Source organism: Pinus tabuliformis, chromosome 9, assembly GCF_031772625.1.
Source record: "Pinus tabuliformis cultivar Carrire ecotype Pingquan chromosome 9, CPIR1, whole genome shotgun sequence".
Classification (NCBI taxonomy): Eukaryota; Viridiplantae; Streptophyta; class Pinopsida; order Pinales; family Pinaceae; genus Pinus; species Pinus tabuliformis.
This window is the reverse complement of record NC_142307.1, coordinates 97,080,287-97,224,465: the sequence shown is the minus strand read 5'-3', so window position 1 is coordinate 97,224,465 and position 144,179 is coordinate 97,080,287.

Below are 144,179 nucleotides of genomic sequence, written 5' to 3'. Positions count from 1 at the left end.
TATGATACTCCACTTTATAAAGTTAAAGTGACATCCAACTTGCCTAGGAAATATCATCCTTTCTCCTTCTTTAATAAAGTCTCCTTAGGCAAATTTAAGTCCCCTTGTTAATTATTTCCAAAATTGCAGAACTCCTAAGTGATTTTGCATGCACAAAATTTGGGAACATTACAGTCCTCCCCGCCAAAAATTGCTTGTCCTCAAGCAATTGGAACTGTATTCCCGGATCCCACACATACCTGGGAAACTCTAGTTGTAAATGATCCAGAATCTGCATATCTATGCCAGGATCCCAAATCCACCTGTTGAATGCCTTCGTACAACTGAACCCCATCTGCTCAGTAATTTCTTGTATTGATGAACCCACTCTGCCTGCTGGAGTAGTTGTTCTATCAACCTTCATGGAAGTATCTGCAAATGGAAGGCTGGCCAGTTTCAAATGGCCCTTCTGTTCAACCATCAACATGTTAGGCGAAACACCCCTGTTACCTTCTGCATCTCTCTGGTTTTTTATGATGCTATGCTCAATGGTGTCTTTGATCTTTAAATCTTTAGCGCTTTGAGTGATGTAACCAATATCTCCATGGTTCCTATGTTCAAATTCCTTGTTTTCATCTGTCAGTAAAGTGTCAACTCCTTGATGCACCAAAGAATTATTGTCCTTTTTAGGTTTCAAACGACTGTGCCTATCAGGAGTACTGATTACCAAAGCACTGCCTTGAGTTTCCTTTTTCACCAAAGAGTCTATTGATGCTAGCCGAATCAAAACATGGTTTTGAGGCCGTGTGTTCAAGTACCATGCAAACTGTCTTTTTAAGCTGGCAGAAACGATGGCTAAGGCACCCAACAATGATCTTTCCAATTGTTCCATCTCATCTACATCCATTTCTACTGTTGTGATAAAAATATTTGTATCTCTCGTATAGTAGTGCCTCAGAATGTTTGATGCATCTTTAAAGCCCAAAAGCTTCAGGCCCTTCTCAGGCTTGAATTTGGGTGCTTCTTCTTCTGCAGTGGAAATAGGAGCCATTTGTGGTCCATACTGAAAACCCCTGATCCTTTGATTTGAAGGAATTTTCTTGTCAGGGTCTTCCCTACCTTGGTACGCAACATCCAGCTTGACTTCTCGTGTTGCATTTCGACCATTTGGAGGTGCCATGTCTGAATATCTCTTTAAAGGAGGGATACTTTCTTTCATTGTCTTCCTATAAACCCACACTTGAATTCTCATCCTAGGAGTCAGCTCCAAGTTACCTCTAAATACAATTACTTGAAAAATGTTCCTGGCTTCCATAGCACCCAATAGTGAGGTTGAACTTTCAACAACTATCACTTCTGCTTGTGCTTACTTCAAAAATCTGTTTAAAAGGGAAAGATCTTCACAGAATAACTTTGATTTAGTTCTTCTAGGCATCCTCTGTCGGAAAATTGCAATGTCAAGTTGGATATCATGCTCTTCCATCTGGTTAGCAGTTATGTATACCTGGTCCTCTTTTGTTCCTTCTTCAGGTTCTTTGATCAAGGATTGAGCACTTGTAATTAAACAAAGATGTTTATTTCCTACACTCTTTCTTCCAAGTTCCTTTATCGGCAAGTCTACTCCAACTACTATGACATCCAAAAAATCACTTGGAACCATTCCTCTTGCTAGCCTGGTCAAGGCTTCAAGAAAATCCTCATCAGCAACCTTAATAGGTCGGACATCAACCACACTCTCATAGCCACCAACTTCCCTCTGCAGATCATTGTCAGCTTCTAGCTCCGATTTAAGACCTGACGTTCTTTTATTGGAATTATACCCTGTAGGGTGTAATGCTTCATCTGCCATTTTTTCCATGTCTGCTAAAATATTTAAAGACTTGCTTTGGAAGGCCCTGTGAAAACCCCAGTGAATATACTCATGATGTTTTTCTTCAGATAGATTTTTGAATTGTATTTCATTGGCAAACTCATCACCTAAGGTTGATTCATAAAACTCCTGTACCATGCCAACCTCCTCATTCTTTCCTCAATCAAACACAGTGTCTGTCCAAATTCCTTTCTGCCTCTCTTCTGCTGCATATGATAGAAGTGGTTCATTTGTAAATAAAAGAATATGATCCATGAGGCTTCCCATGATATGCTGAGGCCCAATATTATAGACATCAGTAGACAATAATTTATTTACTGCTAGGCCAATTCTGCCATTGTCTATCTTTCCAATTCTGCTCATGTCACCACCAACATTACAAGAATTGGAAAAAGCCTCTTTCATAGTTTTGTCCTTCTTTAATCTTTGGGCAAGTGTCTTGTCATTCTGCAGTGGAATAGCAATAATTTCTTCGACAATGATGGAGCAATCTTCAACGTTAGTGACATTGATTAGCTTCTAATCTAGGCCGTTGAATGTGAACGAGGAGATTATTTAAGGAGGCTCGAGGGCCATTTCGAAAGACACACAGAGAGAGTTCAGAGAATTGATTTGATGAAACAGAGCAATTGTTGAGGGATTTTCGATATTGATCTTTTGCAGTGAGGGGCAGGGATAGTTGGGTTGGAGTATCTTCTCCATGACCTAGGATCAACAACAGAGAGGTAGAGAGACACTAGGAGGAGGCAGCGCAGACCCAGGAGGGGTTGACGCTGGGCTAGAAGGGCCCATGCAGAGTTGATGCAAAGCCAGAAGGGCTCACGCAGAAGCAGCGTAGACCTAGGAGGGGTTGACATTAGGACAAAAGGGCCCATGCAGAGCTGACGCAAAGTCAGAAGGGCTCATGCAGAGCTGACGCAAAGTGAGAAGGGCTCACACAGAAGTAGCACAGTCTTCTAGTGCAGAAATCCAAAATGTGTTGGGGAGCTGAGATTTCTGAGCCAGGAGGGCTAGAAACTGCTCCAGAGGGCAAATGTTTCCTAGTTGGGCTAACGTAGAGCCTGTTGAGGTTGACGCACGGCCAACACAGAGATAGCCGGGGACAGTTGGTTCGATTTCCGGAACAAACAGAATTTCCGGTTAGAGTGAGGTAATCTCACTAAGTTTTTATGCTAGTTTATTTTCCCTGTAACTGGATTGCCAGAAAGGCATCCAGAGTTGTATTAAAAAACTACTACTTAATAATATAAAACCCTTAGCGCTGCTGCAAGGGTTTTCCCGCATTGGGTTTTTCCAGGGACATTTGTCCAAAAAGTACTGTCACTTGTGCATCTTTCTCTATTTGTTCTGTTCTTGTTTTGGGCAAATTAATTAATTAAGTGAAGGCTGCAGTTGTATTAGCTTCGATATTTGCTGTAGGAAGCAGTAAATAATTTGTTTAAGTAATTAACAAATAGGAGAAGTTTAATCAATTCCTGCAATAGTAGATTCGAGTGGGATTCTCGAATTTTCACATGGTATCAGAGCATTGCAGGTGAAGCAAGAAAGAATAGTACCAGAGACCCAACGCTGAGCAAAAGAGGGAGTTCGAAAAAGTTGCAGGAGGCAGCAGTTCGAAACCCCAAAGGGTTTGCGCAGTTCTAGCTAGACGGCTGAAATTTCGAGGCAGTCTCTCTCCGAGTGAGTCGACGGAGAGAAGGGTTTCCAGATCTAGTTTTTACCGGGGTAGAGGGAGCAACGCAAAAGCCTCAGCGTGAGGAGAGCTAGTGGGATGCAGTGTTTTCTGCAGGCCATTTTGCTGGGCAGAAATACGTCAGAGGAGAAGGAAGGAGCATAGTTGAGGGAATTTCTTCCTCAGAGAATTTATAGACAAGGAATTAAAATTCTCATGAACTGAGCAGCAACAAGGGGCAACAATTTTACTAGCTCCAGCAGGGAGTGCGTAGGCTAGCCCAGCAGCAATGCAAAGGAGAGAGGAGGTCATTCGACTTTCTATTTGTGGCAGAAATGGCAACCAGTGGCTTGAGGGATCAGGACAGGTTGGATGGGGCATCCAACTACATCATCTGGAAGGCAAGAATGTCGTTCCTTCTAGATGAGCATGCCCTCAAGACATACGTCGACAGTGTGGTGGTTGTCCTTGCAGATGCATATCCATTGAAGAAATACAAGGTTGAGATGGCGAAGGCAAAAAGAATGATCCTCGACGGAGTGAAGGATCATGTGGTTTGTCACATCACTAACAGAGGGACTGCTAAGGAGATGTGGGACGCATTGTCTACGTTATATTAGGGATATTTCTAGCAGCGGAAGATGAACCTTGGACAAAAGCTCAGATCTGCTCAGATGCAAAAGGGAGGGTGTGTGGATCCATTCCTCACGAAGCTTCAGGAGACCCGTGTTGAATTGTCTGCGGTGGGGCATACACTTCAAGATTTAGAGTTGGTTAGACTAGCTCTCAATTCTATCTCAGAGGAGTGGCAAGTCTTTGTCCAGAGTATCATGGGTAGAGCAACTTTGCCAAATTGGGATGATATGTGGGCAACTCTAAAGCAAGAGGAGCTGAGGAGAGACTTAGTTAAGGTTAAACTTGACGGAAGCAGCAACAGTGGGTCGAAGCCCAAGGAGGAGGAGAATGCAACCCTTGCATTGAAGGGACAATAGGAGTAGCAGAGACATAAGAAGGACGTCTCGAAGATCAAGTGTTTCAGGTGTGGTGAGATGGGTCACTATGCTACATAGTGTCCTCTCAAGAAGAAGGACAAAGATGAGAAACACGATCTGAAGGCTACGCCCGCAAAAATCGAAGAGGAGTTCGCCATGATATCCTAGATACTTCCAGGAGGGAGGTGGGCTGATTTGGAGTTGTAGTTCAAAAGAGATACAGATGGGCAGGATCCTTGAGGACCCCAAGTCTTGGATCAATTCCTTGCTACGGGAGCCCAGATTAGAGGTTGCAAGATGGACTAGTGTTGGATGATGTCGAGGAGTGTCGGAGAGACAATCGCAGTGGTTAGGAGCGCCAGAGTCTGAGCAGCGTAGAACAGAGTTGGCAGCAGTGCAGATGGCACAGAGCAGAGGTTAGCAACAATGCAATAGATTCAGAGAGGCAACACAGAGACTAGCAGTAGTCAGTATCCAACATTCACGTGGTATCATACTGAACAGTTAGTTTAGTAATTTGGGATGTTTTTCTGTTACTGATGTTGTAGCAGCAACAATTTGTAGTGCAGTAGCAGTTGGCAGTGGCAGTGCCAACAATAGCACGGATGCAGAAATTCAGAGGGAGTTGCAGTACAGATGCAAAAATTCAGAGGGAGTTGTAGTACAGATGCAGTGTTGACAGTGGCAGGGTCAGCAGCAGTACCAATGCATCATTTGCACAGAGGTTGGTGAACAACATGTCAGACATCAACAGCGTAGAGGGAGATGTTACAAAACAATGTGATGCTTCAGTTGGAGGCATTACTAGAGCACATTCCTCACAAAGAGGGAGTGTTGATTTCTGGTAGCATCGAATGTGCTCCAAGTCTCAAATTTTGCAGGGAGTCTTGGGCACATGTATTCCAAAGAATGCAGAAAGGGTTTTGGGAAATTCCACCCAGAAACACTTTTATCAAAATAATTAATTATTTTTAATGGGACTTTAAGTTTAAACTTAGGAAAATAAAATAATTAATGGGTATTAATCTAACTGTGGGTGTAACTTCTAGAAGAAGACGACGATCAAGCATAAATGATATTAGTCATTGATTAGCTTCTAATCTGGGCCGTTGAATGTCAACGAGGAGATTACTTAAGGAGGCTTGAGGGTCATTTGGAAAGACACACAAAGAGAGTTTAGAAAATCGATTTTCTGAAGTAGAGCAACTGTCGGGAGATTTTTGATAGTGAGCTTTTGCAGTGAGGGGCAGGGATAGTTGGGTTGGAGTATTTTATCCAAGACCCAGGATCAACAACAGAGAGGTAGAGAGACACCAGGAGGATACAGTGTAGACCCAGGAGGGGTTGAAATTGGGTCATAAGGGCCCACGCAGAGCTGACACAGAGCCAGAAGGGCTCACGCAGAAGCATCACATTCTTCCAGTGTAGAAATCCGAAATCTATCGGGGAGCTGATATTTTTGAGCCGGGAGGGCTGGAAATTGCTCCAGAGGGAAAACATTTCCTAGTTGGGCTGATGCAGAGCCTGTTGAGGCTGACACAGGGCCAATACAGAGATAGCTGGGGACAGTTGGTTTAGTTACTGGAATAGCGCGAATTGTCAGGTAGAGTGAGGTAATCTCACTAAGTTTTTCTGCCAATTTATTTTCTCTATAATTGGATTGCCAGAAGGGCATCCAGAGTTGTATTCAGAAACTACTGCTTAATAATATAAAACCCTCAGCACTGTTGCACTGGTTTTCCCACGTTGGGTTTTTCCGGGGACATTTGTCCAAAAGAACTGTCACTTGTGCATCTTTCTCTATTTGTTATGTTCTTGTTTTGGGCAAATTAATTAATTAAGTGAAGGCTGCAGTTGTATTAGCTTCGATATTTGTTGTAGGAAGTAGTAAATAATTTGTTTAAGTAATTAACAAATAGTAGAAGTTTAATCAGTTGTTGCAGTAGTAGATTTGGGTGGGATTCTCGAATTTTCACAATGGGGACTAATACACACACAGTAAGGATAATCTCTGGGTCTGGTTCAAATCAGCCCAACAAGCATGTCCCTAGGTGTATTGCGTTTACCCAGCTCTGTTTATGAAATGTAGTCTTCTTAAAATCCAAAAATCGTGGTCTCTTTGGATGTGGATTAGACCAGGTTGAGAGTAAAATACTTGGCCCCTTATTTGTGCAGACAACCTATCCTCCCTTATCAACGTTTGGACCAGAGTTTGTGGCATAAACTCGTCCCAAAAAACTTCAGCATATAGTGGTGCCTTGGCTACTCAAATGACCCAAAAAATCGTATTCTTTAGCAGTATGAAGTATGGGTACTAAATCGACCTATTCAAATGAGCTTGAAGTTGTGGTTCTCCATGGGTTCTCTCAACCTGTCAAACAAACAAATCTGGTTCTTTCTCCAGCCTGTCGACAAAGTAGGAAATACAGTATAAGGATATAAAACAATTGATAAAGCTTGAGTACCTCAATATTTCTTAGGAAATTCGTTCTCCATTGAAGCTCTACGGTGAAATCTGAGTGATTTCACTCTCAGACTAAGGGGTATTGTCAGAACGCCGGAGTCTGCTATGGCAGCTAGGGCTCCAAAGCCCTTGGCTTCCTCTTCCAACTCTCTCCAAGAGTTCTCTCTTCAAACTCCCATGATGTTTGAAAGAAGTAGAGTCGCCTCAATTCTCTTCTTTAACGAGTTTAGGATTGTCTTTTCATCTTCGCCTCCCCTTTTGTATTCTCATTTTCACCTTCCCTTTTCTCTCTTTATTAATTTTTTTCTTCTTTTTATTAAATTCACTTTTATAAAGTCACTTTATGATACTCCACTTTATAAAATTAAAATGGCATCCAACTTTCCTAGGAAATACCATCCTTTCTCCTTCTTTAATAAAGTCTCCTTAGGCAAATTTAAGTCCCCTTGTTAATTATTTCCAAAATTGCAGAACTCCCAAGTGATTTTGCATGCACAAATTTTGGGAACATTACATTTTATTTGGTTGAAAACTGTTTTGCTCCAAACCTTAACTTGGGATTGCCTGTGGGAGCTGGGGCTTCGACCTCTTTGGGTGCTGGCAGTGATAATGGCTGGATGGGTGTATATGTGTCACATTTCATGTGGACTTAGCCTGGCCATCAAGTCACTTTTAGAGTGATTTGTTGGCTTGGAATTAATTCTGACTTTTGTTACTTCTCTTCTGTCGCAGTTTCTGTCTGCTTTAGACAAACTCATTGGGGAGGTTCAAGTTGTAGGGTCAGTCTGCTTTCTACAAAATAACTGGGGAGTTTCAATTTGCTTTGAGAGAATACAAGTTAACACAACAAATTAACCGCATGAGCTGAGAACGGGATGTTCTCCGGGGTTGTCTCTATAAGATGCCTTGACCATAACATGCTCATGCCACTTTCATATTCATAACTTGTGTAAGTGTATTGTATCTTATAGTGAATAAATATCCTAACTTTTTCTAAGAAGATAATAAAGAATTTGGTTATTTGCTGATGGAGTTGGTTGATCAGCCTTCAGTTATTTACTTCATAATAAAGATACTACAAAATAACATTTCAATTCATATCCAAATTTTTAAATAGTATAAGTACAAAGCTATTTAGTGTGTTTTTAAGCAATCAATCATGTTCTATAACATAGGACACATCTGAATATTTAACCATATAAATAAGAGATCACAAGTTTTACATTATAAATACATGGGTTGATTTGTGATATTCTGGTAGTGGATAAATGTCTACCAGCACCAGCTAAGATTTGATTCCAAATGCTTTCTCAGCTCATCCACAGGGATATTCTTAGATTCTAAGTGCTTTCCTAGCTCATCCCCCATGAAAAGTCTTGAAGTAACGTGCTTCAAGAGTTTTAGTTCTTCATTAAGTTTTTTGTTTCATCAAGTTGAAATCGTCCACAACGCGTCCTATAATTCCTGCTTCCACCACCTTCTTCTTTCTCTCCTCCATTACTTGGCCAACTTAATGCAGCATCATGCGAAATCAACAATGGAAGGGACTGCTAAATTCCGATGAAAACTCTCAACCGCTACTTATACCATTCAGGCACAATGGAAAAGACGAAGAGGGAAGAAAGTGCTTGTACTATTCTGGCACTACGGAAAAGATGGAAAGAGAAAAAGTGCTTGCGATATGCCGTTTGTAATGGATTCTTGAAAGCAAGAGGAGCCGAGTTTTAAGAGGTTACGAATAATATTTACGGAAATTTTACGTTGGTTTCTTTATTCTCAGGCTGGTCGACGACATTCAGTTAGATTTTCATTTTTTAAACGATTAGAGTATGTTATGTTTTAGTATTTTTATCAATAAGTTTAATAATTAGAATTAATTTTTATTATTTATGTGGAATTATAATTCCGATTATAAAAAATAATGATTAATGTTTATCAAAATTTTCTATGGTTTATGTTAGTTGAATTTTTTAACATTTTTTTTTTATTAGAATTTTGATTCCAAGTGCTTTTCGACTTATTCACACATGGATATCTAACACAATTAGATGCAAAAATAGAATATCTGCCTTAATGTCTGTCTCACAAATAACAAGAAGCTAAATGATTTTGTTATGGAGAAGTTTCGTAAAAAGGTATGGGAAAAAGAGTTGCGTAGAAAAAAGAAATATTACATTGAGGAATTCAACCCTACGTGTAATCTATAACAAAATGAGTTCATTGGAGTTCATTCGAGTTAGCATTTCGTGGAGGGAAAATGTTTGTATTTCTCAATTCAGGACCAAGTCACATCAACTTCGGTGTGAAAAGCTTGGGAAGAATGGGTGTGTACATTTTGCACGTTTGGGGCTATGGAATCGAAAAAACATTTCATTTTGGAATGTGATGCATTCAAAGACATCAGAGAAAGGTATGAGAACATGTTAGCATCAGTTTCTTGGCATTGTCTTTTTATCGAGGGGATTGGAGAACATGTTAGCATCAGTTTCTTGGCATTGTCTTTTTATCGAGGGGATTGTTGGAAGGTTGGGCTAGCGCATGATCAATTTGAATCGGAAAATGATTGAATTGCAAAAAGCGAAAAACAGGGAACTAATGGTCTCATTGATTATTTTTAGTCGCGTGGGCCTTAAAATATCATTTCATTTCATTTCCCCCACGACAAGTCTTGAAGTAACGTGCTTCAAGAGTTTTAGTTCATTAAGTTTTTTGTTTCATCAAGTTTAAGAAAAGGAGGATCTTCCATTTAAAACAAAACGCTGACTCATTTCATTTATATGAATTTATAGTTTCAAAGGATTTATTAGAAACAATAATGTAAACTATCACATGAAAAAAGTGCCATTACATTTAGTATAAATTTTTGAAGGTTGAACACTAATTTAGAATTTTGATTGGTGATTCATAGGATTTCTCTCTAGGATGTCTTGGAATTGGTTGACTTTTTTATTATGCATAGGCTAGACTCGTTTATTATTAATGCTCATTCTCATTGAAACTCGTCATGGTTGTCACACGTATTTTTATTGAAACTTAGCAAGTTTGTTTTTTGTTTTGTTTTTTTTTTTTTTTTTAATTGTTTCTGAGGAAAAAGACTAAAATGGAATTTTATTAAGGAGAAAATACCAGTTACATTTGTCTGTCATTTTACAGTTTTTCGGATCCAAAAAAAACTAACAAGAGTCATAATGTCTCATGATACATGTTCATGGTACCAACCCACATACATATGGATAGTTCATCTAGAAAAAAAAACAAAATAGAGGAAAAAAACAGCCGCAAGGATCAATATGATCATCAACAAAAAGAGTCTATGTATGATCTGAAATATAACTGTCCAATAAACCAACTATGGAAGGGCAGTGCGCGCCTCCTCCCTGACCACTCCATTAGAAAGTAAGGAAACTAACATATATCCTTCCTCATATTGTAATCCTCTTTTTGACAGGGAGTTGGCCATCCCGTTCGATTCCCTAAATATATGCGCAATGTCAAAGCTCAGAAAGGTCTTTATGAGAGCATATGTATGTTCCCACCAACCCTTGAGATCTGGAGGGTCAAAAGTTGTGTTGCCCAAAATACCATCAATGATGGTCTTTGAATCTCCATAGACGTGTGCATTGGATCTACCTTTCATTTGTAAACCAAAAAAGACCCCAAAGTGTCACCATCTTTGCCTTGAAGTTTGTGCCAAATCCCCCAAACTAACACAAATACTAGTAAGATTTACCATTAACGCGTAGCCAAGTACGACAACTGCATCTCCCCAGTTGTGCAACACCATTGAAAATCCCTACCGATAAGTTTATCTGAGGGGGTAGATATCTCCCCGACAGGTCCTTGGTAATCATCATTTGAGGTTCCATATTTTCTAGCCAAGCCAAAATTTTAGAGCATGTCGTATAAGCACTAAAAGGGATTCCCTGAAAGATGAGATGATTTCGGGCCTTCTAGAATTCCTAGATTACATACAACGGGATATACTTGTGTATACCATGTCCATCCAAGCCCCACCTGAAACATTGCTCAATAAAAATGAAATTCTTGAAAGTAATCTTGAAAGAGGATAAAGTCATCTACCAAACCTGAATAGTGGCATTGCAGAACAAAAAAATATGCACATTTGTTTCCATATCAACACCACATGAGGGACAACACCCAAGGCCCTGAAGACCATGCTTACACAAATTATACCATGTTAAAAGTTTGTTTTTCCACACCAGCCAGTAGAACAAAGTGATTTTCAAAGGGGCATGCATTTTCCATATAGTCATGAACCACAACACAGTTGATTCCTGTGTAAGGTGTTGATTTGGGGTAGCAACAGATGTGCTCTAGCCATGAAAATTGGTGGAGAGGCTAAAACACATGAGATCTCCAAGACACAGCAATGGTTTGGGCAGATTCTAATCGGTTTGGGAGATATTAAATTAATTAATATTTTTAATGGAGTTCCTAAGTCTAAACTTAGGAAAAATAAAATATTAATAGTTATTAATATAAAACTAGGTTAAAAGGTTCCAAAAGTCATGGATCAAGCCAAGTCTAATCTTAGCCGTTGATTAGAGATGTAATCTCGGTCGTTGAAGGACTAACGGGAAAAGTATAAGAGGAGGCTTAAGGGTTAGTTGGAAGATACACTAGAGTGATCAGTTTACTAGAGCGGGGTTTGCTAAGTAAAGTTGAATCAGTGACCATTTTCAGTGAGGGTAGTGACTACTGGGCAAAGAGGCAGAGATAGTGCTGAGAGACCAGCGCAGAGGCAACGAGGCAGACACAAAAGCCAAAGCAGGACATGCAGAGCCCAGCAGAGACAACACAGAGCTAGAAGGGCCTACGTCATCCACGCAGAGGGCAGTAGGAGTGACACAAAGGGCCGTAGAGGCTACGCAGTGCCTTAGAGGGCCGACACAGAAGGTTCTGAGGTTGACCCAGAGGCCAGGAGGGCCGACGCAGTGCTTTAGTTGTGTTGGAGAGGGTTTCGTGGGGTAGATTTTCTGAATATCTACTTTTGAATAGAGAGGTATTACTGCCGGTTATTTTTCTTTGTTGGGTGAGCCAATTTGACGCCCAGTTGTACTCAAGGACGTACTGCATAATATATAACCCTCAGAATTGCTGCACTAGTTTTTGCAACTTGGGTTTTTCCGGGCACGAGTTGTCCAAAAGTAATAGTGTCACTTGTGTGTTTGCTATTTCTTTCAGTTGTTGATATGTAGATGGTTGAGATTGTATTGTGTTTATTTCGATGTTTATATGTTTAAATAACTTGTTTGTAATTAACAAGTAGGAGAAATGAACCAGAAGAATACAGATAAAATTTCTAATGGTTAGACTTAGAAATATGAACAATTGTTTCCATATCAACACCACATAAGGGACAATACCCAGGGCCCTGAAAACCATGCTTACACAAATTATCACATGTTAAAATTTTGTTTTTCCACACCAACCAGCAGAACAAAGTGATTTTCAAAGGAGCATGCATTTTCCATATAGTCATGAACCACAACAGAGTTGATTCCCGTGTAAGGTGGATAAGATGTTTATAATTCTCTGCAACCACCACAACTCCTTTTCGAAGAGGCCCATCCCATGAAAGGAAGTCAACTTTCTCATTTCTGCATAGACCAACACTTTTTAGTGCTTTGACATAGTTATTCCAATCCACAACCATATGCCTTGTCAATATGATGTGTGCTGCCTCTTTCCATGTCAGATGGACACTGTTCCAACAATTGATACCCTGGTCGAGAAGAAGAATGCCTCTCTGGTGAAGTGCCATGATCATGGCTTCAAAAATATTAATGGAGTTTGAAACACTCACAATCTTGTCCCGTCCAGTAATCAACAGATTTCCTTTTCCAAAAGTCCATTTCACCCGACTCAAGAACCATGTCTTGATCTTTTGGAAGCTCACCCAGATGTACGATCCCCTCTTGATTTCGATTCCATCCATCTTGATCCAGTGCATGTTATACCTACACATCTAATATTTTGTAGATATGATCTGCCCCCAAATGCCACCCCCAAATAACGCCCACCTGAGAGACTTCATTAACATGGACCAACCAAAAACTTGTTGGGTTGTGTTATATTCTTTCCACGACTAACCTACGTAGTTAAACGGGGGGTTAGAGGGGGGCGGTAGCCCCCCTTCGTTGCGCCGATTGCGCAGCGGGGGGGTGGCAGCCCCCCCTGTCCGGGGGGTTTGAGGGGGGCGGGTAGCCCCCCTCTACGGGGTCCGGGGCAGTGCCCCGGGAAAATTTTTTTTTGGACCCTATATTAGGTTGGGCGAACCTACCTATGGTTTTGTGCATGATTTTCGCACATGGTATTGGACGCGATGGTTTTTCGGTCCATGGTATTGGATGCTTCGGCATGTATAAATATGTATTGTAACATTGAAAGGAATATAATGAAAAATCAAGCTGGTAGTCCCGGTTTTTGGGATCCAGGGAAAAATATCTGTGCATATGTGTTTTATGGGTTATGCTCTCGCATTGTTTATTTTCTTTGTTTAAGAATTCATATGCAGGTAATTTCTGTACAGGGTTAAAACCTACATTTGGTATCGGAGCTGTTTTGGCTTTAAGGGGACGCCTTTGTTGCTGAGGGGTTTCGCTCGGGCCTGTGGTAGACCCTGTTTAGTGGGAGATCTGCGAGATCGATTCTGGTGGTGAAAGAAGATGGCGAGCAGTGGAAAGATCGAGATTGAGAAGTTCAATGGTCAGAGTTTTGAGTTGTGGAAACTCAAGATGGAGGATCTGTTGGTCGATAAAGATCAGTGGATCGCGGTAGATCCGGGTACTAAACCATCGGGAGTGACCGATGAAGAATGGAAGAAATTGGATCGGAAGGCAAAGAGCACAATACGATTGTGTGTCTCAGATTCAGTATTGCTGAATGTATCAGGGGAAGCTACGGCAAAGGCTTTGTGGGTCAAGTTAGGGACTTTGTACCAATCTAAGTCTCTGGTGAATAATCTGTTCCTGCGGAAAAAGCTGTATAACCTGAGGATTAAAGATGGAGACTCGGTGACAAAGCATCTGAATGCGTTTAATACTGTGGTAAGTCAATTATTATCTGTTGATATTAAAATTTCAGATGAAGATAAGTGCATCAGTCTATTGTGTTCTCTACCAGATTCGTGGGATAGTCTGGTTATTGCAATAGGTAGCAATGCAATTGCTTTGCAGTTTGATGAAATAGTCTCAGCCTTGCTGACGGAGGAGATGAGACGGAAGAATATGGACAACCAAAATGGTGATGCCTTGTCTGTACGAGGACGGTCCCAGAACAGAAACGAAAATAAGTCATCGAGTGGGAGATCTAAATCTAGAGGGAGATCTAAATCTCCAGGAAAACCTACAAAGGTGGTGTGCTGGAAATGCGGAAAGGAAGGGCACTTCAGAAGGGATTGTAAATCTAAAGCTCCTGATAAAGGAAAGGGATCTGATGATGCTCCTTCTGTAGAGGCGAAAACCACCTCAGATGAAGGTGGGTATGTGTACTTGGCTTCTTCAAGTACACATGTAGATCATGAGGCATGGTTGATTGACTCAGGTGCATCCTTTCACTTCACTCCCCATAGAGAGTGGTTCTGCGAGTATGAGAAATACGATGGTGGTGATGTCTTCTTAGGAGATGATAGGAAGGCTAGAATCATTGGTCGGGGAAAAGTAAAGTTGAAGTTGCAAGGTGGAAGGGTTAGAACACTTCCGGGTGTTCTACATATTCCTGCATTGGCCAGAAATCTAATTTCTGTAAGCAAGTTGGATGATGCAGGTGTAAAGACGGTGTTCGAGAAAGATACCTGCAAGATGGTTCAAGGAGCACTGATATTAATGCGGGGAGTTCGGATTGGAACTCTGTACAAGCTGCAAGGTAGCACTGTTGTTGATGGGTGTAATAGTTCTATGGTTCCTGAAAATGGAGTAGAAAATCTAGTGGTCTCTGGAGAGAAGACCATGTTGTGGCATCAAAGGCTTGGACATATTGGAGAGAAGGGCCTTCGAATACTTCATGGTAAAGGTATGGTAGAAGGTATGAATGATAGCTCTCTTGATTTTGATTTCTGTGAAAATTGTGTGTATGGGAAGCAGAATCGAGTGAGTTTCCCCTCTGGTGGTAAGAGGACGAAACAGATATTAGAGCTTGTGCACAGTGATGTGTTTGGACCTGTGAAGGTTCCATCACTGGGTAAGTCTGTGTACTATGTATCATTCATAGATGATTTCTCAAGGAATACATGGATATATTTCCTTAAGAAGAAATCTGAAGTCTTTGACAGGTTTAAATAATTTAAGGCTCTGGTGGAAAATCAGACAGAGAAGAAGATAAAGGTGCTGAGGACAGATAATGGTGGAGAATTTTGCAGCAAGGAATTTGAAGAATTTTGTAAGAAGTGTGGTATAGCACAGCAGAAGACTACTCCATATACACCTCAGCAAAATGGAGTCGCAGAAAGAATGAACAAGACGTTGATGGAAAGGGCAAGAAGCATGCTCAGTGGTGCTGGGTTAGGACAGGAATTATAGGCAGAGGCGGTGGATACTGCACGTTACCTGATCAACAGATCACCCTCATCAGCGTTGGAGGATAAGACTCCACAAGAAGTATGGACTGGTAAGAAACCCTCTCTTTCACATCTGAGGGTATTTGGATGTGATGCATATGTACATGTTCCAAAGGAGAAACGAACCAAGTTGGATAGTAAATATGAAAAGTGCATCTTTATTGGGTATAAGGATGGTTTAAAGGGTTATAAGCTTTGGAACCCAATCACACGGAAGGTTGTGTACAGCCGAGATGTGGTGTTCAGAGAGGTAAAAGATGTTATTCAACATGAAGTCCAACCAAAGGAACCTGAGAAGATAGAGTTTGAGCCAAAGGAGGAAGAATCAGACTCTGCAGCAGAGGAGGAATCAGAAGATGAAGAGCCACAAACTCCGGCTGTGAGAAGATCAGGTCGAGAAAGAAGGCAGCCAGAAAGGTATAATCCATCTGCTTTCAGTTCAAATTTTGCTTTGTCTGTTACTGATGATGATCCCAGAACTGTGAAGGAAGCAGTGGATTCAGAGGATGGAAAACTCTGGAAAGAGGCCATGGTTGATGAAATGGCATCTTTGCACAAAAATGAGGCTTGGGATCTGGTAGAGTTGCCGGATGGAAGGAAACCCATTGGCAGCAAATGGGTGTTCAAGAAGAAGACTAATGCAGAAGGAAAGGTGGAGAAATACAAAGCTCGGTTGGTAGCAAAAGGTTATTCCCAGGTGCCGGGAATTGATTTTGGTGATATTTTTTCTCCTGTTGCCAAGGTAGCTTCTATTAGATTACTTTTATCTGTTGCTGCTGCTTTTGATTTTGAGGTAGAACAGATGGATGTGAAGACATCATTTCTTCACGGGGATTTGGAAGAGGAAATCTACATGAGGCAACCTGAAGGCTTTGCGGTGAAGGGTAAGAAAGAACTGGTATGCAAGTTAAAGAAGTCTCTGTATGGGTTAAAACAGTCACCAAGGATGTGGTATCAGAAATTTGATACATTTATACGGGGACTTGGCTTCACCAGAAGCAAAGCAGATCATTGTGTGTATTTTAAATTAATTGGTGACCGTGTTATTTATCTGGTCTTGTATGTGGATGATATGTTGTTGGTTGGAAATGACAAAGAAATTATCCAGGATTTGAAGACCCATTTGTCCTCCAAATTTGACATGAAAGATCTTGGTGCTGCAAACTATATTTTGGGCATGGAAATTAAAAGAGATCGGGCAAAGAGGAAGCTCTGGTTAAACCAGAGGAAGTATGTCGAGACAATACTGCAGAGGTTTAATATGCAGGATAGTAAACCGGTGAAGGTTCCTATTCCTGTAGGTGTGAGGTTATCTGTTGAACAGTGTCCCAAGACACAAGAAGAGGAAGAGGACATGTCCCGTGTTCCATATGCAAGTGCAGTCGGTAGCCTGATGTATGCAATGGTCTGTACTAGACCAGACATTGCACATGCAGTGGGAGTATTGAGCAGGTTTATGTCAAAACCTGGGAAGGAGCACTGGACAGCAGTGAAGCGGGTTTTCAGGTATTTGCGTGGCACTAGTGATTATGGTTTGTGCTACCAAGGAAGACCAGGATTGGACAGAGTGTTAGATATTCATGGTTTTGTTGATGCAGACTGGGCTGGAGATCTGGATCAGAGAAGATCTACAAGTGGGTATGTGTTTAACCTATTTGGAGGTGCAGTCAGTTGGATGAGTAAGAAACAATCTGTAGTGGCACTATCAACTACAGAGGCAGAATACATGGCAGCCACTCATGCAAGCAAGGAAGCAGTTTGGTTGCAGAGGTTGTGTTCAAGTATGGGGTTAGTACAGGGAGCTATAAGAATAGACTGTGACAGCCAAAGTGCAATTTTCTTGGCAAAGAACCCTGCTTATCATTCAAAGACAAAGCACATTGATGTTCAGTATCACTTTGTGAGGGATATGATAGAAGACAAAAAGGTGTTGCTGGTAAAGGTGGACACTTTGAAGAATACTGCAGATGCATTGACAAAATCTGTGAGCTCTGAGAAGTTCTCTTGGTGTAGAGAAACAATGGGTGTTTCAGGGCTGAAAAAATGACTAAGCTCTCCTGTGGCCCCCTGTGGAAAGAAAACAACAAGTGGGAGATTTTTGGGTTGTGTTATATTCTTTCCACGACTAACCTTCATAGTTAAACGGGGGGTTAGAGGGGGGCGGGTAGCCCCCCTCTACGGGGTCCGGGGCAGCGCCCCGGGAAATTTTTTTTTTGGACCCTATATTAGGTTGGGCGAACCTACCTATGGTTTTGTGCATGATTTTCGCACATGGTATTGGACGCGATGGTTTTTCGGTCCATGGTATTGGATGCTTCGGCATGTATAAATATGTATTGTAACATTGAAAGGAATATAATGAAAAATCAAGCTGGTAGTCCCGGTTTTTGGGATCCAGGGAAAAATATCTGTGCATATGTGTTTTATGGGTTATGCTCTCGCATTGTTTATTTTATTTGTTTAAGAATTTGTATGCAAGTAATTTCTGTACAGGGTTAAAACCTACAAAACTTGGGTATTCAATATCCCCCAACCATCGAGTTCTTTAGGCCTGGATATAGTATATCACGCGATTAAATGATATTTGTGATCTCCATTTGTGCCAGACCATAAGAAGTGTGCTAAACAAGAACAAATTTTAGATATAATATGTACCAAAATAACAAATAAGTGCATCCAATAAATGACCAGTTGTTGAAGAGCATATAGGATCAACGTGAAGCTCCCACCCAAAGAGAGCCAATGATGTGTCCAAATCATAAGCTTCTTATCAAACTTTGAAAGTAGTCATGTCCAGTCCTCCGAACGGTAGTTTGTCAGCTTCAATCAAAACCCCAAGTAGGTAAAGCCATCTTGTACAGGCTTAATAGCCACCCCAAATATCTCAGCAATATAATTGATATCAGTCTGATTTCCAGTAGAGTAAATGAGAAAGGATTTGTGTCCATTTGAAAAGAGTCCCAAAGCCTCACCAAGACATGAAATATATAGTGAAGCACCTCCCACTGTGCCCGAGCAATCATCCCAAATGTAAGGATATTGTCAACAAAGAAAAGATGTGTAATACTAACCTCTGGATCCATATGTAGTCCCTTAAACGTCCCCAACGCCTTTGCCCAGTTTATCTTCCTACTGATGTCGTCCATAACTAGTATGAAGAGCAGTGGTGATAATGAACATCCTTGCCGAAGACCTTTGCCTGATCGAAAAAATTCAGTGGGAAATCCATTAATTAGGATAGCAAGCCAAACATTTCTCACACATGCTATGATCCATTCCATTATGTATGTCGAGCCCAATCTTCAGTATAATGATCCTAAGAAAATTCCAATCCACGCAATCTTATTCTCTTTACAAGTCAATCTTCATTACCACTGCTTCCAGTTTTTGAGTCTGGATGGAGTGAATGCACTCCTAAGCAATAGATTGCATCATGTATAGATCTATTGTGTTGTGTATGTACTTGGGTGATATCCCGCGTGGCTGGGACGACGCATTATTTGCCTCCCCACCCAGGGTCGACCCACGGAATACATGTTGCGCTGTTGTCAATTGACATAGCTATTGTAATATCATCGGACTATTGTATATATTGTAAATATTGTGTTATGGGGTTAATATAATGCTTCCCAAGAGGGTCTTACCCCGACTCATTTTATAAAATAGATCTATTGTGGAGAAAACCAAACTGTTCCCTGGATATATGAACAAAGAGAGTGCCTTTGATCCGTTTAGCAATGACCTTCGAAATAAGTTTGTATATGATATTGCACAATGAGATTAGCCTAAAATCTGAGGAAGTGTCTGGTGAGGTGACCTTCAGTATGAGGGCAATGAAAGTAGATTTAATAGAAAAGGAAATGAACCTCCTGTTCTGGGATTCCTCAACCAAATCCATCAATTCTTACCTCATAAGCTCAAAAGAATGCAAAAATATTTCCACAGTCCATCCATTAGGACTTGGGCACTTGTCCCTAGCAAAGGATTTCAAAACCAAGTGAATTTCATCAAAGGAAACTAGTCTTCATTTGCTTCCTGATCAAACATCCTCAGATATTCCTCAACTCCCCATAGGTGATTTTCAATGAGGGTCGCGCCTTTCGCCGAAAAGAGATCATGGAAAAATAGAACTGCCTCTTTTTTAATCTCTATCGGAGAATCTATAGTTTCCATCCGCTTCCTTTATTCTCCAAATAGTATTGATATTATTCCTATGACCGGAAAATCGATGAAATAATTTAGTATTATGATCCCTCGCGTGGATCCAAATTGCCTTGGTTTTTAGTCTCCATGTATTTTCTTGTATCAACAATATGCACCTTTTCCTATCTTCCAAGAACTTCAACCTATCTAATGTGTGCTGAGAGGGTGGTCCCGCCGAGAGACTATCTCAACCCTCGATCTTAAATTACCAAGAATTTTGAACAAGTTCCGATGTACCATGAATCAATCAAGTCGCTTCCCAATATTTTCATGGCCACTTCTTCCATTATGCCAAGTAGGTTGAATAGGAACAGGGAAAATGTCCATCATATGGTTGTCATCAAATATTGAGATGAGTCGGTTTGAAAGAGGGTCACCATGATTCTTCAACCCCTAATGCTCATCCCTGGATAATATCGCGTTATAATCCACTTGTAATGATCAATGATCCAATCTTTAGAAGATATGAAGCCTCCACCCTATCCCAAAAACATTGTCTGCCTTCATATGGTAAGTATATGTTCCATATGTGGATCTTCTCTCCCATAACCCGGATATGTCGAGAGAGTAAAATGCCCGCAAAGAACTTATGAGCCTTCAGATCTACCAGTATGGGTCCCAGAGTGCCACAAAGCCCCCTGACAAACCATATGAGTCGATTGCAACCATGCACCAATTAGGACAGACCGATCTAAAATATGATAAAGATCTTATAGAATCTACCATTGTTTCCTGAATGAGAACAATAGAGGGCCAAATAGAGAGGACTAGGTGGCGCAAAGACAACATTTTGGCTGCGTCCCCCAATCCACACATATTTAAAGATAAAATGGACATCATGGCTCAACCTGAAAGGGAACACATGCTCTAAGGGCCCCAAATGAAGATGATTCAAGGATAGAAACATCAAACATTCCAACACAGTACGGAAATAGGTATTTTCTAGATGATTTGTGTACACTAAGGGCAAAGAGGTCCATCACCAGATTGAGCATTAAAAAACCAAGGTCATTGTCCATTGAGTTGTGAGGGGACAAGGGAGGCAATGGTTTCAATGAAGGAGGAAGGGAGGGCAAATGAGAATCGAAAGATCGAGGATCAACAACAACCAACTTTTCCAATTAAGGGATGACATAGGGACCCGTGACAAGGGGTTAGACGTAGCATCCAAGAGTGTAATGGGACGAGAGGTCGTGCTAATGTCAGGTGAAATGGAAAGCCCTGCCAAAGGCACATTTGAGCACACAATATATGGATTTTGGGGCCTCCCTGACAAGAGTCTGACTTATTTATGTGCAAAGAAATAAGAGATTCAAAAGGAAGAGAAACATGATTATTACTAAGTAAAGAGGTCTCATCAGAGGATGTGGAGGTACCTTTATCAGTCTCCAACTGAGGCCGAGATGATCTCGAAGCACATTCATAAGAAGGCTGAAGTTCGTCCCAGCGCGGAACACCATTCCCATGAAAATGCCTAGGGCACATCTCCAATAAATGGCTTGTGTGATGGCATAACAAACAATGAAATGACATGCCTGAATAGTCGATCATATGGTTGATACGCAGAGTGTCCCATTCCAAATCAATGCTCTCCAGCTGGCCCCATGTATAATCCACCTCAACCAATATCCAGCACACCCTCTTGTCACGAGTGCCCAAAACCTGGGGATCCATGTACACAAAACGTCCCACCACATTCTTGATCTCGACCAGAGCGTGCCTGGTCCAAAACAACAGCGGCAAACTAGGGAGTTTTACACAAATGTAGTTATTTTTTGGAGTGTCAAGGAGCGGGTTAAAATCGACGTACCATCTATTAAATTGCAGGAAAATTTGACCCTAAACCCATGGGATCAATAATATACTCTTTGAATCCTCCTTATGCTAGAAGTGAAAACTATACCATTGGTTTAATAATCTACTCACTTTTGGGGTGTATCCTAGGATAGGCATCCACTGAGCTAATACACACCCAACCATGTCCATGTCCATGTCCATGTCTTGTGTACCTGCGAAGAACCACCGCTCGACCAATGCCCGTTTCTGTAAACTTACCACTCGATCCCACAAGACATCATGTCCAAAACTCAACAATTAAGGTTCCACATTGTACTTGACATTTTTGTTCTGCCTTCTACAACGATTTGAAGGTTCAGGACACTAATGTCGATATCGGGTATCCACCTCAAGAGAGGGACATGCAAGTGGACTCAACTCTGACTGTAACGTGTGTTCACCATGCATAGTGGGTGAGTCAACTCCCCAAGAATGGGCCCATTTCCCATTATTTAGTTCCCTGTCCAGCGTGGCATGCACAAATTCCTCTTGAGCGGATATGTCCACATCAAGTGATATAATAAATCCCTCCATCCACTGCCACCAAGGATGACAATTTGTAGTGTCACAAGGATGTAGGTACCTACACCCTCAACAGTCAAAGAAAATCCAACACCACACCTGCACAACCATCCATATGATGCGAGGTTAATACATCAAGGACTATTACAATGAGCATATATTTTCAATGGTTGAACAATTAATTTGTTATTTTTGTTGTTGATGAATTGATAATGCATCTTGGAATTTTTTTTTTTGTTTTTATACATTTTATGGTTTGTGATAACATTATTATGTTCTTTTAAACTTTATGAAAAATTGATTTTGATCCAAGGATTTGATAAAGATAGCTCTATGGAGAGGAACAAGAACATACTCACACCATGCTTTTTATGGCTTTTCATCAATATTGGCCATGGTTCAATAGATATCACTATGGAGAGGTACAAGAACATACAACATATTTGTTATGGCTTTTTATCAATACTTTATCATTATTGAGACTGAGCAACATTGCTATAATTTGGTAAAAGTAGTGCAAGAGTAGTGCATCCAACCATTGAAAAAAATGAACTTGCCATTGACTTATTTTTTAAATTATTAGAATCATTATATGTTATATATATTTTTATTATTGATATGAAGAAAAGGAAAAACCTTGCATTGTATTATGAGTTATATGTATTTATCAATGTGGATAGAAAATGTTAATTTTCCTTTTTTTTAAGTAGAAAAAAGAATAAAGATAGAAGCAAAATAAATAGATTTTATAAAAAATCATAGCTTTTTATTTGGAAATAACTTTTTGGGAAACTCTAAGGGTCTTCCCTTGGTCCAAGGATGATACTCGATGTAAGTGGGTGGTGTAAACTAGGTGCACCTAACCCTGTGATAATAGAATTGGGGACCTACACAATGCGCCAAATTATTACCAATATCCTTGATCCAGGTGGATATTGGTGGCCACCTGCCAAATCCACCTGGACCCCCACCATTGTCTTTCTCAGCATTTTCAGTTTCCTTAATTGTAGCACAACTTACTATTTTTAGCAGTTTTTCGTGTCCTGGACTTCCGGAGCCGTTTTGAGGCCCTAAACGACGTTTTTTGGGGAATCCAGGGGCAACACGAGTCCATGGAATGGACTGTGTTGCCCGTTCCAACAATGATAGTGCTCGGGTAGATCTTTCTAATGAGCTATTGTACGCGTCAAACGGAGATCATATGCCAAAGTTACGACCCTGGGAAGTTGATGTACCAACTTACCCCCAAACGGGGCCCACGGTTTGGCGTTTCATCTCCTAGGGTTAGGTTTTGGAATGTTAAGGGTTTCCATTGTTTCTCAACAATAAATAGGCCTTCGAGCCTCATTGGAACACAGTTCAGAGGCATGTAGCCATCACATCTCTTCTCAGAGATAAGCTACCATCGCCCTAGCTAGTTCATTTCCATTTCTGTTTGTAAGCATATTTCAGTATTTTCCATTAATGAAATGAAGTATTATTTCCGCCGCATCTTTGTGTATATGGTTATCTCTGTAATTTGTTGTGTTCCTGTTTAAATCCGAATCAGTGGTATCAGAGCGGTCTGCTTTTTCTCTGTTTTTCTTTGCATGTCCCCAACAAGGTCGGGATATAAGGAGTTAGGGCTTGAACTGGTTGAACCTTTGCAAGACCAGCCTCGCAAATCCCGACGGCCTCCCATGGCGGACGAGAAGAAAGACGAGGGGGCAGGAGATCCCTTCAAAATCTTGCTCGAAGAAGCGCTCGAGCGACAACAGAACGCGATGATGGACAGCTTTGCGCAGATCCTTCAGCGGCTACCCGGAAGCGGCGCATCGGCTTCCAGCAACTCCTCTGGAAATGCCACACCCTTTAAGGTACAAGTTAATTTTGAAATCCCCATATTCGAGGGTCAGATAGACGCCGATGCCATAGATAAATGGTTAAATCTGCTAGAGGGTTACTTTTCTGTTCATGAATTTTCGAGTCGGGAAAAGATTGTTTTTGCTCTTCTCAAAGCAGCCCCCCATGTCAAGGACTGGTGGGAAACCTACTGCGAGCAGAAGGATGAAAGTACTGGCTCACTATTTTCAGTCGCACCCACCTGGGATTCGTTCTGGGATGCCATCAAGGAGCAGTACTACCCTGTCGGAAGCTATGAGGATGAATACATAAAGTGGACCACACTGCGACAGGGAAGGGACCAAGACGTGCCGGAGTTCACCAATCTTTTCCATACCCTTCGCACAAAGTTGGGTATCAAGGATTCGGAGCAACATTTGATACTCAAATACCGTGGCTGCCTGCACAAGTACATCCAAGAAGAAATACAGTTCCTAAACATCCCCTCGCTCGACGCAGCATACCGGTATTCCGTCAAGGTCGAGCAGAAGTTTAAACAAAAGAAGCGAGACTTTGGATCTGCGAATCCAAAGCAGGGGAAAGGTGCCCCTAAACCACAGAACAAAGGACAAAGCCAAGGCGGGACAGCCCAAGACAACCAGCCGAAGCTGCAAGCAAAGAGCAACGCCGCGAAGCCGAGAAAGGACACTGGAAAATGGTGCGAGTTCCATAAGAGCTCCACTCACAACACAAGTGAGTGTCGGGCCAAGCAGTCACTGGTGGCTGAGCTAAAGGTTTCAGAATCAGATGCATGTTCCGACTCTGAGTCAGAACCCGATAAGGGGTATGAAAAAGGGAAGCAGATCATTGATGCGGATCCCAGCGCCACTGTTGCTACCGCAAAGATCCAGAAAAATGAACCCGAAGATCCAGAGGAGGAGGAGCGTCTCTTCCACTCCCAGATGTGGGTAAAGGGCTCCCCGATACAGTTCATTGTTGATAGCGGGAGTCAAAAGAACCTCATTTCGCCAGAGGTTTTGAAGCGGTTGGGCTTACCGACCACAACACATCCACAACCATACACCATTGGGTGGCTTCACCAAGGGCGAGATCTCCGCGTGAGACAGCAGTGTCGCCTTCCATACAACATCAAGCCCTTCACGGATGAGGTATTGTGTGACATTGCTCCCCTCGAAGTTTGTGATGTATTACTAGGACAACCATACTTGTGGAAGCGACATGCTGTGTATGAATCAAGGCCCCGTGCTATTATTATTACATTGGGAAATAAGTTGTTCAGGATACCAGAGGTAGCACCACCTGCCGCCATCTCTTTGATTACTGCAAAACAATGCAGTAAGATCATTTCCAAAACCAGGAAATTTGTTTTCCTGATGATACGCCCTCAAGGGAAGAAGAAGACAGTGGCCGCGGCCTCCAAACGGGGTCCCTCTGCACGGCAGCTACAGATGGACAAGATTGTGGAGGAGTACGAAGACATCTTCACCTCCCCGGCAGGGGTTCCTCTGCACTGTCAAGTCAAGCACTCCATCGATCTGACCCCAGGTGCGCCGCTACCCAATGGACCAATTTATCGGCGCTCCGTTCTGGAGAACAATGAAATCAAGAGGTAGATTCAGGAGCTCCTGCAGAAAGGTCACATCCGTCCGAGTTCTTCGCCCTGTGGGAGCCCGATAGTGTTGGTACAGAAGAAGGATGGGACGTGGAGACTCTGTATTGACTATCGGGCACTGAACAAGATCACTGTCCGTAATAGGTACCCGATCCCGCGGATTGATGACCTCCTAGACCAACTAAAGGGGGCGAAATATTTCAGCAAGATCGATCTGAAGTCAGGCTATCACCAGGTACCAACTGAACCCTCAGATGTGTGGAAGACTGCCTTCAAATCCAAGGAGGGCCTCTTCGAATGGTTGGTCATGCCTTTCGGATTGACGAATGCTCCTGCAACCTTTATGAGGCTAATGGATGACATCTTGCGGCCATTCACCAACTCCTTTGTAGTAGTATACTTGGATGACATTCTGATCTTCAGCCAGAGTTGGGAAGAGCACCTCCACCACATCCGACAGGTTCTCCAAACACTGCGGCAACACAAGCTATGTGCAAATTTGGAGAAATGCACTTTTGGCATGACCGAGGTTCAGTATCTGGGATACATCATTGATGAACAGGGGGTGCATGTCAATCCAGCCAAGGTCCAAGTCATTCGGGATTGGCCCTCTCCAACCACTCTAACAGAGCTCCGCAGCTTTCTAGGTCTTGCCAACTTCTACCGCAGGTTTGTGTTGGGATTTTCTCATATTTCTTGGCCCTTGAGTCAAGTCACCAAGGGCGGGGCGAAAGCAAAATTCTTTTGGTTTGAATCTCAATAGAAGGCATTCAGGGAGTTGAAGGATCGCCTCTACACGGCACCAGTGCTCGCGTTACCAGATTTACAACAACCATTTGAGGTCGAGACAGATGCCTCTAGCTATGCTATTGGGGCAGTCCTTACTCAACATGGACATCCAGTGGCATATCACAGTGAAACACTTTCAGACACGGTCCGGAAGTACCCCACTTATGATAAAGAGATGTATTCCATTGTACAGGCCTGCCGACAATGGAAGCATTACATTTTGGGGAAGGAAACAGTCATCCACACAGACCACCGACCTCTGCAGTTCATACAGACCCAAGGGAAGTTGCAGAATGATCGCCATCAGAAGTGGTCTACATACCTGCAACAGTTTCACTTGAATATCAAGTATAAAAAGGGCAGCACCAATAATGTTGCAGATTGCCTCAGTCGACCACCGATCATGGCGCTAACCACCGTGCTCAACTCTTGCGGGCACGAGACTTCTGATTGGCCACTTCTCTACAAAAGCGACCCAGAATTCGGCCACACATACCAGACACTCTTGGAGGGTCGGCAGGTTGCAGATTTTCACCTCCAGGATGGCCTATTGTGCCACCTCGATCACCTTTGTGTTCCTTCAAGCGAGCGTGCCAAGATGATTTGGGAAGCACACTACAGTCGGGCTGCTGGGCATTTCGGGGTCGAGAAAACAGTGGCAGTACTGCAAAACTATTTCTATTGGCCGAATCTTCGACAGGATGTTGGGAAGTACATCCGATCATGTACTGCCTGTGCCATTGCCAAACCGACCATTAAGAAGCAAGGCCTCTATACCCCGTTGCCTACCCCTAGTCGACCTTGGGAATCCATCTCCATGGATTACATGTCCGGCCTTCCTTCCACTAAGCATGGAAATGACTGTGTTTTTGTGGTCGTCGACAGGTTCTCAAAGATGGCCATTATGATGGCCTGCAAGAAGAATATCACAGCAGAAGCCACTGCTAAACTTTTCTTTGAACGAGTGTGGGTGCACTTTGGGATCCCACAGTCTATCATCTCAGATCGAGACAGTCGGTTTCTCAGCACCTTTTGGTCCAGTCTCTGGTCAATGCTAGACACCAAACTCACGAAGTCCACAGCCTTCCATCCTCAAACTGATGGCCAGACAGAGGTTGTCAATAGGATGATTGTGCACATTCTGCGCATGTATAACTCAAAGCATCCACGCACATGGGACGAGAGCCTCCCCTACGTTCAGCACAGCTACAACCAAGCTCTTCATAGCTCCACTGGCCATAGCCCTTTTCAGGTGGGTTTGGGATTCCAGCCACTATGTCCCATTGATGTGGCCATGCCACTTGCAGTTACTCACATGAATTCAGCTCATGTCCAGTCCGAAACAGATAAGGCCACCAGCTTCATTGAGCGCATCCAACATATTCGCCAGCAGGTCCATGACATTCTTGAGAAATCAAATGCCAAGTACAAGCAGCGACATGATCAACATCGGGTGCCACACAAGTTTCAGGTGGGCGACAAAGTCTGGTTGCATTTGCAAAAGGAACGCCTTGCTGGAGCCTATCGGAAATTGAGACCACTCCGATATGGTCCTTACACCATAACTAAGGCTATGGGAGACAATGCATTTGAGCTCAGCATTCCCCCATTCCTTGGCCTGCACCCAGTATTCAATGTGGACCGCCTTCGGCCATACTTTCCACCATTGCTAGACACATCCGACATTGTAGAACAGCTCAAACCCACAGAATTAAATCCAGATTGCATGGAACAAGCTGCAACTGATCGGATCATGGACACACAGATCAAGAACACTCGCCAACAGAATATCCAATTGTATCGAGTTGTCAAAGCGGGCCAACTCCTTCAGCAGGGCAAGTGGCTCACCAGGGAACAAGTTCAGCAGAAGTTTCCTCATCTCATGGAGGAGCTCAACGCAATGGGGACCATTGCTTCCTAAGGGGGGAGGAATGATCCAGGTGGATATTGGTGGCCACCTGCCAAATCCACCTGGACCCCCACCATTGTCTTTCTCAGCATTTTCAGTTTCCTTAATTGTAGCACAACTTACTATTTTTAGCAGTTTTTCGTGTCCTGAACTTCCGAAGCCGTTTTGAGGCCCTAAACGACGTTTTGATAGTGCTCGAGTAGATCTTTCTAATGAGCTATTGTACGCGTCAAACGAAGATCATATGCCAAAGTTACGACCCCGGGAAGTTGATGTACCAACTTACCCCCAAACGGGGCCCACGGTTTGGCGTTTCATCTCCTAGGGTTAGGTTTTGGAATGTTAAGGATTTCCATTGTTTCTCAACAATAAATAGGCCTTCGAGCCTCATTGTAACACAGTTCAGAGGCATGTAGCCATCACATCTCTTCTCAGAGATAAGCTACCATCGCCCTAGCTAGTTCATTTCCATTTCTGTTTGTAAGCATATTTCAGTATTTTCCATTAATGAAATGAAGTATTATTTCCGCGGCATCTTTGTGTATATGGTTATCTCTGTAATTTGTTGCGTTCCTGTTTAAATCCGGATCAATCCTAGAAACTATGGCACTATGGCACTAATTGATTGAGCTAACTTAAAGGCCAAATGTTTGGAACACTTTGTCCCTCTCAATCACTTAAGTGAGAATGAGATTGTCAACGCCATATAAATTGAGGGGCATATCCTTAGCATGTACCTCATATGTGTTTTTGGATGAAAGATCCACTTACTTTATCGTCAGAACATATTTAAACATGGACGGGCAAGAGCAAAACACTCTTGTGCAATAAAATGTTCTTTATTATGACAAAATAAATACCAAAATATAAGCAATCTTAAGAATTTCATTAGGAAAATAAACTCCAAGGTGTTTAAGCCTCTTACATTTATTTTAACAATGTAAATATTTTAGTATGAATATTTCCACAGTGAATAACTTGATGTAGATGAAGATGTTGAGAATCATGATTGATGTTAGACCAAAACCGGTAGGTGTTAGTCAACGATTGCATCGCCAAAGATAAGGATCCATGAGACGCAGTTAGTCCATGTCACGAAACACACAGGGACGGTTGGTTTATCCAATGTCCAACAATATCCCCCCCAACGCGAGCCGGGTGTGTATAGAATTCGTGACCTATGCTCTGATACCACTTGTTGGGAATCACAATTGTCGTTAAACCAAAGCTCGCAGGTGTTAGTCAACGATCGCATCGTCAGAGATAAGGATCCACGAGAGGTAGTTAATCCATGTCATGAAACACATGGGGAGCATTGGTTTATCCAGTGTCCAACAAAAGCCTTTGGGTAAACTAAATGTTGTGATTGTTATGCCTGAAATTTCGGGTGAACACTTTGCCCATCTTCAGGGACATTAAGCTTTCTTGAAAATATTTAATAGACATGGTTTAACTTGTGATGCATTTCTTTCTTCAAAAGTGATACACTAATGCATTAATACTAATGGATACATGAGCATTTTGTGATTTTGCACACTAATGGTATTCGTAAAGCATTGGTGGTTTAAACAAGATCAAAAGCATTGAACTAACGAACTAGAGCATCATAATGCATCACCCTTGGACATGAATAGATGCATTCTTAATTACACAAGAGGCACCGATGCATCAAAATATATAAGAAAGATTGGTGTGCCAAAATAAACATGATGCATAGGGGTGCCTAGGGTTTCTAGCAACACATGCTCTTTTCTGTTAGACATTGTGTTGATTAATGTGGCATAAGTCAATGGAAGCACTATTGCACTTCAAGCTCATCAATGCTTCGATGCATATTACAGACAACATAACACCAGTATGCATCATTGACATAAGCACATCAGGGCACACTATTAACAACAAATGTGGGCAAGATGCAATTTTTATGGAGATTTCTTTAAGCTGTGTGCTACCTTGATGTATTGGTTGAAGTGTGGTTGCATATTCATTAGTTACATATTTTTTCTACTTTTTGTTGTTCGATCATCTCTTGACACATTGCAATTATTTGTATCTCTGACCATTTCTTTGTACACTTTTTGGAACATTCTTATAGTTTCATTCTCCAAATCGTCATGTTCATCATTTTTTTTTTGCCATAATTGTTGTGCAAAAATATGTTGGTTATTTTTTTCAGATCACTAAATAACAATAGGAGGACAGAAATACAAGTAAATTTTTTTTTGTTTTTTTTTTCATCATTGCTCTGAGAGGCGCTTTACAACTTAGTATAAGGGAGATATTTATAGCTTTATATAAGGGAATGTTGTAGTACAAATCCACATCCATCTTAACTTTGGATCTATGCCAAGATGGACCATATCAGTTTTCACTCTAAAAAGAGCTTTGCACCTGAGGAGATTTGATTCCTCTCCGGGGTTGGTAGATTTGGAGTTAAGATGGATCTATGGATCTATGCCAAGATGGATCAAATCACTTTTCACTCTAAAAAGAGGTTTGCACCTGAGGAGATTTGATTCCTCGCCGGGGTTGGTAGATCTGGAGTTAAGATGGGTCTATGGATCTACGTTGGTTTAAAATATTCTTTCATTCAACATATCATATATATATATATATATATATATATATACTCTTGGAAAGTCCATGGGTTTCCAAAAACCTCATAAATTGACTCTTTTATCTCAATTTTATTTTAATTATTTATTTTAAACCTTTTTTATTGTAATTTATTTACCTTATATAAAATTAAGGTATTCATCCTACTTATTTAAAAAAAAGCAATAATTATAAATTGGAAAAAAAAATTAAGTCACTAAATTATTTTAAATTTTCCAGTGGTCAACAAAAATAATATTTTAAGTCATTTAATTCTTTTAAATGTTTAGTCGTCAACAAAAATAATACTACTTTTAATTTTCTTTTTAATTGTGTGTACTTTTCCTAATAGAATCATTTACTGGTTAACTAACATTTCTTTTGGATATATCAAATTAAATATTATTTTACCTACAATTTAATGAAATCTATTTATTTTATTGAAATAAATAAAATATTAATAATTAAACTTTAAAATTACGAAAAATAACAAAACTAATTTAGCCGAATAACCATAGTGGAGAAGATAACAAGACCAACTGAGCCAAATAACCATAGTGGGGGAGCCATAGTGGGGAAGATAACAAGACCAACTGAGCCAAATAACCATAGTGGGGGTTGCATTGTAGCAATTGCAATTTTTATACTAAATGTATGGTATGTTTCATGAGATAGAAGAATATAAATGAATTATAACGTTGCAGGTCATAGGTAACGAATTCCCTAATATCATTATTAAAATCTCTAAATCTCTAAATTAACCCGCATTTAAGAATTAGCACTAAATCAACCGCGATCAGAGGATTATAGAGGAAATATTTTTTTTTTCTTTCAAGCGAGCTCCTTAAGAAATGACTAAATTCCATTGCCCCTCTTATACAATTGTACATAACTTTTGATGCTTCATATTGTAACTTATATTTAACATCCAGTTTTCCACCCACACATAGAACCACAATTTAATTGCCTAACAAAAAATCACCAGTATAACAAATCATTTTTAAAATATTTACTAAATTAAATGAATTAACAATAATATATGAAAATTTATTACAATTTACATGTAAAACACATAAAAATACATCAATTTATACAAATCTATAGAGCTCAACTGCAATAAACAAAGGAATTAAATTAAGCAAAGACTCAATGGAGGGTTTCAAATGGCCTCTAAAGGAGTGTGTTATACGAGAAAGTTCTTTGAGCAAGAATGTTGTTTAAATCTTTTAATTATCTTTTATGGAGATTATATGTAAATTTAGTATACGAGAAAGTTCTTTGAGCAAGAATGTTGTTTAAATTTTTTAATTATCTTTTATGGAGATTATATGTAAATTTAGTATTGAAAAGAGTAATTTTGTATTTTGCAAAAATTGAATTTTTTTACAAATAATTATTTATATATCAACAAAAATAATATATATATATTCTTACATAAGGATTTGATGGACAAAATCATGGGTTGCTAAAACTTGGAGTCCAAAAATCAAAAGAGAATGATTATTTTACCAAAATCTTATTAAAATTATTAATTTTGAAAATTTAATTTAATTTTAATTTTGTTTTTATATAATTTGACCAAATCAAAATGTTTATGTGAGAGGACATTAGCCACACAATTGAAATATAATGATAACAAAGATAATGTTGAATCAATTTAAAAAATGATAAAAAGATATAAGAAATAAGTAAAAATTATAAATTGATTCAATTTAATTAGTTATATTGTAATTTTGTTTTTATTAATAAAATTACCAAAAATAACCATAATATTTGATAATCATATTTAAATTTAATTAATAAATATATGAAATCTTAATACCGACAATAAACACCTTTTTCTACATTCACTTATTTATATAATATTAAAAAATAAATTAAATATCATAAACATATTTTGTAATTATATATATTATTAAATTTTTAATAAAAATAAAATAAAAATATTTATAAATATGTTTCTCTACGGAAATGATTGCAACACTAATTCTGAAATAGTTGATGGCTGAGATACACGGGGAGAGGAGGTAGCCACCATATAAGGTAGGAGCAACCACACTTTGTCATATTCTCATATTTTAAGTGTTGAGATTTTCTGTTTTGGTGGATGTAGCCTAGATTAGTTAGGTGAACCACGTTAAAATCTTTGTGTTATGGTTTTGTGATTTTGTATACGCTGTGTATATATGTTTATTTTTATTTCTGCTGCGTATTGTTTGGTGTAACATTAAGTTGGTTTTGCAATAATTGTTTTGTTTATATGCATTTCACAAATTCGAGGGTGTGTGCAGATTTTGAAACTGCCCAAAATGTCGAAGTGTTTTGAGTAATCGGTGACCTTGGGTGGATCGATGAAATTTGAGACCAAGTTGCTCAGAGCTCCTGCTATTTCTCCCACTACTAATGCTTCTTTTCGATGAAAGCAGCCACGATGTCCATGAGGATATGGAGGAATCAATTTCAAAATTCGTTATCAAATGTTGCGAATTTGACGTGCTCACCTTGAATGGAAAGGGGACTGGACTTGTCAGTGTTGCGTTCTAACGGTTAGACACATTTCTGCCTTTTCCCTTTGTAAATGTTGGGCTCATGTTCGTTTAAAACTGGTTTGTATTTGTTTTTTTAATTTACGAAAATTAAGTGTTATAGATATTTTAAAGTGTTGAATTTATTCATATCTTTAAATAATTAAGTTTCCGTATTAGTATATTTTAATAAAAAATAAAATATATTAATAAATTAAAAAAATACAAATATTTTAAGTGTGCCAAAAAAATGATATATATGAATAGAAAAGAGAGTAGATTTTTCTTTACTAAAAAAGAAAAAATGATAAGTATGAATGGAAAACAGAAAATTGAATGAATGAATGAAATTTTAATATCCACAAGATTAGAAATAGTTTATGGGACCACCAACTTTCTTGTTTTTTGCTTTTTGCAATCCAATCTTTTTATTACTTAAATGAATGATGAGTTGACCCAATTTTCTAACAATCTTCTCATTGAAAAGACAATGCCAAGGAACTGATGTTAACATACTGCTGTAACTGTTTTGAAAGCATCACATTCCAAAATGAAATGTTTTTCAATTCCACTGTCCCGGAAGTGCAAAAAGTACACACCCATTCTTCCCAAGCTTCTTTAGGTCTTTTCCACCAACCCGCACAAAACTTGATGCGAGTTAGTTCTTAAATGAGTAATAAGAATTTTTGCTCTCCATGGAATACTAGCTCCAATATACAAAAAAATAAACTTAAAAAAAAAAAAAACAAATAATTTGAGTTGGCTCTGGTTGAATAATACAAGTAAATGGAATTCATAAACATGCTTCAACTTATCCTCAACCTTTTTTCGCTTAAACTTATTTTCAACATTTTCTTTTAATCCCTCGACAGTTTGAAGAATTTTTTCTACCATTTTTATTTTGCACTTGTTTAAATCTTCAAGCTGCAATGTTGGTTGAAGCTTTGACACCAAGAGATGGAAACTCGAAAGACTCTCACATAGAGAGTCACATGAATGAAAATGAGAAAATGCCTTAGGGGATCAATTGTCTGGGAATAACGATTCCCAAAATTTACATAAGTTATGTCTTGGAGCTAATCCAGAAGCAATACTTTTATCTGGTTGCTGCAACCGTATAATACGTTTCATAGACTTTGTACAAGCTCACGAAGGATTATATAAGTTCACTCTTTCTGTTTTATGTTACAGAAATTACTTGGCTACTTGATATTGTTAAATTTCAAAGATGTCATGACCTGGTTGTTTTGCCTTGAATTCATCTCAAACCAAAATCCTAGAGCTATTGTTGATGGGATGAGTTGTTTTGCCTTGAATTCATCTCAAACCAAAATCCTAGAGCTATTGTTGATGGGATGGGTAACTGAGACTTTTAGTCTTCTTGAAAGGTGTAAGCTTGTGGGAAAAAATATTTCTGCATTTTGGAGAAAGCTTGCAACATGGAAGGACAAATATGAACTCTGCCTCTAAATTGCTCCGTTGAAGGTCACAACAACATAATCGTCTCCTCGTAAGCACACCATTTCTGCATTTTGTAGAAAGCTTGCGGAAGCACAAATATGAACTCTGCCTCTAAATTGCTCCGTTGAAGGTCACACCATAATGTCAGTCTCCTCCTAAACACACCTAGCCATAAGCATCTGCCATATGTCGAGCATGTTTTGATAAATAAAGCTATAGTTGGGAGTATTAACTTCTAAAACCACAAAGTTAACCAAAACGTTTATATGTGATTAAATTTTTAGAATTCTCAATTACATTATTATATATCGATGATAATATTTTTATAACTAGTTTAGATTCATCTTAATTCTGGATCTACCAAATCAAACTTTTTGAGATGCAAACTTTTTTAAAGTAAAAAAAAAGATTTGATCACTCTCTTCACTTGGTAGATCCCAAGTTAAGATAGATCTAGACTGGTTTAATGATTAATTATAATTGTAACCATAAATATATTTATTAATTTTATGTTTTTTATTTTGTTTTAACTCCAATCAAAATAAAATTTACAACATCTCTACTATACTAGGATCAAATGTTTATTTACTAACTTCAAATATAAATATTTTTTTTTAAAAGTAGATGGTGAGGGGAAATCTTGGATAAAATATAATATTATTGTATTATATTTTACCCAATATTTATTACTACCTCCACCCAATAAAATGTGGCCAAGTGTGGGGGAATAATTAAAATGCAATATTATTACATTTTATTGAATATTTCCCCTCACCCTTACTAATTTCCAACCTAGTAAAAAGTGGATGGAAGTAGGCAACAATATTAAATAAAGTAATAAGTACATTTTACCTAATATTTCCCCATCTCACTTTCATAGTTAAGCTTATTCATTTCTAAACTTACCATCGCAGATCTATCAAAGCTCTATTTCTATAGCACATTATTACACATAAATTAATATTACCGATATTATATTAAAGTGATTATCAAGAAAGCCATTAGAATGAAGAAGCAACTATTATATCAAGGAAGCCATTAGAATCAAAAGCAACTATTATTTTGTATGATGCCAATGAATCAACTATGTAAAATTGGAGGATAGCTCTCAGCCAAGGGAAGGACAATCCTTGCACGATGTTTGTTGTATTCTCTAGTCTCAGGTCTCCTGCTAATGCATACAATCGAAGCTCTTGGTAATGGGAAAGACAATCCTTGCAAGATGTTTGATGTACTCTCTCGTCTCAGACCTCTTACTAATTCATACAATCGAAGCTCTTGATCGGGAACACATTTTGTATTCATCCATTCAACAATAGAAATAAAACATACAAAAAGACATAGGGCCACCGAACAGATCCATACAATAAAACATACAAAAAGACCTAGCATATCCATACAAATTCCTATCCTGATCAAATACACATTATGTATTCATCTATTCAATAATAGAAACAAAACATACAAAAAGACATAACAAAAAGACCTAGAATATCCATACAGATTCCTATCTGATCGAGTACACATTATGTATTCATCCATTCAACAATAGAAACAAAACATACAAAAAGACATAGGGCCACCGAACATATCCATAGAACAAAACATACAAAAAGACCTAGCATATCCATACAAATTCCTATCGCAAAATTCCATAAAGAAGTTTTACCTTTACAATATACATGGATTCAACACCATCATTTTCTGGAGCTAATTATGTATCTAAATATAACATCAAACTAAGATGGACCTAGGCTAGTTTAATTTCTCCGTTAAATAGGTTATATTAGGTTATATTCCAAGTGAATATCATGGATTAACACCATGGGTCATTTTTTATTTATTTTTATTTAATCTTGATAGGGTTATTTTTATTTTATTTTCACCGAGTTAAAATGTTTACATTAAGTTACATTTTGTTATTTTTATTTATATTTTGATTGAGTCAAATTTTTTACATTACATTATGTTATGTTACACATCTCTAGCATACCTAGAGAGCACCTCTCAGGAAATAAAAAGTGAGTACTTTCATTAGAAAAATAAAAATATTATATTATAATTTAAAATAAAAATATTATATTCAAAATCTAGAGTTCAATAGTTTATTTTATTAATTTTTAATTTTATTTTTATTTTTATGTTTATGTAATTTTTCTCGACATGAGAGCGACTCTTAGCCCAACAAGAACCCATATATTGGCCCTAAAAGATATCATATATCTAGCATTGGGAATTATTTGTAAGCTTTCACGTATTCTTTAGAAAGTAAGTTTAATTGCATTGTAAAAGGGTGTATTTTTGTTAGATGCTAACATCCTTCATTTGTTGAGCTTGAATCATTATGAAAATGGCTTGAATTGATGAAGTAGCGGAGCTACTAAATACTATGATATTCTCTATTGTCGATAATATGGTCACAATCAACTAAACAATTCTTACTCATGTCCTAACATGTTTATAATATATGCAAGACAAAATACAATTTCTTTAGCTTAACTCACAACTCCAGCGAGGTGAATTACAATAAAAGAATCAACACTATGAAGTAGTCCTTGTTTAGAACAATTGTCTAATTGAACTGAGAATGATTAGGAGCTAGCACATAATCAAATCAATGAAACCACTTCAAAAGCAAATTCAAATGAAGATGAAGTTCTACTTGCACTTTCCAAGACCATCATCAAACCTCGAGAAGTAAACACCAACGACAAGCACATAACCAATGTTAGATTTGAAAAGGAAGTAACATTCACATTTCACCAATGCTTGTGGTTATCTTTAAACCACCATCTCCACCATTTGCTCTATTTGTCATCATATTTAAAATACCATTTGAGAGCACTTCAATTTTTCAAAAGGCATCAACTTTGAGCAAAATTAGGAAATGTTCCTAGAATTGTTGAGCCTTCGAGCTTATTTCCACAATCTTTGGTCATGTTTACACCAACATCTACATTAGATAGAATTTTCGGCCATCCTTAAACCACCATTTATTAGAAGACTTCGGTTGATTTTAGCCATTTAGTTTGTGTTAATCCTAAAACCACTAGATTCAGAAAGGTACATGTAGCTGTTGATAATTGTCCACTTCTAGATTTCAGCCCTCTTGTTGGACTCATATACATCCCTTTGGATTAAGAGAGAAATGTTGGAAACCTAATACTTAGGTATTATGGTAAATTGTATAATTTATTTGAGAGATAATGTGAAGAATCTAAAGAATATGTGAAGATTCATTGAGAGTCCAAGAGATCTTAGAAGATGGGATCAAAGGTCATTAAACAATGTATTTATATGTATATTATTAATGAGAAATGCAACTCATGCTTATCTCTAATTCTCATGATCCCAACACTATTGGATACCAATGTGTGTTATCCCATAACATGTGGTAGATCTACTTCATTGATGGTCAGTATGTGACTTATTTTCAGTAGGAATAATGCCTAGGATAACTTGTAATAGGTGGTTGATTTGTTCCAATTGATGCCAGTGTTTGAAGTGGATGATGCTTGTGATATGCATGCTTAATCATTCTATTTTTTTTGTTTATTTTCAGAGCTTGAAAGGGTTGTTCTTTCTATGATAGAATGATGATTGTTGATTGATCTATTTTGATTGGTTTGTGACTTAAGAGTTCTCAAGATTGAACACCTTGCTTAATTTCAATCATTGTTATATATGGTGTTAGCATTTTGTGTTATCTCTTAAGGATATTATTGGTGTACATATGAGATTTTGGTCATGGATTTGATATCATGTGCGATAAGCTATTGGAAATTCCTAATAGGTCATCTCGTGCATTTGTAAATTATACTCGATTAATGATATTTCATGTTGCATTCTTCTATTGTATTGGAGGGTCTTGCATTCAAGGTGGTGGTGTAAGACCTTACATGCACATAGGTGCAACATGGAGATGTTACACAATAATATTTAAGTGCTCAATAAAATTTAACGTTTTGTATGAAAATGAATATGAATATGATAACTTTTACAATGAGGGGGAGCTCGGCTTAAATATAGCCTTGAGTGTCTTTTTACAAAGAGCCATGACTTTTTAATGCATGACCTCTTATAGTTAATATTTATTATAATTAATTCTATTATTATCATTTTATTATGTGTTTTGTACATACATTTCCTACCTCTTTAAAGAATGCCTTTTCCTCAAAGCAATAACAAATGATTTTATCTTTTCCTTACATTGTTTCATCTTGAATACGGGTTTGTTTGAGATTATCTAGGCAACTTGTTTGTGGTAGATATGAGGGATTTGCAAGACCTCTTTATAGAAGATTTTGGCTTGCGGAGCCATATAACTTATAGTTCCTTTTCTACCATTTGTACGCCATAAGTTGTTCTGGGAGAATTTTGGTGTAGGCTTTTAATTGCATTAAACATTATGCTCCTAATGTAAATCCATTCCATGAAGAGGTAGTGTAGTATCCACTTTTTAGTTTGAAATTTTGTATATGTATAAAAAATTTATGGCTTCATCATGTCCCTTCGATTGGTTAACCATCAATACTTGTAAACATGAGATCCTTCATAGGGTACATGAATAAATTTAGTTGCAAGACTAATGTCCATGAAATTGTGGGTGCTCCCAAAATCTACTAATATCGTAATTTTTTTTCCTTTTATGCTACATTTGAACTTTAGGGTATCTGGTTTCCCTTTTTCCATAATTCTTAGACTGTTGTGGATAATACCATTCTTCCTCAAATGAGGTGGAATATGTCATACTATAGGTAGTCTAATGCCTTCTCAGAATAATTCCTCTAACGTATTTACTTCACAAGTTTGCTTTATGCAGGGGATTAATGCCAATGACACCATTGGTGAGTCTTCATCTTCATTAATGTACATCATGTCTTCTTCTGCTACAACCTACATTTCCTTCCCATTTATAATTTTGCAGTAATATGTGTGAATGGTTGCACATTTATGGCCCTTGTCCCACTTTTTACTGCACCTACAACAATTGTTTTCTTTCTTTTCCGTTTCCTTGGAGTTGTTACTCAAGGAGTCAAATTATTTTTTGGCTTCATATCTATAAGATTTTTGGGCCAAGCATTTGTGTCCCAATGTCCACTTGTCCACATGTCTCCATAGAACCTACAATCACTTTCCTTTCAGTATGAATAAGTCTTATCAAATTTTGGTAGTACTATTTAAACTTTTTCTCTGCAACTTTTTCCTTACATATTTAATCTTCCATAGTTGTAATATTATGTAGCTTTATATCATTCTGGATGTGTGGTATAAACTCTGGTGATGTAATATTTAGCTAAACATCATGTTGACAATACAAGTACTCTTGTAGCTAGTGCTTTCCATTCACATGTAAAATATTCCACATTTCCTTTTTGTTGAAGCTTAATGAGTTTTGTGAAAAATTCCTTCTATGATACCTTGGATGTTGAGAAATCAATATGCTTGTAGATTATAGTAGATTTCTCTTACTTGATAATTACTTGCGAATGTTGTTGGATTTTCGTTACTTATATTATATTCTCTTCATCAAGAAATTACCAAAATATTAAAAACATGAAGATCACAAGAGACAAAGAACACAAATATATAGGCTCCAAGCCAGGGAAAAACCCCACATGGGGGAAAACCTAAACAAATCCTCTTCTTATAGAATTATACCCAAAAACCAAGACCAAGATTGGCACAAAATCCCTAAGTCAACCCTCCTTCAAGTCTTTCTCAACCAATTCAAAGTCTACAAAGTCAATGCTCTCAAAATTTGGTCAAACTATGAAATTTTTGGACCTGCAATAACCCTAAAGTTTTGGCCCTATAGCAACTCTAAAATTTCACACGTGTGAACAGAATTAGGGCATAAATCTCAAATTTTCTCTCTTTTGACCTTCGCTCTCTATCCTTTGACTTTCGCTAGTTTTTCCTTCTCTTCTTAGCACATAAATCTATGTGATGAGTTGGTGATGAATGAGGTCGAATTGCACTGTATTTATAAAAGTCCAGGTGGTCGAATAGTTCACTCTAGGTCGACTTGTATAGGAGGGTTGACTTGGTCTTGTGGATGACAAAATTGACTTTTTGACTCAAATAAAATGATTTTTCTTTTTCTTACAAAAAGTCCAAATGGGACTTTGACTGAATAATATTTCTAACTCGTGAAATTTTTTCTTTTGACTCAAATAACCCTACAAGCATGAAGAACATGCTTTGACTAGAAAATAAAATAATAATAATGAATGTAATAAATGAATATAATAAATATTTCAATAGTACATTTGAGTTACATTATGAAGACCAACACTAGTTACATTTTTCAACACTCCCTCTTAACTAGGGAGGTATTCATAATGACACAACGTGATACTCTCAAATTGAAATATTCTCATAAGAAGGGATTCAAATTAATAAGCATCATAAACATCATAAACATCATTGTCAAACATAGCAAGGCCTTGACTAACAAGCTCTATCTCTCCACTAGATCAGAGCACAATGCTGGAAGGCATACATTTGGACACCATCACTACCTCTCAAGGCACATACCCCATCCAAATGTTCACCAGGTATGTCCTTACAGGACTATTCTTATCTTGGATATCACCCATCCTCAAAGAATATCGGTCCTCAGGACTACTCTTATCTTGGATACCCTATCCTCAAAGAGTATCAGTCCTCAGGACTACTCCTATCTTGGATACATTTCCTCAAGAAGTATCGGTCCCATATGCTTATCCAATCCACCATTCTCCCTACTAGTGCCTTCACTAGGTTTAGGACTATTAGTCCTGGCCATATTGCATAACATATGGATAATATTGTGTCCATCCTTACTCCCTCTCAACCATGGAGGAAATCCTCACTCCCTCTCAAACAGGGAGTAATAACCACAAGATAGAGCTTGTCTTCAAAGGTACTCATCAAAGCATCGGCTACATGTTCTACTGTGGATATTTGTTGTAGTTGCTTGGCTCTCATCTGCATCAAACTTTCGAATCATAAGACACATTGACCTTCTTGATTCTCTAACAATATTTATGCAACATGTCAACATGTAGTTCATCAAACATCTTACAGAGCCAAACTTATGATCACACAAGCCTTCACATATTCTTGCTTCGTAACAGGGTATTGCTTCCATGTTTTTCCAAGAAATTATATCATCTTCCAATAATCATCAGTGGTATGTCTATCAACAATAGTATTTTTCAAACCAATCAATGTAGAACCAATCATATTTCCTTCTTTGCATCTGAGGAGGTTGAACTTCTTCTTGATCAATATCAAATCCAATATATCACACTATAGTGTACACAATTTTGTTGTATATTCTTCCTGGAAGCCATACCATATCCCAAGCATTATGAATATCATTATCATAGTTGCCAAATCAATCAAAGTGACCTCTAGTCATGATGTAGGATTTTTCATGCCAATTTTTGTTGTTAGCTCCTTCTGAGGTCAACATAACTTCCTTCATATATAAGCTCTGCCAATGATATGTTCAACTGTTATACCAAGGCTAGTGATGTTGTCATAAAACTGTCGATCAACCATCAAGGAGAATTTTAATGACTTGACTTTCCTTCCAACTTTCTATGAGAGATGTGGCTTGAAAAAAAAATATATTATGTTCTGTTATTGACTTTTTAACCCACTGTATCATATTTTTCCTTCAACTCCCTCTAAAGATGTGAGTCCTTTTTTAGATGTCTAATGAAGAACCTTTTTTAAGATAGGCATACTTCTTTTCACGTTGTCATTCATTCGACTTCTTTTTGAACGAACAACCACTTTAACCTTCTTTGAAGATGATGTCCATGAATGATGAGGTTTCTTCTTTGTGATGAGATAAGATTCATTTATGCTTCCATGTTGCTTCTAGACTGCTTCCATGTTGCTTCCATGTTCTTCTAGTAGAATAGACTTTTGCCCTGTTACTTTGATTCTTCCATTCATATGTTTGAAACAAAATATCATGTTGTAGAAACTTCTATAATGCTACATAATGACCTTGACTCTACTATTGTTTTGCTTCTATTGTAAATCTTGTAATCCTTGCTTGCTAGATGACTGCTTCAAAATCTTCATGATGAAACTAATTGCTTTGGTGATTGTAGAATGCTTGTGACTATGGAATGATGTGTAGACAACTTTTGATGACCCAAACTCTTCTATTTTGGCTAGCTAGATGATATGATGACTACTTTCAACTCTTTGTGAAGATATGCAACTCAAGTGTCCCTTATAGGACTCCATGTAGACTCTATTTCTTCCAAAGCTATATGCTTCTTCAAAATTTAATTTTCATGACACTATAATTTGTGAATCCCACAACTCTTCTGAAGACATGTAACTACAATTGCTACTCTAACTACCATCTTCTAATAAAAGTGAAAACGAAATGCTTGCAAACCTGGTAATAGTCAAATCCTTCAATAATAGAGGTCCTTGTTATCTTCAATCTTCAGTTTCTTCTCGGCTTCTTTATTTTCAACAACATGAGCTTCACTTCTTTCTTTTCTTTTGTTATTCTTCTTGTTTTTAGGATCTTTGGGACAATCTCTTTTATAATGTCCATATTAATTGCAAGCATAACATTGTATTTTAGAAATATCTTGGTTTCCACATGGTTGTATCTACGACGAGGTTCAAATCTTCAAAATCTTCCAAACTTCTTTGATCTAATAGCAAAAGCTTGAGAATTTTTATTATTGGGTTTGGTGTCAACCTTGGCCTTCAACCTTGCTTCTTCTAGAACATGTTGTGCCCAATGTTCTTCAAGTGTTGGAGTTTCTTTTCTTGCATAGATGCTACTTACAAAACAACTCTAATCTAGAGGTAGGGTATTGAGTATGAAAGTAATTAATTCTAAATCTGATATGACTTATCCAAGTCCTTGAAGTTGATCCTTCAAATTGAATTTTCATAAGATATGAATCCACATCTTCATCTTTAGATAACCTTGCTCTATAAAGTTGATTCCTTAGAGATATTCTCTGACCTGTAGTACTAACGGAATAAATTTCACCAATTTTTCATAGACTCCTTTGGATGTGGACAAATCTGAAACAAAGGGGATGAGATGATCCTTGATAGACTCAAATAGGATTCTTTGAGCCCTAATCTCTCCCTTATTGTATTTGGCCACTTCTTGAGCCTTACTTTGATCTGGAGCTGGAACTTTATCCAAAACGAAATCCATAACTTCATTTTCTATGAGAACCAAATCAATTCTTTTCTTCCAAGCCTTGAAATTAGAAGCTCCATTGAGCTTGTTGCCTTCCTTATAGATAGATCCCATTAGACTAGGAGTTTGAGACATAGAATGTAGTAAAGTACTTACTTGTCAAAGGAGAGTAGGTTGATATAAGATTCCTTCCAAGAATGTTGATGATGCTTCCCAGATTCTCCAAAGATGTTCTTGAGTAATGGCTTTTATAGAGATGTCTTCAAGCTACTATGATGACTTCTTCAATGATGAATGATGAATGATGAATAAGCAAGAGCTTGTTTTTTTTTAAGAGTCATCAATGATACCTTCAAGAGAGAGGGAGAGATGATAATCCTTATGTCTCCTTTTCGCCCTCAAGTATCGCTGTTGCAAATAGTGCCCTATAGAAAGTGAGAAGTATCTTCAAATGTGCCAACAAAATTGATCCATAATTTTAAAACTCTGACTCCGACTCCGACTCGGCCGAGGATCAACTCCGACTCCGACTCGGCCGAGGATCAACTCCGACTCCAACTCCGAAACGGTAATGACTCGGCCAGCTCGATTTCAATGACTCAGTCGTTGTAAAAAATACATTAAATATTTATTTTTTTTATAAAAAACATAATTTTAAAGATTTTAAACATAATTTTAGAGATTTTCATTCATTTTTCCAAACACACAGCATTATAATATAGATGGAAGAAAACATATGATCAAAGTAGGCTCATGAACCAATCCATTATATCAAAATGGTACCCAATGGAAGTACATAGTCAACTGTCATACATGATGAAAGACTCAAAACAAAAAACACATAACCAAGGAGGCTAGAAATGGCCTCTACAACAAAAGTAAACTGTGACCAGACTCCAGTACTAGTACTACAGCTACTGGCTAGTAGCTACTGCCAGAGGAGCCAAGATCATGTCGATCAATCTCTGGATCATCATCAGAGTCAGACAAGGGGTCCATGGCTCCTCATCATTATCATCATCTCCAACTGCAGCTGTAGAAGTGGTACCACTAGCAGGCTGTGCAACTGCAGCAGATGCAAGCTGAGATAGAGTAGATATGCAGTTGTGCTTCTGTCGTGGCTGAGCAGAGGAAGCACCTACAACTGGAGTCCTTGTTGGCTGTGAGACTGAGGCTGGTGGATTGGGATCTGCATTCAACTGAACAGCATGTTCAAGTTCAATTGATGTCTCGATATCTAAATCTAAATCAAGATCCTCATCAAGATCAAACTCTGCTGGACGACTCTCCACTACCCAATCTGATGTTGGATCAATGTCTTCCAACACAATGGGATCTGAATCAGGTTTTTTGTTCAGCAAATGGTTTCGTCTGAGCCATAAGTTGTATTGGACATAAACTAGATCATTTAACCGTTTTTTATCCAAACGGTTTCTCTTCTTTGTGTTACTTGGGAGCAGGACCGAAAATGGGAGCGGGAGTGACATTTTTAGAAGCGCCTGGTTTGGGAGTGAATCCCAGAGGAGTTCGACAACCAATGTCATTAACATCAAGGTACATAGAGGGATTGGTGCTCTTGATTAAATACGAGTTCCATACCCTAATACATGACAAAATTCAATGGAAACATTGCAATCCTCCAATCCTGAAATCCTGAAAAACTGATAAGTCTGCTGGATTTTGAATGAAATCTAAAATTCTACTTTCTCCATATGAAATCCAATGAGGCCGAAACCACTCTCAAACATCCTGAGTCATTTCATGGTAATGTTAAAAATTTAAGTAAAAGGATGAAAATGAAGATTAAGGAGAATGTCACTTTTACTTTAAGAATTTAACATTACCATGAAATTTGAATAGCATATCAATAGTAGAGAGCATTTGAGTGTGTTAAATAGGGTTTGGGAGGGGGAATGGACCCCAAATGACATTTAGCAAATTCATATAACACCTTGGAGTCCAAACCAATCAGAAATCACCTTAAAAATCCATTAAAAAAATATTAAATTGTTATTTAATGTGTTCTAGGCCGGCTTTTTGTGACTTGGCCGAGTCATAACGGAAACGGCTGAGTTGGTCGAGTCAGCCAAACGTACCGTTTCAAAGGCCGAGTCATGGCTGAGGGTATCGGCTCGGATCAACTCGGCCATTTCGGTATCAAAACGGCCGTTTTTTAAAACAATGAATTGATCTTCAAGTTGCCCTTCATTCAACTTAACTTTAATACCATGTTGAGAAATCAATGCTTGTAGATTAGAGTAGATTTCTCTTACTTGATAATTACTTGTGAATGTTGTTGGTTTTTGTTACTTATATTATCTTATCTTCATCAAGCAATTTACAAAATATTCAAAACATGAAGATCACAAGAGATAAAGAACACAAAGATATAGGCTCCAAGCCAAGGAAAAACCCCACAAAGGGGAAAACCCAAACAAATCCTCTTATAAAATTATATTAAAGTGAGATATCCAATACCCAAAAACCAAGACTAAGATTGCTACAAAAGCCCCAAGTCAACGCTACTTCAAGTCTTTCTCGACCAAATCAAATTCTACAAATTCAAAGCTCTCAAAATATGGTCAAACTCTAAAATTTTCAGACCTAAACAATGTAAACTTTGAAACAGAAATTGACACGATTACCCATTTCGTAGAGGTAGCAAAAAAGTGACCCGATTTTGAAAAGTGACGATGCAAAATACACATTTTTTTAGCATAGTTTTTGGCACTTTAAATTTTTTTATGTACATTAGTATTTAGAATGTTTGTGATTTGCATGTCGATTTTAAAAAATGTTGATTCTGTATCAGTTCCTTGTTTTAAAACATCTATTTTTTGACTTTAAATTTTCTAATGTATGAAATGTGAATAATTATTTTCTAAATTTAACAATTTTTGAAGTGGTCCTCTTCTTCATATTTTTTTGTTTTTATTTTAATTATTTTGTAGTGAGGTTTTTATTGTTTTGCATATTTAAAGAAGAAGTTCGATATTCTACATATTTATATATCGTTAATTAATTTTTCAATGCACATCAAATAATTGTATCTAAAAAACAATAATTTTTAACAATTGACATAAAAATAACCATTTTCAACATAAATATAACTAAAAAATTACACATTTTGATAATTTTTTTCTAGAAATGACATGTCAAAACCACAATTTTTATAGGAAAAATTTAACAAAAAATGGTTAAATAATAGTGTTTTTTATGAATTTCATATCAAAATAATAATAATAATCATTGTTTTTTTTTTTTAAATAATGATTCACATAGAAATTAATGTGAAAATCACATAATACAAATGTTGAACACATAACAACATTAAATGAATGCTTACTTTTTTCATAAAATGTCAAAGTCAAAACATTACAAGTATAAATAATTAATAGTTACAAAAAATGAACCTGATTTCCAAGCATAACTTAAATTTAACCAACAATATCACGCAATCCAAACTCTTCATCCTCTAGAGTTTCATCATTGTCTTCTTCTACAATATTTCCAACTTCATTTTTTTCATTTTCCTCTTTTAAGGGATCTTTGATGTCTGCGAATCTCCCAATGTATGCCTTTCCAATCATTCCATGTAATGGTGGTTGAGGTTCCTTTGCCTTTTTTGCCACACTTGATTCACTAAAATCCCTTTTATTCAACCCAATTTCTTGCATTGCATTTGAAATAAATTGAAGAGCATTAATTCTTTGCTGAATAAAATTGCATTGTATTGGATCTTTTTCAATGGTAATGCAATTTTTTCCTTTTTCTAGGCAACATGCTAGTGTTGTACCTAATTATCAAGCACAAAAGAAATAATGAAGTAAATTAGTATAATGACATATAGATTAAGAAAGAAGATATTGAACTTCAATTCCATATAATAAAACTTACCTGAGCCAGAAAATAAATCCAGAACCCATCTCTTTCATTTGAACATATGTCTGTAAGATAGTTAATCAATAACTGTTGTTTTTTATAAATGTTAACTATCTCTCATTTTGCTTCTTTGTCTTCATATGTTATTTTTTTCGCAACACATCATAAGTCAGTACTTGGCTATGACTCTTTCCATCTACCCGATTAAAAAGCATAGACATATAGCTATCATATTTTGCCCAACTATCAATATGGATGAACTCACAATCATTTATAAATGGTTGATCTTCACGGTTAAGAAGATTTGACTTTTGCCTGTAACATGAAATAGTAAAAGTTCAATTAACTTGTACATAAATGATTTTTTTAACATTAATCAAATATACATTTTCAACGTCTTACCATGTAAGCTACATCCTTGAGTTTGTTTTCCCCTTGAAGCTTGACAATAACATTGCCAATTGTGTGTTTGAATGAAATCCATAATGGTGATGATGTGACTTCTACAAATCCCACAACCACTTTACTAAGAGCTTGATAAGTATAAGGGTCACTATCATAGTCAATGTTTGAGATATTGAAACCATGGGGAATATCTCCAATAACTAGGGCATAATCCCTTTTATGTATGAGTTTAACAATGTTTCCACAGTCCCATTGTATTACTTGATATTGAATAATGTCAAGCCCATTCCAAATGAAATAAGTAAGAGTTAGATCAAGTTCAACATTCCTAAGATGTTGCTTCTTTAGTCTTTCGATCTTAATTTTTTCAATAAAGGTTATGAAACTATCTGGTGCTACATTTGCATCCTTCCTCATCGTTAATAAAATAAACAAATATATGTATAAGTTGTAAAATAAAAATAGTATACAAATGAATAAAAATGAATGTATAAAACATACCTTTTTAAATGCAAGATAAAAAAGAATTAGTGTTGATGTAGAACTTGAATTTGGATAGTTGCATACAATATCATCCCAACTATTTTCATTCAACAATTTAACCATTTGTTCTTGTATTTTCATGTAAACTTTGTGACTGAATAAATAAAGTAAAAAAAGTTAATATAATGATATGTATAACAAATACTACTAAGAACAATATGTTATATTTAAAAGAAATTTATAATCTAGAAATAAGTAAAAATAATTCAACAAACTTACTTTTGAAATTTCTCATACATTTCCTCCAATGATAATTCTCCTGACCTCACACGAGATAATGTTGCTTTGACAAATTTTTCATCCTTCACTCCTTGCAATGCTCTCCAAGGTGTGATAATCATATCTTCTGGAAGTTGCTTCATTTCAGGACTTGATTTACTATTGCTAGATATCAATGGTTTAGACCTTTTGACCTTCTGGTTTTTAATGCCAATGTTCTCCTACATGCTAAAAATATCATTAATCAATTCCCATATCTCTCCAGTTCTAAATGCCAACTGGAAAATGTTATCAATACCTCTGAACATATCAGTATTTACTCAGACACTTTTTGAATTGATTTTCTCTTCAATTTGATAGCCTATTTCCATACAACATTCATTTCGGAAATCTATAGTAACATTTATCTTATCCCCACCACATTTTTCTTCAAATTCACTATGAATAAATCTAACCCTTTGGATGAAAGTCATAGACATCCTATACTCATTATCTGAATTATGATCCCATGCCACTAACTTTGTTTTTGTATCTGATAAACCAGCATAAATGATACATTTCATTGTTTCAAAATGTGGGTTATTGGGATATTCCTCCATCAATTATCTTTGAGCTTCTACAGAATGATTCCCCCCAAGCACATAATAATTATATTCAAAACATTTTGACTTATCAAATGCTTCTTTGTTGGGAACTTGAACTGGATCAACAAAAAGCAGATAATTAACCACATGAGCATATGGATTGTACCTCATCAATGTCTTCAAGATGTGAACATGTAGGTGGTGTGGCTTTCTGATTTGATATTTACATTGTCCTTCACATGCCTTATAGATTTGTTTCACATTAAGCTGAAATGTACGACCACCCTCAATTAAGTTTCTCTTTGTCAAGTTTTGTCGAATGGCATTTTGTTTTGTTTTAATAATACTATCTTCTAAATCAGCTACTAGTGTAATGATTTCCCTTCTTTCTTTTGAAATTTCACTACGATCTTCACTGTTTGTAATGATTACTTGAGAATGTTCAACTTTACTTTTCTTCCTCCTAACATTCTCATCATTAACTAGAACAAAGACATTCATGGGCATTGTTACCTTTTCTCTTTTATGGCTCTTCTCCTTTCTAACATTAGTTTCAATGTCATCCTCAATAACGACACCATATTTTTCATTGTCAATTTCAACTTCTTCATCTTCAAAAGTAACTTGTCTACATTTGCTAGATTTATCCACTAGAGACATTTTTTATTTATTTATTTATTTATTTATTTATTTTGAATGTAGTTATGTAGCATTATGAATTACTACTTTTTGCTTGTTTTCTATATCTTCTTCTGACCCTGAGTAAAAACTACTGACAATATTCATAACATCTTGCTCTATGAAATAAATGCCTCCCAACATAATTGAAAGACTTTCAACAAAATTTTATCAAACAAAATATCATATATCAATAAAAACTAAGTTATAAAAACATAATGTGACAGTTACAATAACGTAAAACACAAAAATAAATAACAATACTTACGATATGTTGTGTAATCTCATTTACGATTTGTTTACACAACTTTGTAGATACCTCTCTCATGGCATACAATAAATATAATAATTGATATTTAATCTTTTCATGTGACTTGGGTGGTTTTGTAAGTATATAAACAATTTCAGTGTCCAGTACCAAACACATGTTTATGACCTTTCCCAGCACCTCATAAATTCCACTATCATTTGTGATATCAATATATAGATATATCTAAACATCTTCGCCTTCTCTTTCTTTCACATACCATATGTTTTCTGGAAGTCTCACTACTTTTGATTTCTTCTAGTATGAAATCGTATTCTTATCGTTTGAGGCACTTGAAAGATTTGTAGCTATTAGCTCAAGTTTGGTTCATTCAATAGTGATTTTTGAAGATCCACCTTTAATTTTAGCAGTCATTGGTCCAGAAAGATTCACAAAAATCTTCTTTGATGCCATTTTCCTGCAAAAAAAATACACATATATAAATCAGTAAATTACAAAAAAATAATAACTTAAATTAACAAACAAAACGATAAATAATAATTAATTTTGTAAAACATAAAAAAATAAAAATAAAAATAAGAAATTAAAAAAATACAGCCCCCTACCGCCCCACCTCGGAAAATCGGCGCGCCACTCGGGCCGGCTGGTCGGCCGTTGGGCTGCCGAGGTTGGGTGGGGGGGCTGGACGGCCAACCCCTCGCCGCTCCCCCACGGGCCTGTTGGGTTGCCGAGCAGCATGATCGGGCCCACCATGACGTAGTGGGTAAATCTGAATCATTTAAATTTTTAATTTCTAAAAAAAAAATTCATTAAACGTATTGAATTTTAAAACTTGCACACGAAAAAAGAAAAACTAACCTTTCAAATGCGATAATCTTCCATTGAATATGTTGTTGATAACAATGTAGCTGGTCCACAAATCCGCTCCAAGTGTTTTAATGAACCTTGAAAAACCTTGATGTGATATGAGGAATAGTGATAATGAAATTTATGTTATAGCGGAAATTACGGAATTGTTTTACTGCATGGATAATGTAGGACTAATTTGTTTTTATAAAAAAATTAACATGTAAATTTTGTTATGGCGATATATGGAACTATGATAAATCTAACATTACGGAATTGTTTTACCGCATGGTGAATGTGTGACTAATTTGTTTATATAAAGACTTTAACATATAATTCTTGTTATGGCGATCTAGTAAACTATGATATAGCGAACATTACATAGTTGTTTTAAAGCACGGTACATGTGAGATTAATTTGTTTTAGAAGATATAATAAAAATTAAAAAAAAAAATCAATTGTCTAGTAAATATTATATAGTTTAAGTAAAAAAATATTTTTTTTTGGTTAAGTAAGAATGGAGCCTTCTATTAACCGTACAAGTACATTACACATGTTACATGTCTTTTCTAGTGCAAAAGACCAAAACAAGAACCAGCCTGTTGTGAGAATGCCATCAACAAGAAAGTACAAAACCCAAGATCAAACCAATTCTCACGGATTTCTAAAAACTTTTAAACAGGAAGGAGTGTTAAACTCCCATGGGCTCTCTATCATCCACTGACAACATAAGGGCTTCCGAAAAGCTAACAGAGCCCTCCAGAAGTCGCGGATTTCCGCTAAACTTCCAATAATCCGGACCTAATGGTAACACAAACCACAGTTAAAAAAGTTTGAAGTCGGCCCTTCTAAAGATTCGTCGACACTTCTTCACCATTGATCTATTCAAGATCCAATGTTCACATTACTTCTCGACTTCGAAACTTGCTCCTCGTCTGTTAACCGTCGATCTCGCTCCACTAGATCTAACGGCTCACACGTATTTCGGCTGACAAATTTGCGCACTCCAAATCCGCCCAAAAAGCAGTTTCTCTCTCTCACCTCACTGTTACATGTCACTGTGTGTGTGGAATTGGAGCCAATAGGGAATTACCGTTTATGGCCTTTCCTCCGCCCGAAATCCATTTATGGGTTTCTCCAACCCACTTGTACTAAACCGGACCCGATGGTAACACAAACCATAGTTCTTAAAAAAGTTTGAAATCTACCCTTCTAAAGATTCATCAGCACTTCTTCACCATTGATCTAATCAAGATCCAACGGTCACATCACTTCCTGACTTCGAAACTTGCTTCTCGTCTGTCAACCGTTGATCTCGCTCCACTAGATCTAACGGCTCACACGTATTTCAGCCGGTTAACTTGTGCACTCCAAATCCGCCCGAAAAGCGGTTTCCCTCTCTCACCTTGCTGTTGCGTGTCATTGTGTGAGTGGAATCGGAGCTAACGGGGAAATACCATTTACGACCTTTCCTTCGCCCGAAATCCATTTGTGGGTTTCTCCAACCCGCTTCTACTCGTTAACTGTCAGGTAACTTCCTCGCTTGACCACCATAGATTTATCTCAACCGAGATCTATTGGTCCAAAATCAATATTCACACCACTGCGTCCTTGGTCTTCCTCCGCTGATCTCGACCATCCGCTCAAATCTGTTGGAATACTGATGCCAATACAATCTGCGGACTGTTGCCAAGCAACAAGCAAACAGTTTAAGCATCCTTGTACTCTCGCTTGTCTCCTGAGCCTTATCAATCCATCCTATCGATCCATCGATCACTATCTTTGGCAGCTTGACAAAGACAATCCTCTAATAGTTTGCCTGGGGGTATCAACTCCCAAACGTGCGGAGTGTCCCTTTCCTTACTAATCACTCCTTCATTTGCCAAACGATCAACTAACATATTAGCTTTTCTTTTCACATGGACAAAGTTTACAGTTTTTAAGGTTTGCAGGTGGGTATAAATATGGTGAAAGACCTGCGATAGCCTCCAATGTTTTGAAACTTTATCCGATGTCGTACCATTGCATATTTTCTTGGCCGCTCTAATAGTCAACACCGAATATGCTTCAATGATAACATTGTGTGAATTTGAGTCCACCAAGATTTCCAGGCATTGCTCTAAGGCCATGAGTTCCGCCATGTTATTAGTGGCCTTCCCCAAGTGGCCATGAAAGATCTCCTTTATTCATCCCTGTTCATCTCTTATAACACACCCAAAACCAACTAACCCTGGGTTGCCCTTAGACACTCCGTCTATATTGACTTTTAAGAAACCATGTGGAGGAGGCTTCCAAATATTTATATCTGGATTTATTTGGCTCACACCCTTAATTATGCCCTGTGTGCCTATAGAATGGAGACCGAAATGCAGTAGTATACACGCATCTTGGGGTAGAGGAGGGTCCTTAGGATGTTTCCACAACAAGCTACTGACTGTGTCTTTGAGCTGCCTTAAAATTTGATCAATTATGTGTTGGGGCTTGCTTGCTTTGTTCTTGAGCAAGATGCTGAGTCTATCCCTATCAGTGTGCCTAAAGATTGAAGCCACCCATTCCCACACGGTAGAGGTGAAAGGGAAGAGGTTGAGAAGGTGATCCATCATCTCCTCTTGTGAGCCACATAGGTAACATTTGGAAGGGCCAATGAAGCCTTTTTTCAGTAGATTCTCCCAAGTTAAAATTTTCCTTTGATGAACTAGCCAAATGAATAACTTTATTTTCATCCAGTGGGGGCTCTGCCAAAGATTCTTCCATACTTGATCAAGGTTTTGGTAGTTAAACCATGTTACTACCTGTTTAGCTTCTTTGAGGTTGAAGTTTCCTTCGGTGTTCCTTCCCCATCTTAGTTGGTCAGGCAAGGAGGATACCAAAATCCTCCTATGCTCTAGATCCTGAGCAAGAGAGTCTACTTGGGCCTTCAGAGGGCTCTCTTCACTATGGCCTAGATCCTTCCAAATTCTCCATTTTCCATTGTTCCTTACCTAGTCCCAAAAGTCATTTACTGTAAGTAGAACTTTGTTGTCACTATCATCCTTGAGAGCTGCTAATTCATCCTTATACAAGTTGGGTTCTTGTTGCCAGTTGCCCTCCCAAAATCGTGTTAGGTTCCCAGCTCGGATCTCCCAGAAACTATGCTGCTGAACAATACCTTTATTTTCCCAGGCAAGGTTCCAAATGTGGGAGCCCTTAATATGCCCTGACATTCGAATGTGATCCTTCTCCTGCCAATTCTTGGCATATTTTTGTTTCCAAAGCTTGGCCCAGGGGGTTGCCGATTCCTTGATCCACCTCCACCAGAGTTTAGCTCCCGAAACTCTGTTGAGGGTTTCAGGGTCATGAAGCCCCAAACCACCATGGCTCTTGGGTTTGCAGATCTTGTCCCAGGCCACTAAAGCCCATTTCTTTTTCTCTTCTCCTCTGCCCCATAGAAAATCCCTTTGTATGCTCTTGATTTGTTGCTGAACTCCTTTAGGAGCAAGAAGAGCTAAGAACATGAAAATGGGAATTGCCTGCAAGACAGCCTGTGTGAGCACAAGGCGCCCTGCCAAATTTAAAGACTTGCATGTCCATTTTTTGATCTTGTCCTGAAGTTTATTTATTATTGGCTCCCACACTCCCTTGCTTAGAGGTTTATCTGTAAGAGGTATGCCTAGATACTTGGAAGGTAACTGGTCCCTTTGAAACCCAAGAATTCTGGTGATGTTTCTCTGAATAGCAATGTTAGTGTTAAAGAAAAAAACTTTTGATTTGTTGAGGCTTACCTCTATGCTAGCTGCCATAGCAAAGTCATTTAAGATTTGTTTGATCACTCTGGCTTCCCTGACTGTGGGTATGCCCTGCAACATTGTGTCATCCACAAATTGTTGATGAGTATTTGCCGCTCCATCCAAGGTGAGTTTGATACCCTGGATTTTTCCTTCGACATTTGCCATTTTAATTGCTCTGCCAAGCCCTTCCATCATGAGAACAAAGAGGAAGGGTGAGAGCGGATCCCCTTGTTTGAGACCTCTGGAGGGTGTGAAGGTTCTTGAAGGAGCGCCATTAAGCAGGATGGAAAAACTGGTCGTGGTAACTAGTGCCATAACCCATCTTATCCAGTTTTGGTCGAAGCCATAGGCTCTTAGAACTGCCCTTATATAAGACCAACTTAGCTTGTCGTAAGCTTTCGCTAGGTCCAGTTGAATGATCATACTAGCTTGTTTGTTGCTTTTGAAAGAGTGTACCACTTTGTGAGCTTGGATGATGTTATTAAGGATTTGTCTTCCTTCCACATAGCATGTTTGCTCCTCTAATATGAGAGTTGGTAAAAGGGGCTTGAGTCTATTGGCGATCACCTTGGAAATAATTTATACACCACATTACATAAATCTATGGGTTTGAAACCATCCGGAGTCATGGATTTTTCATGTTTTGGGATCAAAGCTATGAAGGAAGCATTAAGAGCCTTCAGAACCTTTTTGGATCTTCTTGAGTCTTCCACCACCTCAAGGATATCTTGTTTGACTGTTTTCCAGCAGGCTTTGAAGAAGTCTACATTGAACCCATCCGAGCCTGGAGCTTTTCCATTTTGCATTTCATTGATCACTTCACTGACCTCCTCTTCCGACACTGGCCTGTTAAGATTGTGGTTGTCCTCTCTGGTAACTAGTTGAGGGATGTACTGAGTGAAATTGTTGATGAACTTGGATCTATCCACCAGAGGCTCCTCTGCTATACTGAGGAAGTGTTGAACAAGGACAGATTCCATATCTTTGTGAGAGATGAGTTCTATCCCTTGAGAATCTTTGAGCTTTGTGATTCTGTTGTGTGCCCTGTGATCCATGGTGGATTTATGAAAGAACTTCGTGTTTCTTTCTCCCTCTCTAATCCACTACACCCTCGATTTCTGTCTCCAGAAAATCTCCTCTTGCATGCACCGATCTTCCCATTCTTCCTGCAGAGAGTCAGCTAGCTTTTTCCGCTCCTCAGTAAAGCCATCTATGATGCTGATTTGATTGATCTCCTGGAGTTTCTGCTCAGCTTCTCTTTTGGCTTTGAAGATATTGCCAAATTCATTTTTGTTCCAATCTTTAAGCCTGGATTTGATATGTTTAAGTTTTTGTTGGAGTAGGAACATTCTAGTGCCATGAATGTTCAGATCTTCTCTCCACCATTTGTCAATATTGTTGGTGAATTCAGGGTGAAAGAGCTGGGCATTTTCAAACCTGAAGGGTATGTTTCTTGGAGTACCCATAAAAGTGGCTTCCAGCTGTACAGGCCAATGGTTCGAACCTCCAAAGGGAATAATAGAAGCTGACATGACAGGGCTTGAAAGAAAGAGGTCCTCTGAAATAATAAATCTATCTAGTTTAGAGGCGACTTGTGAAGCTCCTCCCCTCTTGTTGTTCCAGGTGAAGGTCTCATTTATTGTTTCAGTGTCCACTAACCCCATGTTCATTATGAAGTTCTGGAAGGCCATGGAGTCTCTGCCTAGCTGTCTAATACCGCCTTTTTTCTCTGTAAGAGATCTTATCATATTGAAATCTCCTGCAACGATCCAAGGCATATTAGGGTGTCTTGCTCTTAGTTCCTCAAGGGAGGTGAGAAGCTTGAGTTTGTCTTCTTGCTTTTGAGGTCCATAGACATTTGTGATCATGTATATCTCCTAATCACCTAAAGGTTGACATAACAAAGAAATATAGTTCATGGACGCTTCAGCATCCAGGATTCCAAATTTCTAGGGATCCCCGAGCGTAAGAATCCCCCCGGCCAAGTTATTTGATTTAACCTCTAGATACTCATACTTGATTAGCCATTTATGAATTTCTCTAATCTTATCCATGGAACATTTTGTCTCCTAAATAAAAACCATATCTGGTTTTTCTTCTTTTATTCTATTACTAAGATTTCTTTGTTTCCTTCTATTTCCTATGCCTCTAATGTTCCAGGTTGTGAGCTTCATTAAGAAAGGTTTGTAAAGGAATAATTGGTGAGATCTTTCGTCTTACCTGAGTTAATCAAGAGTTTCCCACGTTTGTTCAGCAACTCATTATGTCTTTTTGTTCCTCTTTTCCTGCCTGGGTTCTTTGGAGATTGTGCTTGTGCCTCCTCCATCATTTTGACCCCTCTATGCTCCTAGCTTTCATGATTTCTTTTGACTCCAGAGCCCTTCGATTGTGATCTCCATAGGAAGAGCTGTTGAACCCTATCATATTCCTCTTTTGGCAGGGAGTCCACTCCTTTGGTCATCCCTTGTTCCAGAAATTTCTCTAGATCTATATTTTCCCTTTCTAGAATCTCCTGCAGTTCATGGTCCTCCGTTCCTGCCTCACTTGGAGTCATCTCATGGTCCCTACTTATCTCCATAATGCTTGGCAGATCATCCTTTTGCTGGTTGTTTTATATGATATCTTCCATGCTAGCATCCCTTTCCTTCTCAGTGATAATGTTCTCCATTTCCTGGTTTGTTTCTTTGTTTCCATCTTCTTCTTCTAGGATCTTAAAGCTATTGTGGCTCGGTTGTCTTTCCTCATTGATCTTCTTTTGTGGCTGCTTTCTGCCTTTCCCTTTACCCCCAACCTTGGTGAAACCCTCGGTATTTTTATCCGCAGTGGTTTTCACATTTATTTCCATATTGTTTGTTGGGCAGTCTCTGTATAGATGCCCATGTTCATGGCATTTGCGGCACCTAAATGGGATGTGCTCATAGTCCACCGCCTGTACCCATTCTTCATCATATACTTCTAAAATTATCGCATCCGGAAGTGCTCCAGATAAGTCCATTTCCACACATATCCGGGCAAGGAGGTGTATTTTCCTTTCAAAGTCGCATCTGAGATCTTTAGAAAATGCCCCAGCTTGTTGCCTATTGTTTTCATAGATTCCAGTAGCCAATAACCCAGAGGAAGGGAGTATAATCTAATCCATACCGGTATTGATGTGAATGTTTTGCGTTCCGGGACAAAGTTCATCATCCATGGCCGCATGTAGAGGCCTGCAGCAGTGTAGAAATATGTTCCTCCTTCGAACACTCTATCTTTATCCTCTAGGCTTGTGAACACCACTGTGAAGAAGCCCTTAGATCCCAGATGAAGGTTTATTTCCCCCCTTGGTTTCCAGTGGCTCATTATCCATACATGCAGCGCCCTCTCTGTCGGCCATATCCCCATGAATTTGTATATAACTTCATATTCTGCCATATGATCTCTATTCGCTTGTAGCGTTGGGTCGCTTAAGATGACTCGGGGAATGATGTTCAACCTGGGTTTGCAGGCCCTAGTTGTCCTTATAGAAGTAGTTTTTTTACTGCTACCCCCTTTCTCCTTCTCCTTACTAGCTTCCTATTGATCCCCTTCTTGTTCATGAGGTATGTTTCTTCCCAATATTTCCGTGTTACTTGCCTCTATTGCTTTCTCCAGAGGTTTCTTGAAACGCTGCTTTCTAGCGTCCTTACTTCTATCCATAACTACTTGATTGTAGGAGGGAGCAGCACTTCCCCCTGTGCGTCCCGCCATGGTACCCAACGTCAAAACCCTAACGCCAACCCTAGATCAAGTTGCAGAGCCTCCAATGTGCAGAGATTCCTCAAAAATCAGGGTGACCTTCCCTTCTTTTACATAATGACTTCAAGTAAAAAATAATTTAAGTAAAAGATTTAGTTTGCAATTTTAATTTTAATATTTAATTTAAAATATTTATTTCATAAGAAAATTTTAGTTAAATTTTTTTAATAAATTGTAAAAAAAAATTATAGAGGGAAATACATGAAACAAAATTTTTGGAGGGAAATTTTCATTCTTTAAACTATATATTATCTTTAGGAGAGAGTGCATTTGTATCATTCAACCTCTTCTATTTGAAAGGCATGGATTCTTTTGATAGTGAAGTTTCGCTTTGTGAAGCATCAACATCTTCGTCGCATAACAAATCTACTCATATTGATGAATATAACGGAAATTCTTCCACTTAGTCCTAATCATAAGGACTATGAGAGCAACACTAATGAAAGGCAAGATGAAGAATTTCAAAAGAATCGAGTGTCACGGTGTCCACTTAGTCCTAATCCTATGGACTATGAGAGCAGTAGTGATGAAGAGCATGATGAAGAATTTCAAAAGAATGGAGTGTTACGATGTCCACTTAGTCCTAATCCTATGGACTGTAATAGCAACAGTGATGAAGAGCATGATGAAGAATTGCAAATGAATAGAGTGTCACAGTGTCCACTTAGTCCTAATGCTATGGACTATGAGAGCAATAGTGATGAAGAGCATGATGAAAAATTTCAAAAGAATGGAGTGTCACTGTGTCCACTTAGTCCTAATCCTATGGACTATAAGAGCAACAGGGATGAAGAGCACGATGAAGAATTTCAAAAGAATGGAGTGTCATGGTGTCCACTTAGTCCTAATCCTATGGACTATGAGAGCAGCAGTGATGAAGAGCATGGTGAAGAATTTCAAATGAATAGAGTGTCACAGTGTCCACTTAGTCCTAATCCTATGTACTATGAGAGCAGCAATGATGAATAATTTCAAATGAATAGAGTGTCACGGTGTCCACTTAGTCCTAATCCTATGGACTATGAGAGCAGTAGTCATGAAGAACATGATGAATCATTTCAAATGAATTGAGAGTCACGGTGTCCACTTAGTCCTAATCCTATGAACTATAAGAGCAGCAGTCATGAAGAACATGATGAATCATTTCAAATGAATAGAGTGTCACGGTGTCCACTTATTCCTAATCCTATGGACTATGAGAGTAGCAGTGATGAAAAGCATGATGAATATTTTCAAATAAATAAAGAGTCATGATTTCCACTTAGTCCTAATCCTAAGGACTATGAGAGAAGTAGTGACGAAGGACATGATGAAGCACTTAGTCCTAATCCTAAGGACTATGAGAGCAGCAGTGACGAAGGGCAGGATGAAGAATTTTCAGTAATTAAAGAGTCACATTTTTTATGTAGTCCTAATCCTATGGACTATGAGAGCAACACTGACAATGCACATGATGAAGAATATCCAATAAACATCTAATAGTCCTAATTCTAAGGACTATTAGAGTAGCACTGAAGAAGGGCAAGATGAAGAATATCCTCCAAGTCAATATTTCAAAAGCACAGATGATTATAGTGAGGATAACATTCCTCTGAATGATGATGAAAATGCTTTAATAAATGATGATCCAATGATGGAGATGTTTCCAAGAAATATTGTATTGAGGAGTAGGAGCAGACCTTTTCGTATCAGTCCAAGATGTTCTAGTTATACAAGGGGTATAGCAGAATATCTGACAAGAAGAAGTTCTATCAGTGCTCTCATTTCAAGTGAATGTTGTCAAAAAGATTGCTTGAAACATATGGATTTCAAGTTTGCATTAGAGAAAAGGAAGAGATATTTGTCAATGAATTAAAGCATGCAAAATTCATATTTAGTGGGGTGCATGCAATCTACATTGTCAAGTTATGATGATCATATTGGGTCTTTATTTATTTGTAGAAAGGATTTCATAATGTTTCATTCAATGGGTAAATTTCGTCTGTTAAGAATTCAAGAAAATTTGGAAAAGGATCCCACATTTTATTCAGAAGTACGTCATAAACGACAGTTTGGGCCATTATAAAATACTGCAATGCCATGGATGAAAAATTTCTTTTCAAAGCATGGAGAGTGTATGCTAAATAAAGAGACAATACATATTCCAGAAAATTTCTCAAGATGAGAAATCTACAACTTATACAAAGAATATGCAAAAGGTGCTGAGGGACATGGTCAATTTATTACATATCAATATTTTGTGAAGGTATGGAAGAAAGAATTCAACAATGTCTGTATTCCTAAGAAGACAAGGATGGGGATTTGCAGTACATGTGCTTCTCTTAAATAAAAAAGGGATAAATGTGAAGGGTCAGAAAGAGGTAAGCATTCATAACTTTAACTTTTAAAATTGCATAGTCATCAATTATGAAAACGTATTTCTTAATGACTTTCTTTTATGTTGTGTAGATTCCATTGTCAAAGAACTTCAGGAGCATCACAAACAACAAACAAGTGAAAGGAAAAAGTTTTACAAGCATCGAAAGAAGTGTTATGATAATCCGAATAAATATTTGGGTTTGATAATTGATTGTATGGACAAGAAGAAAACACTTTTACCACATTTTGCTCGCACACCCAAAAATTTAAAGGAGGAAAATTTTATTCAGTATCACTTGGTCGGTTGTATGGTCTTCAATGGGAAAATGTTTCCAAAGGTGTACTTCACTTATCTGAAATGATCATATGTTAAAGTAGAATTGATTATGCCAATAATGAAATGAATGTTAACTTCAAGCGCTGAAACCGTGAGAACTGCTTGAGAAGAAAAACTTTACGAGAGATGACAACATAAGAAAGATGTAAAACATAAGTGAAAACAACAAATACGCAACGGTACCAGACAACAACATTGATTATGGAGTTCGTCCCTAATGGACTACGTCTCTGGGTCCGCTTTCATGATGGGCGACCGTTTTATTAGGATTGATTATGAAGAAGTCGATTACACAACAATTTAACCAAACTGAATGTGCACGCAGACACTTCTGGTCATTGTCACAAGAAAGCTCTCTGAATCAGCTTTCCAATGCCTGTCTCGGTTCCCAATTCTGACATCCGATGCTCCTATTACACTGAAAACAAAACAGACTATGTCCTCCAGAATCTGCATACAAAACTTAAAAATCACTCTCCCTCTCTTCAATGAGCAAAACAACCTTTTTAAAAACCTGCAAATACATTCGAACTTCTTCATCCAAATTTAGGGATGAACTAGCTGATTTTAGGGGTTAAATTTAGGGTTTTAGTTGAAGATATTATGTCACTTAATGACATTAGGCATAGACGTAATTTAAATATCCACAATCTGAATTACAACCCACTTTCAACCTTATAATAGCTTAGAACCGTTAGCCATTTGCTAACCGGGTGGAGGGAGGTGGTTCACATGTGACTTGACTTCTCGACGATCTCGACTGACGGTGCGGCTTACCCCCGACAGTTGTGGTCAACTCCGAACTGTTGCATTAACTACCACGACTACTCACATGTATTATAACCCTCGACGGTTATCAATCTCCGCTGCAGTTAAAATCTACCACGGTAACCCTGACGGTTCACAACCGCTCACATGTTGCGGTCCCCACGTGGTTTAGGACTGAGAGTTATGTAAACCCCGATGACTAAACCTTTATCCGGTCACATGCATACGGTTCCGACGCGGTCTTCTCCCCAGTTAGATTGTATTGTTTTTAATATGATTTCAATGTATTATGGTTTTTTCTTACAAATACTGAGAGATTAGGTTTTATGCATAGCTTTGATGTATGGTTTTTTTATATGGTTTTTAATGTATTTCAAATGTGTTTGAATACATGGGTTAGGTTCTAGGTTTAGTTTAGGTTTTATATTAGGCTTGCATTTGATTTGTACCATAGCTTTTTAGGGCTAGGACTTAGGTTTTAGATTTTAGTCATCAAAAAAACCCATTTACAACCAATTGTCACAAAGTGACATTCAAACCCACACACACATCTTCGTCACAAAGCTACATTTGCGACGACATCACATGACGAAAAAACCATCGACAACCAAATTCTACAAAATGGATGACAATCACACGTCGACACCCAGGTATCAAACCATATCACCATGAAAACCATATACATTACCAGACAACCTGAACCATAAACATCATTGTCGAAGCTGATGACACCAGACACTGAATGCTGACGACGAAACTGAACCTGTGTAACTAATCTGACGAGATCCTCTGGATCAATCCTCTCCACTTGAAAGCTTTTGGACCACAAAAGTTTGACTTAAACAGATAGTCGATGAGGGTAGAGCTCCCTCACTCTCCACCTTGCCCTGATGATGTACCAATACATTCGATCAACCACCTGAAAGTGATGACCCTGATGATGCTGACCATGGCACATTTTGAATCGGTGACCTGTTCCATCCATCTGCAGTATGTACAACTTGCGAAGATGGTTAAACAACTTGTTATGAACATGGCAATTGATTTATTTCCACGAAATACCATGAATTAGTGATTCATACACATCTTTGAAAACAATCTCTACAAGATATTGTTCAATACTATTGACATGTATTAACAATCTATATTGCGGAATGATAGAGACAATCAAAGACATTTTTGACATCAAACCAGCTACTTGACTTGATATACTTTCCTAATTACTAAGTGAACTTGCTGCAATAAACCCATCAAACTGTAAGGTGAAAATTGCTGCAACTTAGTTTGATTTTGAAAGTATTGAAATGGCTGTTGATTTGTTTGAATCACTATTTCCTTATTCATTAAATGATGTTTCCATTGATTATCACTTTCCCCTGATGCATAAGTTTCCCTTAGATGTATTGGATACTTTGACACTGCTTTAGAAAATGCTTTGATGTGAAAACAAATAGGCTTCCTCTCCACTTGAAAAGAGGCTTCCAAACTATTTGAAACATGAAATGGTGACACAATACAAGAGAATTTTAACACTAACTTGCCCCAATACTGACTTGCATCCCTGTAACTGTTAACTTCAAAACTTGGACTAAATTGATTCATTCTGACATTGGGAAGAGAAACTTTAAGCATCAACTGTAATTCATGTTGTATTCCCTGCTTATGAGTCAGATGTTTGGTTTCTTTAAATAGAACTGGAAAAATTTCTACCTCTTGGATCAAACTATCTTTAAGATGAGACTCATAACTTGAACAAACATCATGTTGATTCTTATGTTGTTCCTTTACACACATGATTACAAATCTCTTATTTGAACTTATTAATCGCTTCATCTGATTAGCAACAACTAAATTCAAGTGATTTTTACTTTGATGTGCCCTGACAATAAATTTAACCCCATCTTTCTTAAGGTGATATTTATGCTCTCTCCTATAAAATATTGCATCACGATCATAAAGATAAGGACCTCCTAAGACAACTCCACAAATGTCTACTAGAACCACATCTAATTCCACTTCATCAATATAATAAGTTGTAATGGAAAATCTTAATCGACATTGTTTTGTGACTTTTATCTGAGTTGATTTATTTAGCCATCCTAATGGGTAAGGTCTTGGATGATTCTGTGTCTCCAAACCCAAATTCTTAACTAAATATTCAGATATTAAATTTTCCTGTGATCCATTGTCAAACATTGTATCTATCTTTGTATGCTTAGAATTTATCCTTATGTTAAATAATTCAACTCTTTTATCCTCATTTGAAGGATTTATGTTTGATGAAGATGCAATAGTATTTGAACTTGAACCGGTATCAGAAGTTTTACCTGTCGAAAGTATGGCGGTTATTTTCCTTTTCATCACCTGAATCGGAACCTAGATCTTGCTGGACTGTTGCAATTGCCTTCTTTTCATCCTTCTCTTTAAGGAAATTTTTGGGTTTAAGTTCTGGATGAAGTTTCCAAAACTTAGATTCATCATAACCGATTCTCTAGCAATGAGAACAAGTAGGTGTTTCCTTCTGAGCTATCGCTGATTTCTTTCTCTTCAAATAGTTCTTCCCCTTACTGTCATTGGAATCCTTGGTTTCCAACTCTTTGGATGATTGCAGTGAAAAGTTGAATGGCCTGCCACATGATTCAATATGTATGGCTTGAACACACACTTCATCAAAATCATCAAGATTAAACATCAATAATGTATGTTGCAAATATGAATGTAAAATGCCGATGTATTTTAATAAAGTTTCACGTGTATCCAATGAAATACCAAGTGCCAATGCTTTCTTTCTGAACTCCTGAGTAAACTCCTGAACACTTTGCCCTTTACCTTGCCTCAAATGCTGCCAATCAATAAGGCTTGCTACATGTATCCTAAAGGATAGAATTGTTTCCCATGAGATTTTAAAAACTGAGACCATGAAGAGATGATTTTACCTTTCCGCTTTACATATATCTGAGTTTTACTTTCCCACCAGATTAAAGTTGTTCCCCCCATTCTAAGTGTAGCTAACTGAATTTTCGTTTTATCGTCAGAAATGTTATGAATACGACAATACACTTCTAACTGCTTAATCCAGTTATCTAGCTTTTCAGGATTCATTTCGCCATCATAAATAGGTAACTCAAATTTTACATCAAGTTTTAAAAGAGATGTTTTCTTAGGTTTCTTTTCTGTTTCAGATTCTACATTAGAAGAAGAAGAAGATGATGATGATGGAGATGATGGAGGTGAAGGTGGTTTATTAGCCTTGCCTTTACCTTTATCCTTCTTCGATGTCTTTGAAGAAGAAGTTGCATCTCTCGCCTTCTTATCTTCGTAAAGTTCTCCCAACATCTGCTGCATAGTCAAGAATGCTTGTTGAAACTGTTCCTCACTCATCTTAGTTTCTGGCGTTTCACCTGCATCAGATCCTGTCATGGTCGACTTATGAACGACTCTTCGCTTTCCAATCTCTGGATCAATCTGCTCGAGGATTCCTTCTCCACATTGCGACTTTGACCTGGTTAACATTCAATGGAAAAATTCTACAAACACAACCTACTCTGATACCAAATTATATGATCTAAAATGATCATTTGTTAAAACTGAAGTAGAGTTGATTATGCCAATAGTGAAATGAATGTTAACTTCAAGTGCTGAAACTGTGAGAACTGCTTGAGAAGAAAGACTCTAAGACAGATAACAACATAAGCAAGATGTAAAACAGAAGCGAAAACAACAAATACAAAATGATACCAAACAACAAGATTGATTACATAGTTCTTCCCTGAAGGACTACGTCTTCGGGTCCGCTTTCAAGATGGGCCACTGTTTTATTAGGATTGATTCCGAAGAGGTCGATTACACAGCAATTTAACCAAACTGAATGTGCACACAGGCACTTTTGGTCACTATCACAAGAAAGCTCTCTAAATCAACTTTCCAACGCTTGTCCCGGTTCCCAATTCTGACTCTCGATGCTCCTGTTACACTGAAAATAAAACAGACTATGTCCTCCAGAATCTGCATACAAAACTTAAAAATCACTCTCCCTCTCTTCAATGAGAAAAACAACCTTTTTAAAACCCTGCAAATACATTCGAATTTCTTCATCCAAGTTTAGGGATGAACTGGCTGACTTTATGGGTTAAATTTAGGGTTTTAGTTGAAGATATTATGTCACTTAATGACATTTAGGCCTAGGTGTAATTTAAATATCCACAATTTGAATTACAACCCACTTTCAACCTTATAATAGCCCAAAACCGTTAGCCGTTTGCTAACTGGGCAGAGGAGGGAGGCAGTTCACATGTGACTTGACTTCCCGACGGTCTTGGCTGACGGTGCGGCTTACTCCTGGCGGTTGTGGTCAACTCTGAATTGTTGCGTTAACCACCACGACTACTCACGTGTATTATAACCCCCGACTGTTATCAATCTCCGTTGTCGTTAAACTCTGCCACGGTAACCTTGACGGTTCACAACCGCTCACATGTTGTGGTCCCTGCGTGGTTTAGGACTGAGAGTTATGTAAACCCCGACTGCTAAACCTTTATCCAGGCATATGCATATGGTTCCGACACAATCTTCTCCGCGATTAGGGACTGATATTTGTATTGTTTTTAATATGATTTCAATGTATTATGGTTTTTTTTTACAAAGGCTGAGAGGTTAGGTTTTATGCATAGCTTTGATGTATGGTTTTTTTATATGGTTTTTAATGTATTTCATATGTGTTTAATACATGGGTTAGGTTCTAGGTTTAGTTTAGGGTTTAGATTAGGCTTGCATTTGATTTGTACCACAACTTTTTAGGGCTAGGACTTGGGTTTTAGATTTTAGTCATCAAAAAACTCATTTACAACCAATTGTCACAAAGTGACATTCAAACCCACACACACATCTTCGTCACAAAGCTACATTTGTGACAACATCACATGAAGACAAATCCTTTGACAACCAAATTCTGGAAAATGGACGACAATCACATGTCAACGACCAAATCTTAGTGGCACTGACGACAATCACCCGTCGACACCCAGGTATCAAACCATATCACCATGAAAACCATATACATTATCGGACAACGTGAACCATAAACATCATTGTCGACGCTGACGAAACCGAACACTGAATGCTGACGACGAAACTGAACCTGTGTAACTGCTCTGACGAGATCCTCCTAGATCATTCACAGCTCAAAATATTCATAATGATACAAATTTGACAATAACCTTAATTCATGATGTGCTTTCTCATTGGTCTCATAATCTTCTTGAAGTTTTTATCTACAATTGGACAACACTTGTCGTGAAAACAAAAATTAGATTGTTTTTGGATATCTAAACATGCTTGTTGAATTGAGAATTTTTTAGAAGGTAAAGGTTGGTTTTCTTCTTGTTGGGCATACCCATGACCATATTGATCAAATGTTCAGTCGTTTTTCAGTCACATTGAGGAGGAAGGAAGTTGGGAGCTTGCCATCATTAATTGAATGTATTAAGAAATCATACATGCAAGAGCCTACTTGTGATGTGTTGGAAGAAACTATTGACATGTGAAGGTTTATTTTGGAATCGCATGGTGAGGAGAAATGCATTGAATAACTTAATGACATTAGCTTCCAACATCAATTTCGTATCAAAAAAATTGATTTCAAAACACTAATATGGGGCAAGAAGTATTCAACTATTGCAAAATGGGCACCGTCATCATGTTTGGAATTTTTTAAGTTCATTCCAAATCATCCAATATTTTCATCAAATATATTGTTATTACCATTAGTTGCTGAAGTTCATAATGCACATAGACAAAATAGAGATATAAATTATTCTGATTGCCTAGAAGAAATTAAAAAATGTATTAATATACATATGGGTACTTTGATATTGCTTATTCAGTTTGGTGGGAGTCTTTTTTCAATAATCAAAGTGATATCATTTCAAGAACAACAAATGAAGATATACCTTCGAAAAATCCATTTATTTGGCCACAAAATGTGTCAAATGAACATGAGGAAATAAACATTGTTGAACATCAACAATCTCAAGGTATTATTGATTCTTCACAAGCAGATGAAAGAGAGATGTATATTGGTTCCAAAAAATCTCATGCACAATGTGAAGCCATGGAAGACCTTTACAGGGGCTCAGTACAGGATATTAAGGAGGATTGCATGATCGCAGTGCTAGCAGATGGAGATCCCATTGGCTATCCATTATGGGTTGCTAAGGTTATAAAGGTCATTACTTAAAATGAAGATGTTACAGGGGTTGAAGTACATTGGTATGCCACAAATACACACCCATTCAATGGTGTGTATAAGCCATAGATGGTAGTTGATAAAAAAAAATTGGCGGAAAGAGAAAAAGAAAGGGTACAAATATAAATCGTTGCCCTCACAGATCTCTTAAAATTGGAGGATGTTGACATACTTGTTCATGAATTCAATTTAACAAAGAGAGGAACTCTTCACTTCAAGATGATAGAGATTCTGAAAAGGTTGTTACCAGAAAAACCAACGTTGAGATGGGAGTCTGTTGAAACCAGTGGTAGATCCAGAAGAATTTTGAAACCTGAAATGGTGGGCATGCATGTGGACTCAGATGGGGCACTAGTTGATGAAAGAGAAGAATATGGAACATCTTCATCTGCATCCAGTCATTCATCTGAAGATGTGAATTTTGATGGTGTGCAAGAAAATATGAGTGATTTTGAATAATTGTCTAAGACAGTTTATATAATTGATGTTTGCATCGTATCTTGAAATAAAAAATTTGATTTCCATATGGTGTTAAATCAGAATTTATAATTAATTTTTATGTTTGTTGGATTATATGTTTTAATTATGATGATTTTTATTGTTTAGAATATCTACAATGCAACAATAATTTAGAGATATAATGTATGTTTCATTCAATCTACAAATAATGACATTTTGATTAATTTAATCATGTAATTTGTTCATAATGTCATAGTTTTTTAATTTTATAGTTGAAAATTTTCCAAATTTTTTTGTATCTTTAATGTTATGGTTGAAAAAAATTAGAATTTTAGCGATCTTTAGTGTCATGTTATTATATGTTTAACAACATAGATGAAAACTAATAGAATTTTAATGTGTTTCAAATCCCATTATTTTATCTTTATCGTCATTACTAAAGCATGTTGAAATTATACTTAGGAAATAAAAATGTTATTCTACCAAAAACATTAGTGTGTTTTTTTCCTCAAAAAAAACTGTTTTTTGCACATAAAAATTTGGTTTCACTATCATTTTTTAAAAATGTTGAAAATTGACCCTAAAAAAAACCATCATTCCAATATCAACACTTTTTGTTTTCAGGGTGTTTTTTGCATAATTTTTGCACAAAAAATTGGTTTTCACTGCCATTTTTAAAACATGTTGAAAATTGATCCTAACAAAAAAAACCACCATTCTAGTATACACAATTTTCGTTTTTAGGATTATTTTTCATGTTTTTTTGGGGTTTTTTGGCCAGAGTTCCTGTTTTGAGTTTATAGTTCCCATTTCAAAGTTTACATTGTTCTTACAGTATCCCTGAAGTTTCAGCCCTATAGCAGCGCTGAAATTTCACACATGTGAACAAAATTAGGGTAGAAATATTGAATTTTCTCTCTTTTGACTTTCACTCTCTCTCGTTTGACTTTTGCTCCTTCCCTGAATTTCACTAGTTTTTCCTTCTCGCACAAAATCAAAGTGATGAGTTAGTGTTGAATGAGGTCAAATTGCATTGTATTTATACAAGTCCAGGGGGTCGAATAGTCATCCCTCTAGGCCGACTTATCCAAGAGGGCCAACTTGGTCTTGTGGATTAAAAAATTGACTTTTTGACTCAAATAAAATTATTTTTCTTTCTCTTACAAATAGTCCAAATGGGACTTTGACTCAATAATATTTCTTTGACCCCTGACAATTTTTCTTTTGACTCAAATAACCCTACAAGCATGAAGAACATGCTTTGACTAGAAAATAAAATAATAATAATGAATGTAATAAATGAATATAATATATATTTCACAGTACATTTGAGATACATTATGAAGACCGACACTAGTTACATTTTTCAACATTGGAATCATTTGAGGAACTCTTCTTTCAAGGTGTTCCAATTTATTGAGTGCCCTGATTTTTTTCACCACATGTACCAATTATATGCTTCCCCCTCCAATTGCATGAATGCATATCTGATGTTTTTCATCATCACTAGGGATATCATAGATTCCAAAATATTATTTTACTTTGTCAAACCAAGCAACATCTTGTTTTTCATTCCCGTCAAATTTTGGTTATTCAAGTTTTGTTCTTGGTGGGTACATAAATATTGGTTTAATTTGTCGTGTTTTTGCTTCAATTTCTTCATACTTTCGTTCAATTTCCTTTTGTTGTATTTCCAATTCATTCAATTTCAAATTCATCTCCATCATTTTCCAAATTATTAATGGGGAATTATTATTTTTTTTAATCAATTTCATTGAATTTTATTGATTTCATAGCCTATACCATACAATTATATCGACAACATTGTTGAATTATTTTATAACACTTTAATTAATATGTGAAGCTAATTAAGTTAATTAAATCTTACAATTTTAATTTGGGCAAATCCATAAGGTGTGATGGAAAATTATACGACTAAGTCTGTGTGACAACAAAATCTAGCACATAATATTGAGTATTGACGATGTTGGTAGTTACACTGCTAGATTTTAGGGTTGATACAAGTGTTTTCACCTAGCTAGTAGGGAATATTTTAGGGGTTAATATTTGCAAGTGGACTAATTTTCCATGTTTTTTCCAAAAAAGGATTCACCAATTTTCATTTTTTCTAAAAATGATTTGCCCAAATTTTATAAGATAAAATTGTGTTACCTTAAAAATCTCCAAAATTTTATATAAACTACGTAAAATCATTAGAAATATGAATATTTTTACAAAAATATTGTCAAACATTTTATAGTTGACATTTTAGGGACTAGTAATATTCACCTAAACTTTTAGATAAATTCCATCCTTAAAATTTTGCATGGCTAGAAGAATTGTAGGTCTTGTAGTCCCTTGATAGTGTTTCATTAACATAAGGATGACTTATTTTGTATGGATGCTTGTCCTTTATTGGAGTGTTGACATAACAACCTTACCTAGGAGGTTGTTATCTTAATTGATAGGATGACTAACCTATTGGGTGCAAAAAATGTAGTGAGTCTATTTCTTGATTAGGATCAGAACCTACTTAGGAGGAGGACCACTAGACACTTGGAGGGAGCACTTAAATCTTAAAGCATGGGACCAAGTGGCTTATACCCTAAAGGTTGGACACTTTACATGAGAGAACTTGGGTTGAGGAGAATACTTCATGGAGGTTGGTTGTAGACCTATAAAAATATGTTGACGAATGTAACCACTTTGGCTCCTATGTTGAGGAGTGTTGGGAACGAGAGGAACATGGCACAATATTAGAGGAGGAATTCCTTACATGAGAATACTTGGACAACAAACTCCAATGGAAGAGGGAATTTTGAGTAAAAATTGTTGAAGAGCACACCATCTTGTAGAAGAGGCATTTTGTTGGAGGAGGTTCACTCTTAGAAGGCAAGTCACCTAAGGTTTTATAAAGCCCTAGTACGACACTTGCCATCATTATATTACATAATGTTTATTGTACAATTACTTTGTTGGTTAAATGAATAGATCTAAGTCCCTGTTGTAAGTTAGCCTCCCTCACGTAGTCTATATATAAAGGGATGAGAGTCCTTTCCATAACTCATCATCATTATACTCTTTAATCTATTTTTCTAATTGTCTTGGAAAAGTTTGGAATGAATACTTAGGGCTTGTGAGGTAAACCCTAGGATAGGAACGCTAACAAGAGAATGAGCACTTGGATGTTCTTGGAGATTTCTTTTATGAGATTCTAGAGGATTCCATGGTTTGTTCTATGAAAGTAAACCCTATAGTACCACATAGATTTGTAGGAGTTGATTGTTTATCTTGTGGCTCTTTTCTTAGTGCTATGGTTTCAACCTATTGAGTAAGAAACATCTTCCCCATACTTTTTTATCATCTTCATCACATGATAAAGAAAAAAGGGGGTTAGGGTCACCGCCACTTTTTAGCTTTTCCACCTCAAAAGATTAGAATTCAAATTGATCGCAACCTAGAAGGAATTTTATTTCGAATATGTCCTTCACACATTTTAAGATTCTATCTGCTAAGTACTACCCTCAAGGCAACAATATAGTTATTTCAACTAGCGAAAACCTAATCTGAATTCAAAAGAGTTGTGGTTGACCACTAAAGGAATTGGCATAGTGTACCAAGTGCTCCATGGGATGATAGAGTGACCCCTAAAGCCTCTCTAAATATTTCTCCTTACATTCTGGTCTATGGCAAAGAAAGCATACTCCCTCTAAACATATTCTTTCCATCTCTTCAATTATCCCAAGGTTCACATGGGCATAATTTCTTAGTCAAATTAGAAGAGGAAAGGTAGAAGGAAAATAAGAAATTTTGGTGTACATAAATAGATGGTTGTGATATGGTTTGACAAGAAACTATAGGAGGAAAGAACTTATATGTGGGCAATATTGTTCTAAAGTGGGATAAGCCACATGAAGAAAAGTGTAAAGATACTAGGTTCTAATGGTTATGGATTGCTCTTTAATATTTGAAAAAACCTGGCATAGGAATGCATATATTGTGAAACTTAAAAAGGATTAAGAAGCCTCCTTCCTATGAATGACCAAATTCTGAAGATATGATTTAATTAGTTACCTCTTAATCAATTGGCTTGTACATAAATATGTTTGCATTTGAACTTTTACATAATTTTTTCACTTTATTTTGAATGCTTCTAGTTTTATTTGTTTTAGATTTTTAATTATTTGACCCTTGCTTTTGCTTAGTTAGTCTCTTTCTTAAAAAAAACATTTTCAATCTTTTTTATAAATTGATTCAATAAGCAATGTAATCACTTTTATTTCTTTATTAATTTTTAGTACAACTAATTAATACTATGGAAATATTGCAAGTTTTAAACTTTATATAGTGATGTAATGCATACATGATTCTTAATAAATAAAAAAGTAAAACAATAGCAATGATGTGTTGTATAGAGATTTACCCTACAAATCCAAATCAAGAAAATCATCTAACCATTTAGAACCACATTGTTCTATCATCAATCAACTTCATTGTTTACAATAATGAAAATGGCAATATCCAAAATCAGCGACGAGAAATTTCTAATTTCTTGTCTCGTTCTTGATTGAGAGTTTCCTCTTGCATAGTCGAACGGTCTTAGTGCTCTTGATTAAATACAAGTTCCATACCCTAGTACCCTAGGTTCTCTTGATTATTGGGAGTCTCCCTTGCATATAGGGCTTGGTTCACTTGATTAAATACAAGTTCCATACCCTAGTACATGAAAATATCCAATGGAAACATTGCAATCCCCCCGTCCTGAAATCTTGAAAAAAATGATAAGTCTGCTTGATTTTGAGTGAGATCTAAAATTCTACTTTCTTGATATGAAATCCAATGAGGGCGAAACCACTCTCAAACATCCCAAGTCATTTCATGGTAAAGTTAAAAGTTTTAGTGAAAGGATGAATATGAAAGATAAAGGAGAATTTAACATTACCATGAACTGCATATCAATGCTAGGGTCGTAGGCTTTAACTGGCTGCCCCACTCAAAAAAAATTGTTTCCAATCTTCAATAGCTCCCTCTATCACTCTTGAATTGGCAAGGAGTGAAAAGAAAAAAAAACCTGAAAAATAAGTCACTTTATCACTGAAACATGGTTGTACGACCTGGAAACGCGTTTCAGGCCATACTGGGCCATGTTTCCCCCATGTGAAACGTGGAAGTACGGCCTGAAACGTGTTTCCAGGCCATACCAAACACGTTTCCGTATCGTTTCTGCCCAGAAACGGGCTCAGGCCCAGTGTTTCCTGCAACATAGTCCACAACTATCAACAAATGAAATTAATGTTGTGTAATGTTGTGTAATGTTGTGTAATGTTCTATTATGGAAATAATAATGAAAGTAATGTTGTGTAATGCTCTATTATTGAAAATAATAATAATAACTCATGTTATTATGGAATTAATAACAATAATTAAAGAAATTAATAAACTAACATGGAATTATTAATAATAACAATAAAATAAAGTGAAATTCATAATAAATAAATAAATAAAACTATTTTATTAAAAAAGTAAAAATAGTAAGTCTTTGGGGTGCAGCTCAATTGGCAATTGCCATGATATGAAGTATTATGTAAAAAATGAAATTCAAGGTTCAAATCCCCATGGACCGAGCCAACAAAAAAAATAAGACTAAATTATGGAAAAAATCATGTTAATAAAAAGTAAAATAAAGAGTAAATTTATAAAAAAAAGTGAAGTTAATAAAAAGTAAAAGAGTAAAATAAGTATGAGTAAAAAAGCCAAGTTAAGAAAAACTTAAAATAAAAATAAAGATTGTAAGATGACACACAGATTATGTGCATGAAGATTTTCTTTCCATTTTTTGAACAAGTTGTTCTATTTAATGGATGAGGAGGAGGATGTGAGGCATTCTTTTGCATGGAGAGAATTTTAGAAAAGGAGGGATTCATAGGCAAGGTTAGTTGATTGAAGGCTTGGGGATGGCTAGCTATAGAAAGACAGTGCAACTAAGTCTGTGGTTGGATGGAGAGTTATCCCCAACACATTGGTTGCAATTTGTTGGATCAAAGAGTGGTGCATGTCAATTCAATCTCTACAAGTTGCAAGTGAATCAACTTTTTTCATCTCACATGTATGTTCTCATCGCCCACTACAATGATAGATCATGTAGTTATGAATAAAAAAATTACATTTATCAGCTAACATTTTAAATTTTTGTATATAACTTGTGTTTAATTATATTTTAAATTCAGACCATTACATATGATATCAGAGCATAGGTTCTAACCCTTAAAACCTATTCTCCATGGTAGGAACCCACTAAAAAGACAAATCTAAATTCTATGAACCAATAGTTCCCTATATAACTTGGAACCCATCCCTCTAATTTGAGCCTTGTTATAAACTCATCCATATCTTCACTTGATCCCTTCCCTCTAATTTGAGCCATATTTGTAAACTCATCCATACCTTCAGCGTTGCGGTTGAATTCTCCGATGAACAATGTTTTTATTTTCCTTGAAAAAGGGGAGGGGGGTGAGCAGGTGGGTTACATCACTGCGTTAGAGTTATGTTTCCACTCATGAAGCCCCATGGGCCAAATCTTCCATACATGGAAGCAATAGCCTATAGTGCAAGTCCAATTTCCATAGACCAGAACTTGCCGACAATGGTTTCACCTTTCCAATGTGAATCCTATTCTTGCTTAGCCTTCGCTTTTGTTGTACTCAATCTTTCTACATCCTGGTCACATCCTTCAAGTGTGGCTTTTGTTTTTATTTTCTCCATTGAAGTCTACACTCAATTATTATCTCTCCAACTATATGTAGCAGGTTGACTCGTTGTTGCAATGCATAAAGTATATGTGGACTTAGAGATACATATTAGAAATTAGAAATTGTCTTATATTGTAAAATCCGACGGTGGCCCCATGTCGCAACGCTCTGCTATGGTTTTGAGTTGTAGACTCTGAAGCATCTTTGCAGCCCTGGTGTTGTATTCCTTAACCGTATTTTATTGCTTCCAACCATTTCCTGACAGGCCATATGAGTGATCACGTTGGGAGGGGAGAGATCCCTTCCTACCGCAATGTTGCAACAGGAGAGTCAAGCAACCAAGGCAGGTTAGCGGCGGCGCATAGCAATGATGGTGGCGCTAAAGGTAGCCCAGGGGCACAATGGCAAGCTCGTCTAAAGGGTCAATGTATGTCGCGTGATGTGAAAAAACCTAGATTCGTGATACCTAACTACAAACTTGAAAACTACCGAAAATTCATGAAAGACCACACTTTGATTGGCAAGTTTATAGGAATTTGGCCCTCATAGACATATTTAGTTAAATGGACCAGCTTAAATGGCAACCCAAGGGGCATATCGACCTGAAGTTGGGAGCCCAAGGAATTTTTACAGTAATTTTTACCAGTCTGGAGGATAAGGAGAGGGTTTCTGAGAATGGGCCATACTTCTTTTATAATGCTAGCCTTTTCATGCACCATTGGGAGGAATGTTATAATCCGGATCAGAAAAACTTCATGGCAGCCCCTGTTTGGGTAAGATTATTTGCCCTTTCGGTGGATTTCTGGAATACAGAAATACTGGAAGGAATTGAGAACTCCATCAACAGATTTGTGAAGGTAGTTGAATCCACTCGAAGAGGGTGCTATACCTCCTATGCTCGTATTTGTGTCTACATGAATATTATTGAACCCCTTCCTGAATTCATAGAGCTAGAATACCAAGACCAAGTGTGGCAACAACCCCTAGACTACGAGCACATTCCATTCCAGTGCAGAAGATGTCATGAATACGGCCATCTGTATCATGAATGCCCTTTCAATCAAGTTGAAACCATGGAGATTGAGACTTCAAAAGAAACAGCAAAACCACAGGGAGATCATGAGGGTTTTCAAGAGGTTCACAAAAAAAGTGGAATCCCAAAGTGGCGCCAGCCAATACACAATCTACACAGAAGAAAACCTCGACAAGCAATAATCGCTTTGAAGCACTGATAGTAGATAGTGAAAACCCTAAGGAGCTAGAGCAACAGACAAATAAGGAGCCAGCTAGGTTTCCACCCAAGGGGACTCCTAAATCCAAAAGGAAAGCCCACGAAGAACCACAAGAGAAGGAGGAAAGCGAACAAATCAAGGACCAAGCAAATATGGAGATTGATGGAACACGGGAGGAGCTGAGCATTGAGGAACAACTCTTAAAATGTCTCCTGAATGAATGGAGGCATCTGGATGAAAGATTTATTCCAGAAGACCAACACCAGTTATATCGGGATACCTTTCAACAATATCGAGCTAAGCAAGGCCAATTCTTTTCAGATTAGCCAGAGCATTTGGGTTCATAGCAAAACTCTGGGCCAGAACAGAATTCAACAAGAAAGGTTGAAAAAAAACGAGGTAGGAAGAATCTGCAGGAATCAATCTAGATCGTTGGGAACCTACTGATTAATTCGGGAGGGTGTGTAGTGCCCTGCTCTAGTCGACTAACAGCGATATGACATTAACATTTATTTAGCCCTAAGGCCCACACTTTATTATTTGAGGACCTCAAATTGAGGATACACATGACTCTATTATTAGTGGTTGTGTTATTAGTGGTTGTGATGTTTATGTATGTTCTCCATTGATATTATGATGAATATAGCATTAATGGTTATGTATGTTATCTATTGGTATTATGATGATTGTAGCATTAATGGTTATGCATGTTCTCTATTGATATTATGATGATTGTAGCATAAATGGTTATGTTTGGTCTCTATTGAATTTATGATGATGATAGCGGTAAAGGATATGTGTGCTCTCTATTGATATCATGATGATGATAGCTTTGGTGGATAGGTATGTTTTCTATTGGTGTTACGATGTTGATAGCTTTGATGGATATGTATGTTTCCATTAATGTTATGATGATGATAACCATGATGGATGTGTCCCCTATGTTACCTACTTGCATTAGTTCTGGTTCACAATGAATAATGATGTGAATGACTAAGTGGCATTGATGATGCTATTATGACAATGACTAACACTGAGAAACCTTGTTACTGATGATTATTGAGTATGGCAGGAAACCACCAGAGGCACTCGCATATGACGAGTTGATGACACCTGGTTTGATGAAAATTTATATTTTGTCTTTGAAATTCTAAGTCAATTTTGAAACCTGCTATATATGTTTATCTATATTCTGATGATATGTTAGTGGTTGCAGGCACAGATTAGTTGCTTGGCCGAATGACTCACATATGGGTGATGGGGTTGTACAATTGGATGGAACTACATGGGAGGGGTGGGATAGTGTCCCTGATCTCATTCACTAGCACTCCCATCATGACTTGGGCTAGCAAGGTTGAAACACCTTTGCCTTGAAGATCACGATGTCATGGGGACAGGTCCCAAAGTTGGGTCGCTCATGAAGATTTTACTGGGGGGCGCGCATCAAGGCAGATTCCTTGATCCCCGGCACCATTAGTCTCACTATAGCAGGAACATAAAAGATGATAGTGGTCTCTATCGTTGCACCTATACTTTCCCCTCGTAGCCACTAAATGCTTGAAGGGAAAGTGGCGTGGCATCCTTGGAGCTTCAAGGGAATTTCATGAAAGGCACAACCAACTTGGCACCCTTAGCATCACAAATAAACTGTTAGGTGTGACACCCTTGGAACTTCAAGGGAAGTTCTTGAAGGGCACGACCAAACTTGGCACTCTTGGAATCATTAAAAATAAATAAATTAATAAATATAATCAAGATATGAAAACCAGGTAAATTCACATCAAGGGTAAATGATGTTAGAAACTGAGGTAATTAAATCAAAAATAAAACTTGGGTTAAGAGGATCATAGGAAGAAATAAAATATTTTACCTTAAAAACTCTACCCTTCCCATGTTGGAAAATATTAGGTAGATAATGTAATTTAATTAGGTAAAAAGGGGAAAGAAGGACATAAATGTAAGGATAAATATTAATCCTAAAATAGTTAAATCTAAGTAAGAGAAAAGAATGGTGAATTAAAATAAGATTTATAAATTAAATTTCAGAGAAATTTAGAGAACCTCCACGTGGCAACAACCAACATAAGAATATCCATCTAAGAGATAACTTGAGTTAAATTAGGGAGTAGATAGGGGATCAAATCTTGAATTATCAATTGACTTTAGTAATGAACACAAATTAAGGAGTAAAAGGGGGATCAAGAGACAACTAGGAGAAGAAATAGGAATCTTGTTGAGGTGAGGAAAAATATTATTTTTAAATTAAAATTTAAGTAAATAATTTTGGAGATCCTTGATGAGAGAGTGACACATGGGTGGGTGAATAATCAAACTATTGGATTATCAAAAATAATTAATTATGCATGAAATGCCAAGTGTCACCTATGAGGACTCCTATAAAAGAAAGGGCAGGCCATGGGAGAAGGGATTTTTCTTTACCCTATTGTTGGATGGATGAGACTATGTCAGAGTAGTGACTACGAGCTATAGTGATTTTGGTGAGGTAGAGGACTTTAGAAAGGGGACTCTTGAGCCAAAGAGTGCTCTCCTCTACCAGCTAATACATTCCTCCATTGTACAACCCCATTGCAGCTCGGGGGTCCGTGGGGAAGGAGAGTACCCAAGGAGTAGGCTGGGAGGTCAACCGGTGGGTCATTACATTCGGATTAAGCACGTCAACATTCACACTTGGAGGCAACCGACAACAAAGGAGGGCAAACATCGGCAAGTCAAGTTTGAATCTTGTCTCTTGGTGAATGGTACCTATGTTGTTATAATATTCTTTTGTATAACTTCATTATGGGTTTAATTAATAACATGTAAATCTGATGATATGTTCAATGAAGTGAAATTCAGGAAAGCTTTATATAATGCTTAATAATTTTTGAGTTCCCAATGCTATTTTCTTATGGTTGTATTTTTAGTTTAATATTTCAAAAAAATAAATAAATAAATATATATATATATATATATATATATATATATATATATATATATAGGGTTGGTCCCTACAGGGTCGTACTACTATCGGCGATATTCCACCAAATCAATAAACCTTCTCAATGATAATTATCCCCTGGAATGTGAGAGGCCTCAACAGTCGAGGCAAGCAAAGAATTTTGAAAGAACGAACAAAAAAGGAAAAACCGAGTATTATGTTGATCCATGAAACTAAACTCTCAGAAGATAGATTAAAATCCATTGTCTGCGGAATCAAACCTCGATATTATTGAAAAATTAAGAACAATTTCGATTTCTCTTAACTATGATAACTGCTTGTGATATTATTTCTTTAGATTATGCTTCTTATTGATTACACGACTTATTATCATCAACTAGCTACCAAAACAAGAAGATCAAAATGCACAAGTACACAAGATATTGGCACCAAGCCAGGGTAAAAACCTCTCCTAAACTTGAGAGGAAAAACCCTTTGAACTCTTTTTTATAGAATCTTTATTGAGAAATTACATGACCCAAACATTGACTCAGAAATGCCTTCAACATCAAACGACAATACCTCAAAGATGTACCCAAACAGTTTGTCTCTTTTTGTAGTTCTAGACAATATACTAGGTCTGTAACAAAAATATGACAGTGAGAGAATATAGTCTAGGACAGGCTCGTCTAGCCTTCTCTTATCCTCGCACTTCATGTAGACTCTTCATACATCTAACAAACTGTTGATTAGAACTGGATCTGAGATTTCATAATGCCAAAGGTGTGATTGTTCTAGTGCAGCGAGAACAGAGTCTTCTGTTTCAGAATGTAGGCACATGTTAGGGCTCTTCTATCCCTTTGTTTCCTTCGATCTCTTTGGCAATGGCTTCTACCTTCCAACTGCGGCTAGAATGGACCTACAACCCAACGATATACTCATAAAACATGAAGCCCTAGACCAGATCAGATTGTCGCAGACATGATGATGACTTCGCATCAAGGAACAGACCTCCTCAATGACTGCGGCTACCTTCTTTCGTTAATCCTTTCACTTCGCTTTTCTTCAAGAACGAATGATGATGAATGTGTGCCTTGAGGAGGTGTCAAGCCAACCTTTAAATAGGTTTGCCTCCTCATCTCTAAGCTGACGAAATCCTTCGATTAGGCCGACGTGTTCCTTGATTGGGCCGACGTGATAACAAGAGGCTTCCAGAATTTCTTCAAGCGGTCTCTTTGCATCAATTCCGTGGGTACATGTTTGAGTATTTCATTGATGATCTAGAAGGATTTTTTGACAAACATCAATTCCATTTACACGTGTAACAATACATGTTTGTATTTCTTTTCCATGTCTCATCCTAAGGCTCTTCAATTAGAGCCACAACTAAATCAAAAATATAAAAAAAAAAAAAAAAATCTTGATACAAAATTACATCGATATTTTACATGATGAAGACTGGACCTAGTTACACTATTTTCAACAAGTATGAAGTGACAACCCTTGATGCTAGAGGAAGTGCGGGAGAGCTAGCTATCCTCTAGAATCCCGCTGAGATTATATTTGAAAATTGGATAAGCTTGCCTCAAATACTCTCTAGGAGATTCAGATACATTGGAACCTGAGATTGGGCGCTAATAACTGTAGGCTATGGGCCTCACATTCCAGAAGAAAAAGAGGCTTTCCTTCAGAATTTAGGAAAGCTAAGAAGTATATGTACATAAGAGATTTGGATAATTAGAGGAGACTTCAACTTAATCTCCTCAAATGAGGAAAAGAAGGGAGAAATAAGTCGTACGGATGCATAAATGGAAGCTTTCAATGACAAAATTAAAGAGTTGAAGTTGGTAGACATGCGAACCATCAATGGGATCTACGCATGGAATAATCGGGGAGGAGGCTCTTGTCAGATAGCCTCACCCCTAGACCAATTTTTAGTTTTAGAACACCTGATCAGTAGAGACATCTTCCTGGAAGCCTCAATTCTTCCTTGCACGGGTTCTAACCATTGGCCGATCAGGCTGGAGATGGACCTAAAGGTGGCCCCCAGAAATAGGCCTTTTAGGTTTGAATCATTTTGGCTCAGAGATCCTGCATTCATGAGCAAAGTGAACTATGTTCTTGCTAGTAAACTGTTGGAGGAAAAACACAGAACCATCTTTTGGACCCTATGTGTTGCACATTGCATAGACCTCATGCTTGAGGATATTAGCAAATTAGATTGGGTCAAAAACACTGTAGATCATGCCAAAAGCATAACAAAATTTATCTACAATTATTCATGGATTTTGAGCCTGATGAGGAAACACATAGGGGGCAGGAATATTATTAGGCCTGCCATCACTAGATTTGCTACTCATTTTTTGACATTGCAATCTATGCTTTCACAACATAGAAACTTGCAAAAGATATTTTCTAGTGAAGAATGGAATAAACGGTGATCTCACAAACAAGAAGGCAAAGAATTGAAAAAGAAAGTTAATGAAGAAATATTTTGGAGAAAGACCGCAGAGATTGTGAAGCTTGCTGAGCCACTAGTTAAAGTGTTGCAGTTGGTGGATGGGGAAAGATTGGCTATGGGCTTTTATGAGGCTATGGATCAAGCAAAGGAGCAAATAAAGAGGGCATACAAGGATAAAGTGGCTAAGTATGGGCTCATTTGGGCAATCATTGATGAAAGTTGGAACAATCAACTCCATTGCCCTATACATGCCGCTGGGTATTTTTTGAACCCACGGTATCATTATAAAGCTAAGGAGACAAGAGCTTTGAAGCGGAACGTTAGAGATGAATTGATTAACTGCATTGATCGCATGATCCCATTGGAGTGTGATCAACTGGAGATACACCCACAGGCCACAACCTTCAGCAATGCCTCAAGTACCTTTGGGAAGAACCTAGCAAAGATTGCAAGGGAAGCAGATGAGCCAGGTAAACAAAAATTTCAATTTTCAAATTCATAATACTTATTTTGTTAAATCGTTTATAATTTGAAAGTTGGATATAATTTGTAATTTTGTTGAACTAAATCATTACACTCCTATGTTTTTTGTAGCACAATGGGGGGAGGCTTTTGGTAGCCATTGTCCTAAATTGCAGAAGTTTGCAATTCATATTTTGAGTCAAACTTGCAGTGCTACTGGGTGTGAGCGCAATTGGTCTGTCTTTGAGAGGATTCACACGAAGAAGAGAAACCGTTTGGATAAAAAACGGTTAAATGATCTAGTCTATGTCCAATACAACCTTCGGCTCAGACGCAACCAATTGTTGAACAAAAGCCTGATTCAGATCCCATTGTGTTGGAAGATATTGATCCAACATCAAATTGGGTAGTGGAGAGTCATCCAGCAGAGTTTCATTCTGATGAGGATATTGATTATGATTACGAGACGATAGCATCACTCGAACATAATGTTTAGTTGAATCCAGATCCTAATCCACTTGTACCGGCCTTAGCCTCAGGGCCAGCGAGTCCTCCAATTGCAGGTGCTTCCTCTACTCAGCCACGACAGAATCACATATCTCGTCTATCTCAGCTTGCAGCTGCTGCACAGCCTGCTAGTGCTACCACTTCTATAGTTGCAGTTGGAGATTATGATGAGGAGGAGCCATGGGGCCCCTTGTCTGACTCTGATCCAGAGGTTGATCCAAATGATCTTGGCTCCTCTAGCATTAGCCAGTAGTACTGGTCACATCTTACTTTTGTTGTAGAGGCCATTTCTAGCCTCCTTGGTTATGTGCTTTTGTTTTGATCTCTATATCATCATCATGTATGTATTGGACAGTGCACTGGGTGCCATTTTGATATAATGGATATATGCATGAGCCTACTTTGATCACATGTTGTCTTCTATCTATATTCTAACGCTGTGTGTTTGGAAACATGAATGAAAATCTTTAAAGTATGTTTTTTTATAATAAAAAATAAATATTTAATGTAATTTTTACAACGACCGAGTCATTGAAATCGATCCAGCCGAGTCGATACCGAGTCGGAGTCGGAGTCGGAGTTGGAGTCGACCCTCGGCCAAGTCGGAGTCGACCCTCGGCCGAGTCGGAGTCGACCCTCGACCGAGTTAGAGTCGAAGTCGGAGTTTTAAAACATTGCCATGAAGCCCATGGTGATGCGAAGTGTCAGAGCCCTCGCCAATTTAGAATTCCTCTTGAATCTCTTTTCCCTTGTTGTTACTGCAATTTTGCTACCTCAGCTCCTCAATACCCTTAGACAAACCTTGAATGGCCTTGAGAAGATGTTGGGAAAACTCCTCCTCTTTACTCCTTTTATCTCCCTCATTATCCACCATGTTTGGCCTTTCGACCTCTAGTTCAACTATCACTGGATCTAGGGCAACTTGTAGTTGCCTCTATCTACTCTGGTACCTCTGCCTCCGGTAAGTCACGTTTTGTTGGTCTTCTGGTGTCATAGACTGATGTTGCTCCCACACGCTGAGCCGAGACTATGAGCTCTGCTACCACTATAATATTCCTAGTGTAAATTTACAATGATAAACAAAGCAAACATAGCAAAAACACACACCAAAATTTGCAGCACATTAAACAACCAGAAATCTCCATAAACTGCGCTGAGCTAAGCCATTTTATTGATATAATTGTTGGGTACAAAGGTAAGATCAGAAAGCATGCGCCTGGGCTTTCCCAAGGCAAGCTAACAATGTCTAGGTGATGAAATCAGCTTCTCTGACATGCAATGTGGTTGTCCCCAACAATCTTTGTGTTGTCTGAGTGAAAACTACACTATTGGTTGCAAACAACCGCTGCTAGGGCCTCCTCTGGTGCTCAGAAAATTCTGGTAAATTAACCATGGGCTCTCCACCAATAACCCACAATAACCCACAAAGGAATTGGCCAAATGTTGACCTTGGAAATTCAGCCCAATTTCCCCTAGCTCCTCCAACAGCTGGGTATTTCCACCCACCTATGAATAAGGTTGCCAAAGGCTCCCAAAATGGCTTAGAAACTCAGCAAAACTCCCTTCCAGGTTGCTCCCACGATCTCAGCCCCAAAATCGACCTCCTCTAAGTGTCCCACGTGTGGCACGTGAAGGGACTGCGCAAGCCTACACTATCTTTGTTGAAGCTGCTCCAAGAACACGTTGAAATGCCCCTGGATTGTTGAATTTTCTAAGTCTATCCATTAGAAAATTACTCTGTAATCTATTGGTTTATTTCTTCTACTTGTTTAAATTCAAACAAGTTATTTAATACATTTAAACACCGAAACAAACACAATACAGTCACAACATCTACATATCATCAACTGAAAGAAAACAAGCACACAAGTGACACCGTTATTTTTGGACAAATGTCCCCGGAAAAACCCAATGCCGGAAAACTGGTGTAGCTATTCAGAGGGTTATATTATTATGCAGTCTTTCTAAGTAGAACTGGGTGCCTAACCGGCTCACCCGACAGAGAAAAATACACGGCAGCAATACCTCTATATTCAGAAACAGGTATTCAGAAAACTTGTCCCACGAAACCCTCTCCGGCACAACTGAAGCTCAGCGCTGGCCCTTTTGGCCTCTGCGTCAGCCTCCTGTTGACCTGCGTTAGCCCTCTAAGGCACTGCGCAGCCTCTGGGACCCTCTGCGTCACTCCAGCAGCCTCTGCGTGGCTGACGCAGTCCCTCTGGCCTCTGCGCTATCTCTGCTGGGCTCTGTGTAGCCTGGACTGGTTGTTGCTCTTGCTCTCTCTGCTTCTGCACTGGTCTCTCAGTATTGTCTCTGCCTCTCTGCCTCGTATTCACTGCCCCTCGTTGTTGATCACTAATTCAACTTTGCTTAGCAACCTCGCTCTAGCAAAATGAATCACTGATCACTCTAGTGTATTCTCCAACTGACCCTCAAGCCTCCTCTTATACTTTTCTCGTTGGTCCTTCAACGGCCGAGATTAAATATCTAATCAACGGCTAAGATTAGATTTGGTTTGATCCATGACTTTTGGAACCTTCTAACCCAGTTTTATATTAATACCCCTTAATATTTTATTTTTCCTAAGTTTAGACTTAGCAACTCCATTAAAAATATTAATTATTTTAATATCTCCCAAACCAGGTACAATCTGTTCAAACCATTTCTGGGTCTTGGAGATCTCATGTGCTTTAGCCTCTCCACCAATTTTCATGGCTAGAGCACATCCGATGCTACCCCAAATCAACATGGATCGATCTGAAGCTTAATGGAATTCCCCCCTAGGGCTGGCACTCGAAGTCCACCGAAGCAAGGGGTAAGATTCTCACCTGAAAATCTCTTTTGCTCGATAGCACATGCAAACTTGGCCTCCAGCTCAAGTGTGCTAGTCAAGGTAAATGTTCAAATAATCAAGAATACCAAAAATCAATGCCTTCCTCCTCTTTTGTCAAAGTTCCTCCCAATTGCCCATGTGGGCCCAGCCATCCAACTTCCCATCGTTTTTCACTCCAAGGAGTGTGTATTTCCTAGGGGAGTCGTATTTCTCTATGGGTGGTCCCCATCTTCCACCAACACTTCGATTTTCTTCCCTTTCTCTAATGTTTTGGGCCTTCCCTTAGCGGCCCCATAACCCACCTTTCCTAAGTACAAATGTAAAATAAGACAAAATGGGCAAAAATTGACATTTACCCTTAGCAATATTGCTAAATGGGAATATCACAGCAACACAATAGAATCTTCTCCTTGAAGGATTCTTCAGGTAATCGGCTCACTCAACATGAGGAGAAGGAAAACTTGATGGTGGATCACTTCCATTCCCTCCTCTCAGAACCCCAACCAGACCGTTCCAAAGTTATTCAGAGAATCACTAGTTATATCCCGAAATATGGCTTTGATGAGGGCAGTTACTCTAGAGGAGATAGAGAATATTGTCAAGGGGATGGCGAGAAACAAAGCTCCGGACCGGATGGATTTACTGCATGACTATTGTAGACCTGCTTGTTGTATACTTGCTCCTTTAATCCTTTCAACCTGCTTTGATGTCATTGAAGACAGATCCTTGTATGTCTCTTTTGTTGCCCTTCATTTGACTTAAGCACCTTAGCTCTGATACCATGTTGAAGAATCTAGGGCAAAGACTACATTTGCCTGCTTATTCCGAGACTTCTGTAACCCTGAACTTGACCGAGATTTCAGAGAGGAGCACGAGGATCTTACTGTCCAAATGCGAGGGTGCAGGCTCCTTTGTATAGTAGTTTGTCCCTATATTTGAGCCGACATGTCCACCGAAAGTGTTGTGTCTCCTTTGTGAGCCAACTTGTCATTTATATTTATCTTGAGGCCGACATGACTGCCTTTCTTCATCGTTTTGCTGGCAGACATCTTCATGCTTGTCTTTGGAGGATTGTGCTTGTCTTGGAGGGCCTTTTAGACTAGTATATATATTTACACATATGCTCAAGAAGAGCTCTTTACATGTCTTTGACTCTTTGACTTTCCTAGACCTATGGAATGAGCAAGAAACTCATTCTTATAATTTACAAAAATAATATTTCTTTTTCTTGACAAGTACAAAGATCAAAGTTACATTTGTAAATACCAAACCTAGTTACACTTTCTTCAACACTCCCTCTTAATTAGGGAGGTATTCATAATGGTACTTGGTTATTCTCAATCTAAAGAATTTCTCATAAGAAGAATCAGATTGGTAATCCCATCTGTATAGCATCATATCAATCAGCATTGTCATAGTGCAAGGCCTTGACTAACAACTCCATCTCTCCATGAGACCATGAGCTACAATGCTGGCGAGACCAATGATTTATAGACACCTTCATCATTGTCTCTCAACGTATGTACCCACCCGAGTGTTCACTGAGTATGACCTTCTAGGACTATTCTTATCTTGGGTTCCCAGCCCTCAAAGAATATCGGTCCTCTTGCCTACTCTTATCTTGGATGCCCTACACATCCTCAAAGAGTATCAGATGCCAAATGATTACCCAATCCTCCCATTCTTTCTTCTCAAGTGAAGACAAGAATGTTGTGTCTATCATGTGTCTACATTTCCATTCATAGCCTTCATCTAGACTTACGGTTGTTAGTCCTGGTCTAGTGCATGACACATGAAGTGGAAAAACACAATTGTCACTCCTTTGTAATTAGGGGTGATCTAATTCAAACTCCCTCTTGATCAAGGACCTGTCAAAGCTCCCTCTTAGCTAGGGACTCTTTTATACATCAGCAACTTCTTCTTCGTGGGCTCTTCAGCTGCTTGATCAACTTCTCTCCTTGATGTCATGAAATTTAGTTGAGCTTCTTCCTTGTGGGGCAACAACCATCGATCACTTTCCTTCTTATTCTGTCATGTCATTTCTTTATTCATGGAAAGTGGCCTTCTTGGCATACATTTTGAACTTTCTTCATATGGCTACTTCTTTTCTCTCCATGCTTCTTTCAAGAGTTTCCATCCATCGCATGAGTGTTGGTTGTACTTATTCTTACAAGTCTTGTTCTAGTAGCCCTACATGAACTCATCCAGATATTACTCAAGAAATTAAAAAATCATATTAAATCAAATCATACCTTATGAGATGGCTCTTCATCATGACATCTTCCTGTAGGTATCAGCATCCTGCATACATGTTGACACACCTCCCAAAGATATCCATTGTCAAGGGTCTTCATTATCAGAGTCTTCATATCTCTCCAGGAGATTTCCTAGTCAAGTCTTCTTGGTCTTTTTGGATGTTGTTCGCCTTCATCAGGGTTGCATATCGGTCTCTTCCTTCCTCACACATTCCATTCCCGGAATCTTTTAATCAAAGTTTCTTAATTGTAGTCAACCACATCATACTTCATATGAGGACATATTATGTTGATTTCATCTAGTGTGACTTATGCCTTTCTGCATCTTTTCAAAGGAGGAGATCATTTTCTCTTGATCATGCTTCTTAAGATAGAAGTGATAAACCATACGACATGACATTATAAAATTAAATACACGCATACATACCTCATTTTACCTATAGGTCATCTAGGCTTCTTCCAGAAACTTCCTTGATTGAAGAGATCTTCAATCCCTTGATCTGCTTCATGTCATCACACCATTATCTAATGGATTCCATAAGTTGGAGTTCTTGTTGAAACACTTGCTTCCTCTCTAGATTAGTGAACCCTACGATGAGGATTCCATCAGAGAATTTTTCAGGATCTTGTATATCCCCAACTGGTAGATGTTTCCTTTTTTACTTGATGTATGATGAGCCTTAGATGACTCCTTTCTTTTCTTCAATGCCCACTGAGGTTCCCAAGAGCTATATATCCTATATGTTTGTCTGCCATGGATTTTGTCCTTCATGACTCCCATGGTGATGTCACTATCTCTTGTTTCTAATGCTTCCATGATGCCATGATGCATCTTATTATCATTGTCATATCTTATAAAACAAGATTTAGGAGCTTATGATAGGACCGTTTTGTGAGGGATGCTCTCTTACTCATAGGAGAGATTTGATACTCCCTCTTTCCTTGGCCCTTTTCTTTAGCTTCCTCCATCTTTCAGTGATATGAGCTTCCAAAATCTTTCTATAGCATTGAATCTTCACTATACTTATTTTTGCCTTTGCTTGAGGACCAACCTTGCTTTTCCTTTCTGCACATGGTTGAATTCTTTTATCCTTTAATACTATAGACTGCGACTTGTCTTTCTCTATCTAGCATAGAGACCAAAAATTGTTGGGTGAGGTAACCTTCTTTGTTTATTGATATTTGTTACCTTGCTCATCAACGATGACTACCTTCTCATCATCTTTCCTAGATCCTCATGAAGTTGTTCATTCATTCTTTGATACCTTTACTATTGTGTAGGTCCAAGTGACCTTCTTTACTTTAATTTCCGAGAGTATATCTAGCATTTCATATATCTCTCTTTATGTCTCCTCTTTTGCTATTTAGGTCTGAGAGGACTTTTGAGTGATATCATATGAATCCTATGAATCTCTTGATGGATTCAAACAATGCTTGACCTTCATAGACATTTTCATAGATATCAATGATTTCTCTTTTCTATGAGGATTATGACAATCCTCCTTACTCTATGCAAGGACTTTCGATTATCTAACCAAAAGGTAAAATGAGGTATGTATGCGTGTATTTAATTTTATAATCTCATGTCGCATGGTTGCAGGTAATATAGATCATCACTTCTATCTTAAGAAGCATGATCAAGAGAAAAGGATCTCCTCCTCCAAGACCACAATCCTTAACCTACTAGGCCACACCAAGACCAAGACACCAATCCTCTCTTTTGTTACTGTTGAGATCATCTTCATTGTTGCACCATCGGGGCCATCACTACTGCATCACTTCATTACTGCTGCAACATCTTTGTTGTCCCTTCACCGAAGTCTTCATCAACTAGATCTTCCATGTTGAGATATGTATTGGGGAACTTCCTTGTTTATCCACCCACCAAGATCATGACTGTCATCCCGTAGCCTTTACCGAGATCATGACCATGTGAGGATCATGACTGCACCTTGACCGAGAATGTAACTATGTATGTACAACAGTCATCCTTATCCGCAGTTGTGAGAGTATGTGAGTGTGTACAGCAATCATCCTTATCTGAAAAGCCAGAGGGATCCTTCTCCTAACCGAAACACAGTGCTGCACCTTATTCCAAGACTCTTGTAACCCTAAACTTGACCGAGATTTTAGAGAGGAGTGCGAGGATCTTACTATCCAAATGCGAGGGTGCAAGCTCCTTTATATAGTAGTTTGTCCCTATATTTGAGCCGACATATCCACCAAAGTGTTATGTCTCCTTTGTGAGTCAACTTGTCATTTGTATTTATCTTGAGGCCAAAATGACTGCCTTTCTTCATCGTTTTGCTGGCAGACATCTTCATGCTTGTCTTTGGAGGATTGTGCTTGTCTTGGAGGGCCTTTTAGACTAGTATATAGAGGATTGTGCTTGTCTTGGAGGGCCTTTTAGACTAGTATATATATTTACACATATGCTCAAGAAGAGCTCTTTACATGTCTTTGACTCTTTGACTTTCCTAGACCTATGGAATGAGCAAGAAATTCATTCTTATAATTTACAAAAATAATATTTCTTTTTCTTGACAAGTACAAAGATCAAAGTTACATTTGTAAATACCAAACCAAGTTACACTTTCTTCAACAGATTCATGGCAACAAAGAGAGAAAATTTTCAGTAAACAAGATCTGGGAGACATATTCATCTTCATTAATGAGCAGAACTGCTCCTCAGTGAATCAATTTTGACGGCCACCCCAACTGGATTCAATGTGGCAACAATGGAAGGGTCCCCAGGACTAGGCTAACCCTCCAAACACCAATCAATGGCATATCTGGGATAAGGAGCTACAATCCAAGAAAATTACAAAACAAGACGGTCAGGACATCCTAAGATGGGGCTATGCCACCGAAGGAATGTTCAATATAAAAAAGGCCTACAGATTGGCAGCTGATGATCACCATAATCATTTTAGTCCTATCTGGAGAAAGATATGGACAGGACACTTATGGCCTAAAGTTGCGCATTTTTTATGGTTGGTTTGTCAAAGACGAATCCTAACCTAGGATCAACTCCAGAAAAGGGGATTTTTCGAACCTTCATTATGTGTTCTATGAGGCTGCCAAAATAAAGATATGGAACATCTCCTGAATTCTTGCTCTTTTGCTGATCAGCTATGGAATAAGATCGGCCACTTGTTTGGCTTCCTAGATCGGGACCAACATAGCATCAAAGAATCCATAGAAATATGAAGAACACGACTCTTCTCAAGTCCGGTCTTGTACTGCGCATGGGGTGTAGCCCTAGGATTCCTTCTACAAGCCATATGGAAAGAACGGAATCGGCGAATCTTCAAAGGTCAATAGCGCACACAGGAAGGGGTATGGAAAGGAATCATACAAAATATAAGAGAAACAATATTGGCTGATAAATGGCATCCAGATGATTGGCAAGTTGCTCCTCATGAAGCTAGGATCCTCCATCTTTTGGATTTATCTCCCCAGATGATTGCCCCATCCTTGTGGAAACCGATGGTTCCCCCGGTTTCTCTCCCTCTTGTTATTCTGCCGCACCAGCTAGTTTCATGAAGTTGAACTTTGATGGGGCATCCAAAGGCAATCCAAGGCCGGCAAGGCTTGGTGGTCTTTTCAGAGACCCCCAAAATCAAACCAGATTTATTTACGCAACAGATTGTGGTCATGTAGCAACAATGAGGTTGAATTCCATGCAGTAAAACAAGGCCTTCTCATCGCCAAATGATTAGGCTACAACATAATGGTGGTTGAAGGAGACTCCGAACTGGTGATTGATACCATTAAAAAACTGAACAATGGCTCCAAACGGGAGAAGCTTAGTCACAGCTGGAGAACAGCCCGCCTAGTCCAAGACATAAGAGAATTGTTACCTTGCTTTGATTATATTATCCCTTCACATGTTAGATGCAAAGGCAACAAAACGATAGATTTTTTAGCGAATTAGGCATGCTTATTTAAGGGGCAGAACCTAGAGATAGCATGGCCCCCTCAAAACCCGAGTGAGGAAATGAATAATTTGAGAAGAATAATGGTTCAGGACGCTAGAGATGTAAACCAGTTAAACCAAACTCTGAACCAACATCCCCGATCAGGGTGTGATCCAGTTGTTTAGCATCATGCGATGGAGGGATATGACAAGGAGCATGAGCGACGAATGGAGGTCCTGTACTCCTCACACGCTCAGCAGGTTGGTAAGGGTGGCAGTCTGCATGCAACGAATTTATGACGAGAGAGAAGTTGGCAGGGCCATTAGCAGTTTAGAAATTTTGAAAGGAGTTGCTCCATCGAGTCTCCATAACCTTCAGAAGGGAAGAGCGGTCCTGCTAGTTACAGAGTCGAATGACAAATGCTAGCAAGAGTTGGAGACCACCGTGGCCCGTCACCCGCAAACAGCGGAGTTGGTTCCTTCGGCTATATTCTCCTGCTGGTATGTACCTATGGCAATCTTTTATCTTATAAACCCCTCTATTTGTTCTTTGTTTGTGCATTTTCGATGGCGAAGTCTAGTGATAGGAGGAAGGAAATTATGGTTTTCTATGGTGAACTAGTTGTTGCTCCGTCTGTTGTTTCTATATAATTAATTCGGCATTTTTCTTATGCGTATGGGATAAAGAAGACAAGGAAGAAATTATGAAAATTTTGAGGCAAAAAGCAAAAACACCTTTGCATAAAGGCATCATTCTCTTATTCAGTGAAGGACTGGTGACAGATGGGCAAGGTAGCCAAATTGAATCATAACAGTATGGAATTGCTAAGATTTAAGAAGTTAATTAATGCTCAAATGACTCCTTAGAGGGTTGTATGTGATGAATAGCACGGAAGTGCTAGGGGAGCTATGGAATGGAGTAAATCATTGAACAAATTATGTAAGTGGTATTGATTGAGCAACATGCTGAGATGAGCTAATCTTGATTAAAAAAAAAATTCTCGCTGACAAATAAATCATGAGGGCTTAACAATCCCTTTCTGTAATTGGATTAAGACTGACAAAAAAATTACACAATGACGACCTAATGTTTACATGTGATTGAAATGATAAACAAAAGAAGTAAAGTGATGAAAAAAATCATGGGACTTAATTTTTATATTGAGAATTTAAGGAATGCTAGTAAGGTTAGTAATAGATTAATGTTGGATTTCTCCAAATTTCTCTCGGATGGAAAGAATACATGACTAGAGATTAAGGCTCTAGATGATAGGGATTACTTGAAAGTTCATTGGCGTACTTAGATAAGGTAAATACATGAAAATTTGAATTTGAGCATATTGATAGGGTGACTATACCTACCCTTTAAGTTGTCAACTTCCTTGTTGGAAAAAGAAGAATTAATTATCAAAAAGTAATCGATCTCTTAATGAGAACAGAACACTATCAGTATTGATGGTCTAACCTAGATTCTAAATTGATGTCAAATAATATTATTTCATTAAATGTAATAGTTGGTATTCATTGTTTATATAGGCTATTGAATCTGATTTTTGTTGATGAATCATGATAAGAATGCTTGAGATGTGTTGAGATCATTATCAAATTTATGATGTTATGATCAGTGTTGCAGGAACTGTCCCCATCTCCCCATGGATCAAAACCCAGAACCGCAAACCATGTGGATCCGCAAGTGAATTGCGGATAGAACTGTGCAACTAAATTTCAAAACCATGCTTTGCTTGAAAAATCGTGATTCCTAGACTTGTGGGAACCATGACAGTTCCGTTCGTGGTTCCGCAAACCAAACTACAGTTTTGCCACGCTTCGTGCGCGGTTCCAGAAAACACTCACACGGTTCCACGAGGCACCCTTTTTTTTGAATTTTTGAACCAATATGTAACGAACCGTGCTTCCCGAACACTCCCAAGGTGCTCCCTTGATGCTCTTTAGACGCTTCTTAAATGCTCCCTAATGGTAATGTTTAAGAATTTAAGTAAAAGTGGCATTCTCCATTACCTTTCATTTTCATCCTTCTACTTAAATTTTTAACATTACCACGAAATGACTCCAGATGTTTGAGAGTGGTTCCAACCTCATCGAACTTCATACGAGAAAATAGAATTTCGTATCCCATTCAAAATTCAGCAGACTTAACAGTTTTATTGATTTCAAGATTGATGGGATTGTGGCATTTCACTAGATTAATCATGTATGAGGGTATGTGATTGGCATTTAATCAAGAGCACCAATCCTTATATGTACCCTAGTGTTGGTGGTGTTGATTGTTAAACTCCTTTGTCATGGCCTTAGCAAATATGTACCCTTCACTCAAGTCAAAATCATTGATCAAGCATGTTAAGCATTTTCTACCATATTTTAAGGCTTGGATTAGGCAGTTTCATCAAAATTGGGAAATGTTGACTAATATCCCTAGAGAATCGAGGTAGAAACAAAGACTAGAGAAGAGGAGAAGAATCTAGATTCTAAATGGTTGATGCTCGAATAATTAATCATTAATGTACTATGAATGCCATTTCTATCTTGATTTGTGTAAAATGTGCATACTTTGATATATTATGCAACTAATTTAACATTATGGATGTTTTTTTGAATATATATATAATAGACACTTCTAAGGATTTTTGGAAAATGACACTTTTGACACTTCGCTTCCAAAAAACACACCTGCTTTTTCCCTATTTTGTGTGTTGACCACTAGAGTAGCACCTGATGATTATATGAAGACTCCACGCCCACGGATGATCCAGAGGACAATTGTACCATCAGATATCATCAACCAACTGAGTTTTTTAACTCTACTTCTATCTTCTCATCATCTTTCTTGTATCCAGATTCCACACCCTGCAGGGAATTGTAATAATTGGTACTAGTAATGATGAGTTTTTCAGTCTGTAATAGGCCTAGGATGTTGGGACTCGATTAGAAAACGAGTACACCTTGGAGTGTTTTTTTTATCTGGTTAATTATCCCTTCTTTTTCAGAGGCGGATAATTTTCTGGGTTTTTCCATTCACTTTTTACCCCAAAGTCGGGGTGATGGTTTGAAGGTTGAACCCCTAACACATCTAGTGTCTAGAGTCGATGTATATCACCATACGAGATCACACAAAAAATTCGTGGAATTTGGTTAGGTCTAGCTAGTCATTTTTTAATTTTTTAGATTTTCCGCACTACGGAAATTGCTAATAAAATTGTATTTGTAATGTAATAAGTGATGTCTAGAGAAGTTGTATGGGGTATGAGTAATGAAATTCGCACCTCTCACCCTCAACTTTCTACTATGACACACTTTGAAAGGTTAAAAATGTGTTTTTAACACTCAAAACCCACTTTTCCCAAGTTTAGTGGGAAATCTGGTAATTAATTAAGCCAGAAATTAAATAAATGGAGAAAAACAAATATCCACAGTCATAAGGTGATGTGGACTCCTAAAATCAAGGAAAGGACATATGCTCAAATAAAATCGAATTTCTGGCATTAAATGAAAAAGTTGCTTACTGAAATTCGAATTTGTGAAGTTAATGCACATTTGGGAGGATTTGGGAGAATATTTGGTGGAGATTTTTGTGGGAAATTGTCCCCACATGGGTTACCACCCATATGCACTTGTCATTCCATCATAAAATTCGAATTTGGCATATAAGGGAAGAAGAAAATGATGTCCACTTGCCAGAATTCGATTTTTACACTTGGCATTGGAGTTCCATTCAACAAATTCGAATTTCTCTTTGGGATTGTCACCTCATGCCACTTGTTTAATCACTTCTACATTGGGATTGGCTCCCATAGTTCTATTTAAATGAGCCTTTGGCTCTCATATTGTATTTTTAGAACGAGCTATTGGGTTACAGTAACTCTGCTGGATTTTGTATTCATTTTCATATAATAAAAAGACTTTGCGTTACTATTGTGTTGGTGTTCTTCTTCCATTTCTTGAGGTGATATTATTTCAATTGTTGTGCTTTACATTCTACATGTATGTTGGATTATGTTAGTTATCATTTTGCCACTTGTTTGGATTAACATATGCAAGCTATCTTGTATAGTTTTTGGGTTAGAGAAATACTCTAAGAAGAGGAGCACTAGAAAATTTTTGGTGAAATCTCTAGTCTTCTCCTCCATTGTATAATTTAATCTCTTTATGATTGCTGACATCTTTTTCCAAGTGTGTAGAGATCTTTAGATTTGGTTGAAGGATTTACTTGGGCATGGGGTAACTCTCCAATAGACGAACTAACTCCCAAGATCAAGAATAGAACGACCCAATCGGTTTGCCTCAAGGATCTCATCAAATGACTTTGAAAGAGGGAGTTTCCTTTCTTCTAGCCTACTAAGATCACATAAATTTAAATTCAATATTTTTCTTGATCAATATCTTGTGTTTTCAAGGATTTTATTTGCTACCTAGAGCATGGTTTTAACTAGACAACTATAGAGTTCTACTTGCATGTCTTGATCTAGTTCTTGTACACTAATTGTAGATTATCATTTTGACTTTTTTATGTCATCTTTCCACTCATTTTGGATCTGTTTTGCAGCCCCTTTTGAGCAGATTTGGGACGAAAATTCAAAGAGGTTGTGAGTATTTGAGGCATCATTTCTCGAAAGGTCGAGTTCTACTTTGAGGGCAGCATCCTTCTCTCACTAGGCTATGGGCTAGAGGAGGCTTAGCCTCTCTCCTTAGCGTTGAATACAACTCTCTTTGTGGCTGATTTGATTGCTGCAAATTTGTTTCTTGTATTTTCAGATTTTGTCAAAAGCTCTCCTGTAGTTGTTACTTGAAGAGATCTAGCCCTTGGAAGTGGCAAGTTGTAAAGACTCATTTGGTTTCCTTGGGAAGTCTTCTCAAAAGGCATTTTCTTTCTCATTCTGTAACCAATCTCTAATTTTCTTGTGAGGGAGCTTGGGATTTTTCCCATGGTATTATTTCTCCCCATTTAGAGGGAGGATCATTGCTTGTGGGTGGACTAATCTCTTAGTTTAGTTACTCCAAATTTCTTTGTTAATCTCATTGCTAAGCTCATTCGTGCATGATTAGTTTCTTAACATAACACTCACATCCATTCTCATTTTAGCATACATTTGAGATTATTTTATGTTTGCCATTTCCATTTCTTGAATAGTTGTATTGGGCAATCTACTACAACACATGCAATTTTTCTTTTGATGCAAGCAAGTATTTTATATTCACTGGGCAAGCTTAAACTAGTTTAATTTATCCATCTACTTTGGTTTCACAAGTCTCTTGCGCACATTGCTTTATCATTGTCAATTTATATTATGTGGCATTATCATTATTGTTGGATCTTTCTTGTGTCACTCCATTGAAGCAATTTGAGATTGATTTCATTTACTTGCAAAGCAACATACTTGAAACTTGTGGAGCTACATTGAGCTAATTGTTTCACTTTCCCTTTCCACTGAAAGATATTGGTATTGTTTATTTGAGCATTTTCTTATATTTTGAGCACTAATATCAATACTTTCTTGGAAGCAATAGCACTCACTCATGCATTTCATCTAGGCATTGTAGTATAAGTAGGCTTCCAATCCAGGCCCCAAGCCTCACTAAAATTAACCTCTAAGCATAAGCTTGGTTGATAGAAAGTACAGGGAAAAAGACTTTCTTGGGAAGTTTTTCCATTTGGTACGAAGTAAGGTAAAAGCGTTGTGACCCTGCAGTTATGAAGGTGGCTTGTCCCCTTGTAGGAATGAAGGCACACGCTGGCTCGTAAGACTCAAGGGACGGGTATCATTAATGGCATCTTCGTGCCCTCACCCCCTCTTTCTTATAGTCACACCAATTTTTACCTTTGGTAAGAGCTCAAGAGGAGAACTTCTCATTTAGATTAAACATTTTAGATTAAAAATAACCAAGACTAATTGCATTCCAATCTAGTATAGGTGCATCTCATGCTAATACATCTTATGATTTCATTTGCAATTGTCCATTTTACTTATCATTATTGAATATTTTATGTTGACAAGCATTGTTTTATTTTCTTTTTGCAAGTAGAACACTAATTGATTTTCCTTTTGCAAGATATCTCTAGAGTCTATATGTTTTGATTTAGGCATTGATTATATTTTAAAACCATTTTCCATCTTATATCAATTCTCATGCTAACATCTTTGTCTCCATTTCAGGATTGCTTTGCTTTCATTTTTTGAAGCATTTTACTTTTGTTTTGAGCAAATATATCTTTCATTCTTGTTGAGAAATTTATCTTAAGGCACTGGTTTTACGGTTTTATTATGTTAATGATTTTTATTGCTCATATCATATTTTGCTCATAATTCTTAAAAGTAATCCACTTTCACTTTAACATCTCTCCTAGAACCTCACATTTCTTTTATCTTAGTTTTCCATATTAGGGACCACCCCCATAACTAACCTAGGAGATAGCTTAAACAGAGAGAGAGGGGATTTAGTGTGACAGCCACTTCTCTTAGTTCCCTGCCACCAACCACACCTTGTGGGGTTGAAGGCTTTTCTCACTAACTTGTTGGTAGGGTCAACTTCGTGCAACATTGGTTATGATATGTTGTTATATTAACATATGATTCCATTTATTATGTGACATATTGATATATCTTTGATAAGGATATGTTGATGTTATAATTTATGATGGTATTTCATGATGTGATGACATGTGGTAATTGTATGCAGATTTTATGAAGAGATGTATAATGATGGCATGCATGAGCATGCAGTTCCTTACTAAGGGTTTTGCAACAACAATGGCGTTGTATTCTCATGATGAAATGTAAGAATTAGCACGTGGATTGTTTTGTATGAAGTAACATTTTGTGATTATATAACTAATGCATTGGTTACATGTTGGGAGGTGGTGACTAACAAGGAATCCACTAGTGGGCTGATTTATTTGATGATCTCATGGGAGCCCATACCTACAAGGGAGAATATGTAACACCTTATGGGTCGGGGACAAACTCAATCAACTACTTATGTTAGTGTGTCTTTGCCTTGAATAATTCTCGATGGGACGTGGGACCATCTTGAGAAGGTCGAGTGTCTGATATTGGAGTTGTGATGCTAAAGTCCAAGAAATAGCTAGAGTGTTGCTCACTAGTGGAGTTATGGGATTGGACGTTGATTCCTGGGGTTGTGTACCTTAGTGAGTAGTGGCAGGAGTTGGGCCAGCCTTTTGAGATGCCTAGGGTATGTAACTACTAGCCAAACATTTGCTTGGGCAGATGAGGTCTAAAACCTTGGGGTCATGATAGACCGAGATAGCTTTAAGCCTAGTATTCTGAAAGTAGAGAAGTGCTCGAGCTTTGCTCACACTTCCTAGGAACTTTTGATGCTTGTTTTCCAAAAGTAATGAAGTGTTAGAGCTTTGCTCACACTTCCTAGGAACTTTCGATGCTTGCTTTCCGAAAATAGTGAAGTGTTGAGCATTGCTCACACTTCCTGGGAGCTTCCATTACCTGTTGTGCTCCCTTGGGGTGGCCTTATACTAACTCAACAGAGCGTGATGTGGAAGATATATGAATAAAATTTAAAGAAACAAAAAATTAAGAAAAGGAAAAAAAATGGTGATAACATAATCAAAGTTAAATTGATGACGGAGTTTCTTGAAGAGGGAGTATGTAATGCCCTGTATTATGGAAATAACAATTAATAATAATCTGTGTTATTATGGAATTAATGATAAAAATAATAATAAAGGAAATAGATAAATATAATAAAATGAAAATTCATAATAAATAAATAAACAAAACTATTTTATTAAAAAGCAAAATAAGTAAGAGTAAATTTATGGAAAAAGTCAAGTTAATAAAAAGTAAAAGAGTCAAATAGTAAGAGTAAAAATACCAAGTTGAGAAAAACTTAAAATAAAAATATAGATTGTATGATGACACATGGATTTTGTACATGAAGATTTTCTTCCCATTTTTGGAACAAGTTGTTTTATTTAATGGATGAAAAAGAGGATGTGAGGCATTCTTTTGCTTGGAGATAATTATAGGAAAGGAGGGATTCACTGGCAAAGGTAGTTGATTGAGGGCTCGAGGGTGGACAATTGTAGAAAGACATAGTTTCACTGAGCCTGTGGTTGGGTGGAGAGTTGTCCCCAATACATTGGTTGTGGTTTGCTAGATCAGAGAGTGGTGTTGTAATATCCCTAATGGAAATTTAACAGCAGATACCAGGGATGAGCTTGAATAGCGAAATAATCGTAAATAGACACCCAGCCAGCAAATTGATACACAAATAGATGCCAATAAACTCATTAAGCCATTTTATTAATCCACTGAAAAGAGTACATCAACATGAAGGAATAGTGGAACTTGAGCTTGCCAAGCAAGCAGAGCAAAACCCAGAAAAAGATTTTTGACCCAACTGATGAATGACTCTAGCAATGATGTAGATGGCCCAGTGAGGAGACTGTTGCAAACCTTCTACGGAAAAATTGCTCTTTCCAAAACTCCAAAGAAGCACCGTGAGATTTCTGAGTGAAATCTCCTCAAGAGGGTTGGGTTTTCGTCCAACACCCACTAGCAAACCCGAGGGTTTCCGTCCTGGGGCTACTGTTGAAGTAGAGAACCGGGTTCTCAAACCTCTCCACAAGAAGAAAACACAAATCCAAGATGTCCCCCAATGGCCCCTCCTCTTTTATAAATCTAATGGACCACTCTAGAACCTCCTATTATTATTTTAATCATTGAGCGCATTTCCCTTTTTTTATTTCAATTAAAATATTCTTTTTAATGTGGGAAAATGGAAAAAAAAAACCACCATGCCTCCTCAGGTCACTGAAAATCACTTCTAACCATCCCATCTTGTAGTTCTTCTCGTTCTGGTTCCAACGAGCTATTATACTGACGTGGTCCATCAAATAATCTTCTCGGAATACCACCTTGAGCATAATTAATTAAGTTAGACCCCATAATAATGTTAGTTTTTTAAAGTTGTCGAAATGCAACGAAACAAAAGGCAAACTATGCGGCTGATGGAATATGCCAAGCGAATACCATCAGATCCCATAAAAACTCCTCAAAACTCCCCAGGACCCCTGATGATGTAATCCTGCTCCTGCGGCCTGGCCATCACATACCCTCGAAATCCACCCTGGCTGTACTATAGAGGAAAATAAAAATGGGGACATGACAGATCCTCCCGCCCCAAGATTGCTTGCCCTCAAGCAATCCAAATTTGTCCACTGTAGAGGCATCTGCAAACTAATATCAGGGTCCCATATGAACCATTGTGTTATGCCATGCCTCCATGCTAACCAAACATGAACGGATCCCTAAATGCCTAGAGCCCAAACAAATCTCTTGCTCATCATGCTATAAATAGATCCGCCTGGATCCCAATGCCACTCTAACCAATCATCTCCATCTATATCCCATGGCTCTAACTCAGCTCTGCCTCTGGCCATAAACATTGCTCCACCAATAGAATACCAACTCATCACCTCTCGCCAGTCCAACCCTTGGCACAGACCAAGGTCAACCCCACTATGTTGATGTCGGCCTAGTGCAAATGGTATATTGATGAATTGTCGACCTACATCCCTCTGCCAACTGAAACGTGCAATATCTACATCCCTCTGCTAACTGAAACGTGCAATATCACTTACATCTAATGGCTCCTGATATACTACGTCCCTGAATAAAAACACTGCTCCATCAATAGGATACCAACTCATGATCTCCCGCCAATCTATCATGAATGCGTAGGCACCTGTATATGGAGCAAGTCCCCTATGTTGCACCATGCCCATCTCACATAACTCTCTCTAGCCAATCAGCGATATCCATTGAGAGAATCTGGTCTGTCTCCCTAAATGGGTACGCGTGGCCAAACTGTACTGCACGTCCTATCCATGTACTCCTGGAGAGGGCTACTCCCTAAAAGTACTGCAGCTCTACCAGTTGCATGTGCATCTATTTGCACCTCATCAGTGGGTTGGCCCAAAGATGGATGCACCACCATCTCCAAAAGATCCTCCCTCATCTGATCGAAAACTCCATGCTCCTCGAGTCTACCAACCCCCTTCCAAACTAACATGTCAAACTCCAGCACCTCCTGACGACAAGTGCCTGTAATTACTACAACCCTGTGCATCTGTCTGCTTCTCATCAATGGTTGGTCCAAAAGATGGTTGCTCATCCTCCTTTATCATGGGCTCAACATGAACCCCCAACTGGCACTCCCCATTGTGCATATCGTCCCCCTCAGCTAACTCCTGCTCCTCTATGTGCTCTCCATGTTGAATCATCAGTCGCTCTCCTAGCAAGTATGCTCCCTGGACAATATGTTGCTCATCGCACTCCATCTCACATGAATGCATACCTCGGCTACTGCCAACATACCCATATGACTGCTCATGCTCCTCAGGGGTATCCCCATATGAACTCATGGGCTCAACCATAAAAGCAAAATCCTCATCCTGGAAGTCAGAAGGGATCTCCTCCTGCTCTACCCCTGTCATCTCCTCAGTTTCACCCATGCATAAGTGGTTAGGTCCCCAAGGTTCCTTACAGATGAAGCAAAGACCCGTCCTCCTCAGCTCATTCTTGTTGCATGATCCACCAAACCTGAGCAGCTCCTCCCTAGTCAACTATCTTCTAAATAGCCCAACATTCTGCTCAATCAACATTTCAGCTAGTTCATAAGCAGCAAGTGAGACCATTTGTTCTCTCCTCCAAATAGTCAACTATCTAGTCCGCAACTCCCTACAAATGGTGTCACAACCTCCCATACATGAAGACAAAATGGACTGCATATCTGTTATAACCGTGTCAAGATGATGTTTCCTAATGTTGAAGAAGCATTGGAACATTTGGAGAATCATGTCATCACACTGCAAATCAAACATGATGCCATAGGATCTAACCTAGGCCATGACTTTTAGAATCTCAAGCTTTTTCCCAAATGTAGGACTCTCACAGTTATCCAAGTCTTGAAAGGTCTCTACAATCAGTTTGAAGACTCTCCTCATTATGTCATCACTGTAAGGAAGTATAGGTGCGGTTAGCATCATGATACTGTTGAGACATGAGGCAACTGGAAGTGTGACCCCTTCACAAGGGTAATCCAAGAACTTGTTTTGTATTAGAGCAAGCATAGATAGTTTTAGGGCCCAAATTAGTTTATTCTCCTCTAACTGGTGTACTTTGGAAAGGAGTGCATCCAGTTCTTCTAGCTTGAAAAGAGCTTTCACCATGACCCTCATGTGTTTCAAATCTGTCCCAAGTTTAAAGGTTTTGTCTTATCTCATGTTCTTTCTGCAACTATTCTTGCTGTAGCAAAGTAGGTATTCCCTTGGAAAGAGATTTGTTGATTGTTGCAGCTAGTTTATTAAGGGAATTTAAGAAGGTTTGATCCATGTTTAACTCTAATGGTGACAAGTGCATGATTGTGGCCGTGAAATTCCCAATCGGAAATAAATCAAGTTTACCAATGAATTTCTGAGTTTCACTATCCTCTCTCAGTGTGAGATTTTGTCAAACATGTCACTAATATAGTGTTGTACGTAAAGTTCATTTATTGGTGCCAAATATAAACACAGTTGCATACATATAAGGAATCCAAATCCTAACCAGCAAATCATATCAGTGGAGAGAACACATTATTTGAGTGTACAGTGGAACCTGCTTTCGCTTAGCAGTCCAATTGAATACTTAAGAAGGGGAGCAACTCCATCAGCAAGTGTGACGCCTTCCAGCAGTGATAAAACGTCCCCCAGAGACGGATCAAGCACGCAAAACAAGTATTGTAGAGGAACAGTGCTTGTTTATAGGCATAATTCAGTCCAATTATAAGAAGTTTTGTGGTGCCCACACTCAATACCTATCAATGTTGATGCCATAAGTCACAGCCTTCACCAATCAGAGTGATATGGCACACTATAGGAAAGGCTCGGCCTATGGAGAATTCAATCACCAATTGTTGGATCGAATTGTTGGTGCAAAAATGAGCTTTTGTCCTTCAATAAGTCTGTGTTAAGTTGCTGCCAGTGGAAGAATATAAATAACACAGCCCTCTTGAAATAATATTTCAGCACTTGGTTCACAGATACGATGCCCAAATGTAAGTTGGTAGCTCAAACTTCAAGCACAGAATACACTGTCACCCAATGTTGTCCACAATATGCTTCAGACACCGTTCCCTTCTGATGAATAGACTCAGCCACATGCACAAGACAATATTTTGATTCCAATACATGTCTGAACTCATCCTATGATGGCAGAAAGACAGACTTTGGCACTCCCAGAAATGATCCACTGTGAAGGAATACGCTCAGCAACAATCTATCAGAGACCTCGGTTCTATAATTAATGCCGTCAACAACCAAACTTCTCCATGTCAACTACTATAGGCATAAAATAATTCGGCCTTTGATCAAGAAGTTGCTCCAGGCATACAGGAAACAAATCCAAGCAAAACTTCAGTTTTGGATACAGCAATCAGTCACTGTTTTATCAAGGGAAACGCCCCTTCACACTCAGGAATCGGTCCTTCTCAAATCTGGAACGGTTTTCTTAGACGCAGCAACCAATCTAAAGAATAATGTCACCTCTGCGTGAGAAATAATAACTTCCTTCTCAAAATAGGTCAGGCTCAATATCTTTATTTTCCGGGTGATATTTGGGTTTGTCCCCACAGCAAAGTATACGTCCTCTTCCAACAACTCGTGGGTTCCAAAGACTAGAGTTTTGACTTCCCCTGTACACAAGCCCGTTCTGGTGGCTCAAATTTGCATTCGGACTCTCACCTTGTCCTATAGATAGCAATTCAACATGCAACTTGCAAGTAATATATATGAGGAATGTCTGCCCACACAGTGAAGAAATTCAGCCTTTTTGATTCTCTGCTGAAGGAAATATTTCCAGCCAATATAACTCAGTCTCGTAGATTTCTACAATTCACAGTTTTAACTCTGAAATTTATGTTTGATTGTTCTCTTATGGGTTCAGGGGATTTGGCATGCTTCTATTGTGTATTCAATTGCAAAAATTACTCGGCCCTCTAGCGCTTAAATCAGTGTTGAAAATATCGGTATCGGTAAAATATCGGCAAGGTTGCAGAAAACATCTTATCGGCAATATCAGCGAAAATATCGGAAAAATATCGCCAAATATCGGCAAGCATAAAAATACATAATATATTCATTTTTTTTCAGATTTTTAAACATATAAAGCAATAACAACATGAAATAAACACATTGGCACATAAATATGAAGAAAGCACTGATATATATGATGTCAAATAGAAATGATACATCAAAGGCGATACCAAATCCTGTTGATCCCTGATAATTGTCCAATCAAGGACTCAAATGTGGAGAACCAATACAAAATAACATCACATATATAAAAATATCTCATCATCATGAGTTATATGTAGCAAAAAAAATAAAACTAGCAGCTATCTATCTGAAATCACTGCCCTCTCCCCCTTTTACGGGAAAACATGATGGGTTGTTTTCCAGGCCTGCCCCTAGTAGTAGAAGGCCCTGGCCCTACCTCTGCACCTAATGTCAAATAATGAGTGCTAGGTATGGAGCTGTGCTCTCCTATATCTATAACAGATGGTGTTGATGCTGATGCTCCCACAGTGTCCTCCTCCTCTGAGTGTTGCTCCTCCTCCGAGTCCTCCTCCTCTTGCTGCCCCTGTTCTAATGGATCATCTGGGTCTAACCATGAAGGTGACTCCTCCAAGATGGGCTCCTCAGACTCCACCCTCCACTGAGACAATACATCAATATTGTCTAAGCAAATGGCATCTGGATCCATTGGTGCTTCTATTTGCCTCACTCGAAGTTGGATGTTGTAATGCACATACACTAAATCATTGAGGCGTGCGAACTCCAACCTGTAAGAGTGTCAAAAAAACTAATGACTCTTGACTCTTGACACTTGAAGTCATAAATTAAAAATTACAACAAGTGTAATTGCTCAACTAAAGGCTGGAGCTCAAAGTTATACCTGTTGTGCTTTTTTGCGTGTATTTTCTCAAATACACTCCAATTGCGCTCACACCCTGAAGAGCTACATGTTTGACTCAAGATTCTTATGGCTAATTTCTACAAATTTGGTGCCCTTGCACCATAGCTTCGCCACCAAATATCTACAACAAAATAAAGAAATAAAAATTCTTTCAAATAAAAGTTACATAATTGAATTTTAAAAAAATAGAATTATAAGTAAGGAAATTCTAAATTGAAAATTCTAATTTCTAATGAGTGATGACTTGTCACTTACATGGCATGAAGAGGGTCATTTCCCTAATAGCATCATCAAAGCCAAATAGGCCAACACAATCCCGATAAAACTGTATCTCGCAATTGATTTTGCTACGAAACTCAGAATCAGGTACCATCCTATGAATACAGGAAAGGAGCCCTTCCATCACCTCGCCATCAAAATCAAAGCGGTTGAGGAAGAGTGTTGCTGCATGAATGGGTCGATGAAGCATCCCTGTCCACCGACTATCAATCACATCCCATAACATCATATGCCTATCAAGGCCAGCAGAACCCTTGTCTGCATAATAAGAACGAATGGCCTCCTTGGCCCTATCCATGGCCTCATACAAATAATCCATTGCAGGCTTCTCCCCATCTACCAATCTGAGAACCTTTATTACAGGTTCACTAACTGAGCATGCTTCTACTCCACACCAAAACGTCTCAGAGTACACCATTTTTGCAATGGCTTTTCCGTCCTGTCTCCTGTTGTATCTACAATTACGCCAGCCACAAACATTTGCTTCAACTCGAACTGACATCGAAGCAAAGACTAAAGAGTAATAAAGTTTATGGCAAAACGTGTGATCGCAAGACACTGCAACTCCTTGTTTCTAGTGAACTTCCTCATGAGGCTAAGAACAGAAGCATGGTTATAAATAAACTTGGGGACGCTCCCAGCCATATCAACCACATCCTTGATGAAGGAGAGTTTCCCCATATCCTCAAGTAGCGAATCGAGACAATGTGCTACACACGGAGTCCAGAACAATGTGTGATGCCTCTCCATAAGCATCTTGCCGGCAGACACATAATTAGCTGCATTGTTTGTTATGACTTGCACCACATTCTGCACACCAATCTCCCAACTGAACCCATCTTACAACTCACATATCGTTGCTGCATCTTTGATATGTTCTGATGCATCCACTGATTTAATAAACATGGTACCTTTAGGACAATGTACCAAGAAAGTTAGAAGAGTCATACCCTTCCTATCTGTCCAACCATCAGACATCACTGTGCATCCAGTAACTTCCCATGTTTTTTTCAACTCTGCCAATCTAAAGTTGATGTCCTGCTTTTCGGTTTGAAGAATTGGCCCCCGCAACTCCTCATATGTAGCACTTTTCTACCCTGGGCCCACAACAGCAATAGCATCACACATTGGCTGCCAAAATGGATTGGTTTTGGTGATGCTGAGAGGTAAGTCGCTCCAGAAAAGACACCTCCCCATGACTCTATCTGCTTCTTGCTTCTCCTTTTTTTTAACAAGTGATTTTATGCCAGGTTGTGATCCATGTCCTGTTCGTGGAACAAAAAATGATGACCTCACACTAGCAGTAGCAGGTGATGCTGTGGAGCCCCTCCCACTACCCTCAGCATCAAAATCAAGAGAGAATATCCCGAAAGATCTACCTACACGTTCAGCCTTGTTTCTTTCTGTCTCTTCCTTCTTTCTGTCTTTTTCATCAATTGCCTCAAGAGCTTTTTGTATAAGCTCTGGACTAGAAACTGTACAAATCCCAACATCATGTCCAGTGAGTCTAACCAGATGATATTTCAATCGTGTAACCCCTCCTGTCATCCTGGTCCCACACAATTTGCATGTAAGATATGCCCGATTTGTCCCACCATCAGGCTCCCCATACTCCCAAAATGGGTCCAAGGCTTTTGGCATATTTGAATTTTGTAGTGAGCTAACTCAAACCTACGGCACCAAAAAAAAATTGGAATTAATAAGTAATAACCACCTCATTTTACAAAATAATTTTTTTGCTAGATTATTTGCAATGTGAATTCAATGAAAAACCATAAATGACAATAAGAGGGTGCATTTGAAAGTTAAAAAAAAAATGGAGTTTGCTGTCCAAATATGGAGAAAACCCTTGCATTTGCTCATGGGCATGAAAATCATAGCAAAAAAAAAAAAAAAAAAAAAAAAAAAAAAAAAAAAAAATGTTTGTAGGCAAATAGGCAAGCAAGAATAACCCTAAAACTATCAAAAAATTCATTAACATAGGGGTTTATTTGAACATATATGTTAATGGAAGAAATGAAATTGTCTCACTGTTCTTCAATCTTAGATCAACAAAATCTTCGTTGTTGGTGGCGATAATGGCTATTCAACACTCAAATCCTCCTTGGCAACAAGCACATAGCTCTCCCCTTCCTTCTCCAGCAATCAAAAATGAAAATGAATGAAAAAAAACAAAATCGGCCTTTTCTAGCTGCGGTGGCAATTTTTTCCTATAACTGGGCAATATTTTGCGTCGTAGCGTGATATTTTCCCGAGATATCGCTAATATTTTGGAAATATCGTGATATTTTCGAGGAGACAAAATATCGCGATATTTCCTCGGCGATATCTCGTCTCCTCGAAAATATCGCGATATTTGCGAATATCTACGATATTGTCAACAGTGGCTTAAATAGATCACGGCCTCCCCAAGACGATTCGAGTTGTTACATAACTGCTCAATTGATTTTTAAAGTTGGGCAAATTCAATCTCTGGCAACAAAAATCCCTCAATGCAGCTTTGATTCTGGAGATAAAACCCTCAGCTCTTGGTTTCAAACAAGCAAAATGAACCCTACGCTCAGAATGAAGACAAACTCGGATTACCCAAAGAAATTAGCGCTCCTTTAATGCTTGCGGATAATAATTGGACGACCCTTTTAATTGATAAGGTTTAGCTTTGAAATAATTTCCACTTGAACAATAGTTGGTCCCATTCAATAGTTTGACCAAATAAGTATTTCGACCCTCTTTTAAATAATGTGCCACCCAAAAAAAATTGCTTACAACCCCTTTAAAATTCTTGACGGCACTCACATTCCATTAAATTTGATGAAATTCGACCCTTCAAAAATTAAATCATGGCTTAAACTTGATAAATGTTTGTGTTACCTTTTTACTTATTAGCTTTGGTCTTTATTATTCTAATGTGAGATACATCAAACAGCTACCAAAACAGTAAGAATAGTGACACAGTATATAGGCTGCAAGCCAAGGCCAAAACCCCTCTTCTTGAGGGGAAAACCCAAAAATATCTTCTTATCTTTCAGATCTTTCAATTGACGAATACCATGACCTAGATTCAAACAAATACCCTCCAAGATCAAGTCTTCCTCGGCCTCCAGCTGCAATATCTTCGACTTCCTAGTAAATCTGAAATTTTGCTGCCCAACAACTGCTGCATCTTCTCTAAGAGACTTCGATCTCCCTCTAACTACTCTTCCCTTGACTTCGCTTGCCTTTATTCGAGTCCTAGGGCTAGTAGGAAACCCTAAGGGACTTTCGTTTGCCTTCTTGCTCTAAAATCAAACCTTAGACTTCCCAGTGCAGAAACCCTTACTTCATACTTCCAGAAGAATCTGCTACTCAGACTTTGCACTGCCCCAGAAGATTCTACTGCCCAGAAGAAACTGCTACCCCAATTTCGTACTGCCCCAGAAGATTCTGCTGCCCAGATTTCGTACTGCCCCAGAAGATTCTACTACCCATAATTCGTATGAGAAATGAGTGAATGAATGATCCAAATGGAGGACGAGTTCTTATATATAGGCTTCCTTCAAGGGTGGACGTGGCTCTTCATGTAGGCCGACTTGACAGCTTATGTAGGCCGACTTGATCTTGGAGGTATTTTTGACATTTTCAAGACAAAATAAATTTTCTTTTACAATTTACAATGTGCCCATAGGGTCTTTCATATATGACAACGACTGTTATACCTAGGACAAACCCTAGAAGCACTCAATGGGTGCTTGACCTATAAAATAAATTCCTTGGGCAAGAAACCCAAGCTCAATAATAATAATAATAATTTCTTTTTCATTTTATATATACAAGAGTACATTTCATAATTATGAAGACCGAACCTAGTTACACATTCTTCAATACTCCCTCTTAACTAGGGAGGTATTCATAAGAGGTACATGGCTATTCTCAATCTAAAGAGATCTCATAAGAAGAGTCGGATTGATAACCCATCTGTCTAGCATCATAATAACCAACATTGCCACATAGCAAGGCCTTGACTAACAACTCTATCTCTCCACAAGATCAAAGCACAACGCTGGCGAGACCAATGATGTATAGACACCATCATCATTGTCTCTCCAAGGTACATACTCCACTCGGGTGTCCACAGAGTATGACCTCTCGTTGGACTATTCTTATCTTGGGTAGCTAATCCTCAAAGAATATCGGTCTACGACTACTCTTATCTTGAATTCCCTACCACATTCTTAAAGAGTATCAATGCCAGATGGTTACCCAATCCTCCATTCTTTCTTCCCAAGTGAAGACAAGAATGTTGTGTCTATATCTCCCTCTCAATTAGGGAGGAAAAATCCACCAAACCAAGCTTGTCCCTTAAGTATACAAGCTTCTTGTTTGGAAGTGATTTCGTCAATATGTCAGCTACCTATTCATCAGTGGAGAGATATATCGTAGCTGCACCACACCTTTTTGTACTAGCTCTCGTATATAGTGATACTTGTTGTTGATATGCTTTGTCTTCCCATGAAACATTGGGTCCTCATACAAACGAATACAATTGGTGTTATCACAATGTATCAGTGTAGGGTTCATCGGTCCTTCAAACAAGTCAGATAGCAGTTTCCTTAACCAAATTGCTTCCCTGTTAGCTTCACATGCTGCAACATATTCTGCAATCGGATCTTGCTTTCCTTCTTTCAACAGCACTACAAAATGTATTCTCCTGTTTCCTTTTCCTGCTCATGGCCTTCACTCAGACTTACGGTTGTTAGTTCTAGTCTAGTGCATGACACATGAAGAAAAGAACCATATTTGTTACTCCCTTTCAACCAAGAAGCACCTCTTTATCCGGACTCCCTTTAAATCTTAGGGAGATCTCTTCTATTCATGCTTCCTCCAGGAGATTAGCTTCTTCTTTTTCGACATAGGAGAATCTTTTTGTGGCTTCCAATCATTTCATCGGAGTTATCATCAACCTCATCATGCTTGTCACATCGAGCATCTTCACCAAGTTGAAGATTGTGTACCTGCACAGCTTAGATAGCAAGTACAACCAAATCTATAGAAGCATGATGTTAGTCATATCAGAATCACAGAAGCATTTCAACTTTATACAAATCAGATACCCAGACCTTTTAAACAAGAGACATATACTTTTCAACATCCTGCTAGGGACTTTTGTTATACACCCTAGACTATCTCATAACAACATTCACTCCATCTAGGGTTTCAATTTTACTTCCAAAGGTATGACATACCTTACTACAACATATACCAAACCCTAGAAACAATTTAAATTATAAATCTACAAAGCATCTAACATTCCTTCAAAAATACACATGTTAGAATTCTCACTCAGGATTCATACAAATCCTAGATTTCATACAAAAGAATCAATCAAAGTCAATCACAGCTTAGTCATTATCATGACCAGCTTCCACTCGGGTTAGTTCCAACCCCTAGATTTCCAGTCAACCATCAATCAGTCACTAACATGACCAACTACTACTAGGGGTAGTTGCAAACCCTAGATTTCTGAGTAATCATTAGACTCAACCAAAAATTCAAATTTCAACAATTTCTTTTATATGTCTCATATTATATAGTCAACATTCATCAAAGATTTCTACTTCAACTAAGGTTCAACTCCAAGACCTTAGAGTTTCATTTTCACAAATTCAACAATCTTACATGGATCTCAAATCATCATATTTCAGAGATTTTTCTTTGACTGAGGTTTAACTCCATAATCTCAATAATCATTACATACATAGATCTCAGATTGTTATATTTCACACTAGAGAATGTTACTACTAGGATTTTACTGTAGAATCCTAGATTTTCATTTCCAACAATCAGTTAATAGATTTCGAATTGTTATATCACACACACTAGACAATTTTAACTTCACTAGGATTTAGCTATAACACCCTAGATTTTCAAATATCATCATCCTAGAATCTTAGACAAGGATTCCATTAAATCCTAAAACTCATGACCATCAATGATTAGGTCAACACATATCTAGGAATTCATAACCATACATAAGCATATCATATGTCTTAACAACATTAATACATATTGACCTAAACCATCCTAGGATTTCAGCCAAAGGACATATCTATATATGCCTAGATTTCATCATCATGCAAATACATGTGTTATTCAAAACCAACTTCACAAATATCAATAAGAGTTAGACTCACAACCATCTTGATTACACTAGGGTTTGATCAGACAGACACACATACCAAGGAAATCATTTCTAAAGACAATGTAAGGGTCTTGCTCACACATTCCACCAAACCCTAATGAGCTAGGGTTCCAATGTAGAACACAACAAACCCTACATTACCAAAACTTCAAAGGTTCAGGATTTTGGACTTTATCATTCATCTCTAACAAGTTAGGTTTTCCTAATCATACCAAAATCCTAAACATGACATTATCGATAAAACTTCAACTACAATATCCCTAATCATCTTAGGGTTTCAAACATTCACAATAGCATACCCTTTGGTTAGGGTTTTCCAGAACCTGTCTAGGGTTCTACAAAATCAGATAAGAGTGGGGTGGGTAGATTTATCAAGAGATGAATCACCCAAACAAGAATCACTAAGATTCAATACAGCTAGTCATAACAAGGTTAGTAATAGATCATCAAATGAATAATTCTTTCAATCAATGTATTCAAAGCATACCTTTGCTTCTTGACTAACCTTGTTTTGAGAGATCCTCCTTCTTGCAGATGTTTTTCCTAATCAAGACAACAAAGGGAGAAAGGTGATTAGTATTTAATATAATCAAAACTAAATGAGTACATGAACCCAAAACTGAAAAGACATGAGATACTTATCTTTGAGAGTTGTTGGGGGCTCCCTCCAAAGCTTGAGGGAAACCTACAAACTAGAACAAACAGAATGTTGTTGAGGTGGATGTTGCTTCCATCTTCTAGCTTTATGGATGATGATCCAATGCCTTTCACAAGATAGCTCTTGTTGTCTCCAAGTTCCACAGAATATGCGGATTTTCCTTTTGATAAGGTCTTCAATTGGTGGGAGTGACCAGTCATGTGCCTTGATGCACTGCTATCAATCACCCAGATGTCTTCATCTTGGAATGTCCCAGAGAGAGCAGAGAAGAGTCCTTCATCCCTTTCTATGAGTGATTCCTTCTTTGAAGAGAATATGAGACTCCATACCTCTTTGATGCCTTTCTTGAGATGGCTTGCAATCTTCTTGATGACCTTCTTCATTGTAGAGGAGATCTTCTTGATGCCCTTGGAGAACCAAAGCTCTGATACCATGTTGAGAATTCAATAAGGCAATGTATATGTTAATTCTCTTAACTTGATAACTGTTTGTGTTACCTTTTTACTTATTATCTTTGATCTTTATTATTCCAATGTGCAATACATCAAACAGCTACCAAAACAATAAGAATAGTGACACAGTATATAGGTTGCAAGCTAAGGCCAAAACCCTCCTCTTGAGAGGAAAACCCGAAAATCTCTTCTTATCTTTCAGATCTTTCAATTGACGAATACCATGACCTAGACTTAGACAAATACCCTCCAAGATCAAGTCTTCCTCAGCCTCCAGCTGCGATATCTTCAACTTCCCAGTAAACCGAAATTTTGATGCCCAATCACTGCTGCAACAACTGCTTCTTCTCTAGGAGACTTTGATCTCCCTTTAACTGCTCTTCCCTTGACTTCACTTGCCTTTATTCGAGTCCTAGGGCTAGTAGGAAACCCTAAGGGACCTTCATTTGCCTTCTTGCTCTAAAATCGAACCTTAGACTTCCTAGTGCAGAAACCCTAACTTCGTACTCCCAGAAGAATCTGTTGCTCAGACTTTGCAATGCCCCAGAAGATTCCGCTGCCCAGAATAAACTATTGCCCCAATTTCGTACTGCCCCAGAAGATTTTGCTGCCCAGATGAAACTACTACCCAAATTTCGTACTACCCCAGAAGATTCTGCTGCCCAGAATTCGTATAAGAGATGAGTGAATGAATGATCCAAATGGAGGACGAGTTCTTCTTATATATAGGCTTCCTTCAAGGGTGGACATGGCTCTTCATGTAGGCCGACTTGATCTTGGAGGTATTTTTGACATTTTCAAGACAAACTAAATTTTCTTTTACAATTTACAATGTGCCCATAGGGTCTTTCATATATGACAATGACTCATATACCTAGGACAAACCCTAGAAGCACTCAATGGGTGCTTGACCTATAAAATAAATTCCTTGGGCAAGAAACCCAACCTCAATAATAATAATAATAATTTCTTTTTCATTTTATAAATACAAGAGTACATTTCATAATTATGAAGACCGAACCTAGTTACACATTCTTCAACAATTCGGACAAGCAAAAGTGTGATTTTGAATTTATGACCACACATGTGCAAATTATTCAAGTCGGCCTCAGCTTAATATAGGCTCAAGAAGCCCAATGGATGTGTCTCTTCACCCACAACAAAGTGTATAAATAGAAGAGACCTCTCACATCATTTTGACATCATTCAATCACACATTTTCTTCTCTCTTTTCATCAGATTGGTTCGTACAGCTTGGGCAGCCTCTCTCTCTCTCTCACTTGTGGCAAGGAGGAAGATTTTCTGGGCAGAAAATTACAGGCCGAATTTCAGACTTCGGGAGCAGGTTTGACTAGCGTTGACCAAGGGGCATTTGACTGAATTTGACTTGGTTTTTGGGCCAAAGATTCGATTTTCTCAAGCGACATTGCTGGGCACAAAAATCGAGGAATTCTGGATTGGTTGACCTGCGTTGACTTCAAGTTTGACTGTTGTTTGACTGCAGAAAATTACAGCAGTCTTCTCTCTCCTTTGACTGAGTTGTTTTGGGTTGAATTTATCCTCCTGAGTTTGACCAAGGAAGACTGCGCTGCTTCAAGGAAGAATTTATGTTGTTTTGACCAGTGTTGACTTTCTAGTTACGATTGAAGTTTGACTGCACTTGACTGCAAAATTTGACAAGGTTGATTTGACTTTGCATTGGGCTAGTCTATTTGACTTTTGTACTCTTTCTCTCTTCTGAACTATTGAATAATAATAAGAAGATTTGATCAAAGGGTTTTGCCCACGTTAGGGTTTTTCCCTGGCATCCGCCAAATCTGGTGTCCTCTTGTCTTGGCTTGTCTTCTGCACTTGTTTTATATTGTATCTACATTTACTGTCAATGTGATTAATGGTTAATGTGATTGCTACTAGAAATTATTGGAAATTGTTATTGGGTTGCTAAAGGAACATTGAAGTAAATTGTGCTAAGCATAGAAAATACCTTTGTTATCTAAAATTAACAATTTTTCATAGTCCTAGGTCTTCTACTGATAATTACTTCTAATGGCATTCATTTTAAATTATTTCATATTCACATTAGTCATTAAGCAATTACACAGAAAAACTTCAACACTAAACATTAAGATCATAAAGAGACAGTGATCCAAATTGGATCATTATATTGTTTGTCATCCATCTCGATGCATTTGGAATGGAAAAAGTGAAGGAATCAACTCACGGGACCATTTTTACGGCAGGATCTAGTTTGGCAAAAAGGGGTCTAAAACCTTCCAGAAGCGCTTTGAGGCATTAAACGACGTTTTTTGGGGGTAAAACTTTCTCGCTTTAACGCGACACCATTTCATGGTGTTTTACACACAGAGGTCTTTCCAACGGCGCAAGAAGCGCGTCAATCGGAGTTTGTATGCAAAAGTCATGCCACTCAGAAGTTGACCTTTCAGTTTTCACACCTATAGTTTGAGAGAATGTCGCGTCAGCCCCCATTATTCATGGAAAAGGGGCTAGCCATGTGTTTGTGATGTAAAAGACTCTAGAAGAATCTATATTGTAACTCTAGTTAAGAGGTTGATGTAGTCAAAATTAAACACTAGTAGGCTATCGGGTTGTGTTATAACCGGGCCATTAGGAGGAAGAGATTTCCATTCTTTCGAGAGCATTTTGTTCCATAGCTGAGCAAAGATAGCCAAGAGGGATAGGAGGTAGAGCACACAATGAGGATTTGTGCATTGTAGTAGCCCACGGGCCAAAGGCATTACTTCTTTGTACCTGCAGCCATATTTCCAGACAGAGAAAGAGAGCGAAGAGGCCTCACCTTCCAGCTGGGACTTTTCCCGAAAGGGTTTCCCAGAGAGCATATCTTGTGTCTTATGTGTGTGTGTGAACTTATTTTGTCGTTTTCTACTTTTTTGCATAATTTCCATTCGCATGCACGCACTAATTACAGTTAAATCTACAAATTTTAAAGTTTAATAAAACTGTAATAGTGTAGAATCTCAAATTTTTAACATAAGATTATTAGATCTGTTGTGACGAACTATCCAGTGGAATATCCACCGCAGTTTACAGATCATTTGGTATCAGAGCAGGTTTCTTCGGGTATTTTGTGGAGATTGCAGGGATCTAGATCAGCAGGGCCAAAAATCGTACAACCTTAATCATGGCCGACGAATCTGTAAATGAACCTCGTGATCTTGCAGAGGTGAGGTTTACGCGGTTGGAACAAGAAGTCGCAAATATCAACCGCAATGTAAGCCTCCTCATGGCATCCTTGAATAGCAAGCAGGGGATATTTGGAGAAGATGGGGGTTCAAATGCAGAGGACAATTCAGAACAAGGATCAAAAGATCGAGGAGAAATGGAGAACTAGTCGAAGAAATGACCCGAAAAAGATCAACCCAGTTCAAGTGTCGTGAACCAATCACAATCCCTGTTTAAAATGGAAGCAAAAGTCAATATCAAGTCGTACCACGGCGAGATCAGCGCTCTAAAGTTGAACCACTAGTTGCAGCAACTAGAAGTTTATTTCAGTGTCCATCAGATCGAGGAAGGGCAAAAGATCTCATTCGCGCGGCTAAAATTAGAGGGCCATGCACTGACCTAGTGGGAGACACACACAGAAACCCTGAGGTTGAAGGGAGAACCTCCAATGACTAAGTGGGAGGATTTCAAAACCCTCATTAGGTCACAGTTTTATCCCACTGGGTACGTGGAGGACCAGTGGATCCGGTGACATTACCTCAGGGGCCAAAGCATGCAAGAGTACACCACAAAATTCAGGAAGATGACTATAATGTTGGGTATCTCTCCAAAGAACCCAAATGTACTCCTCAAGTATTTGGGAGGTCTGCACTGCCATCTGCGTAAGAAAGTGATGCTATTCAAGCCCAAATCGGTGGACGAGTCTTGTGTATAGGCACAGTGCCTGGAAAACATAGGCCTGAATTGAGCGCAATCAAGTGGATCGAAGCAGAAGGAGCAACAAGAAGCTTCTAAGGAGGGGAAGAAAAGGCAAAAAGGGGGAAAAGGTAAGAAGACGACAACCACAGCACACCAGTGCAAAGATCCTAGCAACCACTGCAACATCGATGGCCATACTGAGGAAAAATGTTGGAAGTTGCATCCAGAGCTAAACCTGAAGAACAAGAAGAAAGGTAACAAGAGGAAGAATCTCATGGCCACTAATTCGAGCAACCAAGTTGAAAGCAGCTCGGATGTGGGGATGAGAAAATCGTTTATACGTCGGTACAAAAGGAGGTGAAACTGAGTAGCCTTCAGTAACAAGAAGAGAAAGAAATGACCAAACTCTTCCATATAAAGATACAGGTCAAGAAGACAAAAATTGATGCTCTATTTGACTCAGGATCGCAGGTGAATCTCATTGTAGCAGAGTTGGTCAAGAAGTTGGGGCTGGAAGTTCGTGATCATCCAAACCCATATCCATTGAGGAAGAATCTCATGGCCACTGATTCGAGCAACCAAGTTGAAAGCAACTCGGATGTGGGGATGAGAAGATCGTTTATACGTCGGTACAAAAGGAGGTGAATCTGAGTAGCCTTCAGCGACAAGAAGAGAAAGAAATGACCAAACTCTTCCATATAAAGATATAGGTCAAGAAGACAAAAATTGATGCTCTATTTGACTCAGGATCGCAGGTGAATCTCATTGTAGTAGAGTTGGTCAAGAAGTTGGGGCTAGAAGTTCGTGATCATCCAAACCCATATCCATTGGGATGGGTAAATAAGGATGCAGAGTTGAAGGTAACAAAACAATGTAAAATTAGATTTGCTATCAATGTTGATTTTATTGATCAAGTAGATCTACAAGTGGTTCCTCTTGATGTATGTGGAGTCGTGTTTGGAAGTCCACACATGTACATGCGTGATGCAATATTCATAAGGAGAGCTAACCAGTATCGGCTCGTCAAGAATGGAAAATCATTCATCATCAACGCGCATAAAGGCAAGTCAAAAATTTCACTAATAAGTGCCAACCAAGCCAAGAAATTGATTAGTTCCAGCAAGAAATATGTTTTATTGGTTTTAAGAGAAAGTCGATCTGTAGAGGAGTCAATAAGAGGCAAGGCATCCCTAGAGGGGTGTACGAAACAGAAACAACAATTGGAGGAGTAGTTATAGGCATACAAGGATGTGTTCAGAGAGCCTAAAGGGTTACCACCTAAGAGAGAAGTGGAGCACGAGATCCAGCTATTACCAGACTCCCCATTGCCAAATATTGGGTTGTATAGGCAATCTGTTATAGAAGCAAGTGAGGTGAAGAAACTGGTGCAACAACTACTGGAATAGGGTGTCATTCGACTGAGTACATCACCATGTGGGTCACCCATCATCATTGTGTCGAAGAAGAATGGGACTTGACAGATGTGTATATATTACAGGGCATTGAATAAAATCATGCTAAAGAACAGATACCCCCTACCCACGATAGATGATTTGTTGGATCAGTTGCGGCAAGCAAAATACTTCACCAAGTTGGACTTGAAGTCTGGATGTCACCAAGTTCGAGTCAAAGAAGAAGATACATGGAAGATTGCCTTCAAAACTAGGCAAGGTTTGTAAGAGTGGTTAGTTATGCCATTTGGCCTATGTAACGCACTAGCTACATTTATGAGATTAATGAAAGATGTATTGCACCCTTTTATAGATTCATTTGTTATTGTCTATTTGCATGATATATTGGTATATAGTGCGACCTAGAAGGAGCATATTTCACATTTGACGCAAGTGCTGGAAACATTGAAGAAGCACCAGCTACTAGCAAATCTCAAGAAGTGCGAGTTTGCGCAACATTTTTTGGTGTATCTAGGGTATGTGACCGGTGGAGGAGAACTGAAGATAGAGCCTTCCAAGATGAAGGCCATCATGAAATGGCCAGTTCCTACTAATGTTTCTGAGGTCAGGAGTTTCATTGGGGCAGCACAACACCTGAGGAAGTTCATAGCCTCATTTTCAACAGTAGCGGCACCGTTCCACGCCATAACAGCAAGTGGCAAGTGTTTCCAGTGGGGAAAAGGTCAGCAACGGGATTTTGAAGAGCTAAAGAAGAATATCAATCAAGCACTAGTTCTAGCATTACCAAACTTGCAGCGACCCTTTGAAGTGGAGACAGATGCGAGTGGGTATGTTATGGCAGTTGTCTTAATGCAGGGAGGAAAGCCTGTATCCTACCATTCTGAAGTATTTCATGGGGCGGTCCTTAACTACCCTACCTATGCCAAGGAGCTCTATGCCATGGTGCAAGTTGTGAAGAAGTGGAAGCATTATTTGATAGGAAAGGAGACAGTAGTCCACACAGATCACCAACTATTACAGTACTTGCAAGCCCAGAGTAAGCTACAACAAACCAAGCATTACAAGTGGATGGGGTTTTTACAGCAGTTTCATTTGGTAATCAAATATAAGGGCAGCACAAACAAGTTGGCCGACATGCTTTCAAGGCCACCCACATCAAAGATTACAGCTTTGGGGACTCTTATGCACATGGAGCCATTCACCCATGATGGATACAGAGAGGCATGTTCAGAGGATGAGGACTTCAAGGAGGTCTATTAGCAGTTGTAGAGTCAGAGTCATGTGCACAATGGCGACAGCACCGTTGACTACCATCTCTAGGACAGGTTACTCTACATGCTGAATAAGCTATGTGTTCCTAAAGGTGAGCGATTGCAGCTAATTAGAGAGGCTCAAGCCTCCAAGGCTGCAAGGCACTTTGGTGTAGGGAAGATTGTGGCTAACTTGCAAAGGTATGTGTATGGCCCAAGATACAAGAGCAGGTGGCTAAGTTCATAAGAGGATTTATGCTTTGTTGTACCAGCAAGCCTAGCAACAGGAAACAGGATCTATATCATCCCTTACCTATACCTACTCGTCCTTGGGAAAGCATTTCCATGGACTTTGTGGGAGGTTTACTGACAACTAGGAAGGGACATGACTACATGTTTGTGGTAGTTGACAGGTTCAGCGAGATGTGTGTTATGATGCCCTGTAAAAGGACCATCAGCATGCAAGAAGCAGCAAACTTGTTCTTTGGACAGGACTAGGTGCACTTTAGGATACCAAGGAGCATCATTTTAGATGGGGATACAAGATTTCTCAGTGCATTATGGACTACATTGTGGGAGAAGATGGACACAAAGTTGAAGAGATCTACAGCATTCCATCCACAGATAGATGGGAAGACAGAAGTAGTCAACAAGACTTTGGTGCAGCTTCTGAGGAGATACAACCAGAAGCATCCGAAGACCTGGGATGAAAATCTAGTATATATACAACATTCTTACAATAGAGCAATCCACACTTCTACAGGAAAGTCCCCATTTGAGACTTATTTTGGATATTCGCCACCTTCACCTTTGGATATTGCACATGGGCAACAAGGAGGAGTGAGGAAAGATCTTACAAGAGATGTTTTTAGGGCTGAAAAAAATATAGAGAAGATCAGGGAGATCCATCTACAGGTACAAGAAACACTGCATAAGTCACAAGAGAAGTATAAGGCCATGCATGATCAACACAGAACAGAGAATTCATTTAAGGTGGGAGACAGAGTATGGTTACAATTGAACAAGGAGAGGGTGCAGGGGCTTGGTAAGAAAATCAAGGCTCTAAGGTATGGTCCCTTTGAGATACTAGAAAAGGTGGGTGATAATGCCTATCAACTCAGTTTACCACCATATATGCTCATTTACTCAGTTGTGAATGTGGAGAATTTGAAACCCTGTGAGTCTTCCATGCTAGATCAAGAAGAGGAACAGGTCATACCTTTTGTGGAGGATTTGGCACAAGATGCTCAGGCAGAGTTGATAGAAGATACAGTTTTGCAGAAGAGGTTCAAGACTACAAGACAGGGGCAAGATGACCTTTGGCAGATTGGATTGAAGGAACAACTTCCAAGCAAAGCTAAATGGTACACCAGAGAGAAGGTGGAGGAAATTTTTCCTCACCTCCTTTGGTAGAAGCTTTTGGGGACCAAAAGCCTCCCAAAATGGGGGGGTGTGATCCGAATTGGATCATTATATTGTTTGTCATCCATCTCGATGCATTTGGAGTGGAAAAAGTGGAGCAATCAGCTCACGGGACCGTTTTTACCAGCGAGGCCCAATGTGGCAAAACGCGGTATGAAACCTTTCAAGAGCGTTTTGAGGCATCAAACGACATTTTGGGGGTAAAACTTTGGCGCTTTAGAGCATCACCATTTCATGTCGTTCTACACACGGAGATCTTTCCAACGACGCAAGAAGTGCATCAATCAGAGTCTATATGCAAAAGTTATGCCACTCAGAGGTTGACCTTTCGGTTTTCACACCTATATTTTGGGAGGATGTCGCGTCAACCCCCATTATTCATAGAAAAGGGGCTAGCCATGTGTTTGTGATGTAAAAGACTCTAGAAGAGTCTATATTGTAACTCTAGTTAAAAGTTGATGTAGTCAAAATTAACACTAGTAGGCTATCAGGCTGTGTTATAACCGAACCACTAGGAGGAAGAGGCATTCCATTCTTTCGAGAGCATTTTGTTCCATAGCTGAGCAAAGATAGCCAAGAGGAATAGGAGGTAGAGCAAACAGGGAGGATTTGCGCACTGTAGCAGGCCACGAGCCACAGGCATTACTTCTTTGTACTTGCAGCCATATATCCAAACAGAGAAAGTGAGTGAAGCGGCCTCACCTTCCAGCTAGGTTTTCTCCCGAAAGGGTTTCCCAAAGAGCATATCTTGTGTCTTTTGTGTGTGTATGAGCTTATTTTGTCGTTCTCTACTTTTCTGCATAATTTTCATTCGCATGCATGCATTAATTACAGTTAAATCTACAAATCATAAAGTTTAATAAAATTGTAATAGTGTAGAATATCAAATTTTTAATATAAGATTATCAGATTTGTTGTGAAAACTATCTAGTGGAATATCCACAGCAGTTTACAGATCAGACAGCCAAACCAAGAACATGAGCATTTACCTTGGGAAAACCCACATGGGAGAAAAATCGAGCAACATTTTCCTTAGAGAAATTCTTCAGTTCAAAAGGAGACACACCTAGATCATCTAGTCAACCACAAGGTCAAACAGACCAACAAAGAGAGCTTGGTCAAACCTAGTCCAGCTCCTTCCTAGTCAAGTCATTTGCCCACTTATCTTAGTCTGGTTAGGTTTGTTGTTGCCTCGTCCTCATACCTCAGATGATCCAAATTATCTATGAACATAAGAGATTTGAATTCTTGCTTTGGAAGGAGGTCGAATGCCTCAAATATATAGTAGACTAACTAGTCGAATGGGTGCCTTTATGACTGGGTTGACTTGACTAGGAGGCCCGACTTGGTTTCTTTAAAAAACTAACATGAAGAACATGTCATATATTTCTTCCTTTGACAAGGTCATGAAGAACATGTCTTATTTATTAATTCAAATACATCAAAAGTTAAAATATTAATTATGAAGACAGACCATAGCTACAAAATTCAACACTCCCTTATAGCTAGGAAGGTATTCATAATGACTATCTAGATGGTCTCATGTTGACAAATTTCTCTAAGAAAACGTTATAACAAATCCAATTACCATAATCTAGTCAACAATTGTGACACATGGTAAATCAACAGCATCAATAGGTCACCATAATTTGGTCAACAATTGTGACACATGGTAAACCAATAACATCAACAAGTTACCATAATTTCGGTCGGTACCTCTAACCTATGGTGCATCTTCACCATAATCCTGGTCAGTACTTCTGACACATGGTACACCATTTAGCATCAATTAGTCACCATAATTCTAGTCTATCTGACATATGGTATACATATTAGTCTTGGTTCACCATTATTTCAGTCAATATCTTTGACACATGGTGAATCTCCAAGAGCGATTTCGAGGCTTGATGCTCCAAGACCATTCTTCCTAATTCGGGTCACCATTCTTGACACAAGAAGAATGATTGTCCTCTGCCAAACCATTCTCCCTAATTCAAGTCAATATACTTAACACAAGGAGAACGTTTGTCCATGATGTTATCTCATCAGCACTCCCTCTCATTGAGGGAGGCATTCTCAACAAGTCCAAGCTTATCCCTAGAGTATATGTAGACTTCATCCTGGGACAGAGGCTTTGCCAACAAATCTGCTACACTGTAGAATAATATAGAAGCCACATTGCTTCTTTCTGTACCATGTCTTGATACTCGATCTCCCTGTGCTTCGACCTATCATCATGGTCTTCACCTGCACCTAATCAAGACAGTCCCGCAAGTAGCCTCTGAAACCATACTGCTTCTCAACTTGCCAACCAAGCTGCAATATACTTGGGCTCTAAGTGCAACAAATATCTAATTCCTCCTCATTCAAGAAATCATCACGAAGCTCAAACTAAAGCAATATCCTAATGAACTCTTTCTGTCTTCAACACTCTCTGCCTAATCTGAATCTGTGTATCCATGCAGTTGTACTTCACTGTTCGAGACATATCTCAATCCATGACTGATTGTGTCGTGACCAACTATACCATGTTGAGCTTCATGCCTTAGCTCAACCATAAGTTGATCGACTACTTTCTAGTTACCCTAACTAAGTGTTTTTTCTTAAACAACTTCTTGTAGAAATTCCCACTGTAGATCAACAGATTATGCAATATACTAAAACACAATACAAGATCTACTTCTACAACACTTTGCGGAAGCTTAATCGAATTGAGCAAGATCAATTGAACACATATAACTGATAAGAAGAAATCAATCACACATAACACAGAAGAAATAATCCGAGGAAAGCCTCATCCTAAAACCCCAACTCTGTATTATCATACAAGTGGAAATATAGTCTGGATTACAAAAAAAATCAGCTCACAAGCTACCCTAGTCTCTCTGCAATCCCTCTGCTGCTCATAGACAGTCAAAGGCCTCTCTCAAACCTTCTCCTCTGCCCTCCAAGCCTCCTATTTCTTTGCGCAATTTTCCTTGGGCTCCAATGCAGCGACTTGTGTGAATTGGCCTCTTCACACACTCACTAACCTCTGATCTAACTGCGCAATGCTGAAGGAGATAAATCCTTCTCCATGGATGAGCTTCCTTTATAGGAAAAAATCCATCCAACTGATAGTACACTGTCCCTCCTCTGATCTCAACTAGGTCTCTCTCTAAACTGACATGCATGAGTTATTCATGAGAGAATATTCAGTTATCTGAAGAACAGTAGTTATATGCAAGCATGCATTAACTAACTGAACTTACATTAATTTAAACAAACTGTTTAAATCAATCTAACTGGACTTGACTCAGTTAACTGAGCCAACTAATTACAACTCAAATTAGAACTCATCCTTATCTCTTTAACTGATGGATAAATTCCTCAATTAATGGAGAAATTGTTGCATGTCCTCACATAGACTTCATGTTTGATTTTTCACAACTAATTAACTCATGGTGAATTAATTAATTTATTTTCAAACAACTATTAAGTTCAAATTCGAATTTTACTTCACTATTTTAGTTCAGGGACTGACTAAAATAGGAATCCATCCCGAACTGCTAAAAATAGCAATGCTATTTTTAGCACTTCCATTTTTCATTCCCTGTTGCTCAATCCAGCACTGGTACCCAAACTGTTATTTATAACAGTGCTATTTTTAGCACTTCTATTTTTAGCATTTCTTGTTGCTATTTTCAACACTCCCTCTCAACAAGAAAGGCATTCAACTTGAACCCGATCCTGTACCTTTGGAATGTTCTGCATGCAACACTTCTCTCAAGTATGGTTGCTCCAGCAACTCTAGAAACAAAAAAAACTCCCCACTGACCTCTTTGTTGAACTAGAAACATACTCTGATGCTGAAGCTCTCTCTGCCACTAACAAGTGCTCCCTCTCTGACCTCTGAGCTGCTGCAACACTCCATGCATCTTGCACCGTTGCACACCTCTCTGTGCCATCCTGCACTGGTGCAACACTCCTGTGCGACTCGCATTGTTGCAGCCTGCTAGCTCTGCACTTTCTTGGGATTCCTGCACTGTAGCTCTCTCTATCGCTTCATCCGCATCTGTCTCTACCCACTCAGCCAGTTCTACTACTCCTCGTCGGGGCTCCCGTAGCAAGGTCTAATCAAAGAGTTTGGGTACCTCAATGATCCTGCCCCCTCTCCAGCCTTCTTGGGATTGTCACTCCACATCGCCCCACCTCCTACCTGGAGGTATGGATGCATGTGATCCCTCTGCCCACCTGGCTCAAAATTTCCCCCTATTGGAGGTCTCTGCATGAGTAGATGTCTCTACTCGATCTCCTCTCAGCTTCCCCAGTTGTGGCTGCTCCACAACCTCCTGAAGTTGCTTCACCAATCGTGGCTCCTCCACAATCGTCTAAGACTTTTTCTAGCGCTGCATGTTGAGAGGTAATTTACTCTCCCTCTCAACCACCAAGTCTCCATCAGTTGCCTTGCTCCTCAAGGCTTTGCATGCATCTTGAACCTCAAGAGCATACAGGTTCTTGACCTGTGAATCGATCTACTTCACCTGTCTAGTGATGATGTGTCTAAGGAAAACCTTTCCCTTACTGAAGACTACATCATAGCCTCTACCTTCGAGCATCGCGATCAACACCAAATTTCTCTTCAGTACTGGTACATACTTGACATCAGTCAAGGTAATGCGAGCTCCATGCTCCCTCTGAAAAACAAACCTGCGTACCCCTGAGACACTATACTTTTCATCATTACCCATCGCTATGAGTATCTAGAGATATTTCTCCTCCAAAGTACTGAACAAACTCTTGTCGTCGGTCATGTGGAAAGAAGCTCCACTGTCAAGAAACCAACCACTTCCCACCATGGATGAAACCATGCATGCGAACAGTCTGAAATCCAACTCGAACTGTGAGGCCAGTGCCTCACCTTCTGATCTTTCCACAGATCCCTTCTTGGATTTCCTTAGTGGACAATTTGCAACAATATGGCCCACCTCATGACAACGAAAGCATCGCACTTTCGATTTGTCAAACTTCTTCCCACCTTGGGAAGAACTAGATTGGGAAAGAGAATCCTTCTCCTTCCCCTTCTTCACCTTACTCACTAAGGCGCAGTTTTCTTCATCCTCCGTGGATGAAGAACCATCTCTGGTGCTTCTTCTTATCTCCTACTGCATCAAATCCGACCAAAGTCGTTCCCAATCTGGCAGTTTCTCTCTTCCATTAACCAAGTCCTGGTAGCTATGCCAGCTCTTAGGAAGACCGAGGAGTGCAAGACTCACCATGTCATCATCAGTTGTAGCGATCCCTACACTTCCAAGCTCATCCCTGCATGTGGTGAGCTTGTTCAGATACGTCGAGATCGTGTTGCCCTTTTCACACTTGATCTTCCGAAGCTTGTCCTTCAGCGCCAGCTTCCTCTGATCGTTGCTATTCTGATATAGATCTTTCAATGTTTTCCACATTGAAAACGGTGTCTCCTTCCCATGGAGACTCGAGACTATGTGGTCTCGAACTCCCTCCAGAAGAATCCTCCTTGCTCTAACCACACATTTCCTCCATTCCGCCAATTCAGTAGCATCAGTTGGCTTGGGGACTTCTTGATCAATGAAGTCCTTTAGACCATTATCCTCCAATAATACTTCCATGCGATCCTTCTAGGCTATATAATTCGAACTGCCATCAAGGGCATATTCAAGTCTTAAACCATTGAACGCCATAGGTGAAATAGAGATGTGATAAGAACTCAATTTCTATATTCAGGAATCACAAACTTCGAACTTCTCCCTTCTTGTATATTGTTCTTCCTTGATCACCTTTGCTCCGATACCATGTAGAAATTCCCACTGTAGATCAACAGATTATGCAATATACTAAAACACAATACAAGATCTACTTCTACAACACTTTGCGGAAGCTTAATCGAATTGAGCAAGATCAATTGAACACATATAACTGATAAGAAGAAATCAATCACACATAACACAGAAGAAATAACCCGGGGAAAGCCTCATCCTAAAACCCCAACTCTATATTATCATACAAGTGGAAATATAGTCTGGATTACAAAAAGAATCAGCTCACAAGCTATCATGCTCTCTCTGCAATCCCTCTGCTGCTCATAAACAGTCAAAGGCCTCTCTCAAACCTTCTCCTCTGCCCTCCAAGCCTCCTATTTCTTTTCGCAATTTTCCTTGGGATCTAGTGCAGCCACTTGTGTGAATTGACCTCTTCACACACTCACTAACCTCTAATCTAACTACGCAATCCTGAAGGAGATAAATCCTTCTCCATGGATGAGCTTCCTTTATAGGAAAAAATCCATCCAATTGATAGTACATTGTCCCTCCTCTGATCTCAACTGGGTCTCTCTCTGAACTGACATGCATGAGTTATTCATGAGAGAATATTCAGTTATCTAAAGAACAGCAGTTATATGCAAACATGCATTAACTAACTGAACTTACATTAATTTAAACAAATTGTTTAAATCAATCTAACTAGACTTGACTCAGTTAACTGAGCCAACTAATTACAACTCAAATTAGAACTCATCCTTATCTCTTTAACTGATGGATAAATTCCTCAATTAATGGAGAAACCGTTGCATTTCCTCACATAGACTTCATGTTTGATTTTTCACAACTACTTAACTCATGGTGAATTAATTAATTTATTTTCAAACAGCTGTTAAGTTCAAATTCGAATTTTACTTCACTATTTTAGTTTAGGGACTGACTAAAATAGGAATCCATCCCGAACTGCTAAAAATAGCAATGCTATTTTTAGCACTTCCATTTTTCATTCCCTATTGCTCAATCTAGCACTGATACCCAAACTGCTATTTATAGCAATGCTATTTTTAGCACTTCTATTTTTAGCATTTCTTGTTGCTATTTTCAACACTTCTTTTGTGGCAATCATGGTTGCTCCCTCTGCACTGTTGCTTGATAGCATATCAACTATCTAGCCTAATAATGTCAATGACAGTACATTATTTTGAACTCTGAGGTCAACTCCCTCTGAAACTAAAGCAAGGTTCTCTAACTGCTCCCTTTGTTACAGAAGCAATTCTTTCTGCCACAGTTGCTCCCTCTGACACATGAGTTTTTTTCCTTCCATCAAAGACAAATCACATAAGATCAACCTTGACCTATCAATCAAAAATATCAAGCCCAATGTGTCCGCTTGTAATCGTACAAGCCTTCTTCAATCAAGAGACTTCTTCTCATGTGCCTCAAAGCCCTGAGATACCTCTATGTACACTTCTTCCTCAAAAATGTTTTATGCATCCAACTGGTGCAATTTTCAGAACAATGTTAATAGAAGTGTAACTAGAGCAAGTGTCTTGTCATGATCCTCTCCCTCTTTCTGGGATAACCTTCTCAATTCTCACTTCTATGATGTCATCTACTACACACTAGATCTTGTAGATATATTTGGAAGTCAGCATTGTGATTGACATCTCTTTGGCACAATCAAGGTATACTTGATGATCTACTTGCTCCCTTTGAACTCGGATCTCATCTAGTATAATATCTCTCAACACGGATCACAATTCTGGGAAAGTCCTCTTGTCACACGCTTTGCTTCGTTCTTCCACTACTTTCATCAGCTGCCAAAGCCTTGATAGCTTTTACTATGTACCTGCAATCCTCACTAGGAGGCCATGGAAGAACAATTATAACCAAGCAAAGTATACAAAGACAAGAGACTAACTAATAGTGAAACAACATCAATAATCAAGAAAGAGAGATATAGGATACTTATCTTTCGAGGATTATAGAAAATGTTAGCTCCCTCTTGATCTTACCCTCCTTGCATCCATCTTGCAACTCTAACATCCTTGTCCTCATCATCAGCATAATGTCATTCCTTCCTTGCATGATATAGGGTTTCTTCCTTTCAATGGAAACGTGTAGCTAGGGTTTTATTTCCAAACCCTAGGACTTCATTATCCTTCAAAATTAATCTAGGGTTTACAAACCCTAACTTTGCAATACTCATTTACACCTTTTGCAAGGTCCACCAAGCTTTGCAAATTCTCTTTTTCAATTGTCCAAATAATATACATAGAATCTTCATGCCTCAGAATCAGAGATGTTCCATCTTGATGTCAATCAAGAATCTTTCAATAAGTTGTCTTCATTAAGATAGGTAATATGACAGACCTTCTTGATCCAAAAGGAGCAATAATTTGAGAACTTTTCTCTCCAAATCAATCAAACCCTAGTTCAAAACATTGCCAAAATCCTAATGGCATATAGACTCAGGTTTCTCAAAACAATTTTGCTCATCATACATATTATCAGGCAATCAGTCCTTTAGCAGTAATCTCTTTCACTGACAACTTTGTATCAAACCATTCTACAATACAAAGCTGAATCCAAATGTACCCTTTACTAGAACACGCCTCTGACTATAAACAGTAGTATATCAACATGTTTGGCAATATCTGCATACTTATAATCTTTCTCAATCAACACATTCAAGAGACTGACAAACATCCTCATTTCATAAGATAGGTCCCATTCTTTAGAATTTAAATACCCTATCAACAATCAATGTTAACAGCATATTAATGCATTTTTCAATGAGGAGTTTATGACAACCAATAGCATCTCGATTCTGAACACATACAAAGCAATGTCTTCAAAAGAAAACATGCAAACGTTCAGCATATCTGTATGTATCATATATTTCCCTTACTGTTTTTTTCTTGCCTTGAGCCATAATCCAAAATTCCATACCATGTGTAGTGATTGTGACATTGTTTCAAGCATCAAGGATTTTGTAACAATGTTAACATCCTTAAGGTCATCCTCATTGCCCAACATCTCTTGGCACCATGTAAAGATGATCATATCTCAAACACGATCCACGAGTGGATTAAATCCATTAGAGGCACAAGATAAACGTTGCATAAAGATATGTCTTCAAATTGAGAATCTATATATACTTCAGAAATCTCAACAAGGAGTCTTTCCTTCAACCAAGAGATAGCAAGAATATCATCTCAGTACTCACCATTATTCTCATAGGGTGCATGCTTGGAATCAACTACAGAATTTAACCATCAAACATATCCCCAATTTACAAATGCACCAGTAGCATCATACAAATGATCACAAATTCTGAAACTTGTTCTATATTTGGAAGTTTGAGCAAGGTCTACAACTCAAACATAGTAGATCAAATAATATAGAAGTTCTTTGTCAAACTAGTGAATTTGTCATAGTTCATTTTATGTTCACCTTGGCTTTAGGCATCAGAACTTCAGAGCAAAAACCAATCATAAATGAAAAATGTTACTTCATCAATAGACCTAAGTCTCGGATGAACTTAGATTGAATCACAATGATGTTTGAAGTTGTTCATCTTAGCTCAACTTCGTACTAGATCCTAAGGTCTTTAGATCTAAGGCCTTTCGGCCTTCCTAAGATTACATCTGAGGTTTAGATCTCTAATACACTCACGATTACATCAGCATTTTTCATCACAAATTCAAGCTCAACCATTATTCAAATATGTGACCTGATTACACCACAAAAAAGGAAACCAAAATAAATTAACTTAGTCATTTTGGATACTCTAAGGTCCTCTATGAGACCTCTAAACCCTTTACCATTAATCCAGAGCTCTTCGATCTTCTTGCAACAAGAATGAGGCAACCTCGGCCTTCTGAAGTAATTGTCTGAGACTGCTTTGTCAACTTACTGAGGCTCTCAAACCTCTGTAATTCTCTGAGGTAACTTCGACCTTTGTACTAGTCCTGAGGTTTTGAGCTTCAGCGTTATTCAATATGCTCTTAGGCCTTCTCAGCCTACTGAAAATGAACTGATGTTTATTTCGGCCTAAACTCACTAAGACTTTGATCTTCTCCCAAGTATGTTTCAGGCTTATGGATGGATAATGATCCCTTCTTATATGAATCTCAATACAAGTTGAAACTCCGGCCTACCAGTAGTAAGACACAGGTATATCATTTTAATCTTCTTAATAATCTTGAACAGCGTCACATACACATCTCTGGAATATACTTTGTTGAACTCATTGGCCGAATGGGTGCCTTTATGACTAGGCCAACTTGACTAGGAGGAGGGTCAACTTGGATTCTTTGGAGCGAAAAATCAAATATAAAAAATTCAATTTTTTTTCTTTGAAAAATCGACATGAAGAACATGTCATATTGTAATATCCACAATTTTGTGAGCATGGGAATCACTAAGGAATTTTGCTTAATTTTGGTAATATTGATTAAAAAGGGACATATTATTTTATTGGAGAATGGCAGCAAATTATTATTTTATTAAAATGGCAACAAAAGTCACTTAGTGGAAAATGATGCCCACCAATAAAATAATATTAAAAAGGAGTCGAGAAGCATGGGGAGAAATTATAAAAAGAGGAGTGACTCATTTGTTGATCATCTTTTGACTATTACACTTCACATTTCATCTTCTCTTGAAGTTGTTTAGCACAAGGGCCAGAATGTTTTTTAGCACTAGGGTTTCAAGTGAAGCCCAAGCCGGTTTCGGAGCACTTCGAATGCCTCCCTAGTTGTAGATTGAAGGAGTCTACTTCAATGTGGAAAAAGTCAAAGTCGGGATTAAATCGGCAAGGGTCCAAAAGTTGAAAAAGTTGCTAAAGTCGGGAGTTTTTTGAAAAAGTCGGCAAAATTAAAAAAATACAAAAATATTCATTTTTTTAAAAATTCGGACTTTTTCAATAAAATTCTGACTTTTTCAATAAAATCCCGATTTTTTCAACAACAAAAAAAAATAAAAAATCGTTAAAGAAACTGCCTCATTCACGATTTTTTGGAAAAAGTCCTGATTTAATCCCGACTTTTTCGATTGGGAAAAAATCGGCAAAAAATCGGCCGATTTAATCGGCCAGCCAAAAAAATCGTGTTTTGGGGATTTAACCCCGACTTTTTCCACACTCTACTTCAAGGCTTCTACAGAGCTTAACCTTCACCAGTTGGATCAGCAGAGCGCATTCCTAGGTACAGAAAGAAAATCAATTTGGTCATCTGCGCAGGCTGAAGAGGAGATTAGGGAATAATACTTGCAGGGATTTTATCTTGTAGGGAAAGTGAAATTTTGGTGGCAATTTGTGGGCCTAGAGCTGAGCCATTTTTGTGGGCCGAAGTCACTTGCTTTTGGTAGTGCGTGGGCCTTTCTAGCAGAGCCTACACAAGTATAGAGAGGAGCAGATTGGGAGGCTAGAAAGCTAGTGGTTTTGGCATCCCTAGAGGGAGATTTTTAGTGGAGAGTGGATTCTTCAGTGGAGGAGGTTGTGGATTGTTCCAGCAAATAATTCTTTCAGCAAAACGTAGCAGCAGCTAGCTAGGCAACTCGCAACATTTTGTGGGTTTCCTCTTAGCTTGGAGTGTAGCCAAACCCTTGCTAGGTTTTTGTCGATATTTGGAGGAGAGGCCATAGCTGAAATTTCAAAATTTTCTTAGCACTATATAGGGAAAAATTCCAATAGGGCATATAGCCAACTAGAGAGCCACTTGCACCCTTTTGGAGGGCTTCTTCATCATCTAGATTCAACCCAAACCATTTCTAGGTTTTTTAGGGTTTAGTGAGAGAAGTCTGGGGCTAAAATTTCAAAGCATTCCAAGGAGTATTTGACCTTCAGAACATCATTTCAGCCAATAACAGATTATTTTTGTGCAGTGCACATTTCTTGTTCCGGGTCATTTCCCCTTCTGGGTTCGAGATCTATCATCTGGGTCTTGCATAGCTTGCTTGGCAGGCCCAGGTTCATTTCAGCTCATTTTATGTACTCATTCCCCATATATTAATAAAATGGCTCGGAATCTTTTGTTGGTGTCTATTGTGTTTTGATTTGGGTTGTGATTCTTTATCTATTTTGTTGTTCCTTGTACATTATTTCAGTATTACTGTTAATTTTTCCATTAGGAATATTACACATATTTCTTCTTTTGACAAGGTCATGAAGAACATCCCTTATTTATTAATTCAAATACATCCAGAGTTAAGATATTAATTATGACAACCGACCATAGCTACAAAATTCAACCCTTTATTCATGTTGGTAGAAATTATTTGCTCATGTAGGTATCAATTCCCTGTTAGAAAGTCAAGACGAAGAGGTCTTCTTCAGATTGTTCACATCGTTTAACCTATCTTGAGAGCTCTATTGATGTTTGTAGCTCGAGCAAGTACTTATGCACAGGCCTATGTGTCTAGGCATGTAGAATTCACCCACAATCTCCTTAGGTACTTGCTCTAATGTGAACAAGTTGCTAATGTAACTTAGCCTAAATCTAACTTACGAAAAAGCATATATTATTATGTTGCCTCATTGACCTAAAGAAACTTATGAAAAGTAAAGTGAATTAGCTTAGTGAATATGTTTTAATCTCAATCGTTGATCTCAAGTCAAGTGACATTTAATCTTCGTCGTCAATCACTTTGAGGATTAGGGTTAGGGATTTAGCTCAATGTAAAGTTATAAAAGCAAGGCTAGGGAGATGGGAAGGACACACCACATCAACACAAGAATGAGAGAGGCATCTCAATGAACAGTGTGCTAGGTCCGAGGGACTACATGGAGGTTGGAGATCCAAATCTGCAAAGAATATCGAGCACCGATCTAGAGTAGATCTACTGGATTAGATCCAAGGTTATATTGCATTTTGTATTTTCTCAATTGGGCCATTATCCCAGGGCGAAAGCCTAAGTAAGTTTGGTTGATTAATGAAAAATTTTGATTGGGCACAATCTATGTGTCATTTTATGAGATTGGTTATTTTATTTTTGCTTTCGTTGAATGTTACGAACCTACATGTGTAAGTTATTAAGTAGATCTCACTTATGCAAAGTTAATAATTTACCGGTGCTAGGTTTAACGAAATCTAGCATGGTATCCATGCCTAATCTCTGAAAACCAATCTCGGAATTACAAGAAGCCAAGTTTGCACAATATCATCGAGCCAGGTTCGGCCACAATTGTACAAAGACAAAAAAAAAATTAAAGGGGGTTGAGATCATAGGCAATACAGTGTACAATCCGATCGGCTGAAGAAAAAAAGGAAGGGGCTGAAAATTTATTTTGTGGTCGTAAAGAGTTTCAGTAAAAATTAAAAATAAAAAAAAAAGGAACATAGGGGGGGAAGGTGCCAGACAAGCCTGACAACCCACCTCACCGCCACAGCAACCACCAAAGCCACTCAGCTAACAGTCATGCCCAACAGAAGCAAAGCCATCAAGGCATATGCAACCGGTGACGCAGAGCACGAGACAACCAGCTACCAAAAGGAGCCGAGACTTGTGTGTGTGGTCCTAGTAGAGAGTCAATGTCTAAGTGCACAAGGGTGTCGGGGAGCCCATGAAAGGGGAGCCCTATGCCACTGGAGCAAAAGGCAACCAGCCACAGACAGACTTGACACCAACAAAGAGGTCATGGGTAAGTAACGGAGGGTCGATAAGCCAAGTAAGACATATTCATCACCAAGCCACACGAAGAGACGTGCATGGAGTGTAGTTGGGCACGAAAGGGATAAGCTGAGAGCACCAACAAAGGATCAGTTGGAGGTCCAGTAGGGGTTTGGGCAGCTAGCGGCGATAGTAGGAGGCCGCAATCAAGATGTGGAGAAGACTACAAGGGGAAACACAGGCTGCAAGTCCAAGAAATTGCCGCAGTAGCTGCCAGGAGCTATGGGCAATAGGGAGGTCGCAATCAGAGCCATAAGACAACAGACCGCAAGAGTTGGTCGACAATCTACAGAAGGTCAGGGCAATCATTGAATACATCGAGCACCAGCCGTAGTCGTAGACAGAAGTCACCAGAGTGACAGCGGACTAGTTTGGGTGCCTAAAGGCCTAGGTAGAATATTATTTAAGAAGTCTTTGGCAAGATTTGATTAAAAATGGTCTTAGTGGATCTTCGGTACGACGATAGATTAGACGGACAGTCAAGCTGCCTACCTTGGAGTGCCAAGGTCACCTTGGTACTCAAGGAAAATGATCTTTAGGAGATTGTTGAGACCAAGATCCCAAAGTCCTTAGGTCATCAAAAGAAGGCCCTTCTAGCAAAGAAGGAGATAAAAGCGTAGAGGCTACTTATGGATGTCGTGAAGGAACATTTTATCCCTCACTTAATTGAGAAGAAGATAGCCAAAAAGATGTTCAAAGCACTGGTAGAATTATATCAAAGCAAGACAATAAACAAGAAGATGATATTGAAAGATATGCTCCAGATTACACATATGACTAGATCTGACTTAGTGATGAGTTATCTAATGAAGATCGTGTAGATTTGTGATCAACTTGCAGCAGTAAGAGAAAAGGTAGAAGACACAGTACTAATAAATGTGGCATTGAATAGATTCTCAGAATCATGGGATTCGTTCATCAGAGGAGTTTGTGCTTGAGATTAACTACTCACATTTGATAGGCTCAGTGATCACTGCATACAAGAGGAAATTAGGTTACATTCAAAGAGAAAAATCAACAAGCAGGGAGATGAAGAGAACATGGCTCTAAAGAGTTCGAGCAAGAGTGAGGAGTTGGCCTCACAGCCAAAGAACAATTGACTAAGGTGAAGTGTTTATCTTGTAATAAGACAAGACATTATGCTTCATGATGTTTGGAGAGGAAGAAAGGGGAAAAGGGTACGCAGCCAACTGTAGCTATGTCAGCAAAAGCTCACGAGGAGTTTGCCATGAAGTTCAAGACAAAATTCACACTTGTTTCCTATGTTACCTCAAGCACATTACCAGTGAGTGCGTGGTTGCTAGATAGCAGAGACATAAGACATATGATAGGAGCACGAGAGTAGTTCACCACCCTAACCGAGTGGGACTCAAAATTGGATGTGAAGTTAGCAGTTGATATGAAGCATGCAGTTAAGGGGGCTGGAACAGTGTTATTCCAACTTCAGTCAAGAGGTTGGATGGAAGTAAGGCATGTGTTGTGGGTGTCAAAACTTGGGTGGAGTTTGATCTCAGTCTCAATGATCGAGAAGAAAGGGTTTGGTGTAGTGTTCCGGGATGGACAAGCACTAATCAAACGCAGGGGATCTAGCTCAGATGGTGGCCACATCATTGGAGTTAGAGAGAGCAACTTGTATAGGCTAAAGGACCAGCCTATTCGAGCAACGAAAGGAAGCAAAGTAGTGACAGAGAACGGGGAGCAAGTAGTTTCGAAGGCTGGCCAGCTCAGAGGGAGTCAGCCTTCAAGTTCAAGAGGGGAGGAGCAGTTGTCAACTTCCTCCCAATGTATTATGAAGGTATCTTGGTATGACATGACCTTATAGGATGTTCAGGAGCAGATCTTCGAGGATGATGGCAAGGAAGTCTTCCAATTTAGAGGGAGCACAATAGCAATGGATGCAGGTCCAAGATTAGAGCCAGTTCCAGGTGGCAGAAGTACCTCCCTTGCTAAGAGAGAGTGTTGATCTTTGTAGTTCAAGCAATTACTTCTACACAGGCCTCTGTGTCTAGGCGTGCAAAAGTCGCCCACAATCCCTTAGGTGCTTACTCTAGTGAGAGCAAGTTGCTAATGTAACTTAGCCTAACTTAGGAAAATAGGAAAAAGCACATAATAATATGTTGGCTCGTTGAGCTAAAAAACTTAGGCAAAGTAAATTACTTTAGTGAATATGTTTTAATCTCAACCATTGATCTCAAGTCAGGTGAGATTTAATCTCGACTATCAATCACTTTGGAGATTAGGGTTGGGGATTTAGCTCAATGTAAAGTTACAAAACCAAGGCTAGGGAGATGGGAAAGACACACTACAACAACACAAGATTAAGAGAGGCATCTCAATGAGCGGTGTGTTGGGTTCTAGGGAGTGTGGGGAGGCTGGAGAGCCAGATCTACAGAGAAGATCAAGCATCAATCTAAGGTAGATCTACTGGATCAAATCCAAGGTTATTTTGGATTTTGTATTTTCTCAATTGGGCCATTATCCTAGGACAGGAGCCCAAGTAAGTTTGGATTATTAATGAAAAACTTTGATTGTGCATAATCTGTGTCATTTTATGAGATTGGTTATTTTATTTTTGCTTCCACTGAATGTTAAGAACCTAGCTATGTAAGTTATTCAATAGATCTCGTTTTCGCTAGGTTAATAATTTACCAGTGCTAGGTTTAACGGAATCTAGCAAGCTCCAACACTCAATTGCGTTTCATCCTTGGACCAATGGTGAGATAGGGATGGCGAAGTAGACTCTCGTACAACTTTTGCATATGTCCAATCATCATAACCCTCATAGTCGGACCCTAGACTCACCTAGCTTAACTACAATTAAACAATACACAACTCCATTGGAGACAACCTTTTGGAATCTTACCTTTGCTTCCAAACATGTCTCCTTAGACGTTGCACACACCGTTCTACAAACTCCATCAATGCCACAAGTAGAAGAAAAAAGCAATAGAGTCCATTCCATATATATAGAGTTCATACTCATAGATAGGTTGAGAAAATCCTCACACAATCCTAGAAAAGTTTAAGTAGCATGATAAATGTCGCATTGTTTATACATTCAAAGTGGGTGAACAAGTCTAGGTGCACTTAGAAAAGAAAGGTTCACTAGCCTGCGATAGGGATTAAGACCACCTCAGTATGGTCGATGTATTATCCTCGATGCAGTTAAAAACTTAAAGGCAATGAATTTCTATTGGAAATTCCTTCATACCCCAGTATACATCCAGTTTTTAATGATGAACAACTCGAGCTTTATGACTCTCGATAAAAATCGCTCAATTTCGATGCAAAGTGAGATACCATTCACCTCACTCATAGCCGCACAGGCAAGCTCATCCAAACAGCAACCATTATGTTATGCTAAGTAGCTAGAGCTGAGAAATACTCATATTAGACTAAATGATATACTTTGGAACATCTGAAGGTGAAGCGTCCTCAACTGAATGTGGAAACAATGCAGACCCTTACTCTCCAAGTGGGGGAGTAGGGGAGGCAGCCATCATTGAGCTACTCGGAGATACGGACTGCGGTGTGGAAATAGATGGGTTGCTACTGTTGATGATGTAATGCCCAATTTCAAATGAGCGTCTTACTTTGCCAATAGAACTAGAGATAAGATGAGATAGGACAGATAGTTGAGGAAAAGAAGGTCTATTATAGGGTGGCCTACTTTTGGTGAAATTTAAAGTCTTCTTGTGTGTCTAAGCTCTGAATCACAAGGGCTGCTCTGCTCTGCCTGATACTGCAGAGTAATCACAATATCTTTGGCAGAATATCTTGAATTCAGACTGTTGGAGTATCCCAAAAAAGTGCTTGTAGCAATGAAAAATTTTGCTCCAAAAGGGCTAGTAGGACTATTTTAATATACCCTGAACCCCAAGGTGTACGGAAGGTGGTGAAGGCAAAGTGCGTTTTGTCGGCATGAAACGTGTGCATTGTAATGAAATTCGATCTGACAGACATTTCAGTGTTTAAAAATAAAATAGATCAAATAGAAGAGAAGAGTAACTAAGTGGGTATAGTTTACATACATCTGATCCATTTACTTTAACTCTTCGTTGTTGAAGAGCGAGGCAGGGGAAATCGAGAAGCCGGTGAGAGTAAGAACTTCCGGTTTTGCTTGAGAGACGAATGTGAATGGCGGTCCATATTTGTTGGGCCACACGCCTCCTTTGCTCCGCTCATCCTTTCGCCCGCAACGTTATATTGCAATTGAAGAAGCAGACAGAGCACTCCAATGCTACTGTTTATCAACTGTTATAACAGGCAGTCTCTAGCGATTCCTCGACGCCTTTCAACCCACTGTCATTGATCTGATTCAGTACACCCTTCCTAGCGATTGCTCGACGCCTTTCAACCTACTGTCATTGCTCTCTGATTTAATGCGGCCTTCCATATGTCATTGCATCAAGATTGGGCTTTGTTTTCTATTCGAGTGGTCTATAATGTGATTTTTTGGAGATTCCGGTGACGGAATCCGGCGGAAGAAATTGAGGTTAAATCTTGATTTGTTGCAGTGAAAATAGTTTTTTAACTGCATATTTGTGGATTCAGGACGCTGAAAAACCCTAAGACGCTTTGATTGTGCAGAAATTAGCTATCAAACTTGCGATTCCAATAAATTGCTGCCGGATTTTGACCGGAAAAACCCACCAAAAATACTTCCTAAAAGTTTCATTATGAACAACTACTTTTTCTATTTGGTGTAGCCTTGGTAGTGGGTTTTAAATACATAATGAGAAATATGATGTGATGCTAAGTCTTGCTCTTGGATGGATTGTTTCACTTTTTATGGTTTTTGATTAATTGGTTTTTTCTAAAGAGACCTTCCTTCCTCTCTCAAAGAGTATAATTTATTTTTATTTTTTTTATGCAGGTAATAAATTAAATTAAATTAATTTTTATTTATTTTAATTCTAAATTTATTAGGTTGAGAAGGTTGAAATTTATTTTATTTAAAATAAAATAAAAATTATATGTCAAGAAATTTGATGTTAATATTTAGTAGATTCGGAATTAAGATAAATCTAAAATAATTTAATTATTAATTATAATTATTAGTTTTTTTAAATGTAATTTGATCATGAAAGACATTTATCTACATTATTGATCACAAAAGTCTCAGATCTAACATTATTACCCTATACGGAAAGGAAATGGTTGATAAGACTCGACAATTTGAATGAGCTCGACTGCAAGTGGCTAAGAAGAAATCTCATCTTACGTTTCTCAAAAGATGTAGGAATGCATTATTAGTTCCAGTGTTTGCGTGTATTGCTCATCCTTTGAACCGTGACCCAATCCTAAAGATGTGATTAATCTAAAAGACATTTATCTACATTATGGATCACAAAAGTCTCAGATCTAACATTATTACTCTACACGGAAGGGAAATGGATGATAAGGCTCGACAATTTGAACGAGTTCAGCTTCAAGTGGCTAAGAAGAAATCTGATCTTACGTTTCTCAAAAGATGCAGGGATGCATCATTAGTTTCAGTGTTTGCACGTATTGCTCATCCTTTGAACCATGACCCAATCCTAAAGATGTGATTAATCCAAAAGACATTTATCTACATTATGGATCACAAAAGTCTCAGATCTAACATTATTACCCTACACGGAAGGGAAATGGTTGATAAGGCTCGACAATTTGAACGAGCTCAACTGCAAGTGGCAAAGAAGAAATATGATCTTACGTTTCTCAAAAGATGTAGGGATGCATCATTAGTTCCAGTGTTTGCGCATATTTATCATTCTTTGAACCATGACCCAATCTTAAAGATCTGATTAATCCGATAGACATTTATCTACATTATGGATCACAAAAGTCTCAGATCTAACATATATCAATATATGATAAGTATCAAAACACTTATATTATAATACATTTCACATTACCAAAACATAAAAATACAAAAATTAACTAAATTATATATATCTCCAGATTTAATCCCATTTTATTATAGAGATTTTTAACTAACTTGTAAATATGTTTTGTTACAATATCATGACTTATCAATACCTTAAACCTAAAAATCCATAACTTATTTCATATGACAATTGTTCATATGATCTTTTTATTATTGAATTTAATTAAAGGAATCGTATAACTACTTTTTAGATAAATCTTGACATTTGATCTTTACATACTAGTAAATGCTCTAAAATATTCAATGAAAATTAAATCCCAACTATCCACCTAATAATTATTAATAATTAAATTAAATTTCTGAAAGTCCTATTCCAAAATAGATAATTATATTGGCATAATAAAATATGAATTTTAATAATATTTTTCTTTAAGAAGAGTCTTTTCAGTATAAATCACAGAGGAGAAAATTTTGTCGACGCCTTTCGAACCAGCTAGTGTGGTTCATATGATAATGAACTACACTAGTTGGTTCGAAATGCGTCGTCCAAATTTTCTCCTATTTGATTTCTACCGAAAAGACTCTTCTTAATGTAATATGGATCACAGAAGCATGAATTCAAAAAATTAAAATTAAAATTAAAATTTAAAAAAAAAAAATATATATATATATATATATATATATATATATATATATATATATTTGGTAAAGTATCTATTTATTAATCAAAAGGAGAGTACATAGATATCAAAATGCAGGTAGTCTCACCCCAACCGAGTTTATTGACCAATGTTATCACCATATTACAAAATCTTGTTGCTGGAACTGCCCGGACTAGTCAAGGCTCCCCTCCGCATGGGTTGGGAGCAAGAAATACGCGGCACAGGTCGCATGGTGAGTGCCCAAGAAGACGCCCCCAATATAAGACCTACAATGTTCTTTAGAACCTCCCGACAAGTCATGAACCAAGCGAGTCGGACTCCAACCTCAAATTATCCAGCAGGAGCCTTCCCCTCAGAGCTTACAACCACCACACACCAGCCAGGAGGGAGGCGTGCTCACCCACAATTAAGTTTCGTGCCAGCCAAACTGACGATTCGTCCTCACCTCTGACATGGGAAGCATCTGGGAGAAAAAGGTGCAAGTAAAAAGACTTGACACCAGAGCATAGACACTCGAGAGGTGAATTCAAGCCAATTAAAAGCCGAAGCAAACTCCAACAAACCTCCCTGCAACCTTCGAGACCAATCATTGCTCACCCAATTATGTGTCTCAGAATTTTAGGATAGAATCGTAGAGAGGAGTAACCAAAAGATTTCCAAGAGACAAAAGACCCATGCACCATCCCAAACATAGAAAACACTTAGGGAAAAAACTATCGAGAAACGTAGGTATGGACACTAAGACCGGCCATCTTACCATGCAAATTGTCCTCAATCCGCTAACAAAAGCGAGGAACCATTATAATGTATAATATTATAATTTTAATATTTAATTATTATTATAATATTGTAATATTTATTGTTTAGTAAATTTAATGATTGAGAATATATCTTTTCTCTTAAAATATTATATGTCTAAATCCATAGGAGATAGAGTATGATACAATCTTATAAATTTTACTAACCAAATCTTTATATATAGGTGTCGCTTATCTTACAAATAAGGGAGGTCTTATAGCTCACTTTAGTATCTGGCTCGACTTTATTCTTAAAATTAAATTATTATTATTATTATTAAATTTTAGATGGATGTTGTTTCCTTTCTCAAAGGTTTATGCTAAATAATATATTAAATCATAATAAGTTAATCGCAATGTTAAATATAAACTATATTTTAATGTTAAATAGTTTTATATTATTATTATATTCATAATATTAAATTTTGTATTTGTGAATTTTAAAAATAAAATTTGAAAGGAAATTCAATTAGTCGTAGTCTAATCAGACTGCTTTTTTGCCCTGAAAATCATGGAAATTCCGGTCATATTTTGATAAAACCCAGCAGGAATTTTTCTAAATCTAAGTTATAGTTGTTAAATTTCAATATTTTAGGTGCCCTAGAGGTTTTTGATGGTGTTGAATTCATTTCCACCATTAAAAACATTATTCAAACACTACTACTGCAAGATTTTTTTAACTTTTTTTGCCCGGATTCTGGCCACTTTTGGTCGTCCGAGCAATTCATCCACCTCGGTAGACGACTCCATTGAATTATTATAAATATTATATAAATCATAATTTCGATGATTAATTATAACTTCTATGATTCATATTTTAGTAAAAAATCACATTCAGATTGTTGAGTCAACGCGTTTGGAATCACTCAGTGTAGCTCATCATCGAGATTAAGATGAAGAGTGAATTTGATCCCAACATAAAAATAAATAATGTAAAGATGGAAAGGAAATTGATCCCTAAGGGTTGGAATGTAACACTAAAAAATAAAAATTAATATAACAATTTTTAATCAAGAGTTAATGTAACATTCATAAACATAAAAATAAATAAAAAAGATAATTAATAATAAATAATAAACATATAAATAAAGAATATAATAATATAAATAAGAATAAAAAAGCATGATTTGTTAAAAAATAATCGAAAAAATTAAAAGTAGGTTTATATATAGCATATATAGAGGCCAATATCTCTTGGAGAGCCAAAATTCTTATTGCTCAGTTAAGGACTAATTCTCATCAATTCTGTAGTGAAACAGGGCGCCAGAAAAGGCCAAAAGAAGTGTGGGAGGAAAGAGTATGCATTTTTTGTTCTTCCGAAA